This window comes from Mirounga leonina, unplaced genomic scaffold, assembly GCF_011800145.1.
Source record: "Mirounga leonina isolate KUSES-001 unplaced genomic scaffold, KU_Mleo_1.0 Mir_151, whole genome shotgun sequence".
In the NCBI taxonomy this organism is placed as follows: Eukaryota; Metazoa; Chordata; class Mammalia; order Carnivora; family Phocidae; genus Mirounga; species Mirounga leonina.
The window spans coordinates 88,944,525-89,081,549 of NW_023270377.1; the positions used below are offsets into that span (position 1 = coordinate 88,944,525).

A 137,025-nucleotide genomic window follows, 5' to 3' on the forward strand; every position below is an offset into this window, starting at 1 on the left:
TGGCATTTTGAGTCTACCTCTTGCTCAGGTCAAGAGAAAGATGTTAAACAGAAAATCTTAGGTGCTTGCAGTAGAAGGCCAACCAACCATGTGTACTGGGAAGGTGAGTGTTCGGGGCTACGGTGAGAGCACCTGCAATGTCTACCACGGTTTTGAAGAATGAGTACCTTTACTAAAGGCACATAGAACAAAGTCTCTCTCTTTACAGGTCAAAGTGGAAAGCTGGTAATATACAGTGGAAAACTCATAGGATTTGGATTTGGAAAGAACACACTTGCATGTTGTATTACCTCCAGACCTTACTGGTTGTGTGGATTGGACAAATCTCTTCACGTCTTCAATTCATCAGCATGTTTCCTCATCTGTGGAATGAGTATAATGATGATAAAACCAACTTCAGAGCAATGCAATGAGGATCAAATGAGGTATGGAATGGATGAGAAATGCCTTTAAATGATTGATTTTAATTTTTTCTATTAGTTGGTCTTAGCAAAGAAATTTCCATGTTGTAAGGTCTTCAAAAATCACTTAGAGACCTAATTAAAAATAGAGTGTCACCTCAGACTCCACACTGTTTAAAAGTTCCTCTGGTATGCTAAAGCAGGTAGCCTGTGGGTCACACTTTGAGAAATGCTACAATAGCACAGAATATATGGAGGGAGAGAGCGACTGGCTATGACTGAAAAAGAAGCCTGAGTCAGGAAGTGAAAGTCATGCAGGACACTAACGGGAACTTGCATTTACCTTGTGAGCAAAGAGGCAACATGTCAAAGGCTTTAAAATAGGGGAGTGAAGTGATTGGGACCATACTGGAGAAAAATGCCTTTGGTTACAGCATCGGGGATAGACTAGGGGGGCAGCAAGGTAAGGACTGAGAAAACTCTGAGTCGGGGGGCTGGTAGGAAATGAGATCGGGCATTGGGGGAATGAATGGGAGAATAGAGGACATGGAGGATGGGGAAACAAATGCTAATAACAGATTTTAAGAGAAAAAAACAGAACACAAAAATGTATATGTATACTATATGCTCCTATTTTGTTTATACATTTGCGTGTGTATAAGTATAAACATACACATACATTTACACAGAAAAAGGAGAAAAGGAAATGCAACCAAATGTTAACGCTTATCTCTGAATGGTAAATTATAATGGGGATTTTAAGGATTTTTTTTAAATGCATATTTTTTTCAAAATACTCCATAATAGACAGGTATTACTTTTATGATCATATAAAAAAAATAAAGAAATAAAGAGGGAGAAACTTCATTATAAAACAATTTCATAGGGTCGGCTGAGGAACAGCCAAAGAAGAAAATCTATAAAAGAACAAGCCATTCTTCTCGAGGACTTAGAAGCAAATTCTGGTGAACCCTTTGGCACTATTAGTTAACTGTGATGTGGCTATTTAGACTTTTTTTCAGCTACTACTGTCACCTGATATGCCTTTAAAATACAATTAAATAAAAGTTACTACAAGTTGATGGATGGCTGGAATCTTGCTTGCTTGCAAGTTGAACTATGTATATATTGCACGTTCAAGGGGTGAAATGCTTTTTCTGTTTCTTAATGATTTTTAACTTTAAGGTAGAGTCAGATATGCACAAGGGAGAAAAAAAATCCGTAGTTTTCAGAACTGACAGGAAAATGTGTAAGGCTTTGTAAAAATCATGCCAAGTACCATGGTGTGGTAATATATCTAAGAAAATCCAATATATAGAATAGTTCTTAGATTTTGGTTGAATGAAACTTGATGGTTGACTGGAAATGAAAAAGAGTAAATGTAATTCATAACTGCAAAACCGGGGGTAACATAGCATGGCACATTCAGGATTGGCCATTTTTGGCCACTTTTAATGAGCTTCTGATGAACCTCTCATAATCAAACTGTCATTCTACAGAGGAGGTCCAAAGGTTCCCTGGGCTCCCTAAAGCAGCCAGTAGCCCCGAAAAATCTTCCCCATACATTTCCATTGACATCTAATTCAAGGGGACCAGGAGACCTTCAAAGAGAAAAGTCAGACCGGCTTCGAACAGGTAAAGGGCTAGTTGCCTCACAGTGTTAAGGAAGGGTGTAAAGGGGGTTTTCATGAAAAGGTAGGTTGAGCAGGGGCATTATCATGGTGGAGGAGGCGTAGGAGGATTTCATTCCACGCAAGGCAAATGTCCCCAGCAAACTTACTGACAGAGAAAAGCCTGGTGCATATTTAGGCAAAGCTTGTAAATAGGATTGCAAGGCAAAGTTTGTATTCTAGAGAATATTGGAATGTGGTGGGTAGAAATTTAAATAAAGCAATAACAAAAAACAAGCAGATCTCAAGTCAACACTACGGAAACACCTGCTGTTTGCTGTTTACTACCTAAGAGGTCAAAATGTCTCCCTACAGTCTTGTCCAGGAAAAGCATTTCCTAAATTCAGTGATTCCTACTTTGTACACCGTGGACCTCTAAGGAACCAGGAATTTTGCAAGGAGATTTTGTATGTATACATATGCAACTCGTAGATGAGAAGATGTAAAAATGTAAAATCACCCATAAAGAGCGTAGGCATTGTTTCTCACCTATATTTATATACCTTTTACTATTTTTCAAATATATGTTCAATTTCATTGAAATTAATTGTTAGTAACTTTGGACATTCGATCTTTTTGCAATCAACACATACCAAAAATATGTCAACTGTGGTGTGAGAGGCTGTGAAAGTTTTTGACATTCAAGGAGCCCTTCCTTGCTCAAAAAAAGCAATTTTTTAATTTACAATTATCAGTATGTGATAGTAAAAGAGTTTCTGATAATAGCTGAGAACAGTGGTTCTTGATCTTGGCTGCATGTTCCCATTACCTGGGGAGCCTTGAAAATCCCCAATGCCCAGGTCACACTCAGAATCTGCAAGGTAAGGGGCGCCTGGGTGGCTCAGTTGTTGAGTGTCTGCCTTCGGCTCAGGTCATGATCCCAGGGTCCTGGGATCGAGCCCCATATCGGGCTCCCTGCTCCGCAGGAAGCCTGCTTCTCCCTCTCCCACTCCCCCTGCTTGTGTTCCCTCTCTTGCTGTGTCTCTCTCTGTCAAATAAATAAATAAATAATCTTAAAAAAAAAAAAAAGGCAGTTGTCTTAAAAAAAAAAAAAAAAGAATCTGTAAGGTAAGACCCCAGCATCGTATGTTTAAAGCACATGTATTTCAATTTTAATTCCTTTGAAAACTGAAAAGACGCACATGGTAAAAATGTCTACATATAAACAAGTATATGCAATGAAGTCTCTCTCCCAATTCTATTCCAACACCTATTATCTTTTCAGACACTACCACTATCACCAGCTTCTGGGCAATGATGCAGAGATAGCCTAAGCATCTGTAAGGATAAAAATTGATATTCTCATTATCATATGAATTAACAAGTATCTTCACTGAACATAGGACAGCCTACACTGGACGGATGGATGTAGCATAAAACCATGATCCCATGGGTCAGTCGCAAAGAAACAATCTGCTAACCTGAGCAGGATCAGTTGCTTCTACGTTTTGCATAAATATCCCTTTGCTATTTGTTCATTAATTTTGCCATCTGTTAGCTCTCAGCGACAGACAAGCAGTAGTAGACACCACAGGTTAAGAAATATTTGGGGAGATAAACTTTAGTTTGAGAAAATTCTATCAGTTACCTTAATTTTTATGCCATTGCCTTGAAGGATTTGGAGCAGAGCTTGGGTAGAGAAAGGATGGTTTTTCCTGACTCTATCTCTTTAACTAGCCCAACCCTAGAAGAAGACGGCGAGCTGAGGACAAAAAGCATGTCCCAGGAGTTGTTCGAGATTAATTAGAATTTGCTCTAAAGACCGTGTCTTTCTCTTTTCATTCCTCTGGTTGTCTGTGGGTTTCCCCCTTTCAACAACCCACTGTACCCCACCCCCCACCCCTTATGGTCAGGGACAATATCTTGTCACCCATGTATCCTGAGTCCCTTGCACAGTGGCTGGGCCTAGAAGGTAAGACCCACAGGAACAGAGGAATCCCAGCAGATCTACTAGCAAAAACGGATGACTCAAGCTACAGAGAGAAGTGGGTGTGAGTGCTTGGAACATGGGGCAAAGGGAGATCGGCAGAAGCCACCAAAGAATATATTGTCCCAGGGATTTTTCAAGGAAAGAACAAAAATCAGAAGGCGTAGGTCCAAGTTCCCATGCTGGTACTACCTATATCGCCTTGAGCTGGACAATCTCTGTGCCTTTGGAACTGAGTTTTTGGAAGCCTGGGTTTCCTTGGAGACTTGGGGTGGGTGGGAGCATTGTGAGCATGTGGCCACATGCATCAGACTTGGCCATCTAGCTGCACGTCATTCAGAACAGTGTTGGTCTTATCTGATTGGACGTTCTCCATAAAATCTTATTTGAGCAAAGAGTTTTCTTGCTTTAAATTCGGTTAAATTCCACCAGAGCAATCATTTCTGAGATTTCCTCTGGCTCTAACATTCTAGGATTTAATAATTTCTAGATTTAGAGGCTATGAAATTAATATTTCAGACTCTTGAATTTTAAAATTTATTTCTTCTTTGGCCTGGGAGTAAATCATTTTCTAGAAATGCCACTGAAAACATTGTAATAGCGTTCTCACTCTGAAAGCCTAAATGCACCTAGGCGTAAATGCATTAATGACTTTTCACTATTTCCTAGGAAAATCAATAATTCTCCTTTCTGGTTAGATTTGTATAACAGCAAATTGGATTTTCTAGGCATATGAATGGCCCACAAAGACTCATCTCTTCCGGTGAAAATTTCCAGTGAAAATCAAAATGTGGACAATATTTTTGCTTTCCCCCAGCTTCCCAACAAGCCAAGGAGGAAGCACCACTTTTCTGATAGTGCCCACTTCACTTCATTTAAAGATAACAAATGAGAGAGACACTATCCTAATAGGAATCAGAGGACTAAGGATTAATTATTTTCCCCGGCAGCTGACTCTCCCACCCTGTCGGAGGGCAGACTTTTTCTGGGGGAGCTCTCCACACCCCTGATAGTGCCGCCTTATGCCCCTAAACAGCCTCAGCTGCAGTTGTCACCCTAGATTTTCAAAGTCTCAGGGCCTCACACTTAGAAAACCTGAGATTCCTAGGCATGCTGGGAGGGGCACTGGATGAGCAGCTAGCAAACCTGAGTTTGGGTCCTGGCTTCCCCATGTGATGAGCCCGAGTCTCAGATTTCTCATCTCAGAGATGGGAATAAGAATCAATGTTCTACACATCTCAAGGGGTCTTCAGGAGACAAGATGCATGAAGGTTCTTTATTGAGGGTTGTCTTACTCAGCTTGAGCTACCATCACAGAATACCTTGGCTGGAGCAGGGTAAGGGGCTTGAACAACAGGCATTTACTTCTCACAGTTCTGCAGGCTGGAAAGTCCAAGATCAAGGTGTCAGCCGATTCAGTTCCTGGTAAGAGCTCTCCTCCTAACTTTCAGGTGGCCACCTTCTCATTGTATCCTCAGAGTGGGGGGAGAGAGAGAGAGAGCAAGTGAGCTCTGGTCTCTTCCTCCTTTTATAAGAGCACTAATCCCACCATGGAGGAATGATCCAATCAGCATTTACTCTAACCTCTTTCTAGGATGCCTTTCTGGATTGCAGGCCTGGAAGTTAAAGACAACATTTCTCAGATGACCTTGCAGCTGGCGGTTGTGGGTGTGATTTGGACTTCGCCAACCACATGCGCACATGAGAGGCTTGAGGGGGGAGCTGGGTGTAGCGAAGGGCCCGGTGTCGCCGGCGTCAGCGGTCCCAGAAGGGGCGTGCAGGCAGCTGGAGGGGCTGCCTCCACAAGGAAAGGCAGTTCTGTGAATGTAATGGCAGCAGGAGCCCCCCTGTCAGCCAGTTCTGGGGTGTGACCTTCTTCCGAGGAAGTTCTGCTACTTGGTTCCCTTAGTCCTTCCAGTGGTTCTGTAAACCACTTAACAGTCAGCTGTAAGTCCTACCTTAAACTCACTAGAGTCAGAAGAGATTGCTGTTTCTCCGTAAGTCAGGTGCTAAGGACACACAGGATCTCTGAGAGGTGGAACTAGGGCTTCAGAGAGATGTTCTGATGTTAAAATTTTCTGTGTTGATTATACAGAGACTGTCTCAGTACACACTGACAGGAGAAGTAGATTGAGGAGCAATTTTGAAGGTCCTTGTATATTATGCTAAGGACATTATGCTTTTATTCTGTAGCTAATGGAAAGCAACATTTTCATGAGTGTGTTTCTGAATGGTCAGCCAGGATAAAGAAGGATTGCAAACAATCTCAGAATTGTAGGGGCTTACAACAGGGAATACTCATTTGTCTCTCCTTCTTTCTACCTGTCTGATACAATAGACTCAGCTCAGTTCCACTTGGCTTCACTCTAGGACCTACTAATAGTACACCTTCTTCCTACCTGGAACACTGCAGATCTTTCCACAAAGGGAAAGACAAGTTAGAAAACCACATGCGATCTGCAACATGGATGAACTTGAAGGGCATGATGCCAAGTGAAATAAGCCAAACAGAGAAAGACAAATACTGTATGATTCCACTTAAATGTGGAATCTAAAAAAGTGAGACTCCTAGCAACAGAGAGTAGAACAATTGTTGGCAGGAGCTAGGAGGTAGAGAAAAGGAGAGATGTTGTTGGTTAAGGATACAAATTTTCAGTTATAAGATGAATAAGTTCTGGGGATCTGACTATAACTAATACTGCATTATACACTTGAAAATTGCTAACACAGTAAATCTTTGTTTTTTTGTTTTGTTTTATTTTTAAAGATTTTATTTATTTATTTAACAGAGAGAGACACAGTGAGAGAGGGAACAGAAGCAGGGGGAGTGGGAGAGGGAGAAGTAGCCTTCTCGCTGAGCAGGGAGCCCAATGCGGGGCTCGATCCCAGGACCCTGGGATCATGACCCGAGCCGAAGGCAGACGCTTAAAGACTGAGCCACCCAGACGCCCCCAGAGTAAATCTTAAGTGTTCTCATGATACACACACAGACAATGGTAGCTAAAAAGAAAGAAAGAAAACTGCATGCAGGCCCTTACAGCCTCTGCTTGGAGATGTCACAGGACATTCCCATTTCATTAGCCAAAGCAACTCACACAGCTGCACCTGATACAAGAGCAGGGAAATAAGGAGGGAGGTATAAAGAGTTGACATATACTCTGCACTTTGTGTCAGAATTAGACAGAAAATTCCCTACACCTGGAATATCACAAGTAGATATTTAGGTCCTTAAAAGTGTGAAATATGGACCAGGGTGTACGCCAAAAATAATCACCAAACATCAAGAAGCAAGACTGAGGGTCTGACAGGAAAGAAAGGGAGCAATTCCTCGGAGACACCCCTGAAGAAGGCTTTCCCCAATGCTCTCTTTGGATAAATGTGAATTATTCCAGAAGGAACTGAGGATACAGTGTTTTAAAGCTGGAAACCTGTTATAATGCGGTTCTTTGCAGTTTCTGGTGTTCTGCTCCAGAAATCATAATTTATCTTTTTGACCTACCTTTTTGTTCTGGAAATAACCCTTTTCAGTCCTGCGAATGTAAGGTAAGCACCCAGATACTGCCCTCACAAAGCCTTGTGTATAGCAAATATTTAAGACTGAAATACCAAGCAAACTGCATAGCAATGTAAATTGGAAGTTTTAGCAAAGTGTATCCCCAAATTGTTAAATTCTTCACACTCAAACAGGAATCGATTGTCCTGTGCTTGAAACATGTGACTTTCCTGAGAGAGGCATGTAAATTCTCAACTCAACAATTATTTATAAGAAATGAGCACTTGGGGCGCCTGGATGGTTCAGTCATTAAGCGTCGGTCTTCAGCTCAGGTCATGATCCCAGGGTCCTGGGATCGAGCCCCACATCGGGCTCCCTGCTCCGTGGGAGGCTTGCTTCTCCCTCTCCCACTCCCCCTGCTTGTGTTCCCTCTCTCACTGTGTCTCTCTCTGTCAAATAAATAAATAAAATCTTTTAAAAAAAAAAGAAAAAGAAATGAGCACCAAGACCGGGGTTGCTTCAGGAGATGAGTACAGACTTGCTTTCTCTTCTTGCTGGTTAAAACTGGTGCTGATGGAGGCTGCCCTTGGCACCTTGCTCCTGACACTGGATGGGTGGTCTCCACAGGTGTGCTACATGGCTCAGTGAAAGGAATTGTGTGTGAGCCAGATCCCACCCTGAGAGTAAGGGGGTGATCTGCCTTCCCCAAGAGGAGTAAATCATCTGTCAAGTATCCTTCCAGGAGGCTAGTCTGGGAAGTCCTCTCTCTCTCTCTCTCTCTCTCCCCCTTGGATTGCAAGTACTTCAATATTGGGGAAGATGGTTAGGCCAAAATCCTAAGAAAGTGGGGGTTTGGGTGTTTTCTGGGGAGGGAGCATTTTGAACGGTCTCTGCCACAGGGCTGCAAGTCGGGACCTAAGTGACAAGGACCCATTCAAAGCACATTTCAGTTAGACTGACTCTCTGGAAGCTAAGATTAGTCCTTGCAGTAGCAGTCGTTAAGCTCAGTCTGCGCTGTGCTTCTATTTTCCTTTACAGCCAAGTCTATCTAGAAGTCCCATCACAGTGTGTCTCAGCTGTGCTGGGAGGGTTACCAAGAGCACTGTGGGTTCTCCTAAGGCCAGTGGGGATTTCAGCAGTGGTCTCCTGTCAGAGGAGAGCTGGGACCAGCAAAATAGCCATCACATGAGGGTAACAGCAACAGAGCCCCTTGGGAGGGATTATGTTTTTTTCTAATTCATGCAAAGATGCACCTTAGTGTGAGCTAGGGGAAACCCTGCTTTCTTTGCTGGGGAGAAGCTCTGTTCCCCCGAAGATGACCCCTGGGACCCTTCTATTTCCCACCAGGAAAGCAGTCAACAAACCTCCTCTATGTCTCCAACTTGTCCTTTCTATCCAAGGATGCCAGAAGGACTCTGGGCTCAGATACTAAGTCCCCCAAGGGTACCCTCGGGCACATCCTCCCCATTCTAACCAGTGACCCCTAAATCACTCTCTTGTTTTCAGTGTGAATGCCAACCAAACACCCCCACAAGGAATATACCTGAAAGTGCTATCTTTTGAACAACACTTTAAATGGCAAAATAAAATTCTGGACTCCCGACTCCTGATCTTGAAATAACTGTAGATATCTTTACTGGTTCTTCTTTCTCTTCATGTTCTAAATTAATATTTTTCTTTTTCTTGGTTCTCAGATTTTGCTTGCAATAATTTGGCACAAGGTACCTGGACTCTTTTGTTACCCCCATACATTTCAAGCCAAGCTATTAATGTTATGTCATAGGACAAAGCATTCTGAACAGAAACAGCTCAAATGGAACACCTACGTTAGCTTCCAGGTAGCAGGATCATATTTGAAATTTGAGGTTTTTTTACATTAAAGTTACTAAGTGAAAAATTATTTGAATTTTTCTACCCATGTCAGCCAGTGTGCTCGCTTTTTGCCTCCAGGTACCCGTGTGCATCTCTCTATGTGCTTTTCAACAGACTTGGGTCCAGAAAAGCAAACAGGAAATTATAAGGGGAGGAACCTGGGTTGAAGAGGAGAAAACTTAGATCATTTACACCCTGTTTGGGGCCCTTCTTACTGTTTGTCTTTGAACATGTCAATTAAACCTCCTACTTTCCATTTCCCCTTATGTAAAAGTAGTATGAATACAAAGGTATAAAGAGATGGTAATCTGAAAAATTCTTGAAATTATAAAGAGCTTGCTAATGAAAGTATTAATTCATATGGTCTACCTACTCTAGTTCATGGGAAAGAACACTTGTGCTGGCAGGAATTCGGACTTTTATTTTAACTGAATTTTCATAGGATCCTCAAAGCATTTGGCCTTTCTTTATGTTATTTGGTATAAATGTGAAAAACAAATGTGCACACAATAAATATTTAACCTCCAAGTCCTATTTTTCTTTTGATGTTTATGATAATTCCTGGGAGACAATACTTAGACAGTGTTTTATCCTGCATTCCCGGGGACAGAGCCTGAGGAAAAATGTGTATGCTAATATTTATCAGAGAATACAATTCCCAGGTGGCAGGAATAGGGAGAAAAGTGAGACAGGCAAGGGTCTCCAAGATGGCTGCCAGAGACTGGATCTCAAGGGACACTCTTTTAAAAAGCCTTGTAAATGACTGAGACTCTGGGTGGCCTGCTGTCTGGGGGAGAAAAGGGGGGGCTGTATTGCTTCTCTACTTCCATTTCTCATTGGCCAAAGGCTTGCCTCCCAGGTTTGCTCCCCCATACTTGCAGATTGTGCCTGAGTATTCCAAACACCTCCCAAGTACCTCCCACTGCAAACAGGACACATGCCCTTCCCTGCCCTCCCGCCCCCCGCTGGGGCTGAGCGCTGTCAGACAGCACCTGTGTGAAGTCACGGTGAGCTGCAGCAGACCCTGGGGCCCAGCAAGCACCCAAATCCCCAGGGGAAGGCTGCAAGGTTCCTAAATGGTGCCTAAGCAGTAGCAGTTCAGACTTAATATTTACTTTAGGGATTATTTTATTTTGCAAAAATGTAATTCATTTGCATTTATTTTCTCTGTCACTTCTTATAACAATATAGTCAACAGGCAATCCATCAAAATAGTGCACTTATTAATTCTTGTAGGTCCTATGGACAGAGCACCCAAAATACCATACAGCTTCTGAAATATTTAGAAATACTGCAAAGTCTCAGGAAATGCTTTTTGGGGACCACATTTGAAAACCGAGTTTTCCCTGTGTTATGCTCTGCATCCATAGGTTTTGTGTGCCCTTGATCAGGAAAGGTGACCTGCTAGAGAGTGCTAACCAGGAGGTTCCAGGGATTTCTTAGCCACTTAACCAGTGTCAGACTTCTAGCACTGGCTCTAAGGCACAGTGGGGGGTGGGTGGGGTGGGTGGCGGTGTCAGGCTTTCCTTATCCACTTCCACATGTTTTCTTTGAGAACATGCTCCCACCTTCCCAATCAGCCAGGCCTCCAGACTCCCCTAGTTCTCATGATGCTCCAGGCAGAACTCAATTCCTATCCAGCCTTGGGTTCCACCCATGAACATGGACAGAGAACTTCTCTCTTATTCATTCATTTAACAAATACACTATTAAGCATCTACTCTGTGCCAGGCATTCTTTAGGCTCTAGAGATACACTGATGAACAAAATCTCAGTAATTTAACATCACAGAGTTTTCTTTCTTGTTCACAAAAAGTCTACTGTGGGTCCATATAACTCTTGAGAGCAACTTTCCCCTTGTGTGACTCAGTGACCACGTTGGGCATCTCAACATGAGTCCAAATCAGGTGCTGTGGCAGCTTGTCTATACCTTGGGCTGGAAATAACACATATCATTCCCAACCACAGCCCATTAGCCAGAACCAATCGCGTAACCCTGCCTACCTGTGAGGATGCTGGAAAAAGTGGGACAGCAACCAGAATGTTTGCCCAACACCTCTCTCTCCAACACTGTTCATGAGGATATCAAGGAAAGAACACAGAATGAAAGGGATGATCATGGGTCCAGGGAGCTTGGTCTTTGCCTGTCTTACACTACTACCAGTGACAACACAGGGAGGTTCGGATACAATTTTTCACAACAGGTAGAATTAGTTAGAAAGGACACCTGGACATGTATCTCACTTTGCTCCAGATTTTACCACTACCACCTGCTATCCGTGGCTATCATTACAGTAACCTCTCCTGGAAGTTGTAATTTCCAAAACAGCTCACCCAAAATATCAGCGTTTCCCAAAAACAGTTCAAAATACTTTTATGACAAGTTTTGGAAATAGGAAAAAAACATGTTTGCAAATAATCTATTTCACTCAGTTTGTGAGATAAGCACTTTGATTTTTATCAGATTTTACATGTTACTCAAATTCAGAGGGATTGGACTCCATTATTTAATATTCTTCTTGGAAAATGGGAGGCTGACAACTGCCCAGTTTTTCACAGATTCTGCTGTGACAGGAATAGGCTCTGCAAAGGACAAAACACCCTCCTCAGGGGCCTATTCCTGTGGCTGAGGAAAGGGAAAGAAACTGTGTGCACGGACATGTGTCTGTGTGTGTGCATGCGTGTGTATGTATGTGTGAGTGTGTGTGTGTAAGTGTCGACAATGAGCATCAAAGTCTCTTCTTTTTTGTCAATTCTCCCAGCAACATACCACCAGATTAGAGTAGTAAGACTTCACTGGAAACTTCTGGAAAGGGAAGTAGATTGGCATAATGGAAGAGATGGAAGAAAGCATGGCCAGTCTCAAGCTAATGCTTACCAAAATATGACAGATCATTTTTTTCCATTCTTAGGTGTTCTTGGATGTCATTCATTCATTCATTCATTCATTCATTCATTCAACAAATATTAAGGACTGGTGTTAGTCCTTAACTGAGGAATGAAAAACACTGAGGAATCAATGGTCAGTAAAATTAACACAGCCCTTGCTCAAGAAGCTCAGTCTAGATGGGAGACAAGTAGTATATAATAATCACATAAATAAATATATAACTTGCCAGTTGTGGGCCCATGTTTGTTTGCTCTCAGAGCTATTTTCTGCTCTTCCCCTGATCTATTGCATTTCCTTTGCCTTCTGGTTTCTTGAGAAGTTCAGCCAACAGAAGACACTGTCAGGATTGGAGGGTTGTAGGAGGGGGAAAGCCACGAGATATTTCCCCTCTCTCACTATGTCTCCTTTGGACAGTCCTGGCTGTGGCTCTAACTCTCACTATGTGGCTTCTCCCCAAAGATTCCAGCACCCAGCAGGTATCCACAACTTTTGGGCTCTGATAATATTTTCTCTCCGCATCATCCCTCCAGCCCCAGGGATGGTAGTGGTTTTCATCAACACTTGCTTCCCACAAGTCCAGCACCTTTATAACCAGTTCCCTTCATTAATTTTCACATAATGATAAAAACTGTGATGAGGGCTAAAAGAGAAAAGTATGTTGTACCTAGAAAGTTTATAATGAGGACTCTGTTGAAATATTAATGGTCAGAGGAAGCTTTTCTGAGGAGGTGACATTTGAGCTGAGCTATGAAGGCTGAGTCAAAGTTAAACAGACACTGCTGCTATGAACATTGGAGTGCATATGGCCCTTCTTTTCACTACATCTGTGTCTTTGGGGTAAATACCCAGTAGGACAATTGCTGGGTCATAGGGTAGCTCTATTTTTAATTTTCTGAGGCATCTCCACACTGTTTTCCAAAGTGGCTGTACCAACTTACATTCCCACCAACAGTGTAAGAGGGCTCCCCTTTCTCCACAACCTCTCCAACATTTGTTGTTTCTTGCCTTGTCAATTACAGATGAATGGCTAAAGAAGATGTGGTCCATAGATACAATGGAATATTACTCAGCCATCAGAAAGGATGAATAGCCAACTTTTACCTCAACATGGATGGGACTGGAGGAGATTATGCTAAGTGAAATAAGTCAAGCAGAGAAAGTCAATTATCATATGGTTTCACTTATTTGTGGAACATAAGGAATAGCATGGAGGACATTAGGAGAAGGAAGGGGAAAATGGGGGGGGTGGGAATCAGAGGGGGAGATGAACCATGAGAGACTATGGCCTCTGAGAAACAAACTGAGGTGGTGGTTCCTGAGTACAGGGGTAAGGGGGGAAAGTGTCCTAGAACAGGGCAACAGAGTCAGGAAAAGATTGGACCATGTAGGCCCTACAGTGGGCCATGTTAAGGCTTCCTGTAGCTATTATAAAGACAATGGGAAGAAACTGAAGAACTTTAAGCAAAAAACTAAGATGATATGCATTTTTAAATGATCATTCTATCTATAGAGCAAAGATACAATAGAAATAGGTGAGAATGGGGGCGCCTGGGTGGTGTAGTCAGTTAAGCATCCAACTCTTGGTTTCAGCTCAGGTCCTGACCTCAAGGGCATGAGATCAAGCCCTGTGTCCGGCTCCACACAGAATCTGCTAAAGTTTCTCCCTGCCCCCTCTAAAATAAATGAAATAAAATAAAGTCTCTCTTTAAAAAAAGAAAAGAAAAGAAAAATAGGTGAGAATGGATGTGAAGAGACCAGTTAGGATGTACCACAATAGCTCAGGCAAAAGATGATGGTAGCTCCCGCAAAGGATAGTATTAGAAACAAAGAAAAGTGGATGGACTTGAGAGATATTTAGGAGATAAGTCAATAGGACTTGGTGATTGATTAGTTAGGGACGGGTGATGGAGATGCCAAGGATGACTTCTGGAGTTGAGCTTACACAGGTGGGTGGATGGATAGTGGTGCCATTCACCAACAAAGGAAACACTGGAGAAGCAATGGGTCGCATGTGCATGAATGGGGTAAGGAGGAGATAGTTACAGGTTCAGTTTTGTTCACGTTGAATTTCAAGTGCCTTAGCAGTATCCAAATGCATTTGTCTCTGGTAGGCAGCTGGATAGATGAGGCTAGAGCTCTGTGGCAGGTTGTATTTTTATTCCCAATTCTTCAGTCTCCTGTAATAGAATTTTACACCCACACCCTTGGCCATGTAATTTTACAGTGACTCTCACCAGTGAGAGGGACGTTTCCTCCTATTGATCTTGGCTTTGGCCATGTAACCTTCTTTGATCAGTATAATGTTAGTGGATGAGATGTAAAAAGAAACTTTAAATATGCTTTCATGTTTGATTTATTCAGCTCTTTTGATCTTCTGTGAGAAGAGTATGTTTTAGGTAGCCCCTGGCCCTCCAGTCTAAGCTCCAGAATGAAGACACATGGAGCTGACCTGAACAACCTGAAGCCTAGGTCCAGCCTGACCTTTTTTTTTTTAAATTTTATTTTCTTTTATTATGTTATGTTAGTCACCATACATTACATCATTGATTTTTGATGTAATGATCCACGATTCATTGTTTTCATATCACACCCAGTGCTCCATGCAGTATGTGCCCTCCTTAATGCCCATCACTGCGCTAACCCATCCCCCACCCCCCTCCTCTCTAAAACCCTCAGTTTGTTTTTCAGAGTCCATAGTCTCTCATGGTTCATCTCTCCCTCAATATCCCCCCCTTTCTCTCTGATTTCCTCCCCTTTCCCTCCAATGTCCCCCCTTTTTTGAAAAATTTTTATTTTTTTTTCTTTAAGGGCTGCAGAAGTAGCGATTTATTGATCAGGCCAGTTTCCCCAGCCTGGCAACTGCCCCTGTGGGGCTCACGGGGTGTGGGTTAGATGAACCCTGGCAGAAAGTAGTCCTTCGGGTCCAAGTTCATGGGGGCAGGCAGAAATGGGGGTTGTACCCACTTGTTGAAAGGCAGTTCCTGACACATCCCAGTGGCTCTGGCAGGCATCAGACACAGCCTGAGTGCCCCATCCTGAGCAGGGACCAGAGAGGCACTGAGGCCCCACTTCCAGCAGGTCTCAGTCAAGGGCATAAAAAGGTGAATCCACATAAGGTTGGGGTTGAGCTATAGCTATGCCATTGGCCTGGGGGCCACCCAGAGCCCGGCAAGGCAAGTGCCTTGCTTAGCTGATCCGAAGATCTGTGAGCTTTTGAAGTTATGCATCAAAAACCAAGGAATATTGCCAAAGAAAAAGACCAGACAAGAGACTTAAATTTGAGTCACTGACCTGTAGATGGTAATTATAACCATGGTATAGATGAGACCTCCCAAGGATTATACTCCTATGAAATTTTTGAACACATCCACTTAGGATAAGGCAGGACAAAATTTCTCTAACCATCCTTCTGTCTCTGGCCCAGGTAGTTTATCTCATCTTAATATCTTTAGCTCCTCCTTTTATGGCACTCCAGTGAGGCCTGATAATCAGGCACTCAGACTCTAAAGCTGTGTCACTGCATGCAGACCCAAACTCTTCATTCTCTATCCATCTTTTGACTTATACATCTGTGATGCATTCTGACTTGGTATATCACTGAGTGACAATGGCTTTTGCCTCTCAAATAATTTGCTTTTTAAAAAGGACCTTCAATGCCTTGGGCCAGAGTCAATCAGAATATTAGGTTTTGTGGAGTTGATGTGTTCACCAAGGGAAACCTCCATCTATATCATCAAGGTGACTGCCTACAACCATTAATGTAGAATACCATTCAACTTTCTCCAAAGCCAGTGGGAAGATTGAAAAAGGATCCTTTCTGAAGGCTCAGTATAGAGTACTGGATAGATGGAAGAGAAGGTGGGTATCTGTGTTAGGCAAGTCATGGCATGGTTTGTTCAGCTGAGGAGCTTACATGGTTGCTCCAGCTTAGAGATAGCTCATATTCTCATCTCTCTTTCTCTCTTTCTCATTTCTTTTCTCTCTCCACGTATTAATTGATTCATTAATCAAAACTTTTTGCTTAGATTTGAATAAAGGAAGCACATTAAAATACTTAGATAAATCTCTTGTCCTGTTCTGTGCAAATCCTCAGCTGATTCACTACCATAATGGAAGTTTGTATTCATTTTCCTCCATCCTCTGCTTCTTTCTTTTTTTTTTTTTTTTTTAAGATTTTATTTATTTACTTGACAGAGAGAGATATAGCAAGAGAGGGAACACAAGCAGGGGGAGTGGGAGAAGGAGAAGCAGGCTTCCTGCTGAGTAGGGAGCTCGATGAGGGGCTCAAACCCAGGACCCTGGGATCATGACCTGAGCTGAAGGCAGACGCTTAATGACTGAGCCAATCAGGTGCTCCCCTCTTCTTCTTTCTGAAGAAATCTCTCTCATATTCATTACATTCGCAATCTACTTCTCTCTATTCCATAAATGACTCCTTTCATCTTTCTGAAGACTGTTTCTAATAAAATTTTTCCTCTTCTCCATTTTAAATCATCCTGCAATGGTGTTGAAGCCCCTCAATACTTCTAATGTAAAGATCAGGAAGGACCCCACGGCACTCACAGCTTCTTCACTGAGTGTTTAAAGGGCACCAGGCAGGTATTGGAGGGCCTGTCTTGCAGCTCCAGCTCTTGCACCAGGAGCTTTATCACCATAGACAGTGTTATCCTTATCTTCAAAATGGAGATAATATCATGTTATTTGTTGTATGTGACTATTGACATAATTAAACTAAATAAGAAAAAAAAATGTAAGATGGTTAAATATTGGGAGCTGTAGCTGTTACGAGTGTAACTGAGCAAAAGAAACAGCTCAACTCATAGTAACTTTAGGAGTTGGGTTTATTTTTCTCATAGAACAAATCTAGGGTAGGCTTGGTTCAAGAATCAATAGTCTCATCTTCCACCTTTATCAGGAGAGCACAAACTTTCCCAGAATGTACTCCCAAAACACTTGCACTTATTTCTCATGGGCTAGAAGTAGGTTGTATGGCCTCACCTAGCTCAAGAGAGACTGGAAAATAGAGTGTCTGGAGGTCAGCAAGTGGCAAGAAAAGAGGAAATATTTGGGTTGAAGGTCATTTAAAATTTCTGCCACAGAAAGCTTTGAATTAAAGTCACATTAATCAATACACCTACAAACTGGGACCAAATCTAACACATGGGTTTTTTTCCCACACCAAACAATTCCCTGACACCAGCTGGATTTCCTATAACACAATTCTGACACCATCTACCTGGAAATAGCATAAGATCCAACAGGTTAAGGGTTGAGTCCCACAAGACTGATCCCTCCTCCACCACTTCACCTGTTAATCACAAATCCGGGTTATCTCCCGTACTTCTGACTGACTGGCTATAGATTGGCCCCCCTCTTTGGGTTTGATTAATTTGCCAGAGTGGCTCACAGAATTCAGAAATATTTTACTTACTAGATTACTCTTTTATTATAAAAGGATATAACTCAGGTACAGCCAGATGGAATGGATGTGTAGGGTGAGGTATGTGGAAGGGGCATGGAGGTGCCATGCTCTAAGTGCGCCACACTCCCCAAACCTCCACGTGTTCACCAATCTGGAACCTCTCCAAACCCCATCCTTTTGGGGTTTTATGAGGCATCATTACACAGACGTGATTGATTAAATCATTAGCCATTAGCAGTTGATTCAATCTCATGCCCCACCCTCCTCCCCAGAGGTCAGGCGGCTGGGACTGAAAAGTTCCAACCCACCAGTCACATAGTTGGCTCCTCTGGCAACCAGCCCCCATCCTTATGTGCTTTGCAAAAGTCAACTTATTCACATTAACTCAGATGTGGTTGAAAGGAGTTCATTATGAATATGAAGACACCTTTATCACTCTTATCAATTAGGAAATTCCAGGGGTTTTAGGAGCTCTGTGCCAGGAATGGGGACAAAGACCAAATATATATTTCTTATTATAAATCACAATACCACACTCCTAAAGCCTCCCATTTGAGAAGTTGAAGTGCTTCCATAGGTACAAAATGTCTATTTGCTCAGAGAGAGCAAAAACTGGGAAGAAGTTAGATCTGTCCTAAGAGCCTAGTGCTCATTGTGCCACTTCCTCAGGCTGTGCTTCCTGTAGATCTAGGTTACACGCCCAAAGCAATCAGGTGACTCAGTTGGCTTCATAAATAGAAGTTCTCAATAATAGAATGGTCTTCTTTGGCTCAGAGATATTTAACCCAGTGACTAAAAAGTGCAGGCTCTAGAATCAGATGGGCATAGATGGAATTCTGACCCTGCCCTTTTCTAGCTGTTGATCTTGGGCAAGTTAATGTATAAAACCTTCATGTTACTCATTAGGTAATGAGAATGAGTGTTGCTTACCTCCTTTTATCACTATGAAGATTAGATGGAAAGCACTAAATACAATAGCTGCTGTATATTAACCACTCAGTAAATAGTAACTCTTATCAACATTAATAGTATAACTTTTCAAATTTACAGATTCCTCAACTTTATCTCAAAGATCCAAGTTAACAATAAAAGTTATGCTGAATAATGATCTCTTTTTCCTTCCTTTGTGTCTAAAATTGAACTACAGGTTCTCTTGCTGGAATCCAACCTAGATTTCTTTCTAACTATTAGTGTTTGAATGACAAACTCCCCCCAAAATTTACTAAGGCCTGTGAAGAAAACTATGCCGTTCCTGGGTTTGGTGATCAGTCCAGATAATATATCTAGTAAGCTTATTAGTTGCCTGCGGTAGTATCTTGCCAAATTCAATTTGCAAAGACAACAACTTTATAGCCATTTCTTTTAATCTTGTTTGTAATATTGCCCATTAGATAGAAGATGTACCATGCCAGATCTTATTCATTTCAAAGAAAATTATAGGAACTATTGTGCACTAAGAGAAACAGTCCAATGTTTCACCAGCAGGGCCACAAAATCAGACATCTGCTTTTTGACAAGCTGACAGATTCCAAGAATTGGAACTTGATGAATCTTAATGCTGTCTGTTATATACTACAATGTTCTTCAATTATTTCTTTGTGAAAGAATGACTAATGATAATTCCTACTAGAGGATTATTTGCATATTCAAGCTCCATGTTTTTCAGAGAAGAAAATGTTGATTTGTTGAGAGGGCAAACTCTTCTCTCCAGATTAGAATGCTTCTTTTCTAATACAGCTATAATAGACTTGCTATAAAAACCCAGGGAGAAATAAAATAAAATTCAGGAGGTAAGTACAATCTATTTTATTTCTAAGGAAAAAAAAAACAATATCTTTTTTTCATATTTTGGACTAGATTTCTTGAAAACGTGCTCTGCAGCCGCCATTGTTCATAGGGGAAAAATGATCTGGATACAATTGGCCTAATCAACTCTTAATCTGAGAGCATAAGTGGATGATTACAGCTAGTGTTACCCACGCAAGCAGCTGCTGACACCAGGGTCCTTTGGAAAATGCTGCTCCTGACTTAAATGCCAGGTAGGTGGCACTGAAGACTTCAGACACAGGGGCTCAGATACAGAAGCTCAGCCATTGCATCTGGTGGAATTATCTGCAGAGCAAAAGCCTGTTTTTTTTTGCCCAGATGAATGAACGCTAAGATAGCTGTCCTTCCTAGAGCATGAGCAGCTATTGGCCAAGGTTGCCTCTTCACAAAAGGTGGAGTTGGAAAGAATCAACCAAGGCCATGCCAGTCCGATTTGTTAGACAGTTTGATACCGAGAACATATTAGGGAGACTGGTGTCTGCCATAAGACTGTGCATGGTTCTTCCCAATTGCAGGGGAAACAATAATATGATGCAAAGTTAGAAGAAGAAGCATCATCTTCTACTTGGCCACTTCTACTTTGGCATAAAGCCAAACCTGCCCTGGGCTGTCATCAAAGTCCAACAAAGTTGGAAGCAGTGAGTGGTACATGAAGGATGAATAAGAAGTGTCCAAATGAACAAAGAGGACAGGTTATTTCTCCAAGGAAGAATCTCATAAGTTCAGCCCACAGGCTTGAAAACACCATACCCTTCCTTTCCTCATCCAACTTCTGGTGGTTCTTGGTATTCCTTAGCTTCTCTCTGCCATCACATGGCCTTCTTCACTGTGTCTCTCATGGTCTTCTTAGAAGGACACCAATCATTGGATCTAGGGCTTACCCTAGCTCAGTATGACCTCCTCCTCTTACCTGGATTATATCTGCCATTACCCCATTGCCAAATAAGGTCATACTCACATGTACCAGGTGTTGGGACTCAACATATCTTTTCGGGGGACACAATTCAACCTACAACATTGGCACATGAAGAATAAATAGGAAGCATCTAAATGAATATAGAGGAGCGGGTATTTCTGGTAGAAATAATACCACGAGTCAGGCTTGAAACACCATGATAACTTGTGCACAAAAACAAGCAGTGCCATAGGCTGGGCTCCCCTCCCTCACTCTTCACTCCCAGCAGACCTGATCCTCTGTAGTGAGACCTCTGGCACATAGAGCTACTCATTCACTGCATATGTAGAGATGTCACTAATGTAATCACAACACACTAGCTTGCCCCTGACATTTGCAGGGCTCAGGATAAGAATACAGAGACCTGTATCACATATGTCTAATTATTTCAAAGTTATATTTCATGCCACAAATTGTTAAATAAAATATGTTCTCTTCTTTTGTTTTGACAAATATACTATCATTACTACAAAATTTTAAAAGGAATTGGAAAGCTATGGTTTTGATTTAACTGAAAGTTAGCAAAGTGTCAAAGATGATACACCTGGGTATTCTGTTGAAGGACTGGTGATGTTAGGATGAGTAATAAAATAAAGACATACATAATCCATAAATTATCATATATTTATCCCATGGAATTTATTTTTCTTGCCTTAATTTCAGAAAATGTACTAATTTGTTGTTATCAAGCTTTTCACATAATTTGTGTTTTATTGACAGGATTGCCAAATTAGACCAAATTTCTTGAGTGATTATTGTTCTTAGGTAGCTTCTGTGAATTTTAATCTTGAGAAATTGCTCTGCTGAGGCAAGAGCAACTGATATTTTCAACAAAATGCTTAAAACAATGCCTAGATTCAGACATGACCATGAACTTTATACACCATGTTCAAACATAAGTCATTTACATATGAAAAATTATCATTATCACAGAAAAAAGTTATACTATATTTAATTTCATTATTAAAATTGTTGTCACTTATATATCACAGTTTTGGCCATTATTTAAAGCAATATCTAGAGCCATTTCATATTTCTTTAGTTCTTATTTCAACTATTTCAATATTGGGATGTTTACAAAGAAACCTGAAAATAGTTGTATTATCTTGTAAGATTTGTTCAGATCTCTCTTCAAACAGGACTCTATCTTAATCTATAATAGCCAGAGAACAATCTTTCTTTTTTTTTAAGATTTTATTTTTAAGTAATCTCTACACCCAACATGGGGCTCGAACTTACAACCCTGAGATCAAGTCACATGCTCTACCGACTGAGTCAGTCAAGTGCCCCCAGAGAATACTCCTCTTAAACATTAGTTTCAGGATTATTTGCATATATTATTTGCTTCTCCTTGAAGTCATTTTTGTTTTTAATTTCTGATTAATTTTCTTCTATTTTATTGACATGTAACTTTCGTTGTGTAACTCACATGTGGTTTCTTTTGATTATAAAAATATATTCTATAGTTTAAATACACATGTATATGCACGTGCATATGCATAAAATATTTATGTATAAATTATTTTATATAACAAAATATTTATCTGTCACTATATGAACTGAGGTTGATTCAGTGCTAATTCATGAATCCCTCCTGACCACAAATTGAAACAGAAAGAGAAACAAGAAAATAGGGGTGCCTGGGTGGCTCAGTCAGTTAAGCGTCTGCCTTCAGCTCAGGTCATGATCCCAGGGTCCTCTCTCTCTTATTTACTTATAAATAAGTAAATAATCTTTAAAAAAAGAAGAAACAAGAAAACGAATGCTGGGCACTACTAGGCAAAGACATTTTGGTAGGCAAAATCTAGGACATTTATGCTATCAGAGAGGGAAGATAGGACAAATGAATTTATTCACCTTTTCTTTTATCTAAATGCTCTTCAAATCGAAGTCTTCCTCAAACTCCAAATTGGTGTCTGTCTCCAAAGCTGGCAGTGACTCAAACCCCAAATTTTCACAATCAACTATTCTTTCAGAGATACAGTATAAGAAAATTGGTGTCTCAGGAACCTGATATATGGGTACTATAACATAGAAGGCTCAGAGCCAAAGAGCCTTCTTGCCCAGGTATAAGGGCAATACTGCATTCATCAGTGCCCTGGAATTCCATTCAGCTTAGCTGGCTGGCTCACTGGCTCATTATTATAGGGACCTGACAGACAGAAGTGGCCATGACAATCACATTCATAAACTAGGACATCTAAACAGCATGTGCACATAGACACATATACACACTATATCCTGACTTTAAATAGTCCATGAATGCGGATGATTTAAATTGAAACCGTTTTTAATGCTATGATACTAATAATAATAAAAAGGAGGAAAAGTGGGAAAAAGGAAGCTACTATTTATCAAAGAGTTACTATGCACCAAACATTGTGGTCTATGCTGTATACGTAGTATCTCATTTGGATATTGCTATTTTACAGATAAAAAAACAAAAGACCCAGAGAAATTATAACTTATACAGAGTCACAGCTGGTAAGTATTAGAATCAGATTCAGATCACAGATTAGTCTGACTATAAAGTTCATGTTCTTATCCACTATAGTACATGACTTTAATTTAACAGGGCAAGACAACATTAATCATTACTCTATTTTTTCTCTATGTTTTAATTCTTAAAATGAAAATAATTACACAAAAGACAATATTCTCATGTTAAAATATTCAAGAAACATAAAACTGTATGTAGCAAAAACCTAAGGTCCTTTTTTACTTTCCACCAGGACCCTTTTCTTCTTCCCAGGTAACCACAGGATGTAGCTAAATGTACATAGGCACATATATGGTTTCCTTTCACATCAATTAAGTCAGGAACTAGGTATTGTTTGTGACTGAACTTTTTGAAACATAGCTCTTTTTATATTAAAGCTATTTTTACACATTAAATATTTTTACATCTGTATCACTAGATCTACCATATTATTTTCTTTTTTTTTTTTTTTTAAAAGATTTTATTCATTTATTTGAGACAGAGAGAATGAGAGACAGCATGAGAGGGAGGAGGGTCAGAGGGAAAAGCAGACTCCCTGCCGAGCAGGGAGCCCGATGCGGGACTCGATCCTGGGACTCCAGGATCATGACCTGAGCTGAAGGCAGTCGCTTAACCGACTGAGCCACCCAGGTGCCCTCTACCATATTATTTTCAATGACTAGCATTTTCACTGTCCCTCTATCAACTGGAATTTATACCATTTATATTTTTTGCCATTCCAAAAATGTTTCATTGACTAGCCTTATACATACAAACTGGCATGTACATTGATTTTGAAGGATTGATAAATAGGATTTGAATTGCTAGTTTGCAAAGTATACTTATTTTTAGCATTTTGATGGAAATTGCCAAGTTGCCTTCAAACATTACTAATTCATATTCATACCAAGATAATACATGACTTATTCTGCCATGAGAGATGGTTTTATTTAAGGGAGTGTATTTGGAACTCTGTAGCTAAACCATTTCTACCTATATTCAAATGGTGTTTATATAAATCTGTTTAAGGCATCTAGCTATTGGTGGTTAAATAAATAAAAAATCATTTTTCCATAAATATTTATCTCTGCACAAATCTTTACTATGACATACTGCCTATAACTTTTTCTTCCACAAATACAAAACCCTCAATTAATCACAAATTAAATTTGAATTTTGGTTCTTTTAGGCTTAGAAATGATAATGATAAAACTTGCATTAGTATCATGGTTTTTAATTTTTTTCTGCCAGATTTATTGAGGTATGATTGACAAATAAAAATTGTATGTATTTGGGTTGTACAATGTCATTTTTTCAGGTGTACAAGATGATAATTTTAATATATATATACATTGTGAAATGATTACCACAATCAACTTAACACACCCATCACTTCACATAGTTACTGTTTGTGTGTGGGGTGGGGTGTTGAAAACACTTAAGATCTCTTCTCTTAACAAATTGCAAGTATTCAGTACAGGATTATTAACTATAATCACCATTCTGTACATTAGAACTTCAGAACTTATCTTTTAACTGAAAGTGTGTACCCTTTGACCAACATCTCCCCATTAGCCTCCCCCTGGCCAACTCCTGTCAATCACCATTCTATTCTCTGGTTCTACAAGTTCAATGTTTTTAGGTTCCCGAAGGTATGGAAAAAGAGATCCCTTGTACACTTTTGGTGAGAATATAAATTTTCATAGCCACTGTGGAAAACAGTATAGACGTTCCTCAAAAAATTAAAAATAGAATTGTCATATGATCCAGCAATCCCACATCAGGGTACATATCCAAAGGAAACAGAATCAATTATCTCAAAGAGATATTTGTACTCCCATGTACATTGCAGCATTATTCATAGTACCTAAGATATGGAAACAACCCAAATGTCTGTCAACAGATAAATGGATAAAGAATTCCATTGTTGTATGTGTGTGAGTATATTCAGGAGAAACATTTTTATAGATCAAGTAGGCCATGTCTCTGAATAATAGTGCAAATCAATATGTGATCAACATCCTAAGAGAGAAGCTGTAAGCATTCTAAGAGCAAAAAATTAATTCTAGCCAAGGCAGCATAGGAAAAGTCAAAAAGAAGAAGAAGAAGAAGAAACAGCTAGAGTAAACACTTGTCAGCTTAGCTACCATATGCCTCACATCCTTCCCTAACCAACTAACACCACCACTCATACCACCTCTCTCATGAGACAGTCTTCCAAGGGAACATGTCACAACTTAACAGTTAAATTACAGAAAGAAGCTAGCACCCTAAATAGTATTATTTGCAGGAGTTAATAAAAAATATCAGCAAGTCAAGCCACTTCATATTATGTGATACAGGTTGAGCGTTTATTTAGTACAAGTCATGAGTTCTCTAAGAGTGCACAGTCCCTGACTGCTATCTCTTAGTGATTTGTTGCATAGCCAGGTTGCTGTGGAAGGATTTTAAATATCACCCTAAACATATGTAGTCATTTTATATTTAGAATATATATATATATAAAGTAGAATATATATAAAAATAGGCTAGGATGCTATAGAGAGACAAAGAAGAACTATAATTGTGTTCATGAATTACATCTATGCAAAAAAATATTTCCTCCAGTCAATAATTGGTGGAATTAATTGCGTATGTCAGGTCTCATATAAGGTAATTGTGTACCTGATCCCAGGAAGTAATATAACAGCCAAGAATAGTTACTGACATGTAAAAGGCAGCATTTTAAATCAACTATGATAGGTATTGAAACAATTACCAAGAAAAAAATGAGATCCCTACCTCTTCATACATTCAAATAAAATTTATATGTATCTCAGGAATAGACTGTTAAAGATATCTAAAGTAGGCCCAAGCCTGAGTTGCTTGTGCTAAGCCCCATGTCAGTGAAGCAAATACTAAGTTTCTACGCTCAGCTCACCCAGACTAGGGAGGCTCAAGTCAACCGATAACAGCTTGTCTGCTTAGCACAACTTACCGGACCTGCTCCTGGACTTCCCTTTGCTCCACATGAGGAAAGCAATTCTGTTTTAACCAATCAGCAGATGTCCAGTAAAACTTCTTTGTTCCTCCTGACTTTGTTCTATAAAAATCCCTTGCCTTGTGCAGCTCTTCAGAGCTCCTTCCTATCTGCTAAGATTGGGTACTGTCTGATTCACACATAGCTGAATAAAAGTTTACTAGTAAATTGTCTGTGGAAAATTTTCCTTTCACAAGAATTGACATTTTGTTTTATTGAACGTGACACCCAGACTAGAACACTACATTCAACAAATGCAAAGTACACATGGAATACTCACCAAGACAGAACATGTGCTACACTATAAAACAAGTCTGGATAAATTCCAAATGAAATTACACAAAGTATGTTCATCAGTGACAGTGGAATTAAGTTGGAAATCAATAACAATAAAATGTCTAGAAAATTCCTAAGTACTTGCTAATTCAACAAACCATTTCCAAATAATCCATGATTCAAACAATAAATCATAAAGGAAATTAGAAAATATTTCAAGTTAAATGATAAAAACATAATCAAGTCTTATGAGGCAACTAAAACAGTGCTTGGAGAGACATTTATAGTGTTAATTAAATGCTTATATCTGAAAATGACATAAACATAAAATAAATGATGTAAACTTCCACCTTATGAAGTTATGAAAAGTATGGGGCACCTGGGTGGCTCAGTTGGTTAAGCGGCTGCTTTCAGCTCAGGTTATGATCCCGGGGTCCTGGGATTGGGCCCCACATGGAGCTCCTTGCTCAGTGGGGAGCCTGCTTCTCTCTCTGTGCACTCTCTCTCACTATCTCTCTGTGCCAAATAAATCAATAAAATCTTTAAAAAAAAATTGTTCCAGAGTAAAAAAAAAAAGAAAAAGTAAAAAGAAGTTATGAAAAGTAGAGGAAATTGAACCTAAAGTAAGTAGAGGAAAGAAAATAATATGGATAAAATCAAAATCAATGAAATAGAAAAAAAAAAAAAAAACCAATAAAACCAGAAGTTCATTCTTAGAAAAGGTTAATAAAATGGATAAACATTGAGCAAAACTGGATTGAGATGAAATGAGATAAAATACAAACTACCAATTACCAAAGGGGAGGTGAGATTACAGACATAAAGAGATTTTTAAAAGGATATTATAAACAACATAATACCAATAAATTGAATAAACTAGGTGAAAAGGACAAATACCTTAAAAAACACAACTTACCAAAATGTACTAAAGGAATAAAAAAAAATGTGTAGCTTTATATTTATTTTTAAAATTGTGGATAATTAAAAATAATCCCACAAAGAAAATTCTAGGCCTAAATGACTTTATCAAACATTTAAGAAAGGAAGAAAACAATGATATGCAAACTCTCAGAAAATAGAGGAGTAGGAACATTTTCTAATCTGTTTTCTGAGGCCAGCATAACCCTAATTCCAAAATATGACAAAGGTATTACAAGATGAGCAAATTACAAAACAACATTCCTCTTAAGCATATATAAATATCTCTAATATTTGAAAATCAAATCTAACAATAAAAAAGAAAATAGCAAGCAGGGTTTACCTCAGGAATAAACTTTAGTTTTAACTTTAAAAAAACAATAAAGTTCACTATATGAAGAGAATAAAGAGAAAATTAGGATTATTACCTAAAAAAAATGTATTTAGCAAAATAAATCACCAATGAATAATAATAATAATTAAAAACTCTGGAAACCAGGAACACACATGAACTTCCTCCATCTGATAAATGGTATGTATGAAAAGTCTGTTAATATCAAACTTAATGATGAATATTGAATGCTTTTCCTCTCAGATCAGGGCTAAGGCAAGGATGTAACTCCCACCACTGCTATTCTATGTTGTCCTGGAGGTCTCTGCCAGGGTATTAGAACAAGGGAAGTGTAGTAATAGTATTAAGATTGAAAAGGAAGAAGAAAAATTGTTATTTGCAGATGATATGATTATACAGATAAGAAAACCTTAATGGAGCTACAAAAACCTATTTGAATTAGTAGGTTTATTTGACAAGGTCACAGGATTTAAGGTCAAATTACAAAAATCAATTGCATTTCTAAATACAACAACAAGCAATTCTAAATTAATTTTTTTAAATACCATTTATCTTAGCATCAAAAAAAAAGATCAAACAACTAGGAATAAAGATAATAAGAGACCACTACACTGAAAATAGAAAATAGAAAAAATTGTTGAGAAAAATTAAAGAAACCTTAAAAAATGAATAAATATACCACATGCATGGAATTTGAAGGCTCAATATTGTTAAGATGTCAGTGTTTCTGAAATTTATTTATAGATTCAGTGAAATCTCACTCAAAATTTTACCAGGCTTTATTTCAATGGAAAATGACAACTAATGCCAAGATTTATACTGAGACAAAGGACTTAGTCAAGACAATCTTCAAACTGAACAAAACTGGAAAACTTTCACATGATTGCAAGTTTTGCTATAAAGCTACAATAATAACACACACAGAATCGGGGTATTGGCATACAGATAGATACATACTTCAACAGAACAGAATCAAGACCTGAACATACTGGTCAGTTCGGTGATGATTTGAAGTTTAAGAAAAGTATTCAGGGAGTGGCTGGGGGTGGAGGGCAACCATGGTTATGGGTCTCCTTTGGGAGTGATGAAAAGGTTTTGAAACTAGATGGAAGTGATGGTTGCACAACATTGTGAATGTACTAAATGCCTCTGAATTATACACTTAAAATGGTTAATTTTATATTATGCAAATTTCACTTTAACAACAGCAACAAAAGAGCATCAAGTGTGTTCAGTGGGGTAATGGAAAGTCTTTTCAGCACAATAGCACTTGAACAACAGGATATTCAGTTGAAATTAAAAAAAAAAAAAGAACCTTGACATTTACCTCATGCCATTCACAAAAGTCAATTCAAAATGAATCATAAATCTGTCTGTATAAGTTAATTCCAAATGTTTTAGAAGAAAAAAGAAAAAAAATGTCTCTGTGAGCTTGGGGCAGGCAAAAAAAATTTCTTTGACAGGAAACAAAAAGCACTAACCTTTTAAAAGATAGAAAAATGGTATTTCACCAAAATGTAAATTTTTTTGCTCACTGAGAGTCCCCATTAAGGAAATGAAGAAACATAGGTGCCTGGGTGGCTCAGTCGGTTAAGCATCTGCCTTAGGCTCAGGTCATGATCCCAGGGTCCTGGAATCAAGCCCCACATCAGTGGGGAGCCTGCTTCTCCTTTTCCCTCTGCAGATCCCCCTGCTTGTGCTCTCTCTCTCTGTCTGTCATACAAACAAATAAAAAACCTTTAAAAGAGGGGCCCCTGGGTGGCTCAGTTGGTTAAGCATCTGCCTTGGGCTCTGGTCATGATCCTGGGGTCCTGGGATCCAGCCCCGCATCAGGCTCCCTGCTCAGCGGGGAGCCTGCTTCTCTCTCTCCCTCTGCCTGCCACTCCCCCTGCTTGTGCTCTCTTTCTGTCAAATAAATAAATAAAATCTTTATTAAAAAACCCAAAACCTTTAAAAGAAAATGAAGAAACAAACCATAAACTAAGATGAAAAAAACACATATATTTGGCAAAGGATTTGTATCTAGAATACACAAAGAACTAAAAATCAATAATAAAATTAATGATAAATAAATAATACATTAATTAAATTATATTAAAAATAAATAAAATAAATAATAAAAAAATCTTAAAGTGGGCAAAACTCTTGAACACTTCACAAAAGAAGATATGGATGACCAACAATAGTTACTGTTCAATGTCATTAATTTAACAATTAAATCACAAAGATATCACTTCACACACAATGGAATGGTAATAATTAAAAAATGTGGGCAAGAATGTGGAATAACCATAACTCTCAAAGTTTGCTGTAGGAATGTAAAAAAGTACAACCACTTGAGAAAACTGTGGGTTAGTGTCTTGTAAAGTTAAACACACACACATCCTATAATCCATTAATTCCACTCATAGGTATTTATCCAAAAGAAATGAAAATATTCCAAACTTACAAAACAAAAACTTGTCAACAATGTTCATAGTAGTGTCATTCATAATGGTTCTTAAATGGAAACAATTCAAATGTGCATCAACAGAAGAACTAATAAACAAATTGTTATATAAACATATAATAGACTACAGCTTAGAAATTTAAAAAATTAACTACTGATACACACAACATATTAATAAATTTCCATAGCATTATGTTGAGTGAAAGAAGCCAGACATAAAAGCGCATACTGTCTAAGTTCATTAATATGAAGGCCAAGAGCAGGCAAAACTAGTCTATGGTGATAGAAATTAGTGGTGTTGCCTCTGGAGCAAGAGGATTGGCTGCAGAGGGGTATGAGGAAATTTTCTGGGGTAATGGAAATGTTCAATATGATTGGGGTAGGTTGACAATAAGAAAAGCTCATTAAGGGCCGCCTAGGTGGCTCAGTCGTTAAGCGTCTGCCTTCAGCTAGGGTCATGATCCCAGGGTCCTGGGATGGAGCCCCGCATCGAACCCCGCATCGGGCTCCCTGCTCCCACGGGAAGCCTGCTTCTCCCTCCCTCTGTCTGCTGTGTTCCCTCTCTCACTGTGCCTGTTTCTGTCAAATAAATAAATAAAATCTTAAAAAAAAAAAAGCTCATTAAACTGTACATTTAAGATCCATGCATTTTGTTTTATGTAAGTTATATCCAGTTAAAAATATCAGAGGAAAAGAGAAGCTATCTAAAAAAAAAACCTAGAAGGAATTTCTAAAGAAAATTAAAAAATCAATGAGAGCTACAGAAAAAGATGGATAGATTAATCTTAAAATTCTTATATATATGTATTATATATATATATAATATATACCTATTATATATATATGGCTTAAAGACACCATCAAAGAATGAAAAAACAAATTGCAGACCAAAAATAAAGAGTTGCAACTTATGAAACAGTTTTAATAGTCTTAATACACAGAATTTCTTTCAAATTAGTAAGAAAAACATAAGCAGTTCAAAAGAAAATTTAGCAAAAATGCTGAGTAAAAATAAAATACCAATAATATCCTTCAATCCAGAAATTCCACTTTGTATTTTCTACATGGAAATATACACAATGGGGCTCCTGGGTTGCTCAGTAGGTAGCGTCTGCCTTCAGCTCAGGTCATGATCCCACGGTCCTGGGATCAAGCCCCATGTAGGGCTCTCTGCTCAGCAGGGAGCCTGCTTTTCCCTCTCCCTCTGCCTGCCTCTCTCTCTCTTTCTGTGTGTGTGTCAAATAAATAAATAAAATCTTTAAAAAATAGGAAATATACACAAAGAGGCAATATGTACAAGATAGCCATTGTTTATAAAGTTAAAAATTCAAGAAACCAAATGTATACTTTATCATCCTATTGACAAACTATAGTATAACCATATTATAGAATTAATCAAGGAAATTTAAAAAGAATGAGGTGGTTATATGTATATACACACTGAAAGATTTCCAGTGCATGCGTTAAGTAAAATACAAAGCAAATTAAAATAAAGACTGGTTTTGACTTCAAAATTGATGTTTGGGTTATTTTACAACAAAACAATTTTTAAAAGATATCTAGCTATACTTCCTATTCCCCTACTCCATCCTGAACAACTTCAATTCTACAGTCATTATGTGGGTAGAACAAGATAGGTGACCACACCAGAGAAAGGAGAAACTGCAGTGTCCCAGAGAGGGATGTCAGAGTCTGAACAGGGTGAAAAGGATGCCTGTGTAAACTTGGGGGGTGGGGGGTGGTGCAGATAGGAGATTGATTGCACTCAGGACAACTGACAAAATAACTAAACCTATTAAGGATAATGTAAGACAGTTTTATCACTAGCAAAGAAGGGGTCTATAGCTATGAGAGGGAGAACACTAAAATGAATCATGTGGTTTGGTATTGGATTTGGAAGTATTGATGTCAGCCTGTGGTTTTCAATATACAGATGGGCATAGAATAAGTATAGAAAAAAGATGTAAGTATATAAATGTACACACATATACATATATACATATATATACATAAATATATATTCTCTAGCTCTCCATGAAAAGGATCTGGGAACAGATAATCTAGTAGCAATAAGCATACAAAGTACCTAGATCCTGACTTCTAAATACCACTCTCCACCAAAAGGAACTGGGGTTATTGAAGAAATGGCTGATTCCAGGGCCAAGGCAAAAATATAAGTCAGAAATACCTCACTATATTAGGAAGCAAGAAAGTGCTTAAAGAATATCAGGAGACCTGGCCAAAAAAACACAGAAGTTACCCTAATGAAGCCCTCACTGGCCAGATCAGGGACAATTTGACCATCAAAAGAAATAATGATAGTAATGGGTTATAAACCACTGAAAAAAATAGAAAAGCATGCATGTTCATATGGATATAAATACATACATAAACAAATAAGTAAAAAAAAATGATGAAGAACGGGATATGTACTTGGTTTCAAAGTAACTCCTCACAAAATGCATGCCTAATTACAAAAGTATAAAAGAGTAACATCACAGTGGAAAAGCCTGGCAGGCAGCACCTTAATTAAATGATCAAAGGAATATAATCAGTAATGGGACAAACAAGAGTTACATACCACCAGATAAGACACAATAAGAACACAGATTTACTTCTGTGATATTCCTGCTAGTGTGGTCCTGTGTGTAACCTGAACTTAATCAGGAGAAAAAAAATCAAACTAACCCAAACTGAAGGACATTCTACAAAATGATTGGCCAGTAATCTTCATAAGAGTCAAGATCCTGAAAGTCAAGGAAAAACTGAAGGAGACTAAAGACATTACAACTAAATGTAACAGTTAGTGAGGCTGAGTTGGATTCTTTTGCCATAAAGAACATTACTGAGACAGGGCGCCTGGGTGGCTTAGTCGTTAAGCGTCTGCCTTCGGCTCAGGTCATGATCCCAGGGTCCTGGGATCAAGCCCCGCATCAGGATTCCTACTCAGCAGGAAGCCTGCTTCTCCCCTCCCACTCCCCCCTGCTTGTATTCCCTCTCTCACTGTGTCTCTGTCAAATAAATAAAATCTTAAAAAAAAAAAAAATTAAAGAACATTACTGAGACAATTGGTGAAATGTGAATGGAGTCTCATATTAGATGGCTTTAATGTATTAATGTTGATTTTGATGATTCTCCTGAATAACATCCTAGTATGTAGGAAATTTACACTAAAGTATTTAGGATTATGGATTATCAGGTCAGTAACTTTCTCTCAAATGATTCAGGAAAGCAAGTCTTTGTTCTGTACCTGCAAACTTCTACATCTGTGATTGTTTTAAAAAATTATTCTTAAAGACAACTATGTAAAATAGTATATAAAGGACATTATAAATATGAAAATAGAAAAACAAAACTGTGCATAGTTTTACATAGAAACCTGTGAAAATATGCAGAAAAAACTTCAGATGAACAGTGGGTTGCATTTGAAAAAAAATGGTTGGTTGGGGAAGTTAAAAAGGATTCTTGTTTGTGATTCAGAATATTTCTGTATTGCTTGATTTTTTTATACAATGAATAATATATTCATATTTTGCTTATATAAAATGGGAAGGAGGGCGTAAAACTGTCACTATTTGCAGATGATATGATTATATACTTGGAAAATAAAATTAACTTGAAAACTGCTAGAACCAACAAGAGAATTCAATAAGGTAGTAGAGTAGAAAATTAGTATTCACAAATCAATAGATTTCATATATAACAGAAACAAGTTACAAAATGTAATAGAAAGAAATCCCATTTCTAATTGCAACAAAAAAAAGGTATAGCTTATCTAGGGGGAAAAACAACAAGATGCTGGTTCTCCCCAAATTAATTTTAAAATGTACTGCAATCTCAAAAGTATAAACAGGACACTTTCAAGAACTACAAAAAAACAAAAACAAAAACGTTATTCTAAAGCTTATATGGAAAAATAAACAAGAAAAATAACATGGAGAATTCTGAAAAAGAGGAGCACTGAAAAGGAACTAAAACTATCAGATGTTAAAGGAGATAATAAATTTTGCATAATGAAACCAGTGTGCTATAGATGCAAGAATAGACAATGGAATAAGATAAATATGGAACAAAAAAATGTCTGGAGATAGACCTAAATAAAGTGCATCTGAAATGACAGGGGACAAGATGGACTTTTCAATAAATAATGTTGGAAGAGCTAGATAGCCATCTAAAAAAATGTTGGAGGGCGCCTGGGTGGCTCAGTTGGTTAAGCCACTGCCTTGGGCTCAGGTCATGATCCTGGAGTCCCGGGATCGAGTCCCGCATCGGGCTCCCTGCTCGGCAGGGAGTCTGCTTCTCCCTCTGACCCTCCTCCTTCTCATGCTCTCTCTCTCTTTCTCTCTCAAAATAAAAATAAATTTAAAAAAAAATCTTAAATAAATAAATAAATAAAAATTAAAAAAATGTTGGTTCAAATCTTCCATTTTATAATATGATAAATTCCACATGAATCAAATAATTGTCTAAAAAACGTTTTCAAGTATTATCGAGCAAATTCCTTTACTAACTTGGAGCCTTTCTATGATTCAAAATCTAGAAGCTATTAAAGATAAATAAATAGATACACTCCCCTCTGTAAAAATAAAAACTACTCAGCTAAAAAACAAAACTATAAGCAACATCAAAATATAAGTAATTAACTGGGGAAAGTATTTATAGTTTATATTAGAAGTATAGTGCCAATCTTCTTAATATATAAAGAGCTTCTAGAAAATAATAAGAATAAGAGCCATAACTTAACAGCAAAGGGAGAAGGGAGATGAATAGTCTCTTTCCAGGTGGGGGACGAGGAGCATTCCTTGAATGAAAAAAAAAAAAAACTAAGCTGTATTCATAGTAATAGAAATATAAATTAAAACCAAACAAACGCTATTTTCCTCCTATCATATAGACAAAAATGTCAACCTTTTAATGATATATTATGTTGGCAAAGATTCAGGGAAATGGCTTTTTTATTCATTGCTTGGTAGGAACAGAAACTGCCTCTGTAGAAGCAATGCAATGGTGTTTACCCAAAGTACAAATATGTTTACAATTGGACCCACCACCTCCATTTCTGAGAATGTATTTAATACCACATCTGCACACATAGGATGTAATGTCAGTGTTATTTTTTTTTAAAGATTTTATTTATTTGAGAGAGAGAATGAGATAGAGAGAGCATGAGAAGGGGGAGGGTCAGAGGGAGAAGCAGACTCCCCGCCGAGCAGGGAGCCCGATGCGGGACTTGATCCCAGGACTCCAGGATCATGACCTGAGCCGAAGGCAGTGGCTTAACCAACTGAGTCACCCAGGTGCCCCTGTAATGTCAGTGTTATTTACTACAACATTGTTTATAATAGCAAAGGATTAGCCTGATGATATCAACAGTCATCTTAAAAATACCATGAACCTGAAAAATCTATTAATTGGGGGTGATAAAGTAAGTCATATTACATTCTTATAATGGAATATTTATATACTTGTTTTTTTTTAAAAAAAGGAGAGGTGAGGAAGACAATAAGCTACTGATACATAAATTATGGTGGTTTTTTTTTTCAAAGCAAAGCATATAACTGAGTATGGTCTATTTTTTTTTTTTTTTGGAAAAAAAGGAAAAATAAAAAATATGTTGGTTTTTGTTTTTGTTTTTGCTTATACTGATGTAAAGATATTCTGGATGAAAACAAAATTACCATTAAAAGGAGCTATGGGTTTGGATGGAGATAGGGATGGGAACAATTTTCCCTACATTACTAATTTTAACAAGCTAATGAGATATGGGTTATGCCATATGAAATTGTCAATATTTAACTATTCTGACCTATAAAAATGGTGATTTCTAATAGTTACTATTGCTGTTGCCATTTTACTGATTTGAATGTATATGAGAGTCTTAAACATGGGAGGTGCTGGTATTATTGGGATGTTGTAATATGATCAGTTGCAGTAACAAGTCAACATTTAAAAAAAGATGTCATCGGAGGAATTGGTACATTTCCTTTTATGGGATAATGTTAATTCATCAGCTTTCACTTTTTGCCTTGGCTAACTAGAATCTCAAAAATGTATTGACATTTAATGGTTTTTGTGTTTTCTCTTGCTCCTTTCTTTTTTTTTTTTTTTTAAGATTTTATTTATTTATTTGACAGAGAGAGACACAGCAAGAGAGGGAACACAAGCAGGGGGAGTGGGAGAGGGAGAAGCAGGCTTCCCGCCGAGCAGGGAGCCTGATGTAGGGCTCGATCCCAGGACCCTGGCATCATGACCTGAGCCGAAGGCAGACACTTAACCACTGAGCCACCCAGGCGCCCCTCTCTTGCTCTTTTCTTAAGTTTTGTGCATGCTTAAATTTTTTTTTCTGTAGTATTGTTTATTTATATAACGTACAAAACAAAAATAATTGTAGCTCAAATAGTTGGTGATCGCCCTTATCCAAGGGAAATGGAAGATGTAAATAGTAGTGGTACATGGCTGGAAAAATTAAGCCTTGATTTTAGATAGTCACATAAGAGGTACTGCAGGTCAGTGAGTATACTGTAATCAAAGAGTCAAGATACACACATTTTTGTTGCCACTTGGATCTCTGAAAATGTTTCCCTTGTGGTTGGAATAAGGACAGAAGATGTAAGAGACAAATTATTAAGGAGAACACTGGGGACTAAGTGAAGAAGGTGGATTAAACATAAATAAAAATGTAGTTTGGACCTTGAGTTCAGGGGGTTGGCGAGACATACAGTTTAATCCAGTTTCTAAAGGTTTTTTTTGTACCCTGAGTGAACATTTTCTCAAAATGACATCGTAAGCAGGATTGGGGTGGCAGTTGTCCCAGAAGCAGAAAGTTAAAATTTCATTTCACAATTCTGAGAAACACTTCCCTAAATGCACAATCACTTCTATCCGTGGCTTACAGAGTGTCCTTTGCTTGTGTGATGTTCTGATTTCACCAATGGTTGCAACCCAGTCTCAGATCCAAATGGTCTCTAGGAAGAAACTGCTCTCTTGCCTGATGTCATCAGCAGTCATCTTGTCAAGGTGCACCGAGTCCTCTTCACGTCCCAGGAGAGAGTATGAGAACCAGCAAGTAACTTCTTGCTCTCCCCAGCCTTCCTTGAATGATAAAGGGGCCAGGGAAAGGAAGAAAGAATAGGGAAATCGAGGGAAAAGGAAGAGGAGTGGATCAGCCAAAAAATATAGGTCTTAAGACTCTAAGTAGGTCACTTAATCTGAGATAATTTTGGAAAGAGGTTCTCAACATCTTTTTCATAAAACAAACTCAATACCCTGAGATACAAACATTGACCAAGAAGACAGGAAATCACTAAACTTAAATGTAGATGAGATACAGAGATACATTTTATTCCAAGAGCTACAAAAGGAATAAATATAGCCATTATGTAAAGCCCTTTCTACAAATCTGAAAATAAACATTTTGGAGAGGAAGGGAAGAAATGAAACACTGCCTGATTAGAAAAAGCAAACAAGCAGATGTCTGATCCAGGCAGAAGGAAGATAGACCATGTGAGGACTGTTTAATTTACAGATTAACAAAATGCTGCAGCTTTATGTTTGCTCTGCTGTATTTTCATTCCCATGGTTTCTAGCTCACAAAGTTGGTTCAACATGCTTGTTTTCAGAGTTGAGAAACCAGGGCATAGATCTTCTTATTAAAAAGACTGATGGTGGAGCAGCTGGGTGGCTCAGTTGGTTAAAAGCCTGCCTTCGGCTCAGGTCATGATCCCCGAGTCCCGGGATCGAGCCCCACATCAGGCTCCCTGCTCAGCAAAGAGCCTGCTTCTCCCTTTGCCCCTCACCCCACTTGTGCTCTCTCTCTCTCTCAAATAAATAAAATAAAAATATTTTAAAAAAATAAAAAGACTGATAGTTTCAGCCTTGATAAAGATGAAAGTTGAATTTAGTATCCACAACATTAATATTTCGTTTGTAATCACTGCAACAAAGGCAGCTACTTTTATCTCAGAAACAATTCAAGCCCAGTTTCTGATTTGTAAGACATAAAGAGGATTTCCCAGGTTTAGCCTTCATAAAAAAAAAAAAAAAAAAAAAGGAAGAGAGAAATGAAGAAATTCTCTACTTAGAGCAATAACAGAAACAACATCACAAACTTTTCTTTGGTATCTCTAGATCCTGTGTCCTGGCTGCCCCATTTTGCTGGGAGGAAACAAGACTTCAGAGGTTTCATGTTAATTTGAAAGAGAAAGTCATTAAGTGCAAGGATGCCCAAAGGCTTTGGCCAACATCTGCTCTAGGATGCAGCTGATCAATTATGGAGAATTAAGAGACTGTAGCTAGGTACTAAAAGAAAAGAAGTCAATTTCTGAGAGTAGCCCCGTCTGTGGTATGATTCATTCGAGTTTAGTGATTAACTGGAAGCTCTCAGCAGTATTAGGAGTGAACTAATGTCCCTTTCTGGAAAAACTGTTCTATCCTGCATTAACTCACTGTACAAGTTTTATGAGTTTTGAGGTTTATACAATTCGGGGAGGGTGCTCTTTAAGAGAAAAAGAAGAACTAAGGTATTACTACAAAATTTGTTGGAGAAGTGAGTATATTGAATGAGAAACAAAATTATAATAAATTACAAACTTTTCAAAGCCGATATAGACATCACAAAATTGATATAAACACCATATTTCTGCTAATTGCCTGACATACACTATACTTCTTCTTCTTAGTTTGCCTAACCTGTGAACACTTCTTCATATTGACAATTTTGTGATATATTGTCCCTAAAGAGGTAACAGAAACATAATTCAGCCTGAAAGATGGCTGATGAAATTTGTTATGGTACTGATAGTTTTTTAAAAAAACGTCAGCTTCACAACTTGTTACTGATAATGAGATGCGGTACGTTGGGATGCATAAAACATGATTTTGCACCCAGGTATACCGTATCTTCAATACTGCTACAGGTTTTGTGCCGTAAATATAGACATTTGGATAATTTTCACACAAATTCCATCAAGAGAGAAAAAATGATCATGCATTGATAATTATATATGGTGCATTATTGAGTGTATTCTTAAGACAACTTCTGTTTTTTTTCTAGGTATTAATGAGAACTAAATTCACCTCTGGAAAACTTACACATCTGATAGAAGACTTTCCCACAAGCCATTTGGCTCCATACTTTTCAAACATTGTTTCTCCTTCATTATCCATTACTTCAGTGCCAGGTGCAATAGGACATGTTTATATCATGATACACATATGATCTTGCACTTTTTTTTTTTACAGGTTTTAGAGAAGTGGTATGGTGGGCAGTAGGATTATTCTTGGAAGCCATTCCTACCAGAACAGCTAGCAGTAACTTAACTGTACATGAACATTTGTGACCCACATACATATAGCCCACAAAACTCAAACTAAATGTATTCCCAACTCATCTTTCCTTGGTAGGAGCCTCAAAATTCCTGTGGCCACTCCAACCCCACCCCCACCCCAGTATGAGGGGAAGAGTGACAGAGAAAACTGAAGTGAAAAGCAATGGTCTTAACTAATTACAGTTAAAACATTTTGCAGTTTCTATGAAAACACACGAATATGCAATCATGTTACCAGGTTTTCTCCCAGAGCCCTGGAAGGAGCTCATCTGTGCAAGTGAGGGAGCTTTGAAGCTGAAGCTTTATTAGTTTCATGATGAACCTGCATTTACAAGCTGGCCACGTAAGCACAGTTTGAAAATAATGGGTCTGCCTTTACGTCCATGCTCATTGTCATAAACCCCGAGTTAAGACCTCAGCATCTTTGTTCGGTAATTGCTCTCGTGCTCTTCTGTCTCTAACTCCAACTTCTCTCCCTTTCCCTAACCTTCCACATTAGCCCAGTCTTTCTCCATTTTGTTTTCATACTTCCCACATCACAATTTTAAGCTGATTACTCATTGCCTCATTGAAAAGATGAAAACTTGATTCTCTAAAGAGCAAGTTTCCTTACATTTAGTAGAGCTGGTGTTTGGATTAACTGCCGATTGATCAGTTGGTGGTGGTGAGTGGTGAGAGCTACTTCTGCCTGTAGCCAAGTATGTGCTTGTATGTATGTCAGGTGTCCCAGCTACATTCATGTCTACTCTGTCATTCAATCCTCACAACATTCCTATGAGGTAATAAAGTTATTATCAACATTTTAGGAAATGGGGCAATGAACTCAGAGTTTAAGTAATTTGCCCAAGAACACACAGCTGGTAAGCAATAGCGGATTCAATTGCAGTGATACCAACTCCCAGTTGCTTAATAACGTCTATGTGGGTTGAGAGCAGGAAACACTGGTGGTTGATGAACCCAAGTTCTAACCATCAGGCTTACACTGAGCATCCTTCAATGTCTATGCAGCTTTCTCCAGTCACTACCATCGGGCACACCAAAACCTTTCTCTAGGCCCAGAGCACATCCACAGGCCCTTCAAGACAGAAAGTTATGCCCAGGAGACTTTGTTCTGTATCCCCATTTGATTTCAAGCTTCTTTAACATTTTGACAATATACTATCCAAAGCACAAGAGTTCAGAAATTATAGGGATGACATAGACATTTAAAATTTTTCTGCAGATGCTAACAGCCCTCAGATATCCGTAAACAAAGCTTACTTTGGTTATTCAGAGAAGAGAAAAGAACACATCTTCAAAAGACTGAAGTCTTTTGAGGGCAGTAAACCTGAGACTAAGTGGAAGGAAAAGAGAAATTATGAAAGGAAACATACAAAATAAATTAAGTAGTAAAGTATCAGGCTATAATGATGAACATGACAACAAAAATAACCCAAAGAAAATGAATGGAAATTATTTAAATCATTAAAAAACAAAACAAAACAAACAAAAAAAAAAACCTCCTCTCATTGTCACCACTGCTGGGCCTCAGGGAAAAGCAGTAACACTTTGTTTGCATTTTACTCTCGTGCTGACATCATAGAGATAACAGAACCAGGACAACCTTCAGTTTCCTACCATCAAACACAGAAAGCTACCATCATCTGCCCTGATCCTATCATCCTTTCCTCTTGTTCAATAGATCAGAACAACTATCTTTTCTTGTATTTAAGGCCACTTACTTTGTGGATTATCATACCAATGTGTGTAGTCAGAAATCTTACTTGGTCCATTAGTCTGCTTCTTCTATACTCAGGTTTTTCCTCTCACTGGAATATTTCCATTAGCTTCACAATTGTTTTAGTTATCAGATTAGTACATGTATATAATAAAAAAGTCAAATGGTAAAATTAAACCTGTTAGGAGAAAGAGCAGTCCCCTACTTTACTGACACTCCTGTTTCCCAGAGGCAAACTCTGCCAACTGTCAAATCTTCCCTCTGGAACTTACCTTCCTCTATCCAAACTCCAAACTTCCTGTTATGACTATTAATTTTTTTACTTAATTTTTTACATTTTAGTTTCAGACATTATTAATTTCCCACTAAGAAAGATTAAGAGCGTAAAATCACAATTTGTGGTTATGACAGTATTCAGCGTTTACATCATGATGCTGGTATAAAAACATCATTCTCAGGTGGGGCACGTAGTATGCTGATTTCATTCCCTCTCTGTAGAACTATTTTGGCTCCCAGGAGTTAACAAATGTTTTTGTTTGTCCATTTGCTTACTTTTCAGATTATCAACCACTAACTTATCCAAAACTGCCTCCAGGGCTCTCTAAATAAATGCAATAAGTAGATGGAAAGTCAGATTTATGGGAATAAGAGCATTGAAATAGTAAGTATATGGGTAAATAGAAAATATCTTCTTTAATTTTCTGCAAAGAGCATTGAAACAGTAAATATGTGGGTAAATAGAATATATTCTTTAATTTTCCTCTCTTTAATTTCTTTAGAAGTGCTATTGACTGTTTAGAACAATAACTATAATGATATTGTACAGTTTATAATATATATAGAAGTAAAGCATATGACAAAAGTGGTGCAAAGGATAAGGCAGTGATAAATGAAACAGCTGAACATGTTTTATAGTCTACATGAAATGATGCATTAATTGCAAGTAGACTGTGATAAGGATATATAGTAATGTCTAGAACAACTACCAAAAATGCAAAAAAGTATAGATTAAAAAGTAAACATAACAAATAAAACCGAATATTAAAAACATTTTTTAAAAAAATACAAAAAGCAGGAAAGGAGTAACAAAGGACAAAAACCAAGGGAAATACAGAAAAGCAGGATCAAGACAACAGACGTAAATTCTAACATATCAGTAATTATATAATGTATTTATAGTTTACACACACCAATTAAAAAGCAGAACTTAGATAAAAAAATAAGACACAACTATACATTGTCTACAAAAGACTCACTTTAGATATAAAAACACAAATAGGTTGAAATTGAAAGAGTGGCAATATATGCACCATGCTGTAAGCTTTAAAAAGCTGATACAGTTACATTAATATTACTAAAGTAGACTTCAAGGCAGCATTCTGAGAGATAAAGAGGACTATTTTAATATGATTAAAAGATCAAGTCATTAGAAAAACATAAAAATCCTAAGTATGTGTGTATCTAATAAAAAGAGCTTCAAATACAAGAAGTAAACATTGCCAGGACTCCAAGGAGAAATGAACAAATACACAATTACGGTTGGTCAGAACATTTACTAGGCTAGTACTACCACTAGGACGCTGCATTAGTCTTACACATACGATTTCATTTGCTTTCTGCCATTTCCTAAGGTTATCTGGTTTATAGTAGCTTTAAAAGAAAATACTTTTCAGTATTTACTTCAATTCATGTATCGTGGGAATGATCAGTTCCTAGAAACTTTGAAATCATTTCCATATAAAGCTAACCTAATTCCAAGACTTTTGTGGAGGTATTTGATAATCGTTTCCATTTTTTCCCCTTGATCTAGTCAATTTGAGCAATTTAGAACTTAAAAGGGCTTTCCTGACTTAGTCCTACTGGGATTCTCTCTCTTGGATTTCTATCCCCAAGAAAAGACATACAAACACAGAGACACTACACATCAACAGAAAGCACTACCCTTCAGCTCTACTGAATTTCAGTAAATTCAGTAGAATTTACTGGGCTGTCACACTTGTTCCTTTATAAAAATGCTCTTCTTCCTCTATGCCTGGCTAGGAACTGTGGACACTGAGATGTGCTACACAACACCCTTTACTTCCCTTTCACAAGGCTTATATTTTATTATTGATTTTAGTAAACTCCTTCAGAATGGGGCATTTCTCTCTCATTATTACATTCCCAGCTAACACAACCTGCTGAATGAGACCACTGCTAAGTTTTTCTTACAGTAGGTGTGTTTAACCTATTCCATTTGTCATTCTAGTTCTACTAGATCTTTGTAATTTTATCTTTGCCTTCTCCTTTTTTGTGTGTCCTAATTGGTTTTTCCCCCACTTTGCCACACACATGTTTTGGAGGATATATATGTAGTCTATTTTAAATTCTACCAGTGAATATAGTTAAAGCTTCTTAATTAAAAGAAAAAAAAAATCCTTAGGGGCGCCTGGCTGGCTCAGTTGGTTAAGTGACTGCCTTCGGCTCAGGTCATGATCCTGGAGTCCCGGGATCGAGTCCCACATCAGGCTCCCTGCTCGGCAGGGAGTTTGCTTCTCCCTCTGACCCTCCCCCCTTTCATGCTCTCTCTCTCCAGCTCATCCTCTCTCAAATAAATAAAATCTTTAAAAAAATCCTTAAGTGTTTATAACTCAAAGTTTAAAAATCAGTTAAGAAAACATTTTTAATTCCCATTTATGCAAGAGGAAGAATTTTGCACTTTTATTTTCCAATTCCACTTCCCCATCTTCCACCTGTCTGGTTTCCTTTATATTTACAATAGATGACCACTTTTACATTTATAACTTTTGTATTTTTACATTTTATATAGTTTATATTTCTAAACCAGCCAAGGTTCATCAGCAAGGCAAGAAGACCCCTCTGCAGGGAGGCTAATAGCTGTCTCCATAGGTCATCCTGAAGGGCAGGAGGAGGGGCAGGCAGGGTTGGGAGCGCACCAAGTTGGGATGAGAGGGTTGTGGTCAACTTTTACATTTATGGTTGTGTATGTTACAGTAAGTTAGACTCCCTTCTAACAGTTTAATACTCATTGCCAGTCCTTTTAAGCCTCAACTTCCTATGCTTGGATTAATTTTTATCAATATTCATCATTGCCTACGCTTCAGGCACTGTGTTAATATACTACTTCTATATAATTTAAATGTTAACATTAGAAGTGAATTACTACACAGCTAAGAGTTTTTGAGTAAAAATTTTTTTCACTGAAAGTCTCGTCAGAGAAATAGGACTTCAAAATACTTACTTCTTGGATGCTCATGCTACCTATATTTCCAATTTACAAGTCACCCATTGTGTCTAGGTTTGGATAACTGTTGATGAATTCTAGCTGGAGCCCTGTAAATTTTCTCATTTCCAAAATTCATTTTAAAAAAAAAATTTAATCTCTACACTCAAATGTGTAGCTTGAACTTACAACCCTGAGATCGAGTCACATGCTCTACCAACGGAGTCACCCAGGCACCCCAAAATTCATCTTTTTTAAAGAAAAATGATTAATATCTTTAGTCACCATTTGTCTTCCACTTATTTCTTTGGCAATATCAATTATGCAAACATTTGTTCTCCTTAACTCATCCTCTATAAAGTCATGGTCTCCAATTTGGGCCATCCATGTATTTTCGCATCAGTTATTCCAAAACTACTCTGGTCTTCTCAAACTTTTGAACTCAGCAAACTAGGGCACAAGAGTCAAATCCAGCCCACTGCCTGCTTTTGTAAATAGTTCTAATGGAACACAGCCACACTCATTCATTTACATGTTGTTTATGGCGGCTTTCATGCTACAATGGCATGGTTGAGTAGGTAAAATATTTACTACCTAAGTCCTTTATGAAGTGAGTTTGCTGATCTCTGCTCTAAACACATCATCTGCTCCCTTTACTCTAAACAGACGACTTCACAAGGAATGAGGCATAAAATATTAACTTTCAGACCAAAACAAAACAATGTGCAAGTCTGACTCTGCATCCATCATTTCTCCCTCGCACATGTTAGGAGCAATCTTTCTGTCTGGTATCTAATTCCATTTCTCTTCTCTTCTAAAACCTCAGGAATCCCATCTGTTTTCTACTTTCTGACTCATCATTACCTTAATATACAGACACTCCTCCTACCAGAAAAGAGAGCAAAATAAGAAACTGATCCTAAACCCCATCCCATAGCTAGTTTCTTCTTTGCCATCTTCGCCGAACATTCTATGTTCTATACTTGGCGCATCCACTTTCTCACTCCAATCCTCCTTCTTTCCCCACTTCAGACTCCTGTCCTCTTTCAAATATTGAATTCATTTTCTAGTTTCCTACTTGACGGCTCAGCATTTGACGCTGTTAGCCATTTCTTCTCTTGAAGCATTCTTTTTTCCAAATTCTGGGATGAGTCACTCTTCTGGTTTTATCTTTGTGACCATTCATCGTCTTTCGTAAGCCGCTCTTTCTCTATTCTTGTTTCTTCCCTGTGCAGTCTTTTTATTAACCTGCATGCACCGGTTATCTTCTGTATGTTGAGGATTCCTGACTTTATAACCCAGATCACTCTCATGTCTAAGATTCACATACCCAACCCAGAATGTCCAATAGAAATCTTAAGCTCAACAGGCTCCAAATCAAAATAACTGTTTTCTCTCAATGCTGCTGTTACTCTTGTGATTCCTGTTATCAGTGAATGGTACTACCCTCCATCCAGTTGCTCAAATACAACACCCAGGAGTCCCTCCTGAATCCTGTCTCTTCCTTCTACCATATGCAGTTTATTTCCAAGCCCTCGCAGTATTTCCTCATAGATTTCTCCCTTTTGTTCCATTTCAGTTCTCCTGGCCTAGCAGAGCACTAGCATTCCTCATCTCTTCAGAAGTCTCCTTACCTTCTCCTCCGGGCCCCTGCAATTCATCTGAAGATTGCTAGATTATTGATCATGACATAACCACACGTAAAATCCCTCAACACTCAAATTAAATTAGACTCCTCTAATACCTTCAAAAAAATCATGACCTTCCACCTTCTGGTTTACTCTTCCCTTCTCTTACACATAAGGATGTATCTTCATTCCCATACACATTCTATATGAACCTTGGTCAACCTCTGGGATTTCATATAATGGGTTGGATGACACTCCCACTAAGCTGCCTAACTTCCACTCAATTTCAATTTAGACATCACTTCCTCAGAAGATATCTGGGATCTCCATCACCATCCCAGATTAGGTGGCCCTCTTGTACTCCTATCACAATTCACATATTATATAACTGTGCTTTCTTCAAGAATATACTTATGAGGATATGGGCTATTTATACTGTGTTTACCAAGTTCTGTACAATGCCTGGCACTCTATTGATATAGAAATTAAACTGAATCATCTTTATTTTCATCTATTCTTGTCTTTATGATCTGGGAGCATTTATGAGCCTTGTCTTCTATTGATTCAAATTTCTGCTTTGCATTTCTGGTATTTATCACGTTTGATGCATCTAATTTTGCTCTTTTTCAACTGCATGTCATTTTTATTTTTCCTCATTTCTGCCCATTCCATTTTCATGAACTGCACAACTTTTTAGCTAAAATTAAGCATACGTTCTAATAACCTGCCATGGCAGTAAATCTATTTTAGAGCAAAGTGAGTATCAGAATTGTCAGGACACTGCTTTTTTTGTTTGGTTTTTGGTTTTGTGTGTGTGTGTGTGTGTGTGCCTGTGCGCGCACACGTGCGGTATTATTATTCCTAAATCCTACAATTGTTCGGCTATAGCTGAATCCTTTACAAAAAATTAAGGATGGAAGGCAATGGAAGGTGAAAAGGAAGCATTCATAACAGAAAGGACAAACTTTTTTGCCACTATCCACTGCAGATACATGCAAATCTCTCTGATACTAAAAAAAGTAGCAACAAGGTATCACATGCAAGATTTCTACCAGTGTGTCTTCTATTTAAAAGTAGTGATCAGGGGCACCTGGGTGGCTCAGTCGGTTAAGCGTCTGCCTTTGGCTCAGGTCATGATCCCAGGGTCCTGAGATCGAGCCCCGCATTAGGCTCCCTGTTCATCAGAGAGCCTGCTTCTCCCTTTCCCTCTGCCTGCCGCTCTGCCTACTTGTGCTATCTCTCTGTCAAATAAATAAATTTAAAAAATAATAATAATAAAATAAAAGTAGTGATCAAAACAAATACCACTCTTGGCATTCTCTTAGAAATAAATGATTCTTGGGTGGTAGAACTGAGGAAACACTACATTCCAATGTTCTAAAAAATATGTTCAGAGTTCTGGCTGCTGGCAGAGTAGAAGGGGAATGGTTATACATAATTCATTTAAAGTTTAGAATATCACCGCTACCTGTCCTATTTTACTTTAATTGAACAGACAATGTTCTTAAGTTTTTCAAGCCTTCCTTTATTCTTCTAAGGGTGTGTGTACATGTGTATGTGTGCGTTGGGTGTATGGAAGGTTTTTCACTGTGCATTCAAACTGCCACTTTGACCATAATTTTTACGCACTAATTGTGTTACTGTTACTAAACAAGGCCAGGAATGCATTGCCTCAATTCTGCCCTTTTTGATGGCAGCAAATAATCAAGTTGTCAGTTAAAATTAAGGGACAGGAGGACCAGGGAAAGATGATCTTTATGTACTACATTAAAGCTACAGGACATTAGCATAAATCTTTCAATACTGATAATGCATACGTTAAAGCAAATATAGGTATATATTACAGTTAAGGAATAAGTCTTCAGTAGGTTCCAAAAAATACTAGCTTTCCTATGTAGGAAAAACAACTACTATGCATAATTTAAAGTTACCACATCAAACACATGGCTCTTTTGCAAAGCATCATAGCAATCTGAAAATGAAAGAGTTCATATTTTCAAATAAACACAAAATAAACCAATTAATTCTGAATAAGTAGTAACAACTTTATTTTAACTCAACGTGCTGAAATGCAAAAAATATTTTCAGCAACAAGATACAAAAGTATGTATCTCATCATTAACATCAGCTGATTAAAAATGAGGCTGAAAAGTTCAATATAAGTCTTTACACATTTGAATCTTGAAAATCAAGTTCCCCCAGATTTAATTTTTAAATAATTTTAGCAGAATTTTATTTTCAAAAATGGGACTCATTTAAGTTATATCTTCATTCTAAAAAAACTGGATGTGAAATTAACTGGGTTACAGTATACAACGATAAACTCTAACAAACAGAAAAAGATTTAAATATAAGAATTTCTTTTTAAACATAAAGTCCACATACTGCAAACAGAAGACACGGTGTGGTGATTTCATTCCTAGTGAAGAGGAAGTCTTGCATATGGTAGGCACTCAATATTTGTTCAACTAGACCTAAAATTGACATCATTCCATGAACACTTAAATAGAGCTCATAATCTGTATAAAAGAGGTTTGCAAAATACTCTTATGTGCTGAAAGTGCTGTCTTTATAATCTGAAAACAGTAAAACCCACCCACCCACCTCCTTTTGCAAGAATACATTGAGTATTTTTATTTTACCCATCAAAGAGCAAGAATGTCCAAGCAAGTCAGAATAATTCACCTTTCAAATACCTTGTTACGAGGAAAGCTTGTTGAGTTGGATTTTAACAAAACAATTTGCTGAAGTCTCTAGTGTTCTAATTTAGTAACATTGGGTAGCATGTATCATCCACATTTTCAGAAAAAATTTTACTTAGGGTTTACATTTATGCACAAAACTTAAATGGGTAAATAAATCAGTAATTATGCTTTTGGCAATTTAAATTCTAACTTAGGTCTAGTTTAAAAATAAGCTAATAATGTTCATGATAAGTTTTTAAGAGATCTTTGAGAATATTTTAAAACTTAACTTTAAAATTGATGTCCTAAAAAGGCACTGTTTTCACATTTCATCATGCAGTAAATGGTCACATTTTTGAAAACTGTAATTTCCTATCAACTGTCCCCCAAAATAAAGCATATTTAATGAAATATTTCAACTAACCTGAATTTTCAACATTTAACTGAGTCCTATTTTCAGAAATTCACTCTTCTGAACATACCACATGCAAGTCCAAGCAAACACAAATACACACACAGACACACACACAGACACACACACACACACCCCAAATGACATAATACATGCATGGTTCTCCAATTACTATTTCAAGACAATGACACACGAGTATTCAAAGAGGTAACAATGGCAAGCCATAACATTATGGCACCTTCATATTTGTGCTCTAAACACCAATATATGTTAAAATTTAAAAATGAAAAAGGCACAAATACAGTGTTTCTGTATCTCAGGCTAATGAACAGATCTCCAATGGTTACTTCGATAACATGTAACATTTAAAACCAGTCACCACTTTTCTAAGGAAAAGCTCTATTTAGGTGACAAAAGGGAAACAAGAGCAGGCTGATGAAAGGCAAAACTGCTCAGGACAGAGACTGTGCCTACTGAAAACAATGTGTGTAGTTTCAAAATGAAAAAATAAAAAGGCTATTAGAGCACTCACGTCAGAATACACTAAGTTTTTTTTTCATTGCCTCAAGATCCCACAATACCAAAAAAACAAACAAACAAAAAAACCAAAAAATAAAATTCCCACGTAATAAATAAAAAAAATAAATCAACTATGATACGATTCTGTTAGTATAATGGTAGGCATTATATTATCTGCAAAGTGGACATTTCTACAAACGTGGATATTCTCACAGCACAGTGTTTGACATTTTTGGTACAAAATGTGCTACCAAACTTAAAACAAAAACAAACCAAAAATAACTTTATAATAAAACCCTTAAGATCTGCAATAAACACTAAAGTAAGTAGGTAGGAGCAAGCTGCAGTGTTCATTATATGGGTGTTATTACTGAAGTCACCATCGTTAGAAATGAAGATGCAAGCAGTGAATTAATTCACAATGAGCCTGTGTGCATTTGATATAAATGGATACACCAGTACTTTTTTGAAAACAAGGTTCTACTGCCTGAGGAATTTTGTTTTAAGACCCTGCCAAAATATTAAAATCTTAACGTATATATGTATGTGTGTGTATTAAATGTGTACACTGTAAATTTAATGGCCTCAATCCAGTTAAGGAAGTGAGGTTCTGCTCCCTACAGTATTTTTACACAGGATGGAGTCCAATAACATGTAAGAATCCTTCTATCCCAAGGGATTTTTCCAATTTCAAATTTAAGTTAATATAAGAAAGATTCCAATTAAACTACACAGAAAGAAATGAATATACTGAAAATACAATCTTTTCAAACTACAGTTTGTTGTGAATAACAAATGCTTACTTGAGAATGTTTGTTTAATGTAAATACGAATCACTCTTTATATATTAAGATTGCTTCAGTGAATACCTAACAAAGAGATAACAAAAATAAAATCTCAGGCTTCATTTTTCTCCTTTTGTCCTACATTCAAAAATTAAATAAACACATCATACAAATTTTAATCTGGAGAATAAAGTATATATGCAAATATATAGGTATATGTGTTTTTTTTTCCAGTGACACTTTTTCCCTTGTGGTCAAGTATAAATCTTGCCTAAGAAGCATACTGTCACTATTACAGGAAATCAGATGCAGTGACTTACCACTGATCGCTCCTACTTCTCTGGGACAATGCACCAGAACAGACCTCCACTGTGAACAGAGCTATCTAAACACTGAACACGTGTATGTGTTTAAAGCTAAATTCATTTATAATAAAGAACTGGCCCATGAAAAACAGTTTATAAATCGTTTATCCTGTTCACATTATGCAGAATTTCAGTATCATCCACAATGTTAATACAGTAACTGAAACAGAAAGGGGAAAGCTAGGGGGGATAAAAGGTTCAGAGTGTGGCCTGCATATTTCTAAAGGTTCTCTCCTCTAGTCTGCAAATAATGTAAGTTCACTGTTTTCAGAAGGAGAGTAGAGTATTCAGGATTTGTTTATTGTTCAGTTGCCTTCTCCAAAGTGTGATAAGACAGGAATAAATTCAATAATAAATATCTGAAATTCAAATCAAATTTAACTATAATCAAGGATATCTTTCTTATCTATTATCACAAACATCCCAATTGCCTCCATCGGTCTTAAAAAATCCTTTCAAAAGTTAAGACACAATTAATTATACCTTATTAATACCTTCAAAACAAAAAAAAAATATATGTACCATTTAGCATACAAAAGTTACACATTAAAAGTGCATATATATCTTTCTTAATTGGCCCACTCGTTAAATTTACATTTGGTCATCCTTACTTTCAACATGGACAGAATTCTTCATATAAATGTAGGTCACTATAAATTAAAAAAAATTAATTCAGCACAAAACATGCTTTCTTTTTATTGAAATCTTAACCTCAATCAGTTCTCAATCATTGTAAACTTGAATAAACCCACAAAAAACACAAGCAAAGGTTTGTTATGCTTCTCTTAGTTTGTTGGACAGTCAACACACAAACATCATAAATTTTACTAAAAATTTGGGCCAACTCATTGCATATTTGCCCCCTAAAATGAAAAATAAATTAGAACTGAAGCAGTGTGTTGCCGTAACTTACCCTGAAGGTAAGCAGGTTCTCCTATATTTATAAAACTTAGACTGGAGACATTACCAGTAATCTCCAATACAAGTGCTTTTAAGAAGAACCTAGTTTTAAACTTTGAGAGAGCATAGGACAAACCCTGTAAAATTCATTTTGCTTTTTTCTCAAACTAATGGAAGATCCTTTTCAAACTTAGTATCTTCAGTTATCAATATTACTGCATTATGGAGCTAGTGCAATCCTGCATAGCCTTAGTCAAAATGACAAGGCACAATAAAAAAATTAAAGTATTATATGAACAAGAGAAGTCATTGAAGATAATTTAAGGCCTTGAAGTGAATTAGAGTATAATCAGTCTAATTTAAAGCTGAAGAATAAACCATAAATTATCCACCTGAAATGCAAGCAATATGCTTTTTCAGCTTCTGTTCTGTGGACAAGACAACAGAAACAACTCTTGCTTATGGTTTGTATATTAGAATCCTTCTGGACCTGGAGGAGTAAAAGTCAATTCCATTTTTCTACAGTTCATGGAAGATTTCAGGACTGTTTTAGCCGTTTGCGTGGAATGCCAAACTGTGGACACTGTGCAGATGCTAGTGCTCGGAAGGCTTCTGCAACTAAATGAGGGTGAGACTGAATCATGGACTTCCACCCTGATGTTTCCATTATGTCCGCGGCTTGGCTGGAAAAATAAAGTTAAGTTATGTTTATTAAAGAGTACTTCTCAAAACACATTATTAAAAAAAAAAAAAACTTACAAATTTCAAAATGTTTTAAATAAAACACTTTACTTCTCTATGTCATCAAGCCCCATGAATTCATGAAAATACCATCTTTACCTTACTGGTATTTTCTGTTGCAACTGAAACTATTAAATTCTTCTGCAAGTTCTATACTCTAGAAGTATCTTACACTTTTCTCCATAGTCCTAACTCCCACTGTCACCATTTCTGTACCAGCTCTTTCAAGAGCTTTTCCCTGGCTGTTACACACAGGTTTTCTCTAGAGTTCCAACTTTGGCCCTCTGCTCTTCTCCCTTAAGGTTCATTATTCATCCTATCGTATCCACTCTTCACAATTTTAACTATCATATTCAATGATGATAACGAATGATTTGCTAAATCCTAGGCCTCCCCACCACAAGGTACACTCCCAACCACTTTTTCTCTTTATTTGGAAGGGCTTCAGGACCTACAAATTCAGAATCGTCAGGTAAGAACTCAACAGGTCTCTCTCCATGCCCCAAATTCTTCCCTCATTTCCAATCAGCTAATGTTACCACCATCCCCAGTGATTCAAGTAAAAAACCTGAGTCATCCTAGACCATGTCCTTTCCAATCAATCATCAAAAGCCCTATTTTAATTCCCAAAGATATTTCAAATCCCCAGTCACGGTTCACATCATCTCACATTTGGATTATCACAACAGTCTCCTAATTTGTCTTCTAGTTTCCTGTCTTGCTCCTCTCAAACCAGCTTCCATGAGCTGCTTTAATAACACAAACAGGTTTACATTACATCCTCTTCTACTGTTCCCCATTGCCTGTATTCATGTTCTTTAGACAGAGAAACAAGTTTTCCTACTTTCTTTACCTGTGCACCTTGTGCTTACATGCTCGGGCATTTCACACACTGATATAGAACTGCTCGCTGTATATTAACTGAGCATGCAGAATAAATACTGAATAACAAATCTAGTTATCCTCGTCTCTTTTCTCCCTTGTACTTATCCACCATTCAAATAATATCCAAATATTATAGACTGTCCTTTGAAAATATTGTATCTTTCCATTTCTCTCTAGCCCCAACTACTACCACTCAAGTCTAATTTCAACCTTCATCTCTTGCCTGAACTACTCCAATAATGTTCCAAGGTGTCTACCTGTAGTCGACCTCGCTCCTCAACTACCACCACCACCTCGAGCTCCCCACAATCGATTCTCTACCCTGCATGCAGAGATTGCTAAAAATGAAAACCTGATCATGTCCTACACTAGGTTAAAACCTTTCACTGTATGCCCATTTCTCTTTGAATAATGTCTTAAAGTCTCAGTGTTATTTACATGTCCTTCTAGGATCTGATCTCTGCCTTTCTCTAGCTTCTTCTTCTCATAACCTCACTCTGACTCTATATTGTTCTTTCTTATCACCCAAACTTTGCATAACTGATTCCCTTTTTGTGGGATAGACTTTCACACTTCCTCCCTCTTCTTTACCAGGGTAACTCCTACTAATACTTCAGGTACTTATTCAATAATTCCTCAAGAAGGCTTTCTACCCCTAGTTTAGGTAAGGTTCTTTTTGCTATATGCTTGGATGGGTATGCTATACATTATCTATTGTTACACTTTATTTCAATTACTTGTCTAATTCCTATTTGCCTCCTGCTAAACTATAAACTCCATGAAGGCAGGGGGAACATTTGTCATGTTCACCACTATATTCTTCGGATAAGTACAGTGCCAAGGGTATTTACCGGGTAATAAATATAAATATCTGTCAAATGAATGATCACTTACTGCTTCATGCTTCTATACTTTGGATTGAGCTATGCTTTCTGTTCACAATGCCTGTTACTTCCTTCTTAGTTTTGCTATTTCCTATTCATGTTTAAAGCCTCAGATGTCATCTCCAGGAAGCCATCCCTAAACCATCCAGCCTTTATCCAGTGCCCTATACATATCTTCCTTTATCACATTACTTACCACATTATAATAATATATTTATGTACTTAGCTTTTATCATTAGATAAATTTCTCAAGAGAAGGATTTTTCCTAATTGTTTTTATATGCAACACCTTAGCATGGTGCTTGAGACACAACAGATGCTAGGTAAATGTTTGTGGAACTAAACAGTAGCTAATAACAACATTTTTCAATTTGCCTGACATCATATTACCTCTATGTCATTATGTTTATAACTTAACTAATTGTTCAGAATCAAATAGATACCTCTTAATATATCTGACATTTTCATTTATTTAATTCAACAAATATCTATTGAAGATCTGTATATACAACAGCTTCTCCAGAGGATGTGAAATAAACTGGCATTTTGACAGTGAAAAAAGTTGTACAATGTAAAATATTTTAACAGAATAAAACCAGAACTTGAAAGTGGCTAAGAACAAAGGATCACAAAATTATCATTTACTGCTAATACATTATATTTTAGAATCAAATGGATTTTTTTAGGATCAAATGCCATGATGATAATGTATTATCAACACACTAACCAATATAGAAAACAACCAATAACTTAAAAGTAGTCACGGATGAAAACAATGGGAAGTAATTAGGTCAACACTCATTGTCTCTAACTCTTTTTTCACTTATATCAACTTTTGATAGTATGTGAACATGGAATTGAAGGGTTTACAGGTAAAAACTAATCAAAAGCAGGTGCAAATTCTTCAAACTATCTAGTCTTCACCTTTTCTGACTTTGAAAAATTACAAAAAGTAGACAAATCACTCTAAAAATGAGAGAAGAAAACATAAGAAGGGAATAGGAAGTTCTAGTAGTTCATATTCAGAAGGCCCAGGCTTAGAAACATGTAACAACTACCACACCTCTTACAGTTTTACCAGGGAAAGGAAAGAACAAATTGAACCATTTGGGAATATTAAACAGCTAGTCTAAAATACCATATGATTCAAGGGACTTGGCTAACCTAGAAGCAGTGGGTGTACATTCAAATGTAAATATTTTCTAGGCAAATATGGAGGGAACACTCCTCAGAGGATAAAATGAGTATTTCCCACATTTTTAGAAATGCTTTCTGAAGGGGCAGGGAAAAGCTCTCCAATAGCCATTGAAATACCTGGACTCAGTTATATACTATGTGCATATGTGCTTAAAAAATTAAAATGTAGATCCCAGTTCACATTAGAAGCTGATCCACAAGGGAGCATAGCCTCAAGAATCCACTAAGTCAAATTATTATTTTTTAAAATAACTGGCAGTTTGCCTCATATAACTAGTATCTGGATTCATACTTATTGCAGATGAGCAAAAGGCTATGCAAACACTTAATTTCATGTATGCAGATCAACTTTAAGTCAGAAACTGATGTCATCTTACTTGCTGTTCCAGTTTTTCCCATCTTTACACCCAAGCTGTCGAAGTACACTGCACCTGCATTGAAGATTTAAACACACTTAAAAAAAATCCGGTGAAAAAATGTTGAAGGTGTCATGCCCACTGAAATACAGGCATAGCTTACCTATTAATAAAGTCTATGGCTTGTGCTTTCAACTGTTCTGCACTGTGCAAATCTGCAAGGACAAGGGTATCAGCAACATTTTCTACTGAGAGGTTACTACACAACGCTTCTTCACACATGACCTTCAGCCGTTCCAGTGCATACTATCCAAAAGGAAAACAACAATTAAACATTTACTCAAATTACCAAGTTTTAAATACTTGGTATTTGTAATTTAGAAAATACTTGTTATCTGTAACTTAGAAAATAAAGTTAAAGCACATAATACTTTGAACTGAGAAGAAAAGTCTTTTATTTTTATTTTTTAAAAGATGATTATTTTTGAGAGACAGAGAGAGCGAGAAAGCGCATGCTAGAGCAGGAGCGGGGGTGGGGGGGGCGCGGAGCAGAGGGAGACTCCCTGCTGAGCAGGGAGCCAGATGTGGGGCTTGATCCTAGGACCCTGGGATCATGACCTGAGCTGAAGGCAGATGCTTAACTGACTGAGCCACCCAGGTGCCCTTATGATTGAGAATAAAAAAAGTCTTAAAGTTATTTTAACCTAGTATTAAGAAGATACAAATGAATTCAAGAGAAAGACTAATTTGCTTTAGCAAATTGAGATTTGTGCAAAATACATACTGTCAATTTTAAAAACAGGGTTTTATTCTTTTAAAAAACCCTTCTTGCTCAATACTCTTGAGTGAATTTCTTTTCTCAAAACGCCAAAGTGTACCAGCCAGTACACTATGTTACCACTGCTCAGTCTTGAAGAATGAATTATAAAGCTGAAAAAATCATTTTGATAACCACTTCTTTAGTTGTTATGACAACTTCAGCAGCTTTATTGAAGTATAATTGATATACAGCAAACTGCACATATTTAAAGTTTATACTTTGGTAAGTTTATACCATATAACCATCATTAAATCATGACATTGAACATATTCATCATCCCCAAAAGTTTCTTCCTCTTTGAATTCCTCCCCTCGCCCCACTCCAGCCTACACCTCTGATATGCTCTCTCCTGCTGTAGTTTGCATTTTCTGGAGTCTTCTACAAATGGAATCATATAATTTGTACTCATTTCTGACTGGCTTCTTCTACTCAGCATACGTATTTGAAATTATGCATGTCTTTGCCATTTTATCAACAGTTCAATGCTTTTTAAATTGCTAAAAAATATCCCATTGCGTATAGACATACCACATTTGCTTCTGAATTCCTCTGTTGAAAAACACTTGGGTGTTTCCAGTTTTTTAGCTATTACAAATAAAGCTTCTATTCACATCCAAGTCACTGTATGGGAATATGCTTTCTTTTCTACTGGATAAAAAAGTAGACTTCCTAGATCGTAAGTTTGAAGCTTTTTAAGAAGCTGCCAATCTTTCAAAGTGGTTGTAACATTTTACATTTCCATCAGCAGTGTATGAGAGTCCTAATTCTTACACATCCTTGACCATACTTAATATGGTCATTGTAATCTCAGCTATTATAATACATGTGTAGAAATATCTCATATGGCTTTAATTTACCTCTCCCTAGTAACTAATGATGTTGAGCATCTTTTGATGTAGTTAACTGACATTAGTTCAGAAAGTGTTTGTTCAAATATTTTCTTTATTTTTAGAAATAACATTGTTAGGTGCCTGGGTGGTTTAGTCAGTTAAGCATCTGCCTCTGGCTCAGGTCATGATCCCAGGGTCCTGGGATCGAGTCCTGCATCAGGCTCCCTGCTCGGCAGGGAGTCTGCTTCTCCTTCTACCCCTCCCCCCTGTCATGTACTCTCTAATAAATAAAATCTTAAAAAAAAAAAAAGTAAATACATATTTCCTTTAAAAAAAAAAAAAAGAAATAATATTGTTTTCTTGTAATTGAGTTTTGACAGCTCTTTATATAGTTTGAATACAAAAGTCCCTTAGCAGGGATGCCTGGGTGGCTCAGTCAATTAAGCAGCCAACTCTTGATTTCGGCTCATATCATGATCTCAGGGTCATGAGATCAAGCTCTACGTCAGGCTCCATGCTCAGGAGTCTGCTTGAGATCCTCTCCTTCTCCCTCTGACCCTCCCCCTACTTGTTTGCTCTCTCTCTCTAAAATAAATAAATAAATCTTAAAAAAAAATAAAGTCATTGAGCAGCTATGTTCTGAATAAAAGCTGCTCATTAGATATATGCTTTGCAAAGTGTTTTCTCCTAATTTGTGAGAAGTTTGTGGCTAGTCGTTTCATTCTCCTGTGTTTTCTGAAGTTCTTAAATTTTTCTTAAGCCTAATTTATCAATTTTTCTTTTATGTATTATGTTTTTTGGTGTCATAGCTAAGAAGTCTGCCTAAAATAAGACTGTGAAGACTTTATCCTATGTTTTCTCTCAAAGTTTTAAATTTTAGATCTATAATCCATTTTGCATTACTTTTTGTATTTGGCTTGAAGTTCATATAAAAAGTTCATTTTTTTCAGGTATATAGGTATCCAATCCCTTCTTTACTGAACTGTCTTTCCACCTTTATCAAAAATTAGGTATCAGTGTATGTGACAGTCTATTTCTGTACTTTCCATTCTGTTCCAATAAGTTGTCTATCTTGTAACCAATACAACACTTCTTAAATCCTGAAGCTTAATTTATTTTTATTTATTTTTTAAGAAGATTTAATTTATTTACTTGAGAAAGAGGGGGAGGGAGAGAGCACAAGCAGGGGGAGCAGCAGAGGGAGAGGGAGAAGCAGGCTCCCCGCTGAGCAGGGAGCCCCATGCGGGACTCAAACCCAGGACCCCAATATCATGACCTAAGCCGAAGGCAGACACTTAACCTACTGAGCCACCCAGGTGCCCCTTAAATCCTGAAGCTTTATACTAAGTCTTGTTACCATGCAGTTTTAGCTCTCCACTTTGACCTTCTAGGTTCTTGCACTTGCATGTAAATTTTATATCCACTTGTCAAAAAAAAACAGAACAAAACAAAACCTGCTAAGGACATGCTGGTTCTACTAGTGAATTTTATTTTATTTTTAATTTTATTTATTTGACAGAGTGAGACACAGAGAGGGAACACAAGCAGGAGGAGTGGGAGAGGAAGATGCGGGGCTTGATCCCAGAACCCTGGGATCATGACCTGAGCCGAAGGCAGATGCTTAATGACTGAGCCACCCAGGCACCCCTCTACTAGTGAATTTTAAGAACTGAAATTTTAATATTGAGACTACTAGCCCATGAACAAAATTTCTCTTTCCATTTATATTTAGGTAGTACCTGGGAATTTCACTTATCAATATACTGTAATTATCAGTTCAGTCTTTTGACATCTTTTGCCAGATATATGCCTGTATATTTAATATTTTTGATGCTACTGCAAATGTCATTTTTAATTTAAATTTTTATTGAGATAGTTATAGGTTCATGCGCAGTTATAAGAAATTAAGAGATTCCAGCTTGAGAGAAATATGGCAACAAAGTAGGAGGACTCTAGGCTCTTCCTGTCCTATGAACACAGTTAGATAACGATCAAATCCTCCTAAATACCCCAGAAATAGACTGGAAGACTGACGGAACAAACTCCACAGCTAAAGGGAGAGAAGAGGCCATATTGATAAAGGTAGGAAGTGTGGAGACCTGGTTTAGGGGAGAATGGATTTGGGTGCTGTGGAGGGGAGGGAGCTGCGGTCGTGGAGAAGGGTGAGAAAGAGAGGAGCACACAGGAGAATGCAAAGGGGAATGTTTCCCCAAAAATACTGGCTTGAAAATGAGAGGACCTGAATTTCATGACGTCTTCCAAGAAGTGGGGCTTAAAGCCTAGAGTTTTAAAGATCTGTGGGCTTTGGCTCGGACAGAGTTCAGAGGGTAATGCCCTGCTCCTGGACGGAAGGCAGACAAAAAACCCAGGGGCAGGCTGTGTGGAAACAGCTATCTGAAGAATGTTGGGACACATCAGGGTAAGATTATTTGCTCTTCTCTAAGCGCATCCCTGAGAGGCAGCATTCACAGCGACACCTCTCCTAGAACAAAGGAGCTAGCCAATGCCAGTTAACTCGCCCATCCCTCAGCATAAATACAGAGGCAGCACTGCACTGACACTGGCTGCCTTAATTGCTAACATCAAGCCCCACTCCCTTGCACTCTAGCAGCACCACCCTTCTCAGTCAAGCTTCCGTCAGTCCCAGCATAGCAGGCCATTTCTCCAGAAAACCAGCACAAGCCCTGCCCATAGTTCTGTAGGGCCTCAGTTCTGGATGAAGTGGTGTCAGGTCTCATTTCACAAGCAGCCCAGAGCACACCTAGTTAAAACTCACCATATTCACATCCAGGGATGAAACACTGCCTCCCTCAGGCAAGGAGAGTCTTGTGGACAACTGCCTAAAGGACAGAGTAGCCAGAACACAACAGTGCATACGGAACACACTGGAAACACTCCCTGGAAGTGCCAGGCCCTGGGCACTATCACCTCTTCTTCATTAGGCCATTACTTTCAGGAACAGGAGACATAACTGGCTTTTCTAACACAGAGAAGCAGGCCCAGACTTAGACAAAATGAGAAGACAGAGAAAATTATCCAAAATGAAAGAACAAGATAAGGTCATAGCCAGAGATCAAAGTGAAACAGATGTAAGTAACATGCCTGATGAATTTAAAGCAATGATCATAAAGATACTCACTGGACTTGAGAAAAGAATGGAAGAAATCAGTGAGACCCCTACCACAGAGATAAAAGAATTAAAAAAGAATCAGAGATGAAGAATATAATAAACAGGATCAGAAACAGGCTTGGTGCAATGAACAGCAGGCTGGAAGAAGCAGAGGAACAGATTAGTGAACCAGAAGACAAAATAATGGAAAATAATGAAACTGACCAAAAGAAAGAATTATGCATGAGAACAGACTTAGGAAACTCAGTGACTCCATCACGTGTAACATTCCTATTCTAAGAGTCCAGAAGAAGAATAGGGAGCAAAGGGGGCAGAAAATTTACTTGAAGAAATAATAGATAAAAATTTCCTTAATCTGGGGAAGGAAAAGACCTGCAGATCCAGGAGGCATAGAGAACGCCCATCAAAATCAACTAAAGCAGGCCCACACAAAGACATATTATAATTAAATTAGCAAAATATAGTAATTAAAAAAAAAGTCTTAAAAGCAGCAAGACAAAAGAAGTCCTTAACTTACAAAGGAAGACCCCTAAGGCTAGCTGGAGATTCTCAACAGAAATTTTGGCAAGCCAGAAGAGGGTGGCATGATATATTCAAAGTGCTGAATGGGAAAAATCTGCAGCCACGAATACTCTATCCAGCAAGGATTCATTCACAATAGAAGGAGAGATAAAGAGTTTCTTAGAAAAACAAAAACTAAAGGAGTTCTTAACCACTAAACCAATGCTTGCAAGAAATATTAAAGGGTACTCTTTGCAAGGCAGTCTAAAAGTAACAAAGACAAGAAAGGATCAGAGAAAATCTCCAGAAACAGTAACAAAACAAGTAATAAAATGGCAATAAATACATAGCTATCAATAATTACTTTGAATGTAAATGGACTAAATACTCTAATCAAAAGATACAGAGTGTCAGAATGGATAAAAAAAACAAGAGCCATATATGCTGCTTATAAGAGATTCATTTTAGATCTAAAGATACCTGCAGATTGAAAGTGAGGGGATGGAGAAAATTAACATGCAAATGAATGTCAAAAGAAAGCCAGAGTAGTGATACTTACATCAGACAAACTAGACTTTAAAACAAAGACTAACAAGAGACAAAGATGGACACTATATAATAATAAAGGGGACAATCTAACAAGATACAAGAATTGAATAATCATAAATTAGTCCATAAAGAGGCAAACGCAAGAAAACTAAAATCATACAATGCACCTTTTTTGACCACAATGCTATGAAACTGCAAGTCAACCACAAGATAAAAATCTGGAAAGACCACAAATACAGGATGTTAAACAAAACGCTATTAAACAATGATGGGTCAACCAAGAAATCAAAGAAGAAATTAAAAAAAAAAAAAAATACATGGAAACAAATGAAAGTGAAAACAGTATGGTCTAAAACCTTTGGGATGCAGCAAAAGCAGTCCTAAGATGGAAGTATATAGCAATATACAGGCCTACCTCAAGAAGGAAGAAAAATCTCAAGCTAACTTTTCACCTAAAGGAGCTAGATACAGGATAACAAAGCTTAAAGCCAGCAGAAGGAAGGATATAATAAAGATCACAGCAGAAATAAATGATACAGAAACTAAAACAAACAAAAAACAACAACAAAAAAACCCAGTAGAACAGATCGATGAATCCAGAAGTTGGGGAAAATTAATACAATTGATAAACCTCTAGCCGGACTTATCAAAAAAGAGAAAGGACCCAAATAAATAAGATCACAAAGAGAGGAGAAATAACAATCAACATCACAGAAATACAATTATAAGAGAGTATTATGAAAAACCATATGCCCAACAAATTGGACAACCTAGGAAAAATGGATAAATTCCTAGAAACATACAAATTGCCAAAACTAAAATAGGACAAAATAGAAAACTTGAACAGATGGATAACCAGCAAAGAAACTGAATCAGTAATCAAAAAACTCCTAACAAACTAAAGTCCAGGATCAGATGGCTTCACAGGCAAATTCTACCAAACATTTAAAGAAGAGTTAATACCTATTCTTCTCAAACTATTCTAAAAAACAGAAAAGGAAGGAAAACTTCCAAATTCATTCTATAAGGCCAGCATTACTGATACCAAAACCAGAAAAAGACACCACTAAAAAGGAGAACTATAGGCCAATATCCCTGATGAACATAGATGCAAAAATCCTCAACAAAATACTAGGAAACTGAATCCAACAATACACTAAAAAAATAATTCACCACAATCAAGTAGGATTTATTCCTGGGCTGCAAGGGTGGTTCGGTATTCATAAATCAATCAACATGACAGATCACATTAATAAAAGAAAGGATAAGAACCATATTCAATAGGTGCAGAAAAGGCATTTGACAAAGTACAACATCCATTCATGATAAAAAAAAAAAAAAAAAAAAAACCTTAACAAATTAGGTTTAGAGGGAACAGACTTCAACATACAATGACCATATATGAAAACCCCACAGCTAATATCACCCTCATAGGGGAAAAACAGAGAGCCTTTCCCCTATGGTCAGGAACAAGAAGACAAGGATGTCCACTCTCACCAACACAGTACTGGAAGTTCTAGCCATGGCAGTGAGACAACAACAAAAAAATAAAAGGCATACAAATTGGCAAGGAAGAAGTAAAACTTTCCCTATTTGCAGAAGACATGACTCCACCAAGAAACTGCTAGAACTGATGCATGAATTCAGTAAAGTCTCAGGATACAAAATCATCGTACAATCTGTTGCATTTCTATATACCAATAATGAAGCAACAGAAAGAGAAATTAAGGAATCAATGTCATTTACAACTGCACCAAAAACGATAAGATACTTAGGAATAAACCTAACCAAAGAAGTGAAAGACCTGTACTCTGAAGAATATACAACACTAATGAAAAAAATTAAGATGACACAAAGAAATGGAAATACATCCCATGCTCATGGATTGGAAGAACAAATATTGTTAAAATGTCATATTACCCAAAGCAATCTACACATTTAATGCAATCCCTATCAAAATATCAATAGCATTTTTCACAGAGCTAGAACAATCAATCATAAAACTTATATAGAACTACAAAAGACCCTGAACAGCCAAAGCAATCTTGGAACAGAAAAGCAAAGCTGGAGGCATCACAATTCTGGACTTCAAGTTGTATTACAAAGCTGTAATAATCAAAGCAGTATGGTACTGGCAAAAAAACAGCCACATAGATCAATGGAACAGAAGAGAAACCCAGAAATGAACCCAGGACTATATGTCAATTAATCTTCAACAAAGCAGGAAAGAATATCCAATGGGAAAAAGACTGCCTCTTCAACAAATGGTGTTGGGGAAACTTGACAGCAACATGCAAAAGAATGAAACTGGACCACTTACTTATACCATACACAAAAATAAATTCAAAAATGAAAGACCTAAATGTGAGACCTGAAACCACAAAAATCCTGGAAGAGAACACAGGCAGTAACTCTTTGACATCGGCCGTAGCAACTTCCTTCTGCATATGTCTCCTAACACAAGGGAAACAAAAGCAAAAGCACTGGGACTTCATCAAAATAAAAAGCTTCTGCACAGCAAATGAAACAATCCACAAAACTAAAAGGCAACCTACAGAATGGGAGAAGATATCTGCAAATGATATATCCAGTGAGGGGTTAAAATCCAAAATAGATGAAGAACTTATAAAACTCAACACCCCAAAACCAAATAATCCAATAAAAATGGGTAAAAGACATGAACATACATTTTCCCAAAGATGACATATGGATGGCCAACAGACACATGAAAAGATGTTTAACATCACTGATCATCAGGGAAATGCAAATCAAAACTACAATGAGATATCACCTCACACCTGTCAGAATAACTAAAATCAACAACATAAGAAACAAGAGGTGTTGGTGAGGATGTGGAGAAAGGGGAACCCTCTTACACTGTTGGTGGGAATACAAACCGGTGCAGCCACTTTGGAAAACAGTATGGAATCTCCTCAAAAAGTTAAAAATAGAAAATACAAAAATACTGACTCAAAGGGATATATGCACCCTGATGTTTATAGCAGCATTATCTGTAATAGTCAAATTAAGAAAATAGCCCAAGTTGATATTTTATATATATATATATATATAAAATAGAGAGGGGGAATGGAATTTTACTTAGCCAAAAAAGGAATGAAATCTTGCCATTTGCAATGACATGGATGGGGCTAGAGAATACTAAGTGAAAAAGACAAATACCATATGATTTCACTTATATGTGAATTTAAGAAACAAAACAAATGAGCAAAGAGGAAAAAAAAGAGAGAGGCAAATCAAGAAACAAGTCTTAACTATAGAGAACAAACTGATGGCTACCAGAAGGGAAGTGGGTGGGGGGATGGGTTAAATAGGTGATGGGAATAAAGGAGGGCACTTGTGATGAGCACCAGGTGATGTATGGAATTGTTGAACCGTTATACTGTACACCTGAAACTAATATTACACTCTATGTTAACTAATTGGAATTTAAATAACAACTTGGAGAAAAAAAAAACAGATTCTACATTCACTTGGCCTGGTAATGGCCCCACTGGTAGTATTTTACAAAACAAGTACAATATTGGGGTGCCTGGGTGGCTCAGTTGGTTAAGTGTCTGCCTTCAGCTTGGGTCATGATCCCAGTGTCCTGGGATCAAGGTCCGCATTGGGCTCCCTGTTCAGCAGGGAGCCTGCTTCTCCCTCTCCCTCTGCCATTCCCCCAGTTTGTGCTCTCTCTTTGTCAAATAAATAAAATCTCTGAATAAATAAATCTCTGAATACAGGGAATTAAGTTACAAAAAATCCAATATTTTCTTCTTTTTTATTATTTTATTTTATATATTCTAACTAGTTCAAGATATTTTTATGCCTTATTGATTAAAAAAATCTGATTTCCATATCTTCACTGTATGCTATTTCATAATATGCTCAAGAGCTATCTATAAATAGTACAAATTAATTCTTCAATATTTTAAAGTTATTCGGGGTTTTCATTTGATGATAGCTTTCTAGATACAATAAGCTTGAGGAGATTTTTCAGCTTTTTAAGACCTACTTACTTACTTTGTCTGCAGCTGCCAACAAGTTGTCAGCCATTTTGTCAAGGTTTGGTGCTTTTCCTGTGTAAATGAATCTCATCATTTCTTTAAAAACCTCAGGGTCTACATCATTTATTTCCACTCGATTCTGATGTTAAAAACAACATAAAAAAGTTATACTCAAAGAACATACACACACACAAATGAACCAAAGCGAAACTTGGATAATAATTTAACTAAATCTGCACCCAAGTGCTCTATTTTAAACTCTACTTTAAAATGGAGGTAAGTAAATCTTCAGTAAGCTAAGCAGGCAAAGTGAAGCAGGCAGGTCTAACAGAAGTATACCCAGTCAAGCACTACCATGTAGGTATATAAAACCTCAATTTCTCAATTATAAAGAGTAAAACAAAAACAAACGAAAGCCTTTAGGCCAAACAAAATACACGTGTTCAGTTCTTAACCTCTATCTTAGAAGAAGACAGGTATTAACTTTTTCTTTGTTGAATTCCAAGGTCATAGTACAATGCCTAAGACCCCACAACCAATGGTACTACTCTCATCTTTAAGCAAAAGTAGGGTCAGCTATTTCAAATAATTCCACAGCCCACTACCTTGGAATTCTCCCTTTTGCAAAAATGACATGTCATACTATCTACTGGCAAATTACGTCTCTGCTCAGAACATACTTGAGTCCAATGAGTAGTAATTCCTTTTTTACTCCTACATCTTCATATTTGGTTTCTCTCGGGATCAATGAAGCTAAACATCTAACACTAAACAATACCAAACTTTTCCGACCCTTTGCTGACAATAACATTTGACATTATTCATGTCTCCTCATGTGGAAGTGATCAGAAGGCTAATCATAGTACCTGGCAGAACAACAATCCAAGGAAAGAAAGCAGCTATTTGCTGCAGCCTTTAGTTCTACAGAAAGAATGAAGGAGAGCCACATAAATAAACTTTGGAGTTACCCAGTTAGAGCATGAAGGCTCACATGTAATGCAACCAGCAAAGAATCAATCTCTGATCTTTAATCTGACTACATTTCAAGATGACAGGTGAAGGAGAAACATTTGGGAAAACCAAAGATGTAATATATTGATTAAATATATAATAACAATGATGCAATTTATGTCATTTTTTAAAAATCTAATAAATATCTTCTTATTTTAGTGGTAAAAAGAATGTAGAATTCCAAAATCAACACATAGTCTAGAAAAGAGGAATAAACATCTTAACCAGGAAACTCTCAAATAGCTATGGACCAGAACCACTCTTCTGGATAACAACTACCCACTTAGTTTGCCACCAGATGGACAACAAAATAGGTATTATTTGGAATATTCATCCACATTAGGCTACATCTATTGTTCTACTACAGAACACATTTTTTTCCTATCCTTCTATTTCTAAAATCATAATGTAACAATGAGAACATGCACCATTACTTTCAAAATATATATTTCACTATTCTACAGTAGTACAAATTAAATATTAGCCTTTAAACCATGTTTACCTTTTTGCTTTCTTCCATTTCATGTTCAAACATTGCATTAAAAACTGGGGATCGAGCTGTAACAAGATTATGCATCATTATTTAATGCACAGATTTATGGGAAAAATGTACAATATTACCCAAAAGTTGAAAGTACCTGCAAGTACAGATTTATGAGCTTTAAATTCTTGTCCTCTCACAAAAAAACTGCAATCTGTAAATCTTGTGTTTTCCCAGAGATTACCTAAATCTTCTGCTAGTCGACATTCAGGCACCTTCAAAGTATTTGTATTAGTATGTCCTGATATATTTACTGAATCTTGGACCACACTCACCTAATAAAAAAGGGACAGCAAGAAAAACACTTTTACAAATTAGTATCAGTAGTTATTAAGTCTATACTTAAATTTTTTATCATTAAAATCATTTGGACAATTCAAAGTACTCCTGATCAAAAATGTTAATACTGGGAACTAAATTTAAGGATACAATTTAAAGGACAGAATATAGAAAATATTGATTTTCACGTGACATTTTATGTAAATAAATGGCTTATCGATTGGTTGGAATGCTTGGTTATTAAAGTAATCACAAAAACTATTTCTCAGGAAAATAAAAGTCATAAGATGATGTCAAACTGAAACAAGCAGGAGACATTTTTGTGAGGTGAAGGAAGAAATTTCTTTAATTTTTATTTTCTCACACCAAAGACCTATCAACATTTAAAAATTACTACACATGTAATAAACATGGCATCACACTCATAAGGACTTTTTATAGTATTAAAAAAGGTTATAAAATTACAGTCTATGATATGTAACTTGGGAAGTACTGTAGGTGTGTGATTTCTACATGTTTTGATTCTAGTTAAATTTATTTAAATATCTAGTAATATTGATTTAAATTGTAAAGTACAAGAATTCTCACAAAACCAATTGTACTCATTAAAATTCATGGAAATCTTTTATAATAATCAACAGTAATAATAATACAATTTAGTTCAATTTGTAGACCTTTTGTTTATGAAATAATAAAAGTATGATTAAAACAATGCTTTTATACAGATTTCAATATAATATGAATTAAATTTTCTCTCATTAAAGAGGACTGTATACTGAATAAAATCTTAAAACACGATTGAGTCTTGAGCACCACTTTTAAGAAAAAGTATGTTACTAATATTAGAAATTTCATATTACATTTAATAAGTGGAAGAAAATACTACTCAATTATTAAAGCAAATATTTCAGAGTAAATGAACCATTAGTGCATTAGTACTATGTGTTAGTTATCTACTGTTTTAAGCTTCTAAGTTTTGTGGTCATTTGTTAGCTAACACAGAATATATAATAATGGTCCAATATAAAATATCTCAAGAATATTAAATCTCAGGAAGTTCTCCTTCATCCTGATGTATATAAACATGTATCACATGGGAATGGATGGATACTTCTAAAGAAAAACTTTATTTTTCTGAGGATATTTTTATTAGCCATTTTGTTTTTTCAACTTGCATTATTAACTATTTGGCATCATATATATCATAGAAATCATCTAATCCAATCACCTTATTTTATAGAAAGATTTCAAAGGAAGATCAAAGAAGGTAACTAATGTGTCAATCACACTGGCAATCAGTATCAAAGGAAGACTAGAGACTATAATTCTCAGATTCTTTTTTTTTTTTTAAATCATTCTTTGTACTACACAAATACTTCTTTGGATATCTTTTAAAATCATTAGCACTACTTTAATGCAACTATGGTTCAAAAAGGATTTATTGCAACAATACTGAGATAATTTTCTACATATAGAAGCCAAGACATTGTGTACATAATAAATTAATAAATTAATTCTAGCAATAAAGGTTCTCTATTCTATTAATTTTTTAATTATCCAAATTGTTTCTAAAATGACTACAAAAAAGAAAAACTTCACTAATCCTTACCTGATTACCCTATTATGCTACCCATTATAACTTAATGATACTTTAAAAATGCTGGTGTTGATACTCAGGATTTAGTTAGAGATCACTTTTTTATCATATAGACAATATTTATTTCTTCCTATCAAGCACTGGTCTTAAAAATTTCTAGACACTAGGAAGTGGATCAGTTCAATTACTTGCATAAAGTATGCAGTCAAGTCATAAAAATGTGACAACATATTTAATTTTAGGAAAGGATTTTTTAAATTCTATTTATTACCTATTATCGTAACTCAAAATAATACATTAAACATAAAAATTTGACCAAAATCAGGTGACAGAAGAAATAAAATGATCAAAAAACAAAGCCATTTTTATCAGGCATAGCTACTGATGATGTTATATTTTTATTTTGTATATGTAATCATAATTCAGAAGAAGTTGTATTATTTACATACATCTACATAGTATTGTCATGGCGACCACAAATTTTAACTAAGACTTAATTAACATTTCATACTTCAAGGTGTATTCAAGGGACTATTTATGCAGCAAAAATTAATGATTAATTAACAATTAATACAGAACAAAATCTGATTATTTTCTGGATACCTATATTTAAGAAACTGATAAAATTTTAGTTTTCTCTAGCACATATTCAAATACAGGTAATGAACATTCTTACTGAATGGAACCTAGAGTAAAAAATTCAGAAAAAAGTCTGAGATTCTTTCTTAGGGTTAAATTGTTCTTTCAAAATAAAAAGGCAAAGTTACAATATTCAAAATTGACAAATGCTGCAAAACAAAACCTCAAACACATTTGAAAACTCTTCTTCAAATGTGGTTTTAGCTTGTGAGAATATAATTTAGACTAAAGATTAACATATACAAATTCTAATCAACTGTGACTACCCTAGAAATCTGGGTCTACCTACCATAGTGTGAACTGAGGTGACTACTGTTTCCAGTTTTAAAAAAATCTCAATTCTCCAAACTAGTTTTAAAAACTAGGAATTTATAATGGTTCATCATAGTACAAATTTTGCCACTCTTAATCAACTACCTAACCATCCTTCACAGTGGCTCCACAGTGAGAAACTTTCAACAGTCCAATTTCACATCTTCTAAAATAGTGGATCTTAGACTTTTTGACTGTCCTAGATAGGCATCCTTCTCAAAAATTTGGGTGACAGAAACAGGGCTGTCAACTTTTCATTTTGCCATAAAAGGGCTTTTTAAAGAATAAAACCTAACTTCCATCCATTATCACAAGTATTTTAAAACAGAAGTGATATCTTAGCAACAAAAAAATAGGATGGGAAAAATGGTATATCCTTCTAGATGAATTAACTTTATGAAAAACTCAATACATAACATATATTCTATCTGTATATGCATAATCTTCTGCAGTTGTGGAATACTATGGGTCTACAGACTATGAGACTAAAAATCTACTGGATTTAAAAAGATGAACTAAACAGTTTTCTATTTTTCAAATGTATTCCTCAAGTCCTGTCTTCTGCATCACTTTGGGAGGGAGAGAAGGGGCAGAGCTCTTTACACTGCTAGAGATATCTACCTCTGGCTACTTGGTTCATAGTGGAACTTGCAAGATGAAGTTAGGTCTTGCAGAAAAAGGGTAGCACCCAACTGCCTTACCTGTCTACAGCACCACTTGCAGGGGAGGGGGAGGAGGCAGTTCTTTAGGTAGGGCAGTGCAATGCTTCCTCCTCTTCTGCAAGCAGTGCTGGAGGTGCTGTAGAAGGAAGGGCATCAATGAGAGGTATAGAAGAAATGGTGGAGGGCATGAGGAATGTTCGTTCAAAGTACTTTTTGCCCACCGATGCTAAATACAGTGCCCAGGGTATAAGTCTCTACATCAGTAAAAAGGTACATATTACAAGTATCCAAAACTGAATCTGATCAATGCCAACTTAAAATGTAAGTCATGGTGGGTTATATTTTTAGGAGGTCACTAGCATGTGGATAAAAAAACATACTTCAAAAGTATATATTGAAAAAAGATCTTAATTTCAGCCTTCATTCTGAATTTCTCGGTTGACTAGGTTCCAATATAATATGCTTAGGAAAATATCTGTAAACACGATCTTAATTCTAAAAAAAAAAAAAAAAATTTTCTTAAAGAGTTTATTTACATAAAGACTTTTAACTGCAGTAAATTTTTGAAATTGGATTACATAGCTTTTTAAGGTCCTTTAAATTCAAAGATTATATGATTTAAAAAAATTAACATGTTGGAATTTAAGGTAACTGCTAACATTCTGGAAGAATCTACATTAAGGATGTTAAAATTTTTAAATAATACCTGTATTTATTTAAAATACTACTCTGAATATATGTCTATTGGCAACAAATGTTTTAGTATTTGTTTTACAAATTATTTAATGATAAACTCTGATGAAGACACTTGTGGTATGTGCTTTACCAACCAAATAATTATATTCATAAATTCATCCTACAGTTCATTTAACTTGTCTAAGTGAAAATAAGATGCACTATATTTGCATTATGTAGTCTCTAGAGCCACATTTCAATTATTTTTCTGACAGCATAAAAACATACAATTAGTTTATAATGTTGCCAAGAAATTCTACATATTTTCTACAAAGAGATTAAAGCTAATTTAGTAGCAGTTAAGGTAAGTTACCAGGCTTCCAAGACACTCACTGGTCTAATAGCTTACTGAAATATATTTAACATTGAGTTTACTTGATCATAATCTTTCAATTAGTTTTCCTATGAAAATTATCAACTACCTTAAACATTTTGATGAAACTATGTTATTGATGTATATTCTCTATAAACTGTATTGGTAACATAATCCTTGAATTCACTCCAAAGAGGAATCTCAACTATTTGTATAGATAAAACCATGTAATGATAACAATGACAAAAGTGAATTCCAGTCTCAAATTAAGACAAATCATAAGTGTAAATTATTACAGGGGCTATGCTGGTTACTGTTAAAATATGACATTTTATACAAATAAATATACCTCACAAGTTCGTGAACAGACATGGGCAAATCTTAAAAATTTGGGATGCTATTTCTTATAATGCTAACATCTATTTAATTAAATGAATCCAACTGTCTGAATAAACAAAAAGCCTCCCAATCTCTTCAGGAACTTTCATTATGTATGTATTCAAACTGATACAATACTAATCATATTTAATATGGTCAACCTGAATATGACAAAAAATAATGAACATCTATGTTACAATTATTCAGAATGAAGAAGATACTTACAAATTTTCATATAAAGATATACACATCTATAGTCTTCCTAGGAGGAAGAAGTACTTAGTATTTGGTAGTATAACTACGATATATAATTTATAGCTATAGACATGACAGATATTTTTCAGGATGGGCTACTTACTACACTGATTTCTAAAACAATCTAGTCTTACTGGTAAAAACATTTACAAATGAAACCTTATCAGTTATACCAATTACTTAATTTTAAAAATATACCCAATTAAAAAAACGTATACCCAGTATAGTTCTACTTTATATTTTTGCTTTATCACGAAATACAACTTTGGAGTTCCTCGAAATAAAAAATATACCCACCTCACAAAATAATGTAAGCTTGTCGTCTGGTAAAAGACCATTAGCTTCATCAAGCAAAAAATCCCTTCGAATGAATTTTTTAAAACCCCAGTCTTTCCCTTGTACAAATCGATATGCTCTTTGGCTTTCTGGTGGAAAACAGAATAGAAGTTTAAATAAAAAAAACCATCTAATTGATAACACAGTTAAATGAATATGCAAAAATATAACTTGGCCAATACATCCGTTTTAAGAAATATAGATATATGTGTTCATAAATGAAATGTCTTAAGAGTTACATCACGTAGGACAAGATTATTTCACAGCAGTATTCAAATTTTGGCCACCATCAATGAGCTCACTTTCAGATTTCTGGATCTCTAAGTAGAAGAAAAGCCGTATCCAATCTCCTGGAGAAGGAAGAGATCTCTCTAACAATGCAGGCCCTTGAGTAATGGAGGAGGAACAAAACACGTTGGCATAGGCATATTCCTCCTCATCAAAATCTGATTAGAAACATACCCCTCATTTCTTGCTTCTCCCTCTAAAAATGGACGCTCAGAATCTCCAAGGCATCCTTTAACTTTCCTGGGGCATCTATCCCACTAATTTAAGTTTTAATGAACTAGAGAAAAATCCATCTACTGGGAAAACAAACAAAACAAAAAACACTTAAGTCTCTTATCACTCCTAGATCTTTGGACATAATCCCCTCACCCCTAAAAACAACTTTCATAAAGTCTAAAAGATGATTTTAGTATAATTTGTAAAAAAAACAATAAAGTCTGAGGCAAATGTTTCAAATGGCTAGCATACTGTAGAACTGTGTATTATAAAATAAACAAGATCCTCAACAGAAAGTATTTACAATCTGTTATATAAAGTATTAACTGGAGGTGAAAAATCAGTAATAAACCTAATTGAAAGATTCCACATTATGGACTGAATGTTTGTATCTCCCCCAAATTCTTATGTTGAGATCATATCCCCCAAAAGGATGGTATTAAGAGGTCAGTGATTGGAACTAGATGAGTTCATGAGGGTGGAGACCTCCACAAAGCTCCCTAGAGCTCAATCAGCCATGTGAAGACAGTGAGAAGTCAGCAGTCTACAACCCAGAAGAAGGCTTTCACCAGAACTTGACCATGCTGGCACTCTGATCTTGGACTTTCAGCCTTCAGATCTGTGAGAAGCCAACGTCTGTTGTTTATAAGCAACCCAGTCTATGGTACTTTGTTACAGCAGCCTAAACCAAAACACCCCACTACCATAAATGTCAGACATGAGGAAAATATATATAAAACAATGTATTACTTAGGCAATAAAAAGTATTATTTAAAACTTTATCTGGAGGAAGGGTTTTTTTTTGTTTTGTAATGACGTTACTTGATTCTGTGATTCACTTCTGGAAATCACTTAAAATTTAATGTGGCAGTTTATGATGTATTTTCCCACTATGCACACTGTACGTTTCCTACAATGCTCTTCTATTATGAAGTTCTAGGCCACATGGCTTCAGCTGACTATATATATGAAGCTTTGAAATGAATTTAATAGGCCCTGAGACTAAGGAAAACTGATTTCCTTTTGGTCAGTGTTCAGTCCACTGCTCAAAAAAATTCTAGTGATAGAATACCAGAACATTCAATCTCCTTTCACATTGTTCCTCCGATTTTATTATCTGGAAAAACAGTAAGGGAGAACTATTTCCTGAACACCAATTATATTTGCCAGGAACTAAACCAGGCACCTTGCCCTAAAAGCAACTATTTTTCTAAGTGACAAGTAAATATTGTTTTAGGACATGAAAAAGTAAAATTAATATTATTTTTAACAAATTTTACATGTCTTATGAAGTCTAAGATTTATTAAAACAACCACAACTCCAGACCAGCATTTAAAATTAAACAATGGCCACACTGCATGTTTGAGGTTAAGCAGATTTCAATGGGGAAAAAAATATATCCTTTTTTAGGTAAAAGTACATAAGTTAACATGCAGTTACTCAGAGACTTCTTTACTTCAAATCACTTACCCATTGCTTTTGTTTCTTCCCTTTTAGCGTTTAGAAGGGAAAATTTGAATTTTGCTCGAACTTCACTTTTTGGGCAGCTGACTAAAAGCAAATATAAGGACAAGTAGTCTTTACTTTCATCATCTAATCCCTTTGGATTTACCCTCAGGCACCTAAAATAAAACAACAGGCTCATATGGAGGAATATAAAACTTAAAACATTCAAAAGAGAGAGGCAATACTGAAATTAGTTGTTAAATAGCACAAATAGCACTCCTATCAATATCTCCAGTTCTTTATAATTCTCAATACTATTAGGAAATTATAAATCTAATATAACCCATTAAGAATCAATATCAAAACAATAGAGTAGCTGAAGACTATATCAAAAACAAAAATTCAAAACAAAAATCTTACCATTTCATTTTGTCACTGGGGCTAGATGAGAATGTTGAACTTTTTAACACTTCACCCATTTCCTCTCGACAAAAACTGAAGTTATTAATGGTCCACATGTAGGAAAATTTTACTACTTTAACCTAAGAGATTCAGAAAACCACTTTTACAATGATGACTTTTTTGCTTTTAACTTGTCACATGTTAAAAATTCTGTGACTCACTTTTCTAACACCTGGAATAACTATAACAAAATGCTTTACGATATTTTCAAAATACTATAAAATTTGTAAATGGCATAGAGTAAGGCATTTTTAACAGCATGTACCTGTGTATAACACCAGCTTTCTGCTATAGGACCAGTAGACATATCTCCAGGGAGAGGTGGGCTGGGTTCCCGAGACATTGCCACTTTACTGCAGTCTTCCAAGATTTATGCAATATCCCACACAGATGAATACTTTACTAAAAAGAAAAGAAGTTTCATTTACTGATCAAAAGGTTAGACTGAGTCAAGAGGAAGTAAATAAAACAATTAGTTTTCCAAATTTGATTATGAGGGAACATGCAAGGGTTTCATTATTTCAATAATTAAAAAAAGAAATCATAATCCTTTGTGACATGTAACACTTAAAATCTAAACAAACTTAATGCTTATAGATATTATTTTATAAAGGTATACTTACCAAAATAGCACAAACCAAAAAATATAGTTTAATAGTAAGAGTATAAACATAAAATCACAAAATGACATGGACGCTTACTGACAACAATTGTCATTGTGCCTTGAATAAGGTGGGGGTTAGGAGCACTGAACCTCCAGGCAGTCAAAAATCCACATATAACTTTTGACTCCCTAGAAACTTAACTACTAATAGCCTACTATTGACCAGAAGCCTTACTGATAACATGACAGCTGAGTAACACATATTTTATATATGTGTTTTATACTGTATTCTTATAATAAAGCTAGAGAAAAAGTTATTAAGAAAATCATAAAGAAAATACATTTACTGTACAATATTGATTGAAAAAAAATCTGCGTATAAGTGGACCTGCACAGTTCAAACCCATGTTATTCAAGGGTCAACTAGTATCTGATTCACCTTTATCTTCTGATATATTGACAAAAATCAAAAGGGTTGCAAAGTTAAAACAGTCCTGAAAACTACAAATATTAGTCACTCATCTGTCCAAGTTTTGGTCAAAACAGAGTGGCAACTAACAGCAATATTTTATGTGAAGAATTACAAAGATTTCCACAGAAGTCTACCTCTATCTCAGATAAACAGGTCTCCGTTGAAGATTTTGTCTCTATCAGAGTGCCCCCTACCAGATATGTACTTATAAAATTTCCTCCTAGTTAGCTGTTCTCTTACTACATTCATTTGGACACATAATTAATTCAGCATAATCTTGTCAGAACATTAGTGACTAAAGGATGGTACTTTGCAACGTGGAAAGTCTATAAAAGAAAAGCGAAACTCAAGAGGACATAAGTAGTGTAGTTTGCAGGGGTGTGGGTGGGGGTGTTTCAAGATTACATTCAAAAACAGGCACATCATCCAAAATTCGTAAGAAAATATTTGTTCTGTGTCTACAAACAATGAAGCCATAGTATGAAACAAGGAAAACAAAGACGGAAGAAAGCTATCGGAAAGATGCACAGATCCACCCGACCTGACAGCAAAGCTGCAGTTTTCCTGGCTAGGCCCAGACTGATAAAACTACCACTGTTGTCTACTGGGCTGGGAGAGGAAATATGAGCAGAAATATGAATTGGATATTTCTCTTAAGCAAATTCAATTAATAAATGTACTAAAAGAGCAATGATTATCAGAGTTACCTGTTAGAAATATGTGAAAGGGCCCTATCCTAGTTAATACTTTGCCAGTTACTCTAAAGCAAGCTGACAAACCATCATGAACAATTTCAAAAACACAAACCAAGAAAAGTATTTGCACTGCATTACATCACATGAGGGGTTAATTTCCCTAGTATGTAAGAAATTCCTGAAAATTAGAAAAAGTAATGAATACAAATAATTCACAGAAAAAGAACTTTACTTATTGGAGAAATACAAATTAAAAGAAAATTAAGAAGCCATTTTTTAACCTATTAGACTGGCAACAACAATCCAAAAGACTGACAGTGTAAGGACAGACACTCTCATACAGTTCTAGTGGGAATATAAATTATAAAGTTGTTTTAATAAACTCCCTTCTCATTTTTTATGGTGAAATTCTTGACAAAAGAGAAGGAAATAATGCTAATAAAAAAGCTACTAATTTTATTATAAGTATGAGAATACCTATGGCATTTGATGGCCGTGAGAACAATTTATATCATTTCTGGCAACTAAGAATGATTTCAAAAAACATTCAGAAAAATAGCGAGATATACAAGCAATTCACATGAAAAGAAAAAAATTAACCTCATTTGTAATCAATGAAATACAAAAAGAACACATACAATTTTTTACCTATAGTATGGTTAAAGATTATTTTAAATCATTAATCTCTGTACAGCCAACAAAACTGCAGAGAGGCAGACATTACTGGTAAGTCTTTTTTTTAAAGATTTTATTTATTTATGAGAGAGCGTGCACACGAGCGAGGAGAGCGCACAAGCAGAGTGAGAAGCAGGGTCCCCGCTGAGCAGGGAGACTGATGCCAGGGCTTGATCCCAGGACCCCAGAATCATGACCTGAGCCAAAGAGGCAGCAGCTTCAATGACTGAGCCACCCAGGTGCCCCGGTTAGCCTTTCCCGTCAAACAATTTTACAATTAGTATCACAAGAAATTCTTTACCAGATTCAGTCTAGATATTTATCCTGGGAAAAGTATTACAACTGTGGAAAAACATAAGTATAAGTACAGTATGTTTTTGTCATATACATGTAAAACTATACAACCATTAGCAGTATTAAATTTTCTTAATGACAGGGAAAGTATTCAAGATCTGTTGTGTGTGGGTATATACAATTTTAATTAATGTAATATATTTAATAATATATAATTTTATACTTCTATATATACATATATAAATGAATATACATATATAAAAGGATCTCACTTATATAAATATAAATAGCATAGAGAGTCAGAGTCAATAGAAGTACAGATGCATGAAAAAAACCAGACTGGCACAAAAATCACTGAGTTGCACTTTGGCACTGCAGTGTCAACACTGATAAGATACACACCTAAATATTAATAGAGGCTATATCTGGGTGGTGAGATTTTCTAATTTTTCTTTATATTAATAAAGAAATTTAAGTCATTTTTTTTTAAGATTTTATTTATTTGTCAGAGAGAGAGAGAGAGCACAAGCAGGGGGAGTGACAGGCAGAGGGAGAGGAAGAAGCAGGTTCCCCACTGAGCAGGGAGCCCGATGCGGGGCTCGATCCCAGGACCCCGGGATCATGACCTGAGCCGAAGGCAGACGCCCAACCATCTGAGCCACCCAAGCGTCCCTTAAGTCATTATTTTTAAAAGTAGAAAATACAGTTATTTGGATACCATATGAACCCACAGAAAACATGTATGTGTGTATGTGCGTGTATTACTTTCTAAGTAGTAGAGATTGAGAGATGTTTAGTCAAAGAAAACATTAATGTTAATCTTCCTAATATTTAAATTTTTGTAAGATACCAACTAATTTAACATTAATAAAATGCATAAAAAAGTTTAAAAACCAGAAGAGTAAAGAACAGGAATTTCTTTAATGCCTCCACAAAAGCTACTACCCTCCTCAAGTGTAATTCACAATATAATTCATATATAAAGCCAACTAAGATTTGTTTTTTTTCTAACTACTCTTGCAAATGATGCAGTGATGGAATGGGGGTATGGAGAATGCTGGTGAGCACTTACAAGACATTACATACCTTGTTATTCTTCAAACAAATCTGTAAGATGTGTGGTAATAATCCCATCTTACCCATGAGAAAATGATCAGAGAGGTAAGAAAGCTTAGACTGTAGATAACCAGAAAATGGTTGAACACAAATTTAACGGGCTCTGAAGTCTATATATACTCTTTCCATGGAATCAGCTGCTCTTTCTGATATTACAGAGCTGAAACAGCCTGTACCTAACTGGTCCAACTCTCATTTTATAGATGAGGACCAAGAAGAGAGAGATGGCTAGAGAAATAAACTGTCCAAGTTTATACTGTTAGATAAATATTAGAAGAAAAAGAACTCCCAAGTTCCATTTCAGTGCTGTTTCCAGTATTCTATTTTTTTTTCTCTCTTCAAAAAAAAAAAAAAAACAGAACAGCAGACTATCAATTACATCCAGGACGTTCAGGACTTCCTAATCTTGTTCTTACAGAAAAGCTTGCAGAAAGAGAGAGCAAAACTAAAATAAGATCTAGAGAATAATACAAGATAATCAATCAGCACATATTAACAAATAAGTAAAGGTTTCTTCCATATTCTACATAGGCTTTTAAAAATTTTAAGTAGTGTTTCCTAGTTTTACTTATTAAAGGAAAACAAGACTCTTGTTATTAAAATAAACACATGTAATTTTCTACTTTAACAAAATGTTTAAGTGCCAAATTAGTGTTCAAATGTATATGTCGGGGCGCCTGGGTGGCTCAGTCATTAAGCGACTGCCTTCACCTCAGGTCATGATCCCAGGGTCCTGGGATGGAGCCTCGCATTGGGCTCCCTGCTCTGCGGAAGCCTGCTTCTCCCTCAACCACTCCCCCTGCTTGTATTCCCTCTCTCGCTGTCTCTCTGTCAAATAAATAAAATAAAATTTAAAAAAAAAAAATGTATATGTCATAGACATACACAGAACTTCATAAATTGTAAAGAATTTCAAATATTCAGAAAATGTCAACCATCTTCCCACTATCCTTGTGTGCTTTCCCAGCATCAAATCTCCTCTCCCTCCGAGAAGTTATCTGTATCCTGGATTTGTCATCATACCGATGAATTTCTTCACATTCTTATTATCCACTTATGAATCTCTAAACTATATAAATAGAAGCTCACAGATAATATAATAAAGTATATGTACACAGATGTCATCAAAAATGGCAAAGCAGGGAACTCCAAAACTCCATCCCTTCACAAAAGCAATGAGTAAGCTGGGAAAAACTTTTTTGGAACTCTGGAATCAAATCTCTTCCCCGAGAAATACTGACTTCATTTGCAAGGGAATGGACAAAGGTGCTCTGAAAAACAGTGGAGGTCTTGATAAAAGGCAATTGAGAGGAGACTGGAGAAATCATTGGACATAAAGATTAAACCACAGGTTGGTTTGTTGGCTCGTTTTCCAGAGAAAACAAAAAAGGGAGATAGGTAGAAGTAACCTGCCTGCGAGTCAGAAGAAACCTCAAGCACTGATTTAAAAAACCATCCCTCCAAAGGAACTCAAATTTGATTAGTTTAATCTGTGGAGCAATTAATGCCTGAGGGACTGCTGAAAAAAGGAGTGTAATTAGCACTAGATTAGGGGATCTTTAACAGTTATATGCAGTCAGGAAGATAGTTTAAGAGTCCTGCCCAAACTACTGACACTACTGTCATCCCAGGGTAATTGTAGGAAAACTCAAGGTTGTGCCCTTCAGGTGAAACATCCGAAGGCTGAGTATGTGTGTTTGTGTGAGTGTGTGTAACATCTGAAGGCTGAGTGTGTGTCTGTGTAACATCCGAAGGTTGACTCTGTGTGTGTGTGCGTAAGGGGATTTGGGGGTAGAAGAAGAGGAATGTAGACGCCACTAAAATAACCCAGCCAGTCACTAAACAAACAAACAAGCGAGATACAGTTAACAGGCGCTAGAAGGGAAAAACCAGCTCTAAGAATTTCTACATTATATAAAAAGTCCAGTTTTTAACAAAAATTATGAGACATACTAAAAAATAAGAAAGTATGGCTCATATAACAGGAAAAAAGGAGATAAAAGAAACTGATTGCAAGATCTTGAATTTAACAGACAAGAACTAAAGGAAACTGATTAAATAGAGATCAAGAGTCAAAAGTTACATATACACAAAAAGGAAATTCTGGAGTTGAAAAGTACTATAACTAAAATTAAAATTTCACATAAGGGGCTATGTTCATGTACAGCAGATATGAACTTGGAGAATTATTAAATTTGCTAAGTAATCAATAGAGATTATACAATGTAAAGATAAAAGAATGAAGAAAGATGAACAGAGACTCAGAGAAATGTAGGACACTATTAAACACAATGACATAAAAAAGGAGAAAAGAGACAAAAAAGAGAAAAAAGATTTGAAGAATGACTGAAAACTTCCCAAATTTATTGAAAACAACATATGCACACGTAGGAAGCATTTTTATTAATTCTTCAACTAAAAAAATGTAAATCATTCTTCAACTGTGAAATACTACCATATTTATGCTTAAAGTTTTCTGAACTGCATCATGAAGTTGTAACTGAAAATAGCCTGAAATTTCCAAAGCATTTTATATACATGATGACTATGATTACAAAATGAAAGGATGAGTTAATATGTGACTTAATATATCATGTTCAACAGTTTTGCTAAGATGGTTATTAGGAAGAATAACTAGACTAGTAAATGTTTATAAAAATGATAAAATAATACATGTATCATAAATTTCTTAAATATCTTTGAATTAAGCATATGATGACTTAATGGGAGTACAGTAAGTATTTATTATATGCTTAGATACATCATGCACTATAATGGACCTTTGACTACAAAGATAAATAACATATAGTCTCTACTCTGGAGATGGACCTTTGACTACAAAGATAAATAACATACAGTCTCTACTCTGGAGAAGATTATAATATTGTAGGACAGAGAGATACATGGTAGCATACTTTTAATAGATAATGTGATAGAGGAATATACACAGTAATAATGAACACTTTCAGGACAAGAAGGATATCCTGAAGATAGTCCCTGAGGTGGATTCTGGAGGAAGCAAATAAATGATATAGGAAGACCACAAACTACAGCACAGATTTTAATAGCAAGTGTTCTATGTTGAGACCAGCTTGTATCATTGTTTTGTTATGGATTCTGTAATCTTACAGACATTGGGCCTTTCCTTTCTCTATTAAAGGGATTTTTAAATTTATTTCCTTTCTCATTTTCCTTGGTTTGTAAAATGAAATTGTATGTGGGTGGGTGTGTGCATGCTTACACTTTGCACAAATTGCATACTAGAATACACATATAATAATGAAAACTTCCCAAGTGACATTTGAGGATAAGTGGTGGTAAGGGCAGTGGTGATAAGGGTGGTAATAATCAAAACAAATAATTAATGGATATAAAAAGTATTTAAAGGCTAACACAGGGTCTTCTGTTTTGAGCATAATGGAGTACCTGGCAGGCAACTTAAGTTCTGCTGTTAAGTAGAAAACTTGAAATAAAAATAAAATATCTGTTTAAAGAATCTATCTACGGCTGCTCAGGCAATCAGGACAGGGGATCCCAAAATTCCAGAGAAGAGGGAATAATCTAAAGGTAAGCTGATAAGATTCTAGCTACATTTTTCTCTAACCGTATCTGCTGCTCAGTCTAGCTAAAATGCAGAGTGAGAATCCAGGCTTTGTTCAGCCCAGGGGCTGCTGCCAAGTGACAGAAATAAATATTCTGTTCCCCTCGTGGGGTGGGAGATAAAAATAGGATACCTGAGGGGTTAAGACCCCGATGAAAAGCATCCTTTAAGATTTCTGCCAAATGCTGACCTTGCATGGAGCAGGAAGCCAAGAAAAAAGCCTCCAAAAAGTGTAACAAATTTCAGTTATTTCATACTGCTGAGGACCTAAGGACTAGAGTTCAGGATCTGCCAGAGAAAGGGACCTGAATAAAAACATCAGGTTCTCATTTGGAAGGCCTGGGAAGGTAGGCTGAAAGATGGAGAAAGTAGATGAAAATAGTGTTTTTATCTAATTCCTTAAGAAACAGTCAGGTGGAAATTCTAGAACTAGAAAATAACTGAAATTAACAATTTAATATATAAGTTTAACAGCAGACTAAACAGCAAAAAATAGGACTAAAAAACTTTTTTTTTTTTAAGATTTTATTTATTTGAGAGAGAGAGAGAGAGAGAGACAGCTAGAGAGGGAACACAAGCAGGGGGAGTGAGAGAGGGAGAAGCAGGCTTCCTGCCGAGCGGGGAGCCCGATGCGGGGCTCGATCCCAGGACCCCGGGATCATGACCTGAGCCGAAGGCAGACACTTAACGACTGAGCCACCCACGTGCCCTGGACTAGAAAACTTTTTTAAAAAGCAATAAAAGATAGTTGCACTGAAACACACACAAAATTATGGAAAATACAAAAGGAGCTAGGACAAACATGAGACACAGTGAAAGTCTAACATATGTGTGAGTGGATCAGCAATATTTGAAAAGATAACAGAATTTTCCAAAACTGGTCAACAAAACAATAACTGTAATGTTTTTTAGGACTTAAATATATGTACAAATAAAATGCAAAACAACAATAATGTAAAAGACATCAGGATAAATGGAATAAAAAGTGTTCTAAGGTTCTAACATTCTTGGGGGAAATGGTAAGCGTAAGTACTGGTATTAGCTGTAATAATTCAATGAAACATACTGTAATCATTAAGGTAACCACTAAAAGAGAAGTGACATAGCTTAACTAAAAATATGATAAACAAGGGGGCCTAGCTGGCGCAGTGGGTTATGGTCTCAGACTCCTGGTTTTGGCTCAGGTTGTGATCTCAACATTTTAAGATGGAACCCAGAGTCAAGCCTTGCCCTCCCTCACTGGGCTCTGCTAAGCATAGTCTGCTTGAGATTCTCTCTCCCTCTCCTTCTGCCCCTCCAACTCTTGTGCACATGTACTCATTCTCTCTCTCTCTCTAAAAACAAATAAATCTTTAAAATATATAGAAAAAAAGGAAAAAATATAAAAATGAAATAGTAAGATGGTAGATAATGATATAAATAACTACATTTATATATAAATATGTTATCTATGTCAATTATCAGACTGGATTAACTAAACATACTCAAAGACATAACTACTAAGTGCAATGTCAGATCTTGGAATGGTAAAAAGACAGTAGTAGGAATACTGGCAAAAACCTGATTCAAGTCTACAGTTAGTTAACAGTATATTATACCAGTGTTTTAATTTAACGTTGTTGTTCTATTCAATAATAACAAAGCATTTACATTTAATTGATTTTAATATGGGGCTTAATATGGTGTTAACATGATGGGAAGCTACGTGAGGAAAGAAAAAACTCCACTATTTGTTGTTTGCAGAAGACATAAATATAAGGGTAAGAAAGGTTTAAGAGGATGGAAAAATGCATACCTTACAAATCCTACCCAAAACAAAGCAGGTACAGCTACACCAGGATCAGATAAAATAGACTTTTAAAGCAAGAAGCATTAGGAAAGATAAAAAGGAAAGTAATAAAAAGAGAAAAAAAGGTCAATCACAAGAACATAATTCTTTTTTTTTTAAAGATTTATTTGAGAGAGAGAGAACATGCTCGGGCATGGGGGGAGGGATAGAGGGGGAATGAGGAAGAGGGAAAGAATTCCAAGCAGACTCTGCCCTGAGCACAGAACCGATGCGGCTCAATCTTAAGACCCTGATATCAAAACCTGAGCTGGAAACCAAGAATTGAATGCTCAACCCACTGAGCCACACAAGAACATAATTCTAAATATGTCTGTATGCAATAGGATTGCTTCTAAAAATCACAGCAGGAGACTTTAATTCCCTCAACAAATGAAAGAACAACCTAATGACATGTATACATACATATACAGACAGAGAACACAACGCCCAATAGCAAAAGAATAAAAATTTGTCTCAACTACACAGGTAACATTTACCGAAACTAACCCATATTATTGCACGATAAAGAAAGCCTTGCAAACAAATTTCAGGTCACTGAAATTGCAATCAGAGTATGACACTTACCTTTACTCTCTTAAAGCATTTTGTAGTTTTCTGAGTAGAGATTGTGAGCATCCTTAATTAGATATTATTTCTAGAAGTGGGTTTTTAAATTATGCTATAAATGGCATCTTTTAACATTTTTATTTTGTGATTTGTTACTAACCTATAGAAATAAAATAGATTTTTGTACGTTGACCTTGTGTGCAACAGTATGGACAAAACTGCTTGTTAATTTCATTACTTTGTAAACAACCATGTTATCTATGAATGATGATCATTTTCTTTTCTTTTTCTTTTACAACCTTTTATTTTTCTTGCCTTAAGGCTAGAATTCCAGTACAGCGTTGAATGAAAGCATTGATAGTGGTCCCTTATCTCAGTGGAAACTTTTACTGTAGGGGTGTAGGTGTATGTTTTAAGACACTTGTAAAATTAAGGAAGTTTTTTTTTATTCCTAGTTGTAAAGAGTTTTTTGTTCTGAACGGGTACTGAATTTTATCAAACACTTTTTCTACATTTATCAAGGTGATTTATTTTTCCTCTGTTAACAGGATGATTACATTAATAGATTCTAATGTTTATCACCCTTGCATTCCTCAAATAAAACCCCATTGGTCATGAAGTTGTATACTTTTTATGCAGTGCTAGGTTTGATTTGCTGTTAGTTTATTTAGGGGTCTTACAACTGTGTTGGGAGAGATTTTCCTTATCTTCCTTTCTTATAATGTGCTTGACAGGTTTTGGTATAAAAATTAACACTGGTTTCATCAAACATACTGTGAAGTTTGTTTTTGTCTCCTATTCTGCGGAAGAGCTTATGCAGTGAAGCCATCTGTGTAAGTTTTCACTGCGGGAGTGTTTTTAATAATGAATTCACTTTTAATAAAAATAGGACTGCTTATGATTTTCTCTTTCATATTGTGTGTCAGTTTTGGTTAAGTTATGTTTTTTCAAGTAATTTTAAACCTGGTTTAAAAAACCCAGAACAGGCGCCTGGGTGGCTCAGTTGGTTAAGCGACTGCCTTCGGCTCAGGTCATGATCCTGGAGTCCTGGGATCGAGTCCCATACCGGGCTCCTTGCTTAGCGGGGGGTCTGCTTCTCCCTCTGATCCTCCCCCCTCTCATGTGCTCTCTCTCATTCTCTCTCTCAAATAAATAAATAAAATCTTTAAAAAACAAAACAAAATAAAACAAAACAAAAAAACCCCAGAACACTGGGTGCTTGGGTGACTCAGTGGGTTAAGCGTCTGCCTTTGGCTCAGATCATGATCCCAGGCTCCTGGGATCGAGTCCCACATCAGGCTCCCAGATCATCAGGGAGCCTGCTTCTCTCTGCCCCCCACCCCTGCCACTCATTCTCTCTTTCTCTTGCAAAAATAAATGAATAAAAATACTTAAAAAACAAAACAAAACCCAGAACAAAGGAGATTCATACCCTCTTCCAAACTCAAGTGAAAGATATATAGCCTTCTATCAATTTTCTAATTTCTAAATACCTAGATCAAATACTGTACCTAGGATGGAACTTTTTTTTTTTATAAATTAAAATTTATTGAATTACATTTGATTTAAAATATGACAATCTACTGTTAAACTATATTATACTATGTTATGCTATGACAATCTCTATTTTTAATTTGCTAGTTTAGTCCATTTACATTATTTGTGATTTTTTTACATCCTCTTAATTATGAAATTACATAGACTTTGAATACTTTGCTCCAACATTATTTTTCCAATAAACCCTGTCATTTGTGTAGGTGTGCGTGCGTGAATCTAAGGATGGAACTTTGAAAACAGAATGTGGTTCTAGGCAGAGAAGTGAGTACATTTATCTCTTTTATTTTCCAATATTATCAATGAAATGACAAGTTATTTACAAAAGAATAAAGACACTAATAGGGCTAGAAAATAAGGGTGATAATGATGGATCAGAAATTTTGAAAAAGTCAAGGCACATAAATGGGAATAAATCAGCAAAGACATCAATTAGATGGGAACAAATAATGGAGAAATTAAGGAAGAAAAATCACAATCCAAGACAGTAGAAGTATCCACAGTTCTTTCAAAGAGGCCCAAAGAAGAACCAACCTTTCATCAAATACAAAAAGCAGGAAAAGGCCAAGTGGCAATCATAAGGTTATATTATTTTAGAAACTGTATTTAGGCTAGCTGAGACAGCTGGGACCCTCCCCTTTCTGAAGGCTGTTAGTTGTGGCTTTTACCATCATGCCAAAGCCCAAGAACTGCTCCCTAAGGGAAGTTGGCCACCTGTCTGGATACATTCCTTAACAGTATCAGTGTTTGGGGTGCCTGGGTGGCTCAGTCAGTTAAGCGTCTGCCTTCGGCTCAGGTCATGATCTCAGGGTCCTGGGATCAAGCCCCGCATCGGGCTCCCTGCTCAGCGGGGAGCCTGCTTCTCCCTCTCCCACTCCCCCTGCTTGTGTTCCCTCTCTCACTGTCTCTCTGTCAAATAAATAAAATCTTTAAAAAAGAAAAAAAAAACAGTATCAGTGTTTGAGAGACAAACAGGACACAGACTGGACTAACTCTGAATATAATAAGAGACCTCAGGAATGTGGCAGGGAGAAGAGATAATTTCTAACAGAAATTAAATACTCTACCATATGAAATAAAGCCCTCCTTATTTTGACATGTGTGGGACAGGGGAGGTGGGAGTTCCCAACCTACCCACATGTGCAACCTACAGAGAAGTAGGTAATGTTGAAACACTTTGCCCACTTAACACTGAATTCATCCACAGCCTTCCCATTCAGGGAAGAAGCCTGATGGGATGGGGAAGAGGCCTATGCAACTTCAGGGAAAACCATGCCAGCCAAACACCATTATTTAGTAACCTAGCTCTTTGTCCCAAAATATTAATGGAAAACCAAAGACAATAGACATTTGGGAAAAGATCTAAAAATGAAAACAAAACAACTGATAGAAATGGAGACAATACAGGGGGCAGAATGGTACACTCAAAAAAATGTCTCATAAAGTATGCTTGAATAAAACAAGAATAAGCTGCTTTGAAAAAGTGGTCAGAAAAGATTAATTCTTGTAAATTCTTGTAAATGGCCATAACTGATACATGAGAGCAAAATAAAAGATAAAGACTACTTTTAAGGAGACAGACTAACACACAAAGAATAGAGGAAATAAAAGAAACTAGGGACCTGCAGGTCAGGTTGAGATACAATACAGCTAATAGGTCCTCCTGAAGGGGATAAAAACAGGAAAAAATAGGGACATATAAAAAGAAAAAAAAAAAAACAAAGCTACTACCATGATCTGAAGGAAGACACAAGTTCATAGACAGGTCTCACCAAGTACCAAAATGCTTACTGAAAAAAATATCTATACATAGACCCATCTTAGTAAAACTGCTCAGTTTCACCATGTTATCTACAAAGAAACAAGTCACATTGAAATCTAAATGCTGTTAAGACACAGAATTAATGCTTTTAAGATTTGTGAGGCTGGGTGCCTCAGTCGTTAAGCATCTGCCTTCGGCTCAGGTCATGATCCCAGGGAAGCCTGCTTCTCCCTCTCCCACTCCCCCTGCTTGTGTTTCCTCTCTCGCTGTGTCTCTGTCAAATAAATAAAATAAAATCTTTAAAAAAAAAAAAAAGATTTATAAGGAGAAAAAATGTAAACTAATTAGAATTCCATACTAAAATTTATTCATGAATGCGAGCCAAATACAGGATATTTTCAGACAGCAAATACTTGAAAAGTTTGCCAGCCTATATTGATTACTCAATGAGGTATTCTGAACCTAAAGAAATCCAAATGTTTTTGTATGACACACCTTTATGAGTAAAAACCATTTGAACATTTGCTCTCAATATTTATAAATATTTTATAATTTTTATATTTATAAATTAACATACCATTATGCTACTAATGTTTATTATAAAGTACATCAAAATAAAAATTAAAAAATAATCCGATAAAAACACATAATTTAATTTCAAATATATTCCAACACCCCCCAAAATTATGGCACGTACCATCTTTAATGTGGATGGATGCCTCATTTTGAAGACCACAGCTCTAAACCAAATGAAAAAGAAATCCAAGGGGGAAAAAACATGGAATTGAAGAAACAACTGAACAGGTCTCAGAAGAAGAGAAAGAAACTGAAAAATACTAAAGGAGAATCCACCAGAATTTGATATTTGGACAATTTTCAATTGTAAAGTTTTAATGTACATAGGATTACATTTTGTTCTCTGTGAGACCTACTCTCACTTTGTTCTACAGTAAGTTATATAATCACATTGTAAATATTTCAAGGTTTAAAATTTTTAGAATTGATGTGTAAATAAAGCAAAGAAGAATTTATAGTTATAAAACAAAATGTAAATACCTTGATGATATAAAATTAACAATGAATAACTGGGAGATGGGGGAGTAAGGAGAGGACCAAGACTTATCATTCCCAGAGGTAATACTGTCTAGAGCTAATAAGTAAAAGATAATATTAATAAAAACCACTAACAGAAATAAAAGCAGGCACCATTTACAGTGAAAAGTGGAACTGGGAGTGGGACAATGACTTCCTATCCTTTTCACGCTCATGTAACATGAATCTCAACAAATCAGGGCTTCTATTTTTGAAAAGTATTATTAGCCAGGAGGGGGAAGTTGTATATAACACAGTATGCCCATTTGTTTTATTATTATTTTTTTTTTTAGTATGCCTATTTAGAAAACTGAAATTGGTTACTCATTGCCAGATAGTCCGCTCACATTAAACACTCCTACTACTCCATCACCTCCATCACCCCCTTCATTTAGTGCATTTTACTACTTAGTCTACTATGATCTCTATGAAGGTTTTTTGTGTTTTATCTATTTCTGTACTGCAAAGCCTCAGTGTTTAAAAGAAAGACGGAGGAGGATTTATTACATGGTCTAAGGGATTAATGGAATAGCTAATTATAGCTATAATACATATACATGAAAAGAGAAAAGACATCTTGTAGTTCCCATTGCTTAAAAATCTAAAGTTCACTAAAATGTGTATACCATGAGAGAAAGTCTCTTCTTCCAAACAGAAACAGCTATGACTCTCAGTAGAATAATTTGACTCAGTGGCAGTATATCTGGACACAGGTGCTACTGAGAAGAATCTTACGGGGAAGGAACAGACAGTGATAAAAAGCCCTCAGGAAAAAAAACTGACTAAGGATGGGAAGATAATTCCTTCTTCCTGGCTATAACGGGAAAACCAAAAGAGCTGCACGGAGTAGGAGTTGTACATGGGCACCCAGGAGCCATGGCTGCTGCTGATGATATTACACAGGGCCTTAGTCTTAAAAAAGGGGAAAAAAAAAAATGCATGGGGTTGTTGAGCCAATACCTTTGTTTACCTTATAGTCCTACTTACCTAGGCTCTTAATTCTTTCCTACTTTGACTGTTGAGAGGCGTAAGTAAAATAGCGGGTCTTACAGTTTGAACTTTTTATAAGTCAAAAGCAGAATACTAGTAATTTTATATGGTCCAGTTTGTTTTTTTTTAAGATTTTATTTATTTATTTATTTGAGAGAGAGAATGAGATAGAGCATGAGAGGGGGGAGGGTCAGAGGGAGAAGCAGACTCCCCATTGAGCAGGGAGCCCAATGCAGGACTCGATCCCAAGACTCCAGGATCATGACCCGAGCCGAAGGCAGTCGCTTAACCAACTGAGCCACCCAGGCGCCCCTTATATGGTCCAGTTTAATAGTCTCAGTCTCTAAGGCAGGGATTCTCAAATTTAAGTATGCATTAGAATCACCTGGAAGGGTTGTTAAGCCAGAATGCTAGGCCTTAAACCCAGAGTTAATAACTTAGTGGGCCTGAATTGGGCCCTAAAATGTGCATTTCTAACAAAGATCTCAGGTGGTGCTGGTGCTGCTGATCTAGGGATCTCACCTTGAGAACCACTGTTCTAGTCTGAGGGTTAGACCAGAAAGCTATTAATACCATAAATACAAAAATCCATCATCACTGCCCTGACCATCCATGTGTCTTTCAGCTCTGACTGAATCTTCTATTTTACCTGAGTGTTATCCTGTGGGGCTGGCTAGCTTTCAATTTCTTTGTTCCAGGTCTTATTCCAATGTTACAGAATCTCTTTTGAAATCCTCAACATCTGAACACTGAAAGTAAGCAGGTAATTTTAATTGCATACATACATAGAAACTTTACAAGGATAGGCACAAGACTTATATAGACATTTAACGCCAACTTTTTCTATTTGATAATTCCTAAAGGCCATTAATACGTGCTGGTGAGGGTTTCTACAGAGAATTAAAGCCTCTGCTTACTGTTGCCTTGTCATCCAACACCAAAGTTCTCCCTTAAAACAAACAAAAACCAAAAACAAACTAAAAGTCAATCCCTGGGTACACACATTGTAACTCCACAAAAATCACTGCATTTCTGTTGCTTTATTGTAATTTCAAAGAAAGGACTAAAGGCAAGAAGTCATTTAACAACATTTCTAGAGATAGATACGTCATTTTCCTTAACAATGGTAAAAATGGGGTGGGGGGGAGCTCTGGGGCCCAGGTGTTGAGAAATCTGGATTCTATTCCTAGCCATTTTAGGTTTCAGGCCACATGCCCTTTTGCACAGCACTGAGCTTTAGCTATACAGAGAGTTTGAGGCAAGAATCATTAAGTCCCATCTAGTTCTACAACAACTTAATACAGTAAGACTCATACCCTGCAGACTAAGACTTACTTGAGGCACATTAACTTCCACATATCGCAATGAATGTCTTTAAAAAAAAAATCAACTACAGATCATTTCAGAACCTGATTGCTTTTTCTACAGCATAACATATTAAGGACACTGTGGATCTTTGGAAGCCACTTTTTAAAAATCATCATTTGCAAACAACTACAATTATATGTCCTGTTAGTTGCTGCAAGTTCAATTGTTTTCTTATCACTTATGTAATTTGTCATATACAAGACACAATATGAAAAATAGAAGTCTATCTGCAAATAAATATTTCACTTTTTAAAAGGAGGTTATTTCCAGACATCTCATAAAGACGGTATATATAAACTGTGGTGAACTAAAAAAGGGTGAGACCAGCAGTTAGACTATTCATTCAATATGGCCAAATTGCAAAATGTCTCAGGTTTTGTTTTTTTTTTAATCATTCATTCCTTCCTTTAGTCACCTTCCTTAATTACTGACCCACTGGGGAACCTACACTTAGTTAGACCCTGTGGAAACAAAGAAGGATGACAGACAGCCCCTAACCTCATCATTTGAACTAGATATTATAGGTCTCCTAGGGAAAATCTTCTATAATTTCAAATGTGCTTAAGAGAACAAACAAAAAAGCAGGGGCGCCTGGGTGGCTCAGTTGGTTAAGCGACTGCCTTCGGCTCAGGTCATGATCCTGGAGTCCCGGGATCGAGTCCCACATCAGGCTCCCTGCTCAGCAGGGAGTCTGCTTCTCCCTCTGACCCTCCTCCCTCTCATGCTCTCTGTCTCTCATTGTCTCTCTCGCAAATAAATAAAATCTTAAGAAAAAAAAAAAATTAAAAAAAAAAAGAGAACAAACAAAAAAGCAAAAACTTGATCATGTCTTTTTTGGTAAAATTCAAAAAGCTAAAACTAAATGTTGTTACCCAAATATGTGTGTGTGTGTGTGAATTTTTTTTTTTTTTTTAAGTAGGGGCGTGGAGCTCAAGACAGGGCTTCAACTCACCATCCTGAGATTAAGACCTGAACTGAGATCAAAAGTCAGACGCTTAACTGACTGAGCCACCCAGGTGCCCCCATAGTATTTTTAAGCAGCACAAGCATGATTAAGGGAACAAGATCGTCCAGATACTCTTAATACCAAAGCATTACCTTTGAGTTCACTATAGTCCCTAAAAGCAAGTTTACTTAGGCATTAGCCTAAATTTTGAAAATTTTAGCAACGGCTTAAAGGTCCGAACAAGACACTTAATCAGAAATTACCAATGCGCAATTTGTTTTGTTTAAAACATGTGTGACAGCATGGCAATATATACAATGTTATAAACTTTTGATACAATTTAAAAAACTTTTAAGTTAATTTATTTAATTCAAGCAATAATTTATAAGTTACAGTACCATATCACACTTTTTTTACCCAACTCAGGATAGTAAATTATCTCAATTAACAAATGATAATTTAATCTTTTCCCTTCTTTAAGCACCAACACTTTTTAATCTGTCCATCTTAGTTGCCACCTCTTCTATAAAACTTTTACTAAGAAATCTATAACCCCATGCCATTTTTTTCCAGTAAAATGAATTATTCTCTAGCTACTCAAGTACTTTTATAACCAATGCCTGTTGCACAGAATTAATCAAATTTAGGGGCATCTGGGTGGTTCAGCTGGTTAAGCATCTGCCTTCAGCTCAGCTCATGATCCCAGGGTCCTAGGATCGAGCCCCACGTTGGCTCCCTGCTCAGCGGAGCCTGCTTCTCCCTCTCCCTCTGCCTCTCCCCCTGCTTGTGCTAGCTCTCTCTAATAAATAAAATCTTAAAAAAAAAAATTAATCAAATTTATTGTAGTTATTAGTACAATAATCCATAAGATTTTACTTCACACTTTAGAAACTGAACTTTATCTCACTGGATCCTCTAACCAACCCTGTGAAGTAGTCACTTCTATTTTACAGATAGGGAAACTGAAACACAGAAGCTATGTGCTCTAAGGTGATACAGTTAAGAAACAGCAACAACAAAAACAACCAGTTAGTAAAAAATTAAATCCAAGAGTTTTAGTTGATAATACAATTTTTCTAATTAATCAAATATGCTAAGTACTATATTTTCACATTTATGTAACCACTGCCTCATACAGAAGGCAGCAGGTAGTAAGGAAAGACATACTGACTGGATATGAAGTTAGCTATTGGAAAAGTATTACATATTTCCTAGGCAGTGTATAACTTATTGCCTCCTAAAAAGCAAAGTACCAAATATAATTTAGTATTACAGAATGATCCAGGGACTACCATCAGGGTTAAAAATTTGGTTTCTGATATTAGACTTAAGTTCAAATCCTAAAGTTGTGTGAGACTCTGGGCCTCAGTTTTCTTGTTTGTATAATGATAATAATAGTAATAATAATAAATGGTAATACCTCAACAAATGGAATAAAATAAATAGTAATTACCTCAAATGACTGGTGTGTTGAGTAGGAGTGTATAGAAAACACCTAGGATAGTGTCTGCTACACAGAAAGCACTCAATAAATTAGTTTAATGTGTACGAATATCAATATGAAACTCAAGGATAATAGTAGTTTACAAAACAGTAATAATCTCATGAACTGTTAAGAGCAGAGTGAAATTTCCCTAAATGTATTTTCAGGTTCTATTTTTGTTTTTTCAACCTTTATCACCTGGCTCTCCAACAAATATTACATCAACTATTAACTCTGTTGCTCTCACATTGCTTATCTCTAACAGTTTCAGTTCCCTTTTAATGCAAGTAATGTGGAGGTATAGCTGAAAAAAGGTAAGACTGATGTCCATATGTCTCTTAGGAATTATGTAACTTTCAAGGGAACTTTCTTGAGTAATGAAAATGACCTATATCTTGACTGGGCTCTTGTTACACAGGTGAATACATTTGTTAAAACTCATTGAAATATAACTGAAAGACCTGTATATAAAACAATGCAAATTAAAAAAAAATTAGGACTTATAAGCCTTGAACAAGTTACTTTCCTTTTCTGACCCTTAGCGTTCTCATCTTCAGAAAGGGAGTAATTACTCACCCAGGAAGATCTTAGTGAGTATTGAAGGAGAGAAGGTCTGAAAAGAACTTACAGTAGTTTCTGCAGTTAGCTGCCAATTCTAGATCCACTAAAATTAACCCTTTCAAATTTACCTAAGTCCTAAAACATGTATCCAAAATAAAAGCTATATTTCCCTTTTCCTACTTTCCCCCCAACTTTGTTTGATTCAAGTTTTTGCCCCCAGTTGTGTTTTGTTTGTTTACAAAGTCATAACAGAATCTTTGCTTTCATATTTCTCCTCCTGCTCATTTAGCAAGGATCAAAAATTTTTTACCTTAAATAAGTGAAGACTTCTTTACCCATCTTGTGCAAAGTTAATCAATCTGCTACAACTCCTTCCTCCAAGAGTTTAATGCTCCAATGACAAAACAACACAGTAACCCATTGCCAGAGATTAGAATTTTAATAACTGTCTAAAGATCTGAAAGATATACATCAATTTTGCAATGTCCTCTTATCAACCTCTTAAAATCAAAAATGGTCCCTCAACTATTTTAACTACCCTTAATAACCCATTAAGAAACTACCATCCATTGATTTATGTAAAGTTATATAATTTATTTCCGGTATTACCCTTTCAAATATAAACATGTCTAATTAAAATTGGGGTAATTAATTCCATTCTTTGAAAATACAACTGTGTGGGCGCCTGGGTGGCTCAGTTGGTTAAGCGACCGCCTTCGGCTCAGGTCATGATCCTGGAGTCCCGGGACTGAGTCCCGCATCGGGCTCCCTGTTTGGCAGGGAGTCTGCTTCTCCCTCTGACACTCCTCCCTCTCATGCTCTCTGTCTCTCATTCTCTCTCTCTCTCAAATAAATAAATAAAATCTTAAAAAAAAGAAAAAAAAAAGAAAATACAACTGTGTTGGGGCGCCTGGGTGGCTCAGTCGTTAAGCGTCTGCCTTCGGCTCAGGTCATGATCCCAGGGTCCTGGGATCGAGTCCCGCATCGGGCTCCCTGCTCCGCGGAAAGCCTGCTTCTCCCTCTCCCACTCCCCCTGCTTGTGTTCCCTCTCTCTCTCTGTCAAATAATAAAATCTTAAAAAAAAAAAAAAAAAAGAAAATACAATTGTGTTAAAGTAACAGTTCCTTTTACTAGTTTTCAAATCATTTTTTGAAAGTGTCTAAGCAATGCTCTTTGTTCTAGAATTCCAGCACACTGGAACAATTTCACATTCATCTAGCATTTACTGAACAAACATTTATTTATTTATTTTTAAAGATTTTATTTATTTATTTGACAAAGAAGAGACACAGCGAGAAAGGGAACACAAGCAGAGGGACTGGGAGAGGGAGAAGCAGGCTTCCCATGGAGCAGGGAGCCCGATGTGGGGCTCGATCCAAGGACCCTGGGACTATGACCTGAGATGAAGGCAGATGCTTAATGACTGAGCCACCCAGGCGCCCCCTGAACAAACATTTATTAAGTACCTAAATAGGTCAGGCACTGGAGAAACAAACATATGTCAGAGAGGTAAATACCCAACTAAAGCAGATAAAATAGTATTGCTAAAATAAGGTCCTTTCCTTACACCTGAGAAGAATCTAGAAAAAGGAGTTGGAAGTAGAGTTCTTCCAATCTCCCACTATTGCTTCCAAACCACTTTTCTAACCTTCTGCCAAAACTGTATGACAACTGCTTGATTCCAATGTTATATTCTCTTACCCTCTTTTCCCTTCTATCATCTTCTCGCCCCTCTTCCAGTTAGCTCCTTTACAGTGGAAGACTTCAACACTTGTCTCCATGTCTTCTTCACAGTTCCTGCCATCACCTTGGATTGCTGCACTCCTGCTGACTTCCAATCTACCAGCATCAGAGTTCCTTCACCTTCCTGAATGATCTCACCCACTTGAAATTTTAGCAATCTTTTTCAAAGATCTGACTTGGAACTTATGACCTAAAATAGCTTAAGCCAACTATGAAAATTAAACCTCAGTATATCATTTTTATAATAGAACTTATTCCCATCTATCACCAATTTAATCCCCCAATACTTATTCTCAACACTTCACTGAGCCCTCCCCATTCATAAGTCATTATGCCCATTTTGGCCTCACTTCCTTCTGTATCGAACTCAAAACCCACAATGCCTAATTTCAAACACTCTCTAGCAAGCATGCTTCATATTTCACTCCCTGCTCTTTTACTACAACCATTCTGTAAACCCTCTACTCCATGTCAATCTAACCACCCACAGTCGCCCCTTTATTTAGGTTTCTGAGCATGTAAAAAATCTTTATAAGCAGAAGAGTAGTTTCTTAAGTGGATGCTTTCATTAAGTACGTATTTCTATTTTTAACTATTTGTTGTCAGAAGGGTTTGTTGCAAAATAAGTCTTAACAAATAATGAAACAATTAAATTACATTATATTAGAAATTCAGCTCCTCAGTTGTACTAGACCCATTTTAAGTGCCCAATAGACATAAGTAGCTAGTGGCTACCACATGGAAAGTGGAGCTTATAGAACACTGCCACCATTGCACAAAGCTTTATTAAACACTGCTGTTCCACACATTCCATGGGAGGACTACTCAGTCACTATTTCGGCTCATATAGCCTATAATTTCCCACTATCTATTGCCATCCTTGTGACTTCAATCTTGCAAGCTATAGCACCCGACATGAAACAGGTTGGTACCTAAAGTAGTCAATAACAGCAGTGGCATCATACCTATCTCTTATCATCACCTGAGACCAAAAGGAGTTTGTTGCTCCTAGTCATTTGCATCCCAGCCCACTTCTAATCATGGAAATCCCCATTCTGAAATTAAAGGAAGGTGCTGGTTACACTGTATCTGAGAAGGGTTAGAAAAAGAGGGGTATACTTAGTATATTCCTTTCAGATTTTACCACCTGTTGAAGACAGAACTCATTATTATACATGTATCTCACACACCACTACACTAGACCGTGGGAGCAGCTAGAAGTAAAAATCTACCAAAGCCACCCAGGCTTATTTTAAGTGAACTATTAATAAATAGTATTTCATTAAAAATTAAATACTACAAATGCTGAATAAGACAAGGATGCAATGACACAAGACATAAATTAGTATTATCTTAAGTAAAAGCAGGATAAACCATCATCCTTGAAAAAGATAAGAGACACTACACTTATTGGGCCTTTCAGTTATTAAAATCTACCGGAAAAAATTGGCAAAATAGTATGCTTTAGGATAAAGGGTAGTAGGGATCCATATGTCTAATCATTACACCCTGCATGTACATCACCATTAAAATGACTTTATTTTCCTTAAAAATATTTTCTCCAAGAAAAACATTTCACAAAGCTGCTTAGTTTACAGGAAAAAAAAAAAAAAAAAAAAAGAAAAGAAAAGAAAGAAAGAAAAAGAAATCAAAAGGGAACGAGAAAGAAATAAAGCAAAATGATCCATGAAGAACAATGTGTTAGGAGATCCTAAATTTTAACCAGTCTTTTCTGAAATGATGTAGCACATGGTCGAACTGGACTTAATAAAAGGTTATTGCCATCCACCTACCAGCCCTACCTCTCTCACAAGGAAATGCTTTGCACAATAAACTGAATCGTTTTTATACCTCATGGGAACACTTTAAGGCATGAATGCCATCTCAGCCCTTCTGATGAGCAAATAATTCCATGATTCTTATGACTAGCAATAATCAGTAACTACTTACAAATATGTAGAGCACAAGTATTTATCAAATGGCTGCTCTACCCAGGAACAGTATTTTGCAGCAGTAAGAAATGAAGTCAGATGTAAAAATATTAGCTATAAAAAGGCATATGAAAATGTTATAAAGGTAAAACTATCTTATCTGCAGTTATAAGTTCATATGTGTGTTTTAAAAGAAGTCAACAACTAATTATGAATAAAAGGTACAGGAATGGCACTTCCCTACATAAATTCTGAGGATCTAGATTCATTGAAGAATGAGGAATAACCACATTTCTAATACTGAAAAGGATACACAAGTAGAAATACTTTTTGCATCCTTGGTTTTCACTACACAATTTGATAATAAAAAATATATTGGCAACATTGCCTTCTGTTGACCCAAGAAAAAACTCCATATATAGCAAGAAATTAAATATAAAACAGCACATAGCATGCTGTGGGCATATGGTAAAATTTTCTCAACTTTCAAGATCTGAAAACTGAGTAAGCCCTGCTGTGTAGACAATGTTTCCCTTATTTAAGAGGTAGCAGAGCCTCAAAAAAACAAACAAACAAACAAAAAAAACAAAAACAAAAAACCTACACAACCTACAATCTGGGTAGACAGTCAAGTAAGAGCAAGTGCATTCCAGCATTGTGTAATGAGAGCTTTGAGCCAATGTTGCAGACTCACTCAATAAACTAGCCTACAAAACTTTCACCAGCTTGCAAAATCTTAAAACCTTCCCTACGTTTAGCAATAGTTAGGCAGAAATGTGCCATCTGTCAGAAAGTCAGTGAACTATACGGTGAAGCTATCATTTTCATGACATTCTCATTTTCCATAAATTATACTTAAATTTGCTTTATATTCTGCATCTTATCAACTGACAAGGCAGCCAGAATCATCTGATGGGTTTTGTGAAAATAAACATGTCTCTATTCCACTCTTCCTTGGTGTGCACGTGGAAGGTTATGTGGGTATGAGTGGGGAAGGGAATCATGTTTATTTTGAAAACCTAGGCTATCCACAGTGCAATGCCACTTTACACCCACCAGAATGGCTAAATAAATGAGACAGTATCAAGCAAATGTTGCAGAGTATGTGGACAAATGGAACTCTCATTCACTACTGATGAAAGTATAAACTGATACAACCACTTTGGAAAACACTGGGTAATACATACTAAAACTGAATACAAGCACATACCATGACCCAAAGGTTGCACTACAAGGAACATATACTACAGAAATGTATACGACACATACAAGAAGAATATTCTATAGGAGCACTATTTACTGCAGCTCAAAACTGGAAACAACCTAGATGTTCATTAACAGTAGAGTGGATAACTTATGATACATATACAGTTATACAGTGAAACAGAATACTACAGAACAATGAGAATAAATAAGCTACTGCTACACACTACCTGAATGGATCATATAAAAATAAATGCTTTGGGGGCACCTGGGTGGCTCAGTGGGTTAAGCGTCTGACTCTTGATTTCGGCTCAAGTCATGATCTCAGGGTAGTGGGATTGAGCCCTGCATTGGGAGTGAAGCCCACTTGAGATTCTCTCTCCCTCTCCCTCTCCCTCTCCCTCTCCCACCACCCCCTGCACACACACGCACACTTTTTCCCTCTCAAAAACAAATAAATAAATAATAAAAATAGATACAAATAAATCTTTTGGGTAAGAAGCCAGACACAGGGGTATACATGCTGTATGATGCAGTATGCATGTCTTCAAATGTATATTAAGCGTCAATAAAAAATTTACCTTAGGGGCGCCTGGGTGGCTCAGTTGGTTAAGCGACTGCCTTTGGCTCAGGTCATGATCCTGGAGTCCCTGGATCGAGTCCCGCTTTGGACTCCCTGCTCTGCAGGGAGTCTGCTTCTCCCTCTGACCCTCCCCCCTCTCATGTGCTCTCTCTCAAATAAATAAATAAAATCTTGGGGGCGCCTGGGTGGCTCAGTTGGTTAAGCGACTGCCTTCGGCTCAGGTCATGATCCTGGAGTCCCTGGATCGAGTCCTGCATCGGGCTCCCTGCTCGGCAGGGAGCCTGCTTCTCCCTCTGGCCCTCCCCCCTCTCATGTGCTCTCTCTCATTCTCTCTGTCTCAAATAAATAAATAAAATCTTTAAAAAAAAAAAAAAGCTTCTAAAAAAAATTTTACCTTAAAAAAACCCAAATAAATATTTAATAAATAAATAAGCAGCTTGATGCCTAGATATAATAAAATCCTGTTCCCAGTGCCATGTTCCTTCCAGTCTAAAATTGGGACAGAACACTTTTTTGAATCTTCCCTCATGCTAATTTGAAACCATTTTTATATTAAAACAAAGAAGTCTGTATTAAGGTTATAGAATGCAAAAGTCAAATCCTTTTTAGGAGAAAACACTAAAAAAAAATTTTTTTAAAGACTTTATTTATTTATTTGACAGAGAAAGAGATAGCGAGAGCAGGAATACAAGCAAGGGGAGTGGGAGAGAAAGAAGCTGGCTCCCCGCCAAGCAGGGAACCCAATGTGGGGCTCGATCCCAGGACCCTGGGATCATGACCTGAGCCGAAGGCAGATGCTTAATGATGGAGCCATCCAGGCACCAACACTAAAATTTTTGAAAAAAATTTTAACACTAAAACTCTCCCCCTCCACCACTACCTTGACCATTCAGACCTTCATCTCCCTTCCATCAGCAAAGAGTTCACTCTTCTGCCAATTACTTAGAAGAAACATTTGAAAAGTAATAACCTACGCTAGCAGGTAATTATGAGCATTAAAACAAAGAGAGCATATATAATTTGCAGCACTGTGCCTAAACACTCAAAGACTAGACAGCATTAATATATCGCAAATAATGAGGCTTCCAGGTCAAGGGCTATTTCCAATTCATCAGTGTAAACACAGAACCTGATATTTAACAGTTGGTCAATAACCACTTTTGGAATAAATGAATGATGTGAGCTCAAAACATAAAAAGTAAAAACAAAGCAAAAGTGAAAATGAAGAAAACTATCAAGAAGTTCAAAGGAAGGTCTTAACCTATTTTTATTATTAAGGTATATGACAAGATTTTAAATCTCAAATGAACTGACAAAATCATGAACATATAAAACCATAAACAAAAACTGCCCCATTATTTTTCCTCCATACACTTCACAATGTAGAAGTAGGATGCTTTAACTAAAATTAAAACATTGTTCTTTAATTTGAAACTCTTTAAAAATATTTCTGAATGAATTCCTTATGAGGTTGACAGGAATCGTAAGTGTATCACAGGTTATTTTCAAGACATCCATCATAGCACGTCAATATTCTGACTAACTATGTCATAACACAGATGAAAGAAAAGCACATTTCAGCTGAACCTTTATACAGTATTATTTTTACGAAAATAAAAATGCAACTTAGATATCAAATTTGTCAAGACTGGTATCTCACATTAGTTTTAAAAGACACAGAAAAAAAAAAAGAAAGACAAATCAACAAAATATTTTAATCTTCACTGGGTGCCCAAAATACCAATGCCTCATTTGGTAAGGCCCCTTGTCCCTCCCTTTTAAACACATCATTTACTTATATATCCTAGATCAGAAATAGCAATATTGTTCTTAATTAACCAACATTTACACAAAGCATTTAATTATGTATAAAGCAGTATCCTAAATGTAAATATAACTCATTTCTTCATTCTTATATAACTCTTTCAGAGTAAATACTGTTACCATTTCCATTTTACAGATGAGAATGTTGAGACAGAGATACTAAGTAACTGCTTAAATTCACAAAGCTGTTAAATAGCAGTCTGGTTACATGCTCTTAATCTCTGTGCTATGCTGCTTAGAAGCTCTGAAGTAAAGCAGAATTTTAGAATTCAGGAAGCTTTAAGGTAAAGCAGGATAAATTTTCACTTCATGTTAGGAGGTTAGTTATTTTGAGGAATTTGGGTGATAAGCATAAAACAAGGCAGCATTAATGCCACATTTCATTAATTCTAAGATACCCATTTTCTCCCATATTTCAACATTTCTAAAATCGATGGCATTTTACAATTGTAATTGATAGTGTTTTCTCTCTTTGGGGTACATAAATAATGGTGCATCTGGTAACTCAAGGCAAGTTCATTTCAAAAAATTATGGTATTATCTATACCTAATGGGGTAAAATATCTAACATACTTGACACAGTGTCGGTACAAGTGCTTTAAAAACGGCAGTTCTTCCTTTTTAACCATAATGATCTACAAGAAAATCCTATGAAAATACCTTTACACTACTGTCAGTTTCTCAGACCCATGTTCAAATAAACTTGGTTATATACTTTGCAAGGAAGAAATACTGATTTCATTATACAACTTGATGATGAAATTTTCACTGATAAGGGACTTGCTGGGGGGGGGGAGGGAGCAGACAGACAAAACTGTGAAAATAAGACACCTGAGAAAATAAAAATCATCAAGAATAAAGCATAAATCAGGATACTCCCTAAAACCACTTGCTTCAAGCCAGTTCTCAAATGCCACTCATAAAATGCTCACATAAAAAAAAGTATTTTCAAGTTTTAAAAAATACACTTTAGGGGCATCTGGTGGCTCAGTAGGTTAAGTGTCTGACTTGATTTTGGCTCAGGTCATGATCTCAGGGTCATGAGATCGAGCCCTGTGACAGGCTCCACACTGGGCATGGAGCCTGCTTAAGACTCTCTCTCTTCCTTTCCCTCTCCCTCACTCTGCTCTCTCTCTTAAAAAAATAAATAAATAAATACACTTTGAATGCAATCAGAAATGACCAATCTGCTTAGTGTGTGCCCACTTGAGCTCTAACAAAACTGGACATACTAAACTTGAAGCTCAACTGCCATGCTGAATAACTAAAAAAGGTTTAAACTGGTCCTAAGAATTGCCACCAAAGATTTTAATTAAATCAAATTCAATTAATTTAAGTATCTGGTACCATCTTGTGTTGACATCTGCCTTGACAATTTCAGAATGAATTGATATTCAATGGTTTTTGTGTGTTTGATTTTGACTTCCAGGATAAAAACTATTTACCTTTCAGGGGAATTTCCCACTAAAACACCAAAAATTGTATCCAAAGTACAACTGAAAAAAAAAAAAACCACCTTGGATCAACTGCACTCTTTACCTTAAACTCACTTAAATTACCTTGGGGGAAAGGTGTGGTGGGAGAAGTACAAATGCATTTATACACAACTAAAAAACTGTTAAATTTGCTTCAAAAAAAAAAAACATATCTAGACAGGAAACAATGGTCTCTTCTTTGCTAACAGATCTCAAGTAGTATTTTAAAAGCATCATACTACTTTTCAGTCATACTACAATCTTTGATATCTTGCATTACTTAATAGGAGAGTAAAGCACCTCTTTTTAAATTGTCATTCCTAATTATTTATTCCCATATCCAATAAAGAATGAAAGCAAATACAACAACTTCAAAGGAGTATTTTCTAAGCATGTTCATATTGCACAGATGAATTTTCCGTCATATGTTTGCTCTCGGTGTATAAACTACCTATCCCAATCATGGTTTGAGGTAACACAATTTTTTATCTGTAGATAAATTTTTTTAATCTGCTATCTTTTACCTATGTAAAGTTTTGTTTCACATACAGTAGTTATAGAGCACAATTCAAAATATAATGCTAATAATTATCCTGTCCTCCTTTAGAACATGTAGGCAAGTCTGAAAAACATCAGAGCTTTACATATGTATATAAATAAAAGGCCTGAAAAAGTATGCCTCTAAGAACCATAGTAGCATATGAAAAATATACAGTTGTTACACAAGAATTCAGCACAATTTAAGGAACTAAAAACCAGGGAGAAGGCAAGAGCAAAAGATATTAAAGAAAAATTAAGAGTTACAATTTTCTAGTACAAAATTTAAGGAAGACTACCTTAGCAGATCAGAATAACAACATTTCTACAGTAACTCACTGAATTCAGAAGCAAATTTTGATAAAGCCCATTCCCCTTTTATTTTAAAGCAGATGAATTCTAGAACTTTTACTGTTTTAAAATTTTAAAATCCATTTAACTTCATTTTCCCTTTTAACACACTATTTTCTATGAGCCTTTGATCTTGCCAATAAGGTTTTGCCAACCAGAATATTCTTCAGAGTAATCCCTGCAGATGAACTGTGCTCTACTATAGTTCAAGAGGGTAAATCTAGGGACACTTAGACAACTAAAATAAGTGTTTACGGTAACAGGGGCCTATTCTTATTCTACAGAGTCCAAAAGCACCATCATTAGCCATGTATCTGAGGTTTAGTAGTAAACTCTTAGCAATCCTTACCAAGGCCTTCATTTTCAACTCTACAAGTTTGAGAAAAAGTTAAATGCATTAAATTTCTCCCTTAAAAAAAATCACCAAAGCAAGGACGCCTGGGTGGCTCAGTTGGTTAAGTGTCTGCCTTCAGCTCAGGTCATGATCCCAGGGTCCTGGGACTGAGTCCCACATCGGGCTCCTTGCTCAGCGGGAAGCCTGCTTCTCCCTCTGCTTGTGCTCGCTCGCTCTCTCTGGCAAATAAATAAATAATACCTTTTAAAAAAAATCACTAAAGCATAACTGATATATTTAAGTTATGCTATCAATTACTTAATGATTCTATAAGTATGGGTGTAATATACAAAATATAAAGCTAACCAATGAAAGAGAAAATATCACCTTGAACAATAAATGCTACAACAAAGATAATCTTTAACTTTTGAAAATATTCAGCAGATGTCTCCAAGTATGGTGCCTTTACTTGGGCAGTGGTATTAATCAAAATGGCAAAACAGAAAGAGGTACACAAGTTCAAGAGAAAAACTTGAATGGCACAACCAACTTCTCCAACCTACCATGCACATGCTAGTGTCGTAATTCCTTGCCTTTGCATGCTTTCAAAATACCTGTATTTTGTACCATTTCTTTAGTATCCTTTATCATTTCTTTAAACTCCTCCACCACTGCACCGGACTGCCCTCTCCACCTCTCCACTTGTCTTTCAGACACTGCTCAAGTGTCATTTTCCTTAGGAAGTTTTCCCTGATGCCTCTTCTCTGTGCTTCCAATGCAACCTGAATAAGCTGCAATGACAGCACTAATCACGCTCTAACAATATTTAATTGTCTGATGCCCCTAGTCTCTGAAGTCTAATCACATTTCTGTAAGTTTAGTATTCAATATCTGAGAAATAGTACTTAAACATTCCGTTTGAATATGTTCTGATGAATCAGTTGTAAAAAGAATGTGAGATGCTTACAGAACATCTAGATGGTGATAAATAGAAACATGGGTTTAAAGTGAGAAAGGAAGATGGCTCATGCTATAGATATGATAATTTTATCCTAAATTTAGGATTGTTGCTTTGGCAGGTTAAAACAAAATCCATCAACTAGTTTATGGATAGACTACTGAGAAATACAAAATTTTCATGTTGTGGGTAGCTCAGTAGGTTAAGTGTCCGACTGTTGATTTCAGCTCAGGTCATGATCTCAGGGTCATGAGATGGCATCCGGCTCCATGCTAGGCTGGAGCCTGCTTAAGATTCTCTCTCTCTGGGGCGCCTGGGTGGCTCAGATGGTTTAGCGTCTGCCTTCGGCTCAGGTCATGATCTCAGGGTCCTGGGATCGAGTCCCGCATCGGGCTCCCTGCTCCTTGGGAGCCTGCTTCTCCCTCTGCCTCTCTCTCTCTCTCTCTCTCTGTCTCTCATGAATAAATAAATAAATAAATAAATAAATAAATAAATAAATAAATAAATAAATAAATAAAGATTCTCTCTCTCTGTCTCTCTCTGCTCCTCCCCCCATAAGTAAGTGAATAATATAATAAAATTTCCTTCATGTTGCTCAAGCCAAAGAGTACTTTTTAGTTGCCAACTTAATTGAGTTCTCAGCTTCATTCAACATAGTTGACATAGTTGATTACCCACTCCTTTTTCAAATAGTCTATTGCCTTGGCTTCAGTGATGTCAAGGAAAATTTCTTCCCAACTCTGGCTACACCTTCTCAGTCTCCTTTGCTACATTTCTTTTTCCCAATGTTTAAATGTTGAAAATTCATAGGGAATTATTATATCCCTTTACCCTCTCTCTCTGGGCAATCCCATCCGCCACCTCCCACACTAAGATTTCAACTGTAAGCCATATACTGAGGATTCCCACCTGAATTATGATCAATACTCTCTTCACTTCCCAGAAACTAACAAACAAAAAACTGCTCCTCTCCCCAGTATTCCCTATGTTAGGCACAAGAACCACCAATCCTGGGAACCTGCCTTTTCCTCTCTCTAGACCCCCTACTCTAACTCATCACCAAATCCTATCAATTTAACTTCCCCCCAATCCAGCTACTTTCTATTGCTGCCATCCTGGACCAAGATTCCATCATCTCTTGCCTAAACTACTGTAACAGCTGAACTCAATTCTACTCAAAGGTGTGGTCCTGTAGACCAACAGTCATCCATGCACTACTGTTACTGGTCTGAGACAAGGTAAATACAGAAACTGAAAGCAGTATTTAGAAATTTTTATAGCAATCTGACAACTGCCACAACATCCATTTTATTCTGTGTCACTAAAGTACCAGTACAGATTAGAAACCAAACCAAACGAAACAAACCAAAACAGGTCCTTCTCCACAGATAAGTTTGAGAAGCACTTGCCTAACTGGTCTCCCTGCATTTACACTTGCCTTTCTCCAGTGTATCCTCTGCAGAGCAGTCAAGTGATATTTTTAAAGTAAAAATTTAAGTAACTTATTCCGCTTTTTAACATTATCCAGTGGCTTCCCATTGCCAGGATTTAAGTACAAAATGCTTAGCAATGATTGACCATTGTGATCTGCCCTGGTCTCATTTTGCATCAGCCAGCTTCATGTGCTAAGGTCCAGCCTCTACAGGACTTCTCAGTTCTAGAAAGCTGAAACTGCCAACATCACTTGGGTAACTTCAGTTAATCCTTTAGATTTAGCCTAAAAGTCATTTCTTCAGAGAAGCATTCCCTGTTACATTAGTGGACTTTCACTGCTTAAAATAATTTTCCTTTGTGGCAGTAATCATAATTGTAATTATTATTTTTGTAATTAGCTGTTTAGTTTCTTTATTCCAATAGCTTTTGCCTCCATGAATACAAGTAATTCCTTACATAACATACAACACCAGAGCCTAGCACAGTGCCTGGCACATATCAGTTGTTCAATAAACTTTTGGTAAGTGAATAAATCTATGTCAGGAAACATAATGGTTAGTAGGTCCACAAAAAATGTGTCTTCAATATCTAGTCATGTATAAGATTTGGGATAAGTCTGTGTACCCCATGCTTTACAAAAGTTACATCTCCTTTACTTCCCTCAACAACCTAAAAAGACAGAGAAACCTCACTGTCAAAATTATTATTTTTTCCTTCCCCAGAAAGGTGAAGAACTTCGTCTAAAGTAACCAACAAGGAACTGGAAGATTTGAGAAGCAACCAAAGGTAACAGACTACAACAATATCATCTGGTTCCACTGCTTACAAAGCTGTGTGGTTTTGTGGAAGTTAAGTAATTTCTTAGTTTCCTTATCTGTGAAACAGAGATGCAATAAAGCCTTCTTCAAGGGATTGTTATGAGGATTAAACAAGATATTAAATTATTTGAAACAGTGCCTGGCACAGTGTTTTATAAGTGTTAGTGGTTATCATTATCTTTAATATTACCAGTACTCTCTTATAAAGTAATTTTATCTGCCTACTTGCTTATTGTCTGTCAGTGCCACATTAAAATAAATTACAAAAAAGCAGAGTCCATACTATTCTTCTCTGATGGAACTTAGCCAGGGTTCTATGAGAATTAAGCCCTATAGAAACTGAGTTAGGGGATTATTTCCTCAGTTCTCTCTCCCAAGGTACCTAGCCAGTACCATTTTAGGAGGAGAGGAGTTAATTCATTACATACCTTGGATGCCTTAGAGCATTAGGGCTTGATAGTCACTAGAACTCTTGGCTCAGAAGGGCTGCTCTTGTGTATCGTCAATGCCTGGCATGAAGTAAGTGCTCATTAAATATTTCTAGAAAGAACGAATAGGTACAAAACCAAAGCAAGAGTGCTTAGCACAGAGTAAATGCTAAGTGTCCATTTCATTCCAGCCCTTCCAAGTTCCTATAAACTTCCAAAGTCTTATTCTAGGGGAGTCATTTTTCTTGAACCAGGGCTTCTGTTATTCAAAGCCAAAAATGCAGAATACAGACAGCAGGAAAACCAAGAGACAAAAAAAAAAAAACAGTGCTGGCAGAAACTATGTGAAAGACAGGTAGAATCTGGATATGTGGGGAAAAGAGCAGAGGTTATTTTAGGCCAGAGAACAGCATGGGCAAAGTCACTGTCATTCAAAGTTTGGAGTACATTCCAATGGTGACATAAAATATGATTTTTTTGTTTTTGTTTTTCCTTTAAAGCTATACATGGGCAAACTCCTTTATTTTGACAGTACATATGTCACTATTTTATAACAATACTAAACTATACCTATTTGGATTGTAACTGAGTTGTTATAAAAAAAGTATCAAGAAAATAATAGTGCACAGGAGGTAAGCAAATATGACAAAAATTGTCAAAGTTGTATTTATTTATTTATTTTTTAAGATTTTATTTATTTATTTGAGAGACAGAATGAGAGACAGAGAGCACGAGAGGGAAGAGGGTCAGAGGGAGAAGCAGACCCCTCGCTGAGCAGGGAGCCCGATGTGGGACTCGATCCTGGGACTCCAGGATCATGACCTGAGCAGAAAGCAGTCGCTTAACCAACTGAGCCACCCAGGCGCCCTGTCAGGGTTTTAAAGAGTGAGTAAAATTTGGGAAACATCAAGGCATGGCGGTGTTAATAAACATGTTAAGAGAAAAAAGCCACTAGTCTTCTGAATGAAGCCAAGCTCTTCAATACCAATTCAACATAAAGGACTGATAGGTGTGAACAGTTTTCAGTATTTAATTTGCAGTATACTAAAATTCTTATCAGTAAAACCCTCATTTTCCACTATGATAAATTTGCTACATATTTCAATTTCATTTATTCTCAAAACAAATACAACATTTTAAAAACACCGAAGCTGGGACTGACCTGCATGTAGCCTAGTAACTTACCCTTAAAGAGGGAGCTAAAACTCTGTACTTTTCACACCAGAAGGAATTAATTTATACAGTAACAAAATAGAAATAATAACTACATCAAAAAAGATGTTAAATGAAAAAGAGCAAAAAGCAGCCTTCTATTCCCACCTTCCTTCCTCAAAATCAACCTACCAATAGCCAAAAGAACTCAAGCTAAGAAGATGATGATAAAGAACATTTACTGAACGCTTACCAGGTGCCAAGAACTGATGTATTTTACCTGCAATAAGTTATGCAATTATCACCACCATCTTACCAAGAATACCACTATCCCCATTTTAGAGTTGTAAGAATACTGAGGCAGAGATTAAATAACTTGCCCAAGGCCAGAGCTGGGTAGATGGCAAAGCAGGGCTTTAGATCCTGGCAGTTCAGCTACATCTGGGCTCTTAACCACTAGGCACCATTTCTCCCAAGAATAACAGGATGATAATTTCAAATATTCCAGCTTTCCCATTACGGCAGCAGAGATGTAATTTTCCAAGGTATAAACCTGTTATTACTTAAATTTCCTGTCTAAGAAACAGTGGATTCAGCTGCAAGGAAAAACTGGGAAGACAAGTATCATAATGGAACAATCTAGGCCCAAGATTATTCAAGTACAGACAAAGCATCAAAAGCCTCAAAAGTCTGGCTGAATGACACAACTCACCAAGAGGCCAGAAGTTAGGATAAGCAAAAGGTAAATCTTATTTCTACTGGATCTCCTGCTCTGAGGAAGAAAACTAGACCATCCTCTCCCCTTTATTTAGTACACATAGACTCGAAAGGAAGAGGAGTTAGGAGAAAGGATAGCACAAGGGAATCAAAGGGGAAAGTGAACATCTGGACCCTGCACCGCAGAGCCAGTTTGATGTTACCTGGTGAACGTGACAGAATTTGTGAGAGGGCAATACGTGCTTGAAGGTAGGGAGGTAGGTTGAGGGCATGAACACCGCAGTGAACACTGAGTGGTCTGGCTGGAGAGCAGAGAATTCACCTTAAAATGCGCTTATAGGCATAACTTCACACATACATATGGTTGGGATGAGAGATATGGACGGGGACGCTGCGGGGCAGGGGGAAGAAGGGGCTTCCCTCTTTGAGCAGTACTCCGGGAGGGAAAGAAAACAGACCAGGTATAAAGGGGCGGCGTGGAGATAGACAGGTATAAAGGAGGGAGACGGGAGAAGGAAAAGGGGCGAGGCTTGTGGAGGAAAGTCTGGGGGATCCTGGTAGGCGGAGGCTGGGAAATCGATAAGGGGGGGCATCACCAGGAACAAGCCGAGACCGACGAGGGGAAGACGGGCCGGGGGCGGGTGCTGAGAGGCGGGGGCGGAAGGCAACCCTGAGAAAGGGAAGACACGCCGCAGGAGCAGGGGTCCCGAGCCAGGAGGAAGGGGGGCGCAGCGTGTGAGCAGGAGGCCGCCCCGCTCCAGCGCAGGCGAGTTGGAAGGGCTGGGGGTTGGAGGAGCAAGCGACCAAGGTGCGGAAGGGACCTCGGAGCGGGAGGGGCACCTACCCGGACGTGCGGGGCGGCGGCGGGCAGTCCCGGCAGCGGCTCCTCTCCCGCTGAGGCGGCGGCTGCGGCGGCCGCGGCGGCGGAGGTGATGGCGGCGAGTCCCTGTGGCGGCCGCCTCCACCGAGCCGCATCCCTCCTCCCCGGCCCGCCCTCCTTCCTATCTCCCGCTCCTAAACTTCTTCCCCGGGATAAACAAACCCGCCGCCACGGGCGGCCGCCTCCGCTGCTCCCGCCCCCGCGCCGGCCCCCTCCCGGCCCCGGGCCCGTCCGGGCTCCGGCTTCCGAGTTGCGACTCCAGCCCCAGCCCCAGCCCCAGCCAGCGAAGGCGCGTGCGCGCGGCGGCGGCGTGGGCTCGCAAGGTTCTTCCTCCCTCCCTCCCGCGCCGGGCACTTCCGGGCCGGCCTGGATCCGCCGCCGGGTTTTGGAAGCCGCCACCGCCGCTTGTGCCAGGCGCTGGGCTGTCGGCCGGGCGCGTCCGCAGCACTCGCGACTGGGGAGAGGACGGGGAGTTCCCTCGTCTTGAGGGACCTCCCTTCGACCCAGCATAAAACTTTCCTTGCCTAAAACGCCCGCTGATAACGCCTCTTAAATCGATAGACGTAGGGTGCGAAAGGCGGCAACCGTTTCTCGGTATGATTTCCTTGGGGCTGTACCAGACCAGAAAGCCAAGGTGCAACTTGTACCGAGCCCCTGTTCCGAGCTCATAACTCTGTGAAGTGCTAAAACAAAAACAAATATACAGTCTCCAGGTGAGAAATAAAAGACAACTCCGGGTAGGCCAATGAAGTGCCACAGCGGAACGGTTTTCGTGTGGAGGAGCAGAGCCCCAAATGGAAGTCTCAGGCCTAGGAAGGAAGGGGTCCGCCTAAAGGCGGCTGAGGTTGCTTGCAAAGCGCGGAAGAACAGGTGGCATCCCATGACTAAAGGTCGGTGAATAATGCTGTATCTAAGCCAAGGTCCGAAGACATGAGACTTCCTCATGGAGTTTAAAGAAGGGTGACAACGAACAGAACACTTCTCAGCACTCGTGAGAAAAACTTGCTCTAGCTGGCAAGAATATACTCATTTAAAGAGTTTTGAGGGACAGTACAGGCACGAATATCATTTAAAGACCCTCCCCCAGTTCCTTTCACTTTTTTTAAACTGCGCATCGGTCAACTGTTTACCTGCCTCCCCAAGAAAAGGAGAGGTGGAAGAAAAACATTTATTATTTTACTATGTGTTGAGCACTGTAAGCACAGACTTGCATGATCTTTTTAAATCCTCTCAGCGACTTTACGGTTTCGTGGTAGAAATGATTACCATCTTACAGATAAAGCAACTGAGGATCAGAAATAATAAGTAACTCCTTCAAGGGTGAATGGAGTTTGAATGCCGGGAAAGCAGATCTCCCTCACTTCAAATTAATACTACTTTGTGTTATTCACGTATTTAACACACAAAACATGCGAGGGATACAACCAGCGCCAAAGAGTATCAGGAAAAAAGGTAAGATCGGCATAACCATAAAGTTCAAAACTGCCTTAACCAAGGGTTAAAAGCAAAAGTGGAAGTGAGCATTAATGTGCTAGGGACTGGGGGTGGGGGGGGGAGAAGTAAATATTAATGCAAAATTTTGTGTTCTCCAAACCTAAAGAACAATTAAAACTGTACTCATTGTAGATCTGTGTTAACTTTATGATATGTGACAGAAACAGTGAAAATTGTGTATAATTTCTGCCCAGGCCTTTTAGCTCTTTCAGCCCCTGAAATTATATCACACCCTCTTTTCCACTGATTAGTCATTGTTAGGCACGGATACAGGTAATACGCTCAAGCAGTCATTATAATGAATCATCAAAGTAAATTTTCAATTGGGAATTAAGGAATGAGTGGTACTTGGGTGACCTTTGACACTTGACTGGATTCTAGTTGGGGGTGGTTCCACCCCAAGAATGTCAAATAGCTCCTCAGGGTATTCTCATAGAGTCCCTTCCCTAGGCTTGATCTCTGCAGTGTTAGGACATACCATTCTTTTCCTTGGTGACTTTATCCACTGATAAAGTAATAGTAAAGAATAAGAGTAAATATGGCTTATAACTAATGCTAGTAAGGCTGTGATGGTTTGGCAAAGTAGAAGATGACTCAGTGGTCAATAAGCTTGGATTGGGCGCCTGGGTGGCTCAGTTGGTTAAGCGACTGCCTTCGGCTCAGGTCATGATCCTGGAGTCCCGGGATCGAGTCCCGCATCGGGCTCCCTGCTCGGCAGGGAGCCTGCTTCTCCCTCTGACCCTCCCCCCTCTCATGTGCTCTCTGTCTCTCTCATTCTCTCCGTCTCAGATAAATAAATAAAATCTTTAAAAAAAAAATAAAATAAAAAAATAAGCTTGGATTAAAGCTTCGTGCTATACCACTACCCTAAAGAACTACCTTTGTTGATTTGATTTCGAACTTACTGGATATCTATTGGAAAACTAAACTATTATAGGCCATAGTTTATTACTGCCATAAGTGATTTTTATAAATATATAAATAAGTAACAGCTTTATCACTGGTATTGTGCACAGTATGCTTCCACCAGTCATTTATCAGGTTTGCATTGCTCAAGTTCAAACTCCTTAGACACCAAGAAATTTTTGATACTCATTTTTCTGTCCAATGCCAGTTTTCTGTAGAAAACCATTTACACTCCTCAATGGATGACTTGGAAGTTCTATTTATTGTAATTAATAGGTTGGCGGTAAAGATCAGAAGAGCCATTCTCTGAGTGTCATGAGCACAGATGAGGACTAGACTTTGAATCTTGATCTAACTCTGTGAGGCTCATCTGAAGAGCCAACCAAGCGTCCCACTGTGATATTTTAGTGACTGCAGCATTTTATTTCTCTTTCCTAATTTTCTAAATTAACATCACAGATGCTCCCATTTCATGACTGGGTACACACAATAGACTCACCACTGCCTTCCATACCACCACCTGTTTTGTATTATCATTTTCCAGTTCTAGCTATCAAAAAACTAAAGCAGGGACGCCTGAGCGGCTCAGTTGGTTAAGTGTCTTTGGATCAGGTCATGATCCCAGGGTCCTGGGATTGAGCCCCGCATCGGGTTCTCTGCTTCGTGAGGAGCCTGCTTCTCCCTCTGCCTGCTTGTGCTGTCTCTCTCTCTGACAAATAAGTAAATAAAATCTTTAAAAAACAACAACTAAAACATGCAGTAGCAAATAATTCACAAATCATTATTCTGTTTAGAGTCAAGAAAGTGGTACTATGCTTTTTAGTAAATATGATATACTTCATGAATCCCAAGCAAGGTACTCTGTGCTTCCCTGGACATTTTGCTCATACCCCACCATTCCCAATGTCCACCAAGGCCTTCTCTCCTCATGAGCTGGCTTCCTCATATTTTTCTATCCCCTTTTGTCTTAAATTTTCTTCAAGGGAACCAAACTCAGGCCTTACTTCCATAAACTAACACTTGTGACCAGACATTTAACATAACATTTAGTTTTTGGAATTTATGTGGAAAGAAAAGAACAACTTGGTTGCTAATTATTTTTCACTGTTATAAATTTTAGGTCTTTTATTTGGAAGAAAACACTAAAGTTCTTTAATAACTTGTGAGTTATTTACACGTAATTTCATTTTCTCTTCCCATAGCTCCATTTATTTCTCCGTCTCTAGCTTTTCACCTTGCATGTGAATTTCTAGTTCTGTAGTACTTTTGCATTATATGATACTCATTAAGGATCCAAAAACTTTAGAATCCTAGAATTAAATACCTACAATCCTTGTATAGTGATGCATATAGCAAGAAAGAGCCAGCAAGTTTGATGTACTTTTTATTCAAAGTCATTCCCAGAAAACTGAGATAGGGCCCACCCAGAATCTTGAGAACAGGATCGTTTTTGTGTCCTTTAAGTCCTTCTTTGGCACCTTTATTTTCATGTCCCCAGGCACATTATGTTAAATATTTCAGGATACTCTTGTTTCAAATTAAATATGCGTGTGTATATTTAATGCTTTGGTCCTTTGGATAATCTGTGGGGTCTACTATAAGAGAAATGATTTTTGTTATTTTTCTTCTATCACCATGTGAAGAGTAAGGGTTGAGTTGCAATTCACTAGTTGGCTTACTGTTACATTTTATAGCCATTCAATTAAATACTAATTTTAATCAGTTTTTAAACATTTTTGAGGCTCTTAAAACATTAGTTATCCCTAGATTCTGGATCACTAATGCCCAATGAATGAGAAAGGGCAGTACCTCTACCTAGGCAATAAATTGTCTTGGAAAAAATCTTGGTTACTCTATCTACAAATTCTCTGTTTACAATGTAATAGGACAAAAACGACAAAAATGATCCCTTTGACAAGATTATTCAAAGCCTCCTCCAGGCATGCCCTGAGAACTCACTCTCATCAAGGTCACTTACAGTTGTTGTAAATCTTTCAGTGTGCCAGTATCCAAGTGGTTGCTGCTGCCATGATCTAGTAGTCCCTGATGACCTCTTTCTTCTTCAGGTTGGCTAGCAAAGCTCTTTCTCCTTTGCTGGTGCCCTGGCCCTGCCCTGCTCTCAGGTAACCTGAGAAGTTGTGGTTGATTCTGGACCTTGGAGATAGTCCCAGGGGAAGCCTAGAGCTCTGCACTGTGCTCTCCAGCCAGAGGTCACCAGCCTCTCCAGCAGCCTCAAATGGGGTTGTAGAGGTACAGCTGCTCAGTCTCCTCCTCTTTTATCTCTGCTCAGTCATCACAATGTCTCCGGGTCAGGGTCTTTGGTCCCCTCCCAGAGAGACACACCCTTCTGCTTTTCAGGGCCATTTCTGGCTAGAGGAGTTTATTTAAACATCTGCCCCGGCAAAGCCTGCTGGGTGGCTCCCTGTCACTCTAGTTTTCTCCCTGGAAATTGAGATCACTTCACTTCACTCCCCTCTGACGCTGATTCAAGAAACAATAGCTCCATGGCCGTTTTCTCTGGACACATTAAGGGGCCCTGCTTCCAGAGTAATCTCAGATGACCCCCTGTTTCACTTAGACAAAGGTACCCCTCCTCTCAAGGGGGAGGCCTATAGAATTGGGCCCTGCTCCAGACTCCCAATCTAGAAGTCCTGGAGGTCCCATTGGTTGAGCTCTGTCAGTGTTCCTGGGATTACCCAGTAGCCAATCACACTAAGTGAACCTGGGAGCCTTGGAACCTCTGTGCCCCAGTGTTCCTTGACTTACTGATTTTCACTGATCTGCTCCTTTAGAAGGATGAGTTTTCTGGCTCAGTCCTTACTTCCCTTCTGCCTCTTCCCCCCTTTAGAAACTAAGGCCTGCTGTCTAGCTGTTGCCAATTCTGCATCATACCCCTCCATAACACTGAGTGGCTACCTGCCTCCAGATGGTTCTCTCTACTATTCAGAGCCCTTTGCTGCCAGCCTGCCTGCCAGTTTGGAAACCCTGGTATGGCCATTTCCAAAATTAGAAACCAGACCGTGCCATCTCTAGGGACATTGCGCTGCACCTCCCAGCTCCTGGTCAAGCCCAACCTCTGCATCTATCTCAGACACCCTTCCCCCAAGCCTCCCTCTTCTCCCCACCCCCACATTTCTGGCCTTGGTGATTTGGGTTTCTCTGCCTTCCTCTTCTTGCCTGCCAATCCTTGCCAAAGTTCTAACACACTCTTGACCTTCCCTGCCTGAACTATGCCAGGCTAAAGAAGGGCCAACTAAAGGGCTGCATAATACCTGGATATTCTTTTAGAGGCCTTATCCCACATCCTGTCAAACACAAAAATACAGTCATATCCCACGTCAAAAATACAATGCAATGTTCAGTTATACAAAATGAAAGAGATTCATATACTTTTCCTCTTAAAATATATATTAATTTCACTTTGCAGTTTTCTGTATATTTTAGAGCCAAGACATTTTGTTTTCCAGCTCTCAATTTGGTAAACCTGGAAAAGCATACCGGCCCTAAGGGCTGTGCCTTTAGAACCTGAACCTTAAAAGGATTTAAAAAATGGCTCTGGGAGAGAAGAATGTAAGCACTTCCACACTGGATTCAGGTTTAAGCCCTCCCTCTACCTCCTATCATCACTTAAATCTTTTTCTTTTCCAGTTTTTAATAACTGGGCTTTTCTATTAGATCCCCTGCCTAGGTCACTCACCTTTTATTCACACTGCTCACACAGACACTCCCTTTATTCCAAATGCCAGCTGGCCTGCTGGGATTTCACAGCATGACAAGACCCTGGATTTGCTTTCACAGTGCTCCTACCACTGAGGGCCCACCATTACGATATTAAAGCCTCCTCCCCCTAGGAGACTGCAGCTTTGGACTATGGCATTTGTTTGCTTGACCCTGTAGCTATGATGATGTTCTCTGCACACTGGACTCTCATAAGTCTGCAGCTGCACCCAGCTCTCTGGTGGCTCTTCCACTCGAAGAGACAGGTCCAGTGCTGCATTTTGGATGCTTCAACCTTGCCTTGTCTGCTGGGACTGACCAGGAAGGCCCACTTGTGTCTGAGGCAGGATAGCTACCAGAAATCATACTTTACTTTTTTTTTTTTTTTTTGCTTCTGTGCCTGTTCACATTTATCTGCTTTAGGTATCTCCTTCCCTAAAGGGGGACTTTTATGCCTCAGTTACCAACAGCATCACTGCTAGACTTTTCTGGAGGTTTTAATGATCATTCACTATTGCAGATTGAGAGTATATACAAGAAATCAAATGTCTCAGCAATTACCCTAGATAATATCTCTTCTAAATATTAACCATTACTTAGAAGTTTGGCTTTTACTTTCCATAATTTCTGGTTTTATAGTAGTGATTCTACAATTTCAATATACTTCTTAAAATTGAATTATGCTTATTCAGTACACACAGTGTGCCAGTTAAAAGGGAGAGCCTACAGTAATACATTATTGCCTCTTTAGTCTACTTTCTTAGTATTTTTTTCACCAGAAAGAACATTAGGCTAGCCTTTTAAAAATTGTGTTCTTCTATAGTCTACAAATTTAAGAGGAATGGTGATGAATGTTTTTATTTTCATGTTGTCAAGAGCTCAGAAATTGTTTCTGTTTTGAATGTGGAGCCTACTGTGTGCAAAATAGGTGTGACAAAATCCAAGTTTCATTTCTGAACATCTATTAGAGCTGTTTCTTTCTATATTTTTATTTCTCTCAGTTGTCATTACTTAGGTCTAGATATTTATGAAAAATGTTTTTGCGCTTCATCTGTGAAATTCCTTTTCTGAGTTTGATTTTTAGTTTACTTATTTGTTGGGTCCAGGATAGACTTAAGATCTGTTTTTCTTGCCTTGAAGGAAAACATGATTTAGTACTGGAATATTCATTTGATGCCTCAAACTAATTTGTGGTGTCCTTGCATTGGCAAAATGCCCACGGGACGATGGGATGGCTCTGAACGTGGCTCCTTTGGATTCATCCCTTGGCTCTTCTGTGCTCCAAATCTCAGCCAGCTCCCACCTGTTTCCCATGCCCTGTTTCAGCTAGCCTCCTGCTGGGTTAGGCCAATAGGAAGCACCGTCAGGAGCCTGGAGGGTGGGAGGAAGGGAGAAGCCAGTGTATTTCTTCCCTTTTTCTGCCTTAGGCATTGTTCCCAGCAACAACTGTTTATCCTCCCAGGTTCCATCTCCTGCCGGACAAGCCTACCGCAGAATCAGCCCTGAGCCCTGGCAATACTGTTTCCTCTCTCCTGCCTGTTTAAAAGTATTATGGCTTGCTGTGGTTGCTAATCCCTGGATTCTTCTCAGTTTTTCCATCACCTGTACAATAGATTCCTTGTATTAAATTCTCTGTTTGAAGTAATGAATGTGGTTTCTCTTTTTCTTTTTTTTTTTTCTTTTTTTTTTTTAATTTTTACTCATTTATTTGACAGAGAGAGAGATAGCGAGAGCAGGAACACAAGCAGGGGGAGTGGGAGAGGGAGAAGCAGGCTTCCCGCCGAGCAGGGAGCCCGATGCGGGACTCGAACCCAGGACCCTGGGATCATGACCTGAGCTGAAGGCAGACGCTTAACGACTGAGCCACCCAGGCGCCCTGGTTTCTCTTTTTCTGGTTGGATTCAGCACCTTTGTCCATTTTATGTTTTAATAAGAATCTTATCCTATTTAGAGGGGAAAGAATGAATTTCGTAGAAGTAGTCATTTTAAACTTAGGGATCTGTCAGTGCTTAACCACATGGCTTGACTAATGTCTTTGTTATCTCTGCTTCTTATCTCCCATACTTGCTTCCCACCTCCCAAAATACCCAACCCATTCCCTGTTCTCTGCCACTTTCCATCCTTAGAACATATGACATCTGTCTTTTGGAGTCATATCACCATGGATGCACAATGATTTATTTGCTTTTTTTTTTAATTTTTAAATTCCTTTTTATATAATGTTCTTAACAGGAGTATCATAACTGTAGGGTAACAAAAAAGGGCACTGGATTTTTCATCCAGAATTTAAATCTCTGTGACCTTGCTTGAATCCCTAAGCCTCTTTTTTTTTTTTTTTTAAGATTTTATTTATTTATTTGATAGAGGAAGAGACAGTGAGAGAAGGAACACAAGCAGGGGGCAGTGGGAGAGGGAGAAGCAGGCTCCCCGCTGAACAAGGAGCCCAAAGCAGGACTCAATCCCAGGACCCTGGGATCATGACCTGAGCCGAAGGCAGATGCTTAACAACTGAGCCACCCAGGCGCCCCTCCCCCTGCCCCCAAGCCTCTTCTTGTATAACAGGACCCTTGGTAGTAAAATAGGGAAAAGATGATTTCATCAGAGGGATGAACAAATGAGATTAAAACGTATGAAAGGATTTTGTAAATGATAAAATGCTAATAAGCAAATGAAAGAGGTTATTTAAAAACTGTAAATAAGACTAGTTATTGTTTCTTAAAACAAATGTAATTTTAAAAGTTGCAGCAAAGGTATTTCCCAATTGGAATTTATAGTGAAGTTTAGTAGCATCACATCTAACGTATGACTTCTTAATCTCAGTTCCGTTGACATTTGGGACTAGATAATTCTTTGTTGTAGGGGGCTGTTCTGTACATTGTAAAAGGTTTAGTGGAATCCTTGCATCTGTCTGCTAGATGCCAGTAGCACCCTCCCCTTCAGTTTTGACAACCAGAACTTCTGTAAACATTGCCAAATGTCCCCTGGGAGAAAGAGAGGAGCAAAAGCACTGACCGAACCAAACCTACTTGGAAAAATGTCGCCTCTTATTTAAAACTTAAGTTTTAAAAATAAATAAAGGAGTTTGGCTTTCTAAAGAAGACTATGAGGAAGGACTTTTAAAAATGCAGCCATGAAACAACTTGTCTTAAGAGATCAATAAACGTTGCAGTGAAAGTCAGTAGTTATTGTAACAGCAGTGATGTGTCTAAGTATTTATGTCGGAGGGACTAATCTTCCTGCTTAGTATTGTGGTTAGACTACCTAACCAAGATGGGCTTTCTTCATAAACTTAATTCCTTTTGTTATTTATATTAGGTATTAAAAAACACAATAATACTTTATATCTGACTGTCATATGTTGATATCTTTTGATGTCCTTTTAGGGATCATTGAATATTAGTAGGAACATATATTTCAGTCATAATATGACTCATATTCTGGGCCTTTACTTGTGTAGACTACCTTTAGTAGCAGCAGGAGTTAGAATTTTATGAGCATCATGGCTAGGCCATAATCAGTAGAACCCTTCATATTATTATAATTCCTAATATGATACTCTTAGTTATCATTGAATTACCATTGGAAAGCAAACCATAGCTATTTAAAATATAGAAATTATTATTTTAAAAATACTGATTCTAGCTTTCCAGACATGTCTTTTTTAGCTTATATTGTCAACAGGTGTCTAAGAGCAGTTTCTCATCTCTAACTGTGTTGGTTAGCTTTCTTCCTAGCTTAAGGAAATAATGACCAAAGCAGATTGTAAAACAGGAGAAGGGGTTGTAGAATTAGGACTACTTTTGCTGGGAAGACAGAGAGATGTGCTATCCTTGGCATGAGTGTATTGCTAAGTTTTGTGGACACACAGCATCTCTAAGACTGGTAAAAAGGGTACTTACTACTTCAGGGCAATTAGATTCCTTTCCTCATCTATGATTTTGCATCCTCCTGGTTAACCTTTGGGGGACTATAGATCCTCTTTGAAGGACTTCTCAGCATTAACAATAATGCCAATATGATTATTAATATTATATATTGCTCTTCTTTTAAGGAATTTTTTTCATAGAGTATTTCAGTAAAAACAGTCTTATGATTGAGGTAGATGGTGGGAGTTTAGGATGGCGATGTGCAATAAAGTTGGACCAGAAAGTTAGGGCCCTCTTATTTGCTGTCATACTACTGAATTTGAATGACTTTGGACCAGGCCTACCTCTACATTCACTGCCATTTCCCCAGTAAATTACATATTATATCTGGCCTGTAACTTCCCATCTATCAGATGCCTGTGGAGAAATCTGGATTTGTAAACTATCAGGACAAAGCTTGGGTTAGCATACCACACCATAAAGGAGTGTTCCCCAGTGGAATTCTTTAGTTTCTGGAGAAATAATCTGTTTGTGGTATCAGTGTTTGCTTCATCTATTTTTTTTTTTTTAAAGATCTGAGAAACAAAAAACTATGCGTGTGTGTGTGTGTGTGTGTGTAGGCCAAATTTCCCATTCTCATAAATAAAGAAGAAAATACATTGATGATGGGCCATCTCAGAGTCCTTCCTGCTACCTCTGCTTAAGAAAAGCTCACAAATGGGGTTACAGGGTCTAAATTCACCTTCCCACCTGTAACAAACAAACAACAAAACAAAACCAAAACGGACAAATTACTTTAAACAATGGTTTTTAAGACACTGGATATCAGGTAATAAAGGACAAAATGATTCTTGAAAGATAAGAAACAAGAGATGAGACCTGCTGTTGCCCCAGCATAATAACTTGAGAGAGTTTTCAGGTCCTGACATACGGAAGGGAAGCTGAGGTGAAGCCCAGTTAAAACCATGAATTGAAGAGACAGATTAAGAGTTCAGGGACATCGGGGCAGTGAGAGTTGATAGGATGAGGAACAAAGAGCAGAGAGCTGCACAGAAAGAAAACTGGCAATGTGTAGTGGTACCAGTGTCAAAATATTCAGCAAAGTCCTGATTAGCACATGCTGTAAGGAAACTACCTGAGGCCCAGGAAAGAATCTTCTGGAAGGAATAAAAACCTATGCTGGGAGCCCATTAAGGGCCAGAAATAGTGCCTGTTCCCTCCAGCCTGACTAGAAACACTCATAGTTCATAAGACACTGGGTAGATTACTCAAGAATATCTTGCTTCATTAGCAGGGAATAATTAGCTTTAGACTCAGAACTGCTCCCAATCTGTCAAACAAACCATAATAGCAAAACCTGAAAGAATCAACTGTTTCCAATAACTTAGCATCATTCCTGAATAAAGCTCAAGAAGATTTATGAGAATTCAAAAGTATCCAGCACCCAGCAAAATAAAATCACAAAGTATGCATGCAATCCAAAGATTACCACACATGCAAAGAGATTAAGAAAATACAACCCACAATGAGAATAACCAGTTGGTCAGAACTGTCCCCAAGTTGGCACATAATGTAATTAGTAGCAATGGACATCAAAACAACTGTGATTATATTCTATATATTCAAAGAGGTAAGTAAATATTTAAAAAAAAAAAAAAGACCCCAATCAAATTTCTAGAGATGAAAACTACAATGTCTAGGATGAAAAATACAGTGGATAGGATTAACAGCAAATCAGGTGTGGCAGAAGATAAGAATTTGTAGGCATAGCGATAGAAACTATCCAAAGTAAAACAGAGAAAAAGGAACCCCCAGATTAAAGAGTATTAGTGAGTTGTGGGACAACTTCAAGTGGCCTAATATATGAGTAATTAGAGTCCCCATAGGAGAAAGAGGGGTAGGGGCAGAAAAATTTTTTCAAGAAATATGTTCAAAACCTTTCCAAACTTTATAAACCCACAAATCCAAGAAGCTCAATGAAACCCAACTGCAAGAAACATGAAGAAAATTACAGCAAGGTCTATCATCACCAAATTGTTAAAAAATGGTGATAAAGAAGGAAAAACCTACAAGTATCCAAAAATTAAAGATATGTACAAAACAACAAAGATAAGACTGGAAAGAATTTTTTTTTTTTTAATTGGAAATAATCCCAAGTGGGAACACAGTGGAGCAGCATCTCTAAAGTAGTGAAAACACTTGTCAGCCTAGAATTATATGTCCTGCTAAAATATTTTTCAACAACAGTGAAGTAAAGATATTTTCAGACATAGAAAAACTAGAAGAATTCATTACCAGTAGACACATACTATAAGAAATGTTATAAGAAGGTCCTCAAGCAGAAGGAAAATAATACCAGGTAGAAATGTAAATATACACAAAGGAGTAAAGAACTCCAGAACTGATGACTATTTAGGTAAATATACATTTTTTCTACTCAAATCCTTTAAAAGATAACTTACTGTTTAAGCAATAATACTAACAGTGTACTGCAGGGTTTATAATATATGTAAGTAAAATGCATGACAACATTAGCATAAAGTTCAGGAGGGGAGAAATTAAAGTTTTTGTAGAGCTTAAGTGTTATACTATCACTTGAACATAGACTGTGACAAGATATAACAATCAATAAAATATCTAAAGAAAGACGTAGTGAATAACCCAACAAAGCAGAAAGCAAATTCATAAAAAAATAATCCAAAAGATGGTAGGAAAAAAAGAAAGGGGAAACAAAGAACATATTTAACAAAGATAAATAGAAAACAAACCTAACCATATAAATAATCACATTAAATGTAAATAATGTAAACATTGCCACTAAAACAGTAAAATTATCAGATCAGATTTGAAGGCATGATCCAACTATATGCTGCCACAAGAAATACACTTCATACATAAAGACAGAAATCTGTTAGGATAGAAAAAAGATACAACATGGCTCAAACTAGTAAAAAGAACACTGAGGTGGCCATTAAAGACATTTTCAGAGTGAGATTATTACCAGCATAATCCTTCATAATCCTTATGAAATGATTTTTATTTCTATTGTAAAATTTTCATTTTGTAATGATTGTGATGGGTCATTTCGTAAGGGTTAAGTAGTCAACTCATCAAAAGGATGTAATCCTAACTATTTATGCGCCTATTAACAGTATGTCAAAAAAAGTGAGGTAAAAACTGATAGAACCACAAGGAGAAATAGACAAATGAACTTGGAGACTTGAACAACACTCATGACCAACTTGATCTGATTGACCTTTATAAAACACTATACACAAGAGTAGAATACATATTCTTCTCAAGTGTACATGAACCATTTACCAAGATAGATCATATTCTGTGCCATAATACAAATCTCAGAAATTAAAAAAAGATTCCAATTATACAGAGTCTGTTCTCTGACCACAATGGAATTAAACTGGAAATCAATAATATAAAGATCTTGAAAAATTCCCAAATATTTCAGAATTAAATAATGTACTTTTAAATGACCCATTAATCAAAGAAGTAAAAAAAATTAGAAATTATTTTGAATTAAATGAAAATAGAAACACAACATAAAAGAATCGGTGGGATATTTCCCTTGAAAATTTATACCATCAAACCTATATGTAGGGCGCCTGGGTGGCTCACTTGGTTAAGCGACTGCCTTCGGCTCAGGTCATGATCCTGGAGTCCCTGGATTGAGTCCCACATCGGGCTCCCTGCTGGGCGAGGAGCCTGCTTCTCCCTCTGACCCTCCCCCCTCTCATGTGCTCTCTCTCTCTCATTCTCTCTGTCTCAAATAAATAAATAAAATCTTTAAAAAAAACCAAACCTATATTTAAAAAAAAGAAAGGTCTGAAGTGAATGATCTTCCACCATGAGAAACTAACTAAGTAAAGGAAATTAAGCCAAAAGTAAACAGTAGGCATGCGATAATACAGATCAAAACAGAAATAAAAAGTAAAAAACAAATAGAGAAAAATCAATGAAACCAAAAGATGATACTTTGAGATCAGTAAGACAGGTATACCTATAGTTGGACTAATCAGGAAAAAAGAGAAGAGATACATAATATCAATATTGGTAATAAGAGGGGACATCACTACAGATTCTACAGACAGTGAAAGGATAATAAGGGAATATTTTGAACAACTTTATGTCAATACATTTGACAATTAGGGAGAAATAGATATATTCCTTGAAAAACACACTGAAGAAGAAAGAGATAACCTGAAAAGACTGATACCTGTTCAAGAAATTGGAAAGCTTTTTTTTTTCCCAAAAAAAAATTTTCTATAAAGAAATTCACTACATCAAAAACTAATGATGAGGGGCACCTGGGTGGCTCAGTTGGTTAAGCGACTGCCTTCGGCTCAGGTCATGATCCTGGAGTCCCTGGATCGAGTCCCACATCGGGCTCCCTGCTCGGCGAGGAGCCTGCTTCTCCCTCTAACCCTCCCCCCTCTCATGTACTCTCTCTCTCTCATTCTCGCTCTCTCAAATAAATAAATAAATCTTAAAAAAAAAAACCTAATGATGTATTGTAGGGTGACTAACATAACATAAAATTAAATTAAAAAAAAAAAATTGCAGGCCCACATTGCTTCCCAGGTGAATGCTACCAGATTTTTAAGGAAGAAATAGTATCAATTCTACTCAAACATTCCCAAAAAATTAGAAGAGGAAGGAATGCATAACAACTCATTCTATGAGGTCAATATTACCCTAATATCAAAACTAGACAAAGGCATTACATAAATAGCTCTGAAAAAGAAAAAATAAAGATAGAGTGCTAATAGTCTCTGATTTCAAGAATTATTATAATACTGCAGCAATCAGTATAATGGTAAACAAGTTCAGCAATGTTTTAGGGTCAAGATCAATACAGAAAAATCAATGTGTTTCTACACACTACTAGGAAATAACCTGAAAATGAAATTAAGAATTTGATGTACAGTAGTATCAAAATTATACTATCACCTAACATATATCAAAATTAAATCAAAATAGATGAAAGACAAAATGTCAGAGCTACAATATGAATCAGTTCAAAGAAAACATGGATGTAAATGTTCATGAGCTTGGCTTAAGCAACAGTTTCTTAGATATGATACCAAAAGCACAATCAACCAAAGAAAATCTAGATACATTTGACCTCATCAAAGTTAAAAACTCTTGCAAATTAAAGGATACTATCAAGAAAATGAAGACAATGGGAGGAAGTATTTGTAAATCATATATCTGATAAGGAACTTTTATCTAGAAAATATAAAAATCTTTTACAACTCAAAAAATAAAAAGGTGAATAACCGAATTTAAAAATGGACAGATGACACAGGTATATAATTATTTGCAAACAACTATCTTGAAAATCCAGGAAAAAATTACTAGAATAAATGAAGAGTTCAGTATGATGGTTAGATACACAATTAGTATAAAAAAAATCAATATTTTCCTATATATTATCAACAATATGTTAACGAATGAAACAGAAAAAGGAACCTATTCTCAACAACAAAAACTATAAAATACCTAACAAAAATATGATTCATATGTTAAAAACTATAAAACTACAGGAAACAATAAAAGATCCAATAAATGTAGATACATAGCTTCTTCCTAATAGACACTGCTTTTGAGATATAAATCCTCCCCAAGGTAATTTAGAAATGTAATTCTACTCATCATTTAAAAAAGTTAAGCTGATTCTGTAGGTCAAATAGTAGAGAAAATAGAAAGTAATATCCTAGAAAATTGCTGACGAAAAAGAAAGGTAGAAACTTCTCTTTCAGAAATTAAAACACATTTGAAAATATAATTGTAAAAGTATGGGGTTGGTGCAGGCAGAGATATTGTTGAATAAGATTGAATAGAATTTAGAAACAGGAGTCTATACACTGGGCTTTAAGCACTGTAGTTAAGAGCATCGAATCTCAAGCCAAGCCTTAGTGGCTATGTATTCCTGAGCAAGTTGCTTAAACTCCACTTTAGTTTCCTTATGTGTAAAATAGGGACCATTGTACCACCCATATCTTATAGTTGTTGTGAAGATTAAATGAATTAATATATATACTTTTTAAAGGGACAAATGATTTGAATATGCATTTCTCTAAAGATATACAAATGGTCGGTAAACACAATCTGTTAAAAGATTTTTAACATTATTGTTTATCTGGGAAATACACATGAAAACCACAGTGCGATACCACTTCCCACCCACTAGCATGACTGTAATCATAAAGTCAGATAACAATAGGTGTTGGTAAGGATGTGGAGAAATACACATTCCTTGTACATTGCTGGTAGGAATATAAAATGGTACAGCCTTTTTGGAAAACAGTCTGCCAGTTCCTGAAATTGCCAAACATATATCTACTATATGGTCTAGCAATTCCACTCTTAGGTATACCCAAAGGAATGAAAACTTATGTCTACACAAAAAGTCATACATGGGCATTTATATGAACATTACTCATATAGCCAACAGGTGGAAACAACTCCAGTTGTCTATATACTGATGAATGGATAAACAAAATGTGGTAAAACCATTCAGTGGAAAAATATTCAGCCATGAGAAGAATGAAATAGGGGCGCCTGGGTGGCTCAGTTGGTTAAACATCTGTGTTCGACTTGGGTCATTATCCTGGAGTCCTGGGATTGAACCCCATGTCTGGCTCCCTACTCAGCAGGGAGCCTGCTTCTCCCTCTCCCTCTCCCTCTGCCCCTCCCTCCTGCTTGTGCTCTCTCTCACTATCACTCTCTCTCAAATAAATAAAATCTTTTAAAAAAAGAATGAAATATTGACACATACAACATAGATGAACCTTGAAAACATGCTAACTGAAAGAAACTAGACGCAAAAGGCTACATATTGTATGAGTTTATTTGCATGAAGTAGACAAACCTGTAGAGGTAAAACGTAAATTAGTAGCTGCCAGGGTTAGGGAATGGATTGGAGAAGATGGAAAGTGACTGCTAATGATTATAGGGTGTTTTGGGAGGATGGGGAGTGGGAGGGAGATACTGAAAATGTCCTAAAATTACAATAATGATAATTGTACAACCTCTGGTTATATTAAATGCCACTAAATCACTAAATTATACACTTTGAAGGGTAAATTTACTGCTTGTTAATTAATATCACAATAAAAATGGATATAATCAGAGGGGGAATTGACTTATTTTTCTACCATCTAATCAGTTGTATAAGCTTTCCTCCATTTAACTCCTTCCATTCTCTCCTTAATCCATTCACCACTCCAATAACATCATCTTCCCAAGATCACCAGTAGCCTGCATTTGTTTAATCCATTGTCAACTTCTGTCCTAATTTTACTCAACCTTAGCAGCATCAAAAATAGATTGCCACTGCATCCTTTTTGATATAGCATTTTTTTCTAGAGTTCCACGAAATTACACTCACCTAGTTTTCTCTTACCAGATTTGTATAACCAGCTGCATATTCTTACTCTTCAGTTAGATTTCTAATAGGTTCTTAAAATTTCAAATGTATATGATACAATTATTACCTATAACCCCCATATGCATATTATGCCTGGTCTTTCTCATGAAAAGTTAACATGTAATCATTTACCTAGGTGCTCAGGCCAAAAACTCAGGAGTCATTTGCCACATTTGATTGTTCCCTTTCCCTGATCTTACCACATCTAATTCATTGGCAGGTCTTAATAGTTCTACTCTCAAAATAGAATCTGCTGAATCTGTCCAAGTCTCACTTATTCAAAGATGTCAAAGAGTCAGTGTGGACCAGTGCCTGGGATATTAGGTTCTATGTGGTCCCCTGGGCCACTGTAAAGACTCTCACCTTTAGTTCAAATGAAATTCGATTTTGCCCAAAGTAGTAACATGATCTAGCTTACATATTTAAAGATCACTCTGATTTCTGTGTTGAAGTTAAATTATATGGGGGTAGTGCAAAAAAGAAAATAGGGAACACGATGAGGAGGCTATTATAAGGTTGTTTTTTTTTTTTTTAATTTTATTTATTTGTCAGAGAGAGAGAACACAAGCAGGGGGAGCTGCAGGCAGAGGCAGAAGTAGAAGCAGGCTTCCTGCTGAGTAAGGAGCCCAATGCGGGACTGGATCCCAGGACCCTGGGATCATGACCTGAGCCAAAGGCAGATACTTAACTGATTGAGCCACCCAGGCATAGCAAGGCTATTATAAGTTTTAAAAGTGTGGATCATCAGGGTGGTCTGAGTCAATGCCTGGCTGTATTCTGGCAGTCAGGCCAGACTCCTACTAAATCTGTGCCAGAAGTAGGAGACCGGCATATTTTGTATATATTGGGAGTGGGACAGTGGTGGTGGGGACTCTGCTGAAGATAATAAAGGGTAGCTCTTCTACTGATAGCTTGGAAGGAAATAATGTTCCACTTATTTAGGATTAGAAGACCAGCTCATTCTTAGAGTCTTCTGAAATAAAACTAGTAGAAAAATGCTAAAAGACAGGAAGATAGTGGCAGAGTAGGAGGCCCCCAGGCTCTCCTTGTCCCATAAATACAACTAGATAACTATAAACTCATTTTAAATACCCCAGAAGTTGACCTGAAGACTGACAAAACAACCTCCACAACTAAAGGAGGAGAATAGGCCACACTGAAGAAGGTAGAAAGTGTGGAGACATGGTTTAAGGGAGAAAGGGATCCTGACTGCTGCTGAAGAGAAAGAACTGGGGTCATAGGGAAGGGCAAGAGAGAGGAGCACATGGGGAATGCAGAGGAGAACATCACCTATAGCTATTGGCTTGGAAAATGAGAGGTGCTGAATTTTGTGAGTTCTTGCAACCAGCAGAGCTTAAAGCCTGAAATTTTAAAGGTCAGGAGTCTTGGCTGAGATACTCCAGGATGGAAGGTAGGTAAACAACCCAGGGATGGATAGTGCAGAAACAGTGAACTGAAGAGTACATGGGGCACACAGTAGGTAGATTATTTCCTCTTCTCAGACTATGTCCCTGAGAGGCAGAATTCACAGAGACACCTTTCTGAGAACAAAGGAGCTGGCCAGCAGGTACCATTTCCCTCCCCTACCCCCAGCATAACCACAGAGCCACTTGTGGGAAGCAGTGCAGTGTGGATACCAGCTGCCTAAACGCTAACCCCCACACCCTTGTGCTGCTGGAGTACTGTCCTCAGTCATGCTTACCTTAGTCCCAGTGTGGCGGGCCCCTCCCCTAGAAGACCAGCACAAACAATTGACCACATCATGTCTCTCAAACGGAGTTTTATAGGGCCTCAGTTGTGGTGGAGGTCTCATTTCACAAGCAGCCCAGAGCACACCTAGTTAAAACTCACCATATTCACATCCAGGGATGAAACACTGCCTCCCTCAGGCAAGGAGAGTCTTATGGACAATTGGCCTAAAGGACAGAGTAGCCAGAACACAACAGTGTATGCAGAACACACTGGAAACACTCCCTGGAAGTGCCAGGCCCTGGGCACTACATCACCTCTTCTTCATTAGGCCATTACTTTCAGGAACAGGAGACATAACTGGCTTTTCTAACACAGAGAAGCAGGCCCAGACTTAGACAAAATGAGAAGATAGAGAAAATTATCCAAAATGAAAGAACAAGATAAGGTCATAGCCAGAGATCAAAGTGAAACAGATATAAGTAACATGCCTGATGGAGAATTTAAAGCAGTGATCATAAGGGTACTCACTGGACTTGAGAAAAGAATGCAAGAAATCAGTGAGACCCTTACCACAGAGATAAAAGAATTTAAAAAAGAATCAGAGTTGAAGAATACAATAAACAGGGTCAGAAACAGGCTTAATGCAATGAACAACAGACTAAAAGAAGCAGAGGAACAGATTAGTGAACCAGAAGACAAAATAATGGAAAGTAATGAAACTGAATGAAAGAGAAAGAGTTACGTAACATGAGAATAGACCTAGGGAATTCAGTGTCTCCATCAAATGTTATAACATTCCTATTATAGGAGTCCCAGAAGAAGAGTAGAGAGGAAAGGGGGCAGAATGTTTACTTGAAGCAATAACTAAAAATTTCCTTAATCTGGGGAAGGAAACAGACCTGCAGATCCAGGAGTCATAGAGAACTTGGCAAACCAGAAGGGGGTGGCATGATATATTCAAAGTGCTGAATGGGAAAAATCTGCAGCCATGAATAGTCTATCTAGCAGAGCTGTCATTCAGAATAGAAGGAGAGATAAAGAGTTTCCCAGAAAAACAAAACTAAAGGAGTTCATTACCACTAAACCAGCCCTTGCAAGAAATATTACAGGGTACTCTGACTGCAAAGGAGAGTCCAAAGGTAACAAAGACAAGAAAGGATCAAAGAAAATCTCCAGAAACAATGACAAAACAAGTAATAAAATGTCAATAAATACATAACTATCAATGATTACTTTGAATTTAAATGGACTAAATGCCCTAATAAAAAGACATACAGTGTCAGAATGGATTAAAAAAAAAAAAAAACAAGAGCCATCTATATGCTGCCTATAAGAGATTCATTTTAAAACTAAAGACACCTGTAGATTGAAAATGAGTGGATGGAGAAAATTAACATGCAAATGAATGTCAACAGAAAGCCAGAGAAGCAATACTTATATCTGACAGACTAGACTTTATTTTTTATTATTATTTTTACTTATTTGTTTTTTAAAAATCTCTTTTAAAGATCTCATTAATTCATTTGAGAGACAGAGACAGAGATAGTGGGAGAGAGCATGACTGGGGAGGACAGGGAGAAGCAGCCTCCCCAGTGAGCAGGGAGCCCTACTCGGGACTCGATCCCAGGACCCTGAGATCATGACATGAGCCAAAGGCAGATGCTTAACTGACTGAGTCACCCAGGCTCCCTGAACTGACAAACTATAAAACAAAGACTGTAACAAGAGACAGAGAAGGGCACTATATCATAATAAAAGGGATAATCCAACAAGAAGACATAAAAATTAAAAATATTTATGCACCCAACATGGAAGCACCCCAATACATAAAATAGTAAGAAACATAAAGGAGGACTGAATCCAAGATGGCAGAGGAGTAGGAGACCTTAATTTCGTCTGGTTCCAGGAATTCAGCTAGATAGCTATCAAATCATTCTGAACACCTCTAAACTCAACTGGAGATCTAAGAAAAGAATAGCTGCAACTCTACAAATAGAAAAGCGAACACTTTCTGCAAGGAGGAGTTGTGGAGAAGCGAATCAAAGGCAATATATGGGAAGATAAACCTTCAGGGCAGGGAACCTCCGTAAGCTGGCTACCGGCAAGTGATATAGCAGCAGAGCACAAAACTGGAACTTTTGGAAGTCTGCTCTGGTGAGGGACGTCACTCAAGTGGCGAAGTGGGGGCAAAACCCTACCTGTGACAGTGTGGTCAGGATCTTCAGGGTCACAGGAAGACTGGTGGTGCCTGAGGGCGGCAGAGCTCCCACGTATAGGAATGGGGAAGCCAGCTACAAACAGTGAGTCCAGGAGTGGGCTCTTACCTTGGGGTTTCCATAACCCACAAACCACAGCACATTCAGGCAACTGCTCTCTGAGCAGGGGCCCAATAAGCGCAGAACTGGGGAGACCCCTCCTTCCTCCCCAGGGAGGGGGGTAGTGATCCGGGAGTGCATCACTGGAGTCTGCAGGGTTTGGAGACTTGAAACGGTCATGTACCTGAAATAGAAACGCTGGGTCAAAGGCTGGGTGAGCACAGAGTGCAGCCAGAGACCAAAGAGAGGGAGGGATTGACTGCTTTTATATGAGAGTGCACTGAGGAGTGGGGCCCCGAATTTTTGGCTCTGGGGCAGGAGATAGGAAGACTGCCATTTTCATTCTCATCCTCTAAAGCCTTCAGGGAACAAAAGCCACAGAGAACAAACCAGAGCAGATTACTTAGCCTGGCACCCTGGCAAGGCTGGTACAATTCCACCCGGGGCAAAAACACTTGAGAATTAATGCAACAGGCCCCTCCCCAGAAGATCAGCAAGAACATGCAGCCAACACCAAGTTTACCGATCAATGAGAACTGCAAAACTCCAGCGCTAGGGGGATACAGCACATAGAATTCATGCCTTTTTTTCCAATGATTCTTTAATCTTTCAACTTTAATTTTTAAAATCTTTTTTCTTTCCCTTTTCAACCAACTTCTTATTTTATCAACTCTTTTTTTTAATCTTTTTAAATTTTCATTCTTAAAGTTTCATTCTATCCCTTCATTGTATTTAATCTTATTTTTGTATATATATATATATAAGTTTTTCTTTCTTTACAATTTTGGGATGCAGTTTTTTCTAACATACCAAAATACACCCAAAATCTAGTGTATGGCTCTGTTCTACTCACCTGCCTGACCATATTATCTTTTTTGTTGTTTTTTTTTTTTCTTTTCCTTCCTTTGTTCTTTTGTTTTTTTGTTAAAATCTTTTAAAAGTATCTTCTTTACAGTTACATTCTATCCTTTCAATGTATTTAATTTTATTTTTGTATATATTAGTTTTTCTTTCTTTACAACTTTGAGATGTGGTTTCTTCTAACAAACTGATCAAAACACACTCAAGAGATAGTGTATTGCTCTGTTCTATTCACCTGCCTGTTCATATTCCTTCCTTTTTTGTTGTCGTTGGGTTTTTTTCCACTTTTGTTTTTTCTTGTCTTTTAATTTCCATTTTTACAAGTATATTCTATCCTTTCATTTTCATTGTATTTAATTTTATTTTTGTACCTATATAAGTTTATTTCCTTAAAAATTTTGGGATCTAGTTTTCTAAAAAACAGACCAGGGGTGCCTGGGTGGCTCAGTCATTAAGCGTCTGACTTCGGCTCAGGTCATGATCCCAGGGTCCTGGGATCGAGCCCCGCATTGGGCTCCCTGCTCGGCAGGAAGCCTGCTTCTCCCTCTCCCACTCCCCCTGCTTGTGTTCCCTCTCTCGCTGTGTCTCTCTCTGTCAAATAAATAAATAAAATCTTTAAAAAAATAAAAAATAATAAATAAAAATAAAAAACAGACCAAAATACACACAGAATCCAGTGCATGGCTCTATTCTACTCACCTGTCTGATTATATTCTTTTTTTCTTTTTCCTCTTTTAAATTGTTTTTGTTTGTTTGTTTGTTTGTTTTGGTTTTGTTTTGTTTTGTTTTTTCTTTTCTGGTTTCAGGTCTCTTCTGATTTGTTTAGTGTATATTTCTCGGGTCATTGTTGCCATTTTAGTATTTTGTTCTCTCATCTATTCTTCTCTGGACAGAATGACAAGATGTAAAAACTCACCTCAAAAAAGAGAACAAGAGGGGCACCTGGGTGGCTTAGTCAGTTAAGTGTCTGTCTTTGGCTCAGGTCATGATTTCAGGGTCCTGGGATTGAGCCCCACATCGGGCTCCCTGCTCAGCAAGGAGTCTACTTCTCTCTCTCCCTCTGCCTGCCATTCCCCTGCTTGTGCTTGCTTTCTGTCTCTCTCTCATTCTTACTCTCTCTTTGTCAAATAAATAAATAAAATCTTTAAAAAAAAAAAAAAGAGAGAACAAGAGCCTCTACTGACTGCCAGGGAACTAATCTGTAGGGATATAAGTAAGATGATGGAACTAGGGTTCAGAATAACAATTATAAAGATACTAGCTGGGCTTGAAAAAAGCATAGAAGACACTAGAGAATCTCTTTCTGGGGCAATAAAAGAACAAAAATCTAACCAAGTCAAAATCAAAAAGGCTATTAATGAGATGCAATAAAAAATGGAGGTACTAACCACTAGGATAAATGAGGCAGAAGAGAGAATTAGTGATATAGAAGACCGAATGATGGAGAATAAAGAAGCTGAGAAAAAGAGAGATAAACAAATACTGAATCACAAAGTGAGAATTCAAGAACTATGTGATACCATAAAGTGAAACAATATTAGTATAATTGGGATCCCAGAAGAAGAGGAAAGAAAGAGGGGGGCAGAAGGTGTATTGGAGCAAATTATAGCAGAGAACTTCCCTAAGCTGGGGAAGGAAACAGGCATCAAAATCCAGGAGGCACAGAGACACCCCCCATCAAAATCAGTTAAAAATAGGTCTACACTCTGACATATAATAGTGAAATTTGCAAATTCCAGAAACAAAGAGAAAAGCCTGAAAGTAGCTAGGAAAAAATGTCTGTAAGCTGCAAGGGTAGAAATATTAGATTGGCAGCAGATCTATCCACAGAGACCTGGCAGGCTAGAAGGGACTAGCATGATATATTCAGGGTGTAAAATGAGAACAATGTGCAGCCAAGAATACTTTGTCCAGCTATGATGTTATTCAAAATAGAAGGAATGGGGGTGCCTGGGTGGCTCAGATGGTTAAGCGTCTGCCTTCGGCTCGGGTCATGGTCCCAGGGTCCTGGGATTGAGCCCCATGTCGGGCTCCTGGCTAGCAGGGAGACTGCTTCTCCCTCTCCCTCTGCCTCTAACCCCTGCCCATGCTCTCTCTCTCTCTCTCTCTCTCTCTCTATATCTATCTATCTCTGTGTCTCAAACGAATAAATAAAATCTTAAAAAAAAAAAAAAACACTCATCAAAATAGAAGGAGTGACAAAAAGCTTCCTGGACAAACAGAAACTAAAAGAATTTGTGATCACCAGACCAGCCCTACAAGAAATATTAAAAGGGATCCTCTAAGCAGAGAGAGAGCCCCAAAGTAACATAGACCCGAAAGGAACAAAGACAGTATACAGTAACAGTCACTTTATAGGTAATACAATGGCACTAAATTCATATCTTTCACTAAATTCATATCTTTCAATATTTACCCTGAATGTAAATGGGCTAAATGCCCCAATCAAAAGACACAAGGTATCAAATTGGATAAAAAAGCAAGACCCATTGCACTGATATGCTGTCTGTAAGAGACTCATTTTAGACCCAAAGACACCTCCAGATTGAAAGTGAGGGGGTGGAAACCATTTATCATGCCAATGAACATCAAAAGAAAGCTGGGGTGGCAATCCTTATATCAGACAAATTCTATTTTAAACCAAAGACTGTAATAAGAGATGAGGAAGGACACTATATCATAATTAAAGGGTCTATCCAACAAGAAGATCTAACAATTGTGAACATTTATGCCCCTAACATGGGAGCAGGCAGTTATATAAGTCAGTTAAAAACAAAATTAAAGAAACACATCAATAATAATACAATGATAGTAGGGGACCTTAACACACCCCCTCACTGCAATGGATAGATCATCTAAGCAGAATATCAACAAGGAAATGAGGGCTTTGATTGACACACTGGACTAGATGGACTTCACAGATATATTCAGAACATTCCATTCTAAAGCAACAGAATACCTATTCTTCTAGTGCACACGGAACATTCTCCAGAATAGATCACATACTGGGTCACAAGTCAGGTGTCAACGGTACCAAAAGATTGGGGTCATTCCCTGCATATTTTTTGGACCACAATGCTTTGAAACTTGAACTCAAGCACAAGACGAAATTTGGAAAGAGCTCAAATACATGGAGGTTAAAGAGCATCCTACTAAAGAATGAATGGGTGAACCAGGAAATTAAAAAAGAATTAAAAAAATTCATGGGAACAAATAAAAATGAAAACACAGCTGTTCAAAGCCTTTGGGATACAGCAAAGTTGGTCCTAAGAGGGAAGTATATGCAATATAAACCTTTCTCAAGAAACAAGAAAGTTCTGAAATACACAACCTAACCTTAAACCTAATGGAGCTGGAAAAAAATAAAGCCAAAACCCAGTAGGAGAAGAGAAATAATCAAGAAGAGAGCAGAAATCAATGAAATAGAAACCCAAAGAACAGTAGAACAGATCAACGAAACTCGGAGCTTGTTCTTTGAAAGAATTAATACAATTGATAAACTCCTACCCATACTTATCAAAAGAAAAGAGAAAAACCCAAATAAATAAAATTATGAATGAAAGAGGAGAGATCACAACCAACACCAAAGAAATACAAAGAATTATAAGAACATAGTATGAGCAACTATATGCCAACAAATTAGGCATTCTGGAAGAAGTGGATGCATTCCTAGAGACATACAAACTATCAAAACTGAACCAGGAAGAAAGAGAAAACCTGAACAGACCCATAACCAGCAAGGAAATTGAAGGAGTAATTGAAAATCTCCCAACAAACAATAAACCAGGGCTGGATGGCTTCCTAGGGAAATTCTACCAAATTATTTATTTATTTATTTATTTATTTATTTATTTATTTATTTATTTATTTA

The 137,025-nt window shown here is 37.2% G+C and overlaps 1 protein-coding gene across 3 annotated transcripts; it reads right to left on the reverse strand.

Annotated features, from left to right (window-relative positions):
* Window positions 1–47,873: 47,873 nt before the first annotated feature.
* Window positions 47,874–111,038, reverse strand: SPOPL (speckle type BTB/POZ protein like). Of its 3 annotated transcripts, none has more exons than XM_035008124.1 (11): window positions 110,821–111,038; window positions 75,146–75,282; window positions 74,839–74,960; window positions 74,443–74,594; window positions 72,429–72,556; window positions 67,059–67,236; window positions 66,923–66,978; window positions 65,426–65,548; window positions 55,736–55,878; window positions 55,594–55,647; window positions 47,874–52,192 (listed from the first exon to the last, which is right to left on the reverse strand). In XM_035008124.1, the coding sequence occupies exons 2-11, from the start codon at window positions 75,221–75,223 to the stop codon at window positions 52,048–52,050; spliced, it is 1,179 nt and encodes a 392-aa protein (XP_034864015.1). In that variant the 5' UTR covers window positions 75,224–75,282; window positions 110,821–111,038; the 3' UTR covers window positions 47,874–52,047. The 3 variants fall into 3 exon arrangements, with proteins under 3 accessions (XP_034864015.1, XP_034864016.1, XP_034864017.1); XM_035008125.1 differs by lacking the exon at window positions 110,821–111,038 and adding an exon at window positions 90,780–90,798; XM_035008126.1 differs by lacking the exons at window positions 55,594–55,647; window positions 110,821–111,038 and having other exon boundaries at window positions 52,048–52,192; window positions 75,146–75,223.
* Window positions 111,039–137,025: the final 25,987 nt, after the last annotated feature.

Bases quoted from the DNA above. Each gene is read 5' to 3' on its own strand.
- SPOPL (XM_035008124.1), bottom strand. From the start codon at position 75,223: ATGTCTCGGGAACCCAGCCCACCTCTCCCTGGAGATATGTCTACTGGT. The intron at 74,961-75,145 runs GTACATGCTGTT...TGAATCTCTTAG, and splicing joins AAAGCTGGTGTTATACACAG to GTTAAAGTAGTAAAATTTTC. The intron at 66,979-67,058 runs GTACTTTCAACT...ATCTTGTTACAG, and splicing joins TCATAAATCTGTACTTGCAG to CTCGATCCCCAGTTTTTAAT.